The sequence below is a fragment of the Dryobates pubescens genome, chromosome Z (genome assembly GCF_014839835.1).
Source record: "Dryobates pubescens isolate bDryPub1 chromosome Z, bDryPub1.pri, whole genome shotgun sequence".
NCBI classification, from domain to species: domain Eukaryota; kingdom Metazoa; phylum Chordata; class Aves; order Piciformes; family Picidae; genus Dryobates; species Dryobates pubescens.
This window is the reverse complement of record NC_071657.1, coordinates 2,708,534-2,835,311: the sequence shown is the minus strand read 5'-3', so window position 1 is coordinate 2,835,311 and position 126,778 is coordinate 2,708,534. Positions and strand designations below refer to the sequence as shown.

At 47.3% G+C, this 126,778-nt stretch overlaps 2 protein-coding genes across 3 annotated transcripts; one reads left to right on the top strand and one right to left on the bottom strand.

Moving 5' to 3' along the window:
• Positions 1-34,750: 34,750 nt before the first annotated feature.
• On the top strand, positions 34,751-80,633 carry ACO1 (aconitase 1). Of its 2 annotated transcripts, none has more exons than XM_054177908.1 (21): positions 34,751-34,767; positions 49,481-49,601; positions 51,268-51,436; positions 54,672-54,809; positions 57,773-57,842; positions 57,963-58,146; positions 60,171-60,310; positions 61,228-61,399; positions 61,829-61,929; positions 62,951-63,067; positions 64,236-64,395; positions 68,641-68,776; positions 69,232-69,316; positions 69,542-69,698; positions 70,196-70,320; positions 72,135-72,239; positions 73,722-73,864; positions 75,271-75,418; positions 75,800-75,922; positions 77,782-77,967; positions 80,509-80,633. In XM_054177908.1, exons 2-21 carry the CDS (start codon positions 49,505-49,507, stop codon positions 80,620-80,622), a joined length of 2,670 nt encoding a protein of 889 aa, XP_054033883.1. In that variant the 5' UTR covers positions 34,751-34,767; positions 49,481-49,504; the 3' UTR covers positions 80,623-80,633. The 2 variants fall into 2 exon arrangements, with proteins under 2 accessions (XP_054033883.1, XP_054033882.1); XM_054177907.1 differs by lacking the exon at positions 34,751-34,767 and adding an exon at positions 48,674-48,707.
• A 6,429-nt stretch (positions 80,634-87,062) lies between these two features.
• On the bottom strand, positions 87,063-125,224 carry RIGI (RNA sensor RIG-I). Its single transcript, XM_009900321.2, has 18 exons — positions 125,102-125,224; positions 124,835-124,966; positions 120,961-121,139; positions 116,386-116,536; positions 115,411-115,533; positions 113,754-113,867; positions 112,392-112,545; positions 110,476-110,734; positions 108,357-108,519; positions 106,960-107,061; positions 103,853-104,010; positions 102,781-102,916; positions 100,931-101,079; positions 96,671-96,761; positions 95,827-95,997; positions 92,970-93,121; positions 90,560-90,706; positions 87,063-87,377 (listed from the first exon to the last, which is right to left on the bottom strand). The coding sequence occupies exons 1-18, from the start codon at positions 125,205-125,207 to the stop codon at positions 87,078-87,080; spliced, it is 2,787 nt and encodes a 928-aa protein (XP_009898623.1). The 5' UTR covers positions 125,208-125,224; the 3' UTR covers positions 87,063-87,077.
• Positions 125,225-126,778: the final 1,554 nt, after the last annotated feature.

The window sequence follows — 126,778 nt, the reverse complement described above, 5'->3', positions numbered from 1 at the left end:
CTGGATGTGGCACCATTCACCACCACTCTGGGCACCGCCCTCCAGCCAGTTCCTAACCCAGCGCAGAGTGCTGCTGTCCAAGCCAAGGATAGGGCCCCAGCTACCTCCCTGGGCAACCTGTTCAGTGTTCCACTACCCATGTGGTAAAGAACTTGTTCCTGACATACAACCTGAATCTCCTGTTCTCATTTTCAAATCCTTGCCCTTCATCCTATCCCTACAAGCCTTTGTAAACAGTCTCTCTGCAGCCCTCTTGTCACCCCTTTCAGGTACTATAAGGTCACCATCAGGTCTCCCCAGAGTCTTTCCTTCAGGCTTAATGGCCCCACCTCCCTCAGCCTCTACTTGAAGCAGAGGTGTTCCAGCCCCCTGATTATGGCCCTCCTCAGCACCCACTCCATCATGTCCATGTCGTTCTCATGTTGAGGGCACCAGATCTGGACACTACTCCAGGTGAGGTCTTACCAGAGCAAAGTAGCAGAAATAGAAATAGAATCCCCTCTCTCCATCTCTGGCCACGCAGCTTTTGGTACAGCCTGGGATGCCATTGGCATTCTGTGCTGCAAGCTCACACTGTCTGCTCATGTCCAGCTTCTCATCCACCAGCAGCCCCTAGTCCTTTTCCAAAGGGCTACTTTCTCTCACCTCATCCCCAGCCTGTACTGATAGTGAGGATTGTTCCAACCCAGGTGCAGGACCCAGCACTTGGTCTTATTGAACCTCATGAGGTTCACCTGGACCACCTCTTCACCTTGTGCAGGTCCTTCTGGATGACATCCCACCCTTCTAGCATATTGACAGCACCACTCAGCTGTCATCTGAAAATTTGCTGGTGGTGCACTAGGGACAAGGATGCCCAGGGAAGAGCTGGAATCACTGTCCCTGGAAGTCTTCAAAATACATGTGAGGCCTGACAAGGTCCTAGCCAACCTGATCTAGTCAAGGACTGCAGGGAGGTCAGACTGGATGACCTTTGGAGGTCCCTTCCAGCCTGGACTCTTCTATGCTTCTATGTAGATGTGAGATGTGGTACTGAGAGATATGGTTTGGTGGTGACTTTGCAGTGTGAGGTTAACTGCTGAACTCTGTTTCCTTGAAGGTCTTTGACAACCTTTATGATTCTATGAAAAATGAGCTCCTCTGTAGCACTGTGGGTGGCAAATACACCTCAGAGGGATGGGCTTAGTTCAGTACCCCTGCACCACTGCCCATGCACCACAATGGGTGACAAAACCACAGGAAGAAATGTTGGGGTGTGAAACAAAGATCTGCTCATGAGAAAGTCTCATCACAAACAGACATCAGGTTCAGTTTGCAAATTAAAACTCTGAAGCCTCAGAAGACCTCCACTATCTTACCATGACATTAAACTGGAAATCAAGTTTTGTTTCCCCAGCCTTGTACAGTTCCTGAGGGTGCAAAGTTCCATCTCAGAAAGTTTTAGGATGATGCAGTGGGAGAAAAAAGTGCTTTGCTGCAGATTTTCCTTTCCATTCGCAACTTCTCTGCTTTTATGCAATAAGATAAAGGCTCCTGCCTAGCAAGCTCTCTCCTGCATAACACAGTTTTGTTGTCCCTTTTTTTGGTCACCTTTGTGCAGCTGGTTTTAAAAGCATCTACACACCAGGATGATTCTGAGTTGCTAGTCTCCTCCTCTGCCTCCAAAATGTCTCTGTCTCTCTGTCTGTTACTACACCAGGCAAATTATCATGGCTGCAGTAGGTTGGGATGAAAAGGGAGGTTATGCCTCTGTTTTTTCTGTAGATAGATGTACACTGTCCACATCTCCACTTGCCTGATTGGTTCCCAGATCTTCAGCTTTGTATTAAATGAGAATCTCCCCTGAGCTATCAGAAACAATGTCCTTTACAAAGCCAATAGTTTAGAATTTCACCCTAGACTGTTTCATGTGTGTTTTGGTGAAAGGTTTAATAAAACTATCCTGTGGTCCTGTGGACCAACACTGAAGTCCTTCCCAAATTGCTTAGGTTCCTCCAGTTTCAGCTAATCTTACTCTGCTTCTCCTTTCCATAGTGCTAATACGAATGCTTTCATGATCAGGAGCAAGAAAGTGTTGACCAGTTCAAAGAGAAACAGTCAAAAACCTGAGACTAAAGAAACTGTGAGACAAAACAGTAATAATAATAACAAAGAAAGCATGGTGTGCCTTTTTATGGTTGGAGGAAGTGAACAGGTAGATATAAAAGCTCTGAAATATTTCTAAGTGCTCCTACAAACATGATTAAGAAAAGATATCTAAGACAGGATAGACCTTTGTGGAGTCCCAAATATACAAGAGGATGGGTAACAGAGAGGCTGCATGAAACCTCTTCCCTTGTAGATATGTGCCTGCTGAATCCCATAAGGACAGGTCCCATCTGCCACAAATCAACCTCTCATTGGGCTTGTCAAGATCATAGAGGAAGGACTCTTTGGAACATGTCTGGGCACATGGAGAAGGCAATGATTAGGAACAGACAGTATGGATTTGCCAAGGATCAGGGCTGCCTGACCAACCTGATCGCCATCTATGACAAAACAGGTAGCTCTGTGTTGGGGAGAAGACCTTGCCCTTAGAAAGGTTTATGACATGGTCTCCCGTGATATTCTTGTGTCCATGCTGGAGTATTATGGCACAGTATGGGTGGACAACTATCTGGGTTAAAAACTGATTGGATAGTTGGGCTCAGCAGGTGGGGGTTGATGGGTCATACTCGATGGGTCATACTTGAACTCTGCCTTGTAGGACAGTAACAGAAGGAGTATTGCAGGGGTCTCTTCTGGCATGTGTTGTGTTTAGCATCGCTGTCAACAGCATGGAGAAGGTGACAATGAGTTGATATAAGCCAGCTGTGCACCCTGGTGAGAGCCAGGGTCAAAAGCATCCTGGGATGTTCAGGAACATAGTCAGCAGGCTGAGAGAAGAGATTATCCCTATCTCCTCAGCACTCATCAGAGTAGTCCACGCATTTTTAGCCCCCAGGAAGTTCATTGACAAGCTGTAGCAAGTTCAGTGGAGGGCCATCAGGGTGGTTAGAGGCTGGAGCATTTATCCTAGGATGAAAGGTTGAGGCAGCAAGACTTACTCAGTCTGGGGAAGATAGCAGCTTTAGGGGGACTTCATAGCAGCCTAGTACCAACACAGAGGTTTTCTATAAGGTGGAGCAAGGTTATTTACAATGGTACATGCTGGGAGGACAAGAGACAAAGAGTAGAACTTCAAACAGGTTGGATGTAAGGAGAAAGCTTATCACTCTAAAGCCATCCAAGCAGGGAAGTGGGTTACCTGGAGAGCTTATGCCATCTCCATCCCTGGAAATTTTCAAGACATGCCTGGATAGGCCATGACCAACCTTGTCTGACCTCATGGAAGACCTGGCTTTGATTGGAAAAATTAGACTAGGTGACCTCCTAGGAGGTCCCTTCCAACCTCAATTAGCCCATAATCCTATGATTCAAAGTGTTACCCTTAACCATATCAAATGTGCCTGAACACACATATCTCCTTGGGAGGTCTGGCTGTGTATTCTGTTGTTGTGAGATGACATGGTTCCTTCAGTTTTACCTCAGAGTGCACCTCCTGAGGGTGCAGATGTTGACAGAGGACACCTGAGTCAAGAGAGGCTACAGGCACACATTTGAATTCCTGCTGAACCTGCAGAAAAGGAAATTGAGACTAACAAAAGCAGTCTGATTGCCATGCTGTCTGCTCACCTCAACTCTCACCTGGTCTGCTTCAGTGCTTTCAGACAAGCAGTTTGTCTGCACATTGACAAAAGCTGACATTAGGTGAGAAGTGCCAGTGGTACTTAGAGTTCAATGCTATTGGCCAGATGTGTTCTTCAGGACCTTCACACAGAATGGTGGGGAATGAAATGGACCTCTGAAGATCATCTAGTCCAACCCTCCCCAGCTAGAGCAGGATCATCTAGAGTCAGTCACCAGGAACACATCCAGGTGGGTTTTGAATGCTTCCAGAGATGGAGGCCCCACAGTCTCAGTGGGCAGCTTGTGCCAGTGCTCTGTCACCCTCAAAATGAAGAATATTTTTTTCCCTTCATGGTTACATAGAAGCTCCTGGACTCCTTATTCAGTAGAAGAAGCCCCTTCCTTATGTACAAGGGGTAATGGATATAAACTACAACACAGGAGGCTCTGCCTCAACATGAGGAGGAACTTCCTCACTGTGAGGGTCACAGAGCACTGGAACAGGCTGCCCAGAGGGGTTGTGGAGTCTCCTTCTCTGGAGCCTTTCCAGCCCCATCTGGATGTGTTCCTGTGTGACCTGTGCTGGATTCTATGGTCCTGCTCTGCTAGGGGGTTTGGACTCGATGATCTCCAGAGGTCCCTTCCAACCCCTGACATCCTGTGAGCCTGTGATGGCTTAGCCCATGTTGTTGTACTCTCACCTAGCTATAGAGACTTCTTTTCTTGCTTTTCTTCAAGAAATGGTCTACAAACCATCTTGCCTCACCTGTTCCATTGGCCTGTCCTCCTCTTCTTTTCAACTGATACTGTCCTCTGAACTGTCCTTCTCTGGTATGGATCTAGTAATCCTTCCCCTCTGAAGAGATAGGAACCTGAAAGTTGGACAGCTGAAGCTCTTGTGAACCAATATTTCTTGTGACGGGGGAGACAGCCTGGACTGCCTCAAAGGGCATGAGAATTTGGCCCTGTTTCAGAAGTCTGGGGAAGTAATCAATACATCCCTTTACAGAAATGTGAAAATGCATTCAATTAACAAGCAGTTATGACTTATTACTGCATCATCTGCCAGACCATGGTAGTCACAGGGTTTCCTTGCTGGAAGTTAACTGGAATGGTAGTTCTTAATGTTCAAGTGTAAAGGAAACATGAGATTTTGGGTGTTTTAAAATACCTGACTCCACAGATACGTGTGTGACCTATACTTGTGCTTTACCTTCCCTTCTTGCCTCTGGGCAACCAGCCTAACCAGCCAAAATAACCAAAACCAAGCAGATCCAGAGAGGTGATTCTGCCACTCTGCTCTGGTGAGACCTCACCTGCAGTACTGCATCCAGCTCTGGAGACCTCAGTATAGGAAGAACATGGAGGCTGATGGAGTAGGTCCAGAGGAGGGCCACGAAAATGATCAGGGGGTTGGAGTACCTCTGCTGTGAGGAGAGGCTGAGGGAGCTGGGGGTGTTTAGCCTTGAAGGCTCCAGGCAGACCTAATAGCAGCCTTCCAGTACCTGGAGGAGGCTACAAGAAGGCTGCAGAGGGAAAGTTTACAAAGGCCTGCAGTGATAGGATGATGGCTTGAAAATAGAGAAGAGCAGATTTAGATTGGATGTTAGGAACAAGTTATTTACTGTGAGGGTGGTGGAACACTGCAACAGGTCGTCCCAGGAGGTGGTTGAGGCCCCATCCCTGGAGATATTCAAGGAGAGGCTCAGCTAAGCTCTGGGCAACCTGATCTAGTTGAGGGTGTCCCTGCTGACTACAGAAGCAGTTGGATGACCACCTTTGGAGGCTTCTTCCAACCCAGACCATTCTAGGATTCTATGAAATACCATCTGATGGTTGACTTCAGCTGACTCTACCACCACCTCTACTGCCAGCAGCCATGGAATATGGCAGCAGTTGAAGACTTGCCATGCTTTCCATTGCACTTTCATGGCAGGAATCCTATTCTAGTCAGTGGGAAAGAGAGAGGTAAAGAATCATCACCAGAACTGTCATGTTCATAAGTGTGGTAACCCACTAGAGGGACTTCATATTAGTATCCAACTCAGTTTGTCACCTTCATAGAGTCATGGAATGCTTTAGGTTGGAAGCAGACCTTTAAAGCTTGTCCAGTCCACAATGTGTGGGGACATCTTCAACAAGAGCCCTGTGCAACCTGACCTGGAATGTTGCCAGGGATCAGGTGGGGGGCTGGCCTCTTCTCCCAGGCAACCACCAGCAGAACAAGAGGACACAGTCTTAAGCTGTGCCAGGGGAGGTTTAGACTGGATATTAGGAAGAAATTCTTCTCAGAAAGAGAGATTGCCCATTGGAATGTGCTGCCCAGGGAGGTGGTGGAGTCACCATCCCTGGAGGTGTTTAGGAGGAGACTGGATGGGGTGCTTGGTGCCATGGTTTAGTTGGTTAGATGGTGTTGGGTGATAGGTTGGACTCGATGATCTTGAAGGTCTCTTCCAACCTGGTTTATTCTATTCTATTCTATTCTATTCTATTCTATTCTATTCTATTCTATTCTATTCTATTCTATTCTATTCTATTCTATTCTACCACCTCTCTGGACAACCTGGACCAGGGTGTCACCACCCTTGGTGTAAACATTTCTTCCTTCTCTCCAGTCTCAATCTCCCTCTTTGAGTTTCAAACCATCAACCTGTCACAACAGGCCCTGAGAAAAAGATTGTTCCCATCTTTCTCATAAGCACCTTTAAGTACTGAAAGGCCACCAGAAGGTCTCCCTGGAGCCCTCTCTTCTCCAGGCTGAACAGCCCCAACTCTCTCAGCCTGCGCTCACAGCAGAGCCCTTCCAGCCCTTGCATCATTTTTCTTGGCCTTCTCTGGCCATGCCTCAACAGGTCCGTGTCTGTGCTGTGCTGAGGGTTTCAGCACTGCAGGTGGGGTCTCATCAGAGCAAAGCCAAGGAGGAGAATCTTAACTAACAGGTTTTTCTACTGCCTTGGTGTCTGAGATCAGGATACTCATTCAAAACCAGAAGGGAAAAATCATCTCAGTTAATGCTGAAAGAACCCTATACTCATATAGCCTTTCCAGTTTAGAAAATGCTGTCTAATTCCAGCAAGCCTTTGATTTGGAAACAACTCTAGCACAGACCACAGCTACCCATGAAAAGATGAAGAAGCAGTTTTTGTCTTTATGCTTTAATTGTAAAATCTAGAGCTGACAGATGAAAGGATTGCTTTGCTTAAATATTGATGGGTGGCTCTTCCAGTCTTAACACACACACATATATACACACACACATATATAAATATACATAAAATTATGAGATATCCATCATGTCTCATGGCTTGTTTCCAGAGATCTGCACAAATCTCCAAGCTGCAGTAAATACAGGAGGAGGGTTTTTTTTGTGTCCATGTAGGAATTGTTGCTCTACAGGCTGAAAACTGAAAGATGGAACAAACAGGAACAGACTGTCTCTTCTTAGACATACTCCTTTCTAGACAATCATAGAACCATAGAATCAGTCAGGGTTGGAAGGGACCACAAGGATCATACAGTTCCAACCCCCCTGCCATGGGCAGGGACACCCCACACTAGATCAGGCTGGCCAGAGCCTCATCCAGCCTGGGCTTAAACACCTCCATGTATAGAGTCTCAATCACCTCCCTGGACAACCCATTCCAGGGCTTCACCACTCTCATGGGGAAGAACTCCTCCTCACATCCAGCCTGAATCTCCCCACCTCCAGCTTCATTCCATTCCCCCTAGTCCTATCACTACCTAATATCCTAAGAAGTCCCTCCCCAGCCTTCTTGTAGCCCCCTTCAGATACTGGAAGGCCACAATTAGGGTCACCTCAGAGCTTCTCTTCTCCAGACTGAACAGCCCCAACTCCTTCAGTCTGTCCTCACAGGAGAGGTGCTCCAGCCCCCTGCTCATCCTCATGGCCCTTCTCTGGACACCTTCCAGCACCTCCAGATCCCTCTTGTAATAGGGGCTCCAGAACTGGAGGCAGTACTCCAGGTGGGGTCTCCCCAGAGAATCACCTCCCTTGCCCTGCTGGCCACACTTCTCTTGCTGCAGCCCAGGATCTGGTTGGCTTTCCGGGCTGCAAGTGCACCCTGAGAGCTCCTGTTGAGCTTCTCCTCCACCAGCACCCCCAAGTCTCTCTCCTCAGGGCTGCTTTCCAGCCAGGCACTGCCCAGCCTGGATTTGTGCCTGGGATTGCCTCGATGCAGATGCAGGACCCTGCCCTTGGTCTTGAAACGCTACACTGATGAAAACAGGCAGGAATCTAAAAGCATTCATTTTCCTGTATTTTGGTGACACTGGAGGAAAGGGTAAAAATGTAACACCTCTGAAAAGATCATTTACTTGTTTTTATAAGCAGATAAACAATTTCTAAACTCTAGGGCAGGCAATACATAAAAATATTCATCTTTACAAGCTTCCTGGCTTGGCAGAGGTGTTTTCTATAACACAGCTTGTTGCAGAAGCTTTATACCCTGGATCTTCTGAACCTTTAGTAAACTCTTTATGTCTAGGGAGGGAACATGCTGTGACAGTTAGAAGAGCCTTTGACACAACTCAGAATTGCAGGTTCTGGTACATTACCCTCAGCTGATGTACAGCAGGAAATGAGTTTTATGTGCTGTCAATATCACATCATACTTCTTATCCTTGAATACAGTAAATCATATCAGTGCTTTCTTGATGCTCAGTACAGTGAAATCCAGTCACTCAGCTATTCCATGAGGCAATTTATTTGTAAGCAAGCTGAAGAAAAACCCCACTTGGCAATTAAATAATCAGGTCAGATCCAGGCACAGGGAGGATTTTATCAGGATGTGTAAATAGGGGAGTAGATGGAGCCGTGTTGTTCCCAGTGGTGTCCCATGAAAAGATGAGAAGCAATGGGCACAAAGTGAAATGCCACTTGCAACTTAGAAAAAGCCATGATTTAGTTGATTAGGTAGTGTTGGATGATAGGTTGATCTCAAAGGTCTTTTCCAACCTGGTTAATTCTATTGTATTCTATTCTAAATGCTGGAACAGGCTATCCAGAAAGGTTGTGGTGACCCTGCTTTGAGCAGTGGGTGGAATAAATGAAGCTCAGAGAGGCCTGCCAGCCTCCATGGCTCTGTGGTTCTGTGAGGCAGGTTTGACAGTGAAGAGAGTCAAGGCTGGCAGCCCTTATTCTGCCTGAGGCTGTTACTGAAGCAGTTGGACCAAATGTAGCAACAGCCTAATACAGGTAGGAAGAGCTTCTTGGAAAAAAATCAACCAGATTGGAAAAGACCTCAGAAATCATCAAGTCCAACCTGTTACCTAATATCTAACACCTCATGACAGCTAAACCATGGCTGCAAGTACCACATCCAATCCTTTTTTGAACATGTCTGGGGATGCCACATTCCCTGGGCAGCACATTCCAATGGCCAATTACTCTTTCTGGGAAGAACTGTCTCCTCACCTCCAGCCTAAACTTCCTCTGGCACAGCTTGAGACTGTGTCCTCTTGTTCTGGTGCCTGGGAGAAAAGACCAACCCCCTCCTGGCTACAACCTCCCTTCAGGTAGTTGTAGATAGCAATAAGGTCTCCCCTGAGCCTCCTCTTCTCCAGGCTAAGCAACCCCAGCTCCCTCAGCCTCTCCTCACAGGGTTGTGCTCCAGACCTCTCACCAGTCTCATTGCCCTTCTCTGAACATGTTCCAATCATCCCATGCCTTCCAATTCCCTGGTTCCTTGGAGAGCTCCAACCATCTTCCTCCAGTCACACAGCAGGGGTGGGAGCTATTACCTTCTGAAATGGCAGAGCAGCTTGCTAAATGCCTAGTTCTATATAAAGTTGTCTTTGCTTTCTTTACATGGTGAGGTGTGAAAGCCAATGTTCTGCCACCTCACACTTGAGTTGTGAGCAAAAGCCTTTCTGGGCTTAGCTGAATCTTCTGTTTTCTGAATTTGTCTCTTTACCACTGGGCACTGAGGGAGAGGTGTGATACTGAGTACATGTGGAGTTAGAAAATGAAGATTTCAAATAAAATGTAGCTTCTAAGAAATGAAAATAATTAAAGCACAGGCAGGGCTTTGAATCACAGAATCACCAAAGTTGGAAGAGACCTCAAAGATCATCAAGTCCAACCTGTCACCCAACACCTCATGATTAAACCATGGCACCAAGTGCCACATCCAATCCCCTCTTGAACACCTCCAGGGATGGTGAGTCCACCACCTCCCTGGGCAGCACATTCCAATGGCTAACAACTCTCTCTGGGAAGAACTTTCTCCTCACCTCAAGCCTAAACTTCCCCTGGCACAGCTTGAGCCTGTGTCCTCTTGTTCTGGTGCTGGTTGCCTGGGAGAAGAGACCAATCCCCACCTGGCTACAGTCTCCCTTCAGGTAGTTGTAGACAGCAATAAGGTCTCCCCTCATCCTCCTCTTCTCCAGGCTAAGCAATCCCAGCTCCCTCAGCCTCTCCTCGTAGGGCTTGTGCTCAAGGCCTCTCACCAGCCTTGTTGCACTTAAATGTGTCCTAGTGTTGGCAGCCAGTAGGAAGGGAGGGCTGTGGGAGGATGGGTTTGGTTTGAACAAGCACATCAGTTATTTGGAAACTGAGGGATAATCTGGTATAAAGAGCTCATCAAGGATCAGCTTCCTAGGCAAGAGAATGTTCCATTTTGTAGCTTTTTCACCTCTCCATAATTTAAGATGGTGATATTTGGGAAAAAAAGAAAATCCTGATGTTCATTTGAAGGGGATTTCTTCCTGTCTGCCTGTCTGCCTGCCTTCCTGCCTGCCCGCCTTCCTTTGTTCCTTCTTTCCTTCTTTCTTCCCTTCTTCCCTTCTTTCCTTCTTTCTTCCTTTCTTCCTCTTTCTTGCTTTCTGTCTCTTTCTTTCTCTTTTTCTTTTTCTTTCTTTCTTTCTTTCTTTCTTTCTTTCTTTCTTTCTTTCTTTCTTTCTTTCTTTCTTTCTTTCTTTTCTTTTCTTTCTTTCTTTCTTTCTTTCTTTCTTTCTTTCTTTCTTTCTTTCTTTCTTCTTTCTTCCTTTTTCTTTCTTTCTCCCTCCCTCCCTCCCTCCCTTCCTTCCTTCCTTTCTTCCTTCTTTAGTTCCTTCTTTCTTTCCTTCTTTCTTCCTTTCTTTCCTTTCTTTTTCTTGCTTTCTTTCTCTTTCTTTCTTCCTTCCTTTCTTTCTCTTTCTTGCTTTCTTTCTCTCTCTTTCCCTCCCTCCCTCCCTTCCTTCCTTCCTTCCTCCTTTATTTCCTCCTTTCTTTCCTTCTTTCCATCCTTCTTTCCTTATTTCTTTCCTTCTTTCTTCCTTTCTTTCCTTTCTTTTTCTTGCTTTCTTTCTCTTGCTTTCTTTCTTCCTTCCTTTCTTTCTCTTTTTTGCTATCTTTCTCTCTCTTTTCCTTCCTTCCTTCCTTCCTTCCTTCCTTCCTTCCTTCCTTCCTTCCTTCCTTCCTTCCTTCCTTCCTTCCTTCCTTCCTTCCTTCCTTCCTTCCTTCCTTCCTTCCTTCCTTTCCTCCTTCCCTCCTTCCTCCCTTCCTCTCTTCTCTTTCTTCTATTTAATTTTTGTTTTCAAGATCTTGCAGCTGAACTGAACTTTACCTGGGCTTTAGACTTTGACTGTGTCCCACAGCATCCTCTGGGAGGAGGGGGAGACACTTTGCTAGGTTAAAAACTGGCTGGATAGCTGGGCCCAAAGTGTGGTGGTGGTGAATGAAGTTAAACCCAGTTGATGGCTATTCACAAGTGGTGTCCCCCAGGGCTCAGTACTGGGGACTTTAATATCCTTGTCAATGATCAGGATGAGGGGGTGAAGAGCACCCCTAGTAAGTTTGCAGGCAGCACCAAGCTGGGATGGAGTGTTGATCTGCTTGAGGGTAGGGAGGCCCTGAGCTGGCTGGATTGATTGGCTGAGTCAGTTGTATGATATTCAACAATGCCAAGTGCCAGGTCCTGCACCTGGGTCACAACAACCCCATGCAACACTCCAGGCTTGGGGCAGAGTGGCTGGAAAGCTGCCTGGTGGAAAACGACCTGTGAGTGTTGGTCAACAGCTGTCTGAACATGAGCCAGCAGTGTGCCCAGCTGCCCAACAGCATTCTGGCTTGGACCAGGAACAGTGTGATCAACAGGACCAGGGAAACTGCTGTCCCCCAGCACTGGTGAGGCCATGCCTGGAGTGTATGAGATATGGAAAGCAAACACAAAGTTCTGGCGTGGTTTCAAGTTACTCAGTAAGATAGCTGGTGTGTCTTTCTGTGTTTGATTGATTCTTTGGATAGTCAGATAAAGCCTCCAATAAAGAACACACTGGACTACACAAGCTTTCTTTAAAAAAAAAATGGAAGGAGGAAAAAAAAAGAGGGAAATAAATTATGTATTAATATTTATATGTCAAATATACCACTCCGCCCATAGGCACAGATAATTAGCTCATTAAAAAAAGAGTGCTTCTGCTCAAATACACCCATCTCCTGTGGGGAACAAACCCTACAGAGATAACATCAATTAATACAGCTTTATTTTTCACAAAATCATTCTAGGCAGCACCAGTTAAGTGCTTAACAAAAGGGCAGAGGCACTTACCACAGGCTGCCACAACTGCAGAACTAAACCCTACTTCAGCATTTACACATCCTGCTGTCTTGGGAGCTTCTCTGGTTCTAGTAACAAAACTGACACTGGTAAATAATAAGCCATAGCTGAGCTGAAGGGGTCAAAAGCCTGTGGTGACAACACAGAAAGGTCAAGATGCTGAAGCTTTGTGTCCAGTCAGCTAGCAAAGGTGGTGATAATGACAGGCAAGCCATTTGTTCTCCAAATACACTGGTTTTAAACATTCAGTAGCTGATTTCCAGCTCTTAACATCTTAAGCACAGACAATTTCCTGACAGAGAATAGCAGGGATTTGCTCTGAGTTAAGGAATCACTTCTCAGGGATGAAAACAAACAAGCAAAGCAAAGCAAAGCAAAGCAAAGCAAACCAAACCAAACCAAACCAAACCAAACCAAACCAAACCAAACCAAACCAAACCAAATCCACCAAAATAGAAGCAAGCAAGCAAACAAACAGCAATTAAAACCCAACAAGGGTTTAATTTATTTATTGCAAAGGATTGCTAATTTAATTTATTTAATCATGGTTTGTCTCTAGGCCTAAGGAACAGGGAAGTGATTCTTAGGAATGGAGCAGCTGACAGTGCATTCTGAACTGGCAAATGTGCAGAAACACCCAGGTGCAGAATAACAGGTTGGTTACAGCTTAGTTTTTGGTTACTGTTCAGTTTTAAAAGCTGTGCAACTTGGAAGAAAATTTTTTCACATCCCACAGGTCTGAAGTTGCTACAACCACACTCCAGCTTCTGTTTCATGTATTTCATGTGCTGGGCCCCATGTTCTTTAACATCTTCACTGATGATCTGGATGAGGGGATTGAGTCAGTCATCAGCAAGTTTGCAGATGACAGCAAGCTGGGAGCAGATGTTGGTCAGTCAGAGGGTAGAAAGGCTCTGCAGAGGGACCTCGACCAACTGGACAGATGGGCAGAGTCCAACAGGATGACATTCAACAAGTCCAAGTGCCAGGTGCTGCACTTTGGCCACAACAACCCCATGCAGAGCTACAGGCTGGGGTCAGAGTGGCTGGAGAGCTGCCAGAGAGGGACCTGGGGATGCTGATCGACAGCTGCCTAAACATGAGCCAGCAATGTGCCCAGATGGCCAAGAGGGCCCAGTGGCATCCTGGCCTGCATTAGGAATAGTGTGGCCAGCAGGAGCAGGGAGGTCATTGTGCCCTGTACTCAGCACTGGTTAGACCACACCTTGAGTCCTGTGTCCAGTTCTGGGCCCCTCAGTTTAGGAAGGACATCGAGACACTTGAACGTGTCCAGAGAAGGGCAACAAGGCTGGGGAGAGGCCTTGAGCACAGCCCTATGAGGAGAGGCTGAGGGAGCTGGGGTTGTTTAGCCTGGAGAAGAGGAGGCTCAGGGGTGACCTAATTGCTCTCTACAACTCCCTGAAAGGTGGTTGTAGCCAGGAAGGGGTTGGTCTCTTCTCCCACGCAACCAGCACCAGAACAAGGGGACACAGTCTCAAGCTGCATCAGGGGAGGTTAGGCTCAAGGTGAAGAGTAAGTTCTTTCCAGAAAGAGAGATTGGCCATTGGAATGTGCTGCCCAGGGAGGTGGTGGAGCCACCATCACTGGAGGTGTTCAAGAGGGGATTGGATGTAGCACTTCGTGCCATGGTTTAGTCACAAGTTCTGTGGTGAAAGGTTGGACTTGATGATCTTTGAGGTCTCTTCCAACCTTGGTGATACTGTGATATTGGAAACCCAGTATCTAAGCCACCATTTGATAAAGCCTTATTTCTTTTCATGTCTGATTGAACTTCTGTGAAGTCATGACCAAACAGACAGATGAAGGGAGATTAGTGGATATAATCTTATGTTGACTTTAGGAAGGATTTTGATACCATGTCCCATAGCATCCTTGGAGGTATACTCAAGGACAGTGGGTCAGATGATTGGACCATGAGGTGGGTTGGTAACTGACTCAACAACAGAGTCCAGAGAGTTGTGGTCAGCAGCAGAGTCCAGTTGGATGCTTGTGGCCAGTGGTGTTCCCCAGGGATCAGTTCCAGGTCCAGTTTTGTTCAATATCTTCATCAAAGAGCTGGATGAGGGCACTGAGTGAACTCTCAGCAAGTTCATGATGATACAGTGGCTGACACCTGTCAAGCTGTGCTGCCATGCAACGAGATCTGGACAGGCCAAGAGCTGGGTGAATGTGAACCTCATGAAGTTCAGTAAGGACAAGTGCTGGGTCCTGCATCTGGGGAGGAATAACAGCAGACACCAGTACAGGTTAGGGGCTGCCCTGCTGGAAAGCAGCTCCAGGGAGAAAGACCTTGCTGGTGAACAGCAAGTTCTCCACGGGACAACAATGTGCCCTTGTGGCCAAGAGAGCAAACAGCTTTCTGGGGTGCGTTAAGAAAAGTGTGTCCAGCAGTTCTAGAAAGGTTCTCCTCCCCTTCTACTCTCTCCTGGTGAGACCCCACCTGAAACACTGTGTCCAGTTTGGGCTTCCCAAATCAAGAGAGGCAGGGATCTGCTGGAGAGACACCAAGTGAGAGCCACAAAGATGATTGGGAGACTGGAACATCTCTGCTATGAAAAAAGACTGAGACACCTGGAGCTGTTTACTCTTGAGAAAAGAGGGCTGAGAGGGGATCTGGGCATGTGGAGTGGGTGTCAAGAGGAAGGTGCCAGGGCCTTCAGTGGTGCCCAGTCACAGGACAAGCAACAATGGGTACAAGCTGGAACACAGGAGGTTCCACCTAACCACATTCTTTATGGTGAAGGTGCTGGAGTACTGGAGCAGGCTGCCCAGGGAGGTTGTGGAGTCTCCTTCTCTGGAGACATTCAAAACCCACCTGGCTGTCTTCCTGTGTGACCTGCCCTGGGTGATCCTGCTCTGGCACAGGGGAGGGACTCTATGATCTCTGGAGGTCCTTTTCAACCCCTAGCATTCTGTGATTCTCTGAACCTGTTGGCCTGAACCTGTTGCATCCACTCCACCAGCTAGAACATAAAAGAAACAGCACCTGCACTCCCATGCCCTTCATCCTAGACTTATGTGGTCACACATGAGACACTCCTCTGGCAGTGGTGCCCACGTGGGTGACAGGATGGCTGAAGGACTAGACAAAAGCATCCCAGATCTAAGGCTCTGGCAAGCAGCAAATATACCATGATGGTTGAGTCTGGTCAGCAGAAGTAGAGTCTCCAGCCACTATCACTTACTTTGCCCTCATGAAGGGACATGTTTCAGATTTACATGTCTTTCTTGACTGAGCTTGTTCCTGCTTACCTGTTTTCAGAGTGTTGCACCTGAGAACACATCTACTTGCACAGAAGGAGCCACTCTCCTGCTGCCAAGAGTCACAGCCTCCCAACCTTCCCATTTGAGAGTCCCAGCCTACTACAAAGTCAAGCATAGCCTTTAGCTATCCCACCTCTTACACAGCTGTCACAAATGAATTATCAAGGCATTGTTGTGGGGTTAGCTAAAAGGGTTTTGGTGGGGGTTGAATGATGACCAAATTACAACTAACTGATGATCATTGATTTGTGATCAAATAGTGATTAAACAGCAACTGAATGCCAACTGAACAATGAGTTCAGCCAACAATGGTCACCTGCAGCCCAGAAAGCAAATCACATCCTAGGCTTTGTCAAAAGAAGCATGGCCAGTGGATCAAGAGAGGTGATTCTGCCACTTTACTCTGGTCTGGTGAGACTTCACCTGAAGGGCTGTGTCCAGTTCTGGAGTCCTCAAGACAGGAAGGACATGGACCTGCTGGATTGGGTCCAGAGGAGGGCCATGGAAATGAACAGGGGGCTGGAGCACCTCTCATGAAGGCAGGCTGAGAGAGTTGGGGCTGTTCAGCCTGAAGAGAAGAAGAGCAGGCTCTAGGGAGACTTATGGCTTCATTTCAATGTCTGAGGGGGACCTACAGGAAGGATGGGGAAGGGCTGTTTAGAAGGGCCTGTGGTGATAGGATGAGGAGCAATGTTTTGAAACTAGAGCAGGGTAGACTTACATTGAATATAAGGAGGAAGTCCTTCATGGTGAAGGTGCTGAAATACTGGAAGAGGTTGCCCAGAGATGTGGTTGAAGCCAAATCCCTGGAGACATTCAAAGTCAAATCTGATGGGGCCCTGAGCAACCTGATCAAGTTGGAGGTGACCCTGCTCACTGCAGGGACGTTGGACAAGATGACCTTTGAGGGTTTATTCCAACCTGATGCATTCTGTGATTTGACAGTTGTTTCAGTGATGATTAAAACAGTGATTTCAGTGGTGATTAGAGAGTGACCAAACACAACTGCTTACTATATTTCTCATTCTTAAGCCATAGCTGGATAAATAAGTGTCACTAGCATGCAATACACTGTCAGGTCTAACACCTCATTATACCATAAGCCTGGTAAGGTCTCTCAGCTTTGAGGAGAGGCTGTGAGAGGGGCCCCTGCTCAAGGGGAGATCACTACCATGCAGCCCACAGCCATACAGATTAGTGGGCTCAGGAGGGCTTCTGATATCTGTAAAGTGGTTGACTTGTAGTCAGTCCTTCCTTACTGTACATGCAGGAGTGCAGCCACAGCAGTTTTGGTTTTATCTAGTCCCAGCTTAGGCTGGCATCATTAGCCCCTGGTAAGAGACTGCCTAGACCCCTTGGTTCCTGAGAAGGTAATGGCCTAGCACTCAGTTCTCATGGTCTGCACAGCAGGTCTGATTTGTTGGTGATGCTTGAACTGAAGTGCTGCTCATTCAGAGTGGCTGCACCCATCACAGCAGCACAGGGCTCCAGCTCCTACCTCTGCACAAGCATCTCCTTGGAAGGATCCTGTTGCACTCCTGCTCATCCTGATCAACACTTCCAGGGAGGGGGCATCCACAGCTTCCCTGGGCAACCTGTTCCATCCAGTGTCTCAACACTGGAACAAGTTGCCCAGGGAAACTGTAGATGCCCCCTCCCTGGAAGTATTCTAGGCCAGGCTGGATGATGCCTTGAGCAACCTGGGCTAGTGGAAAGTGTCCCTCTGCCCATGGTGGAGGGATTGGACCTAGGTGATCTTTAAGGTCCCTTCCAACCAAGCCACTCTAAGATCCTCCCTGATGCTACACGGTGTGCTGGCCTTCACCCATAGCTTCTGCACCAGGTAGCTGGACACCTCAGCCAGACTTCAGTCTTCTATGGGTAAGGTTGCAGTCACCCCAGCCCTAGGTAGAGGCACCAGGCACACCCAGAGGACCCCCACCTCTTCCTTCTGGAGTAGTGTCGGTATGTGCTATGCTGCTGGCTTCAGCTATCCCACACAGTCTCCAGCATCATTTCTGTGCCCCCTTGGTGTCCTCTGTTATGCTACTACTGTGCTAAAGCCTGGGTCCCCCTCACCAGCCTGATCACTGCTCCTCTGGTCCAGCTGGACAAAAGCAAACACCCTCTGACCAGGAAACCACTGACTCAGAGCTGCTGTGCTCCACAGTGAGGAAAACACAAGCAGGAGCAGAAACCTATCTCTACCTGTGAACAACAGAAAATGGGTCTGTTAAGTGCAAAGTCCCTGTTTGCTCCTCCTGGTGACCATTATATTTCCACCTTCTACTCATTATAAGGTAAGTCTGTAACTAAAATGGACTCTGCTCAGTGCAGTCCAGGGTTGATTTGTGGAAAGATACACACCATGAATGCTGCAGGAACTGGTTTTAGAAGTGTTTGCTTCATTGAATGGTGCAGGACAGGAGGGGCCTCTGGAGCTCAGAGCAGGGGCAACCTCAAAGCTAGATCCAGTTTTGTTGTTAAAGCAGTTCCCTGCTTTCTCCCAGCAGGGCTGCTGGATTGCTCCACCACCTTGCCATGCAGACAAAACTTTACAGTGTGCAGCTCAGTGCAAGATTTGGGGAAGAGTGTGAGTTTTCCAATCCATGCTGCAAGGAAAACAGTTGAATTCCTGCTTGTGTGCCTTGTGATATAACCAGTCATAGAGGTAAAATAGACATTTCCAAGGCATGCAGGGCAGCTGGTGGCTCAGGCAGCAGTAGGACATCCTGGAAGGTCAGGCCAGGGAGGCAACGTGGCAGAGGCGATCACAGAATCACCAAATGTCAGGGGCTGGAAGGCACCTTGAAAGCTCATCCAATCCAACTCCCCTGCCAGAGCAGGATCACCCAGAGCAGATCACACAGGAACACATCCAGGCAGATCTTGAATATCCCCAGAGAGGGGGACTCCACAACCCACCCTGGCAGCCTGCTCCAATGTTCTGTCACCCTCACAGAGAAATAATTCTTCCTCCTGTTTCCATGGAACTTCCTATGCCTCAACTTCCACCCAGTGCCCCTTGTGCTGGTACTGGGCATCACTGAGCAGAACCTGGCTCCATCCTCTGGGCACTCACCCTGCACATCTTTATAAACATGAATGAGGTCACCTCTCAGGTTCCTCCTCTCCAAGCTACAGAGCCCTCAGCTCCCTAAGGCTGTCCTCATAAGGATGATGTTCCACTCCCTTTGTCATCTTTGTGGCTCTATGCAGGACTCTTTCAAGCAGTTCTCTGAGGTTCTTCTTAAACTGAGGGGCCCAGAACTGGACACAGTATTCCAGATGTGGCCTCGCCAGGGCAGAGTAGAGGATGAGGGGAACCTCTCTTGACCTACTGACCACAGCCCTTCTAATCTACCCCAGACTGGCACTGGCCTTCTTGGCCACAAGAGCACATTGCTCAAAGGGCTCCTCTATTCTCAGGTGCTCACTCAAGAACACTGAAATGTGCTTACTTCTGAAAGCTTAAGAGGTTCACTTTACCAACAAATAATTGAACACTTCATCACAGTCATTCACAGTATCACAGTATCACAGTATCACCAAGGCTGGAAGAGACCTCAATGATCATCAAGACCTCATGACTAGACCATGGCACCAAGTGCCACATCCAATCCCCTCTTGAACACCTCCAGGGATGGTGACTCCACCATTCCAATGACGAATGACTCTCTCAGTGGAGAACTTTCTCCTCACCTCAAGCCTAAACCTCCCCTGGTACAGCTTGAGACTGTGTCCCCTTGTTCTGGTGCTGGTTGTTAGAGAGAAGAGACCAACCCCCTCCTGGCTACAACCACCTTTCAGGTAGCTGTAGAGGGCAATGAGGTCTCCCCTGAGCCTCCTCTTCTCCAGGCTAAGCAACCCCAGCTCCCTCAGCCTCTCCTCATAGGGCTGTGCTCAAGGCCTCTCCCCAGCCTCACTGCCCTTCTCTGGACACGTTCAAGTGTCTCGATGTCCTTCCTAAACTGAGGGGCCCAGAACTGGACACAGGACTCAAGGTGTGGCCTAACTGGTGCAGAGTACAGGGACACAATGACCTCCCTGCTCCTGCTGGCCACACTATTCCTAATGCAGGCCAGGATGCCATTTGCCCTCTTGGCCACCTGGGCACACTGCTGGCTCATGCTTAGGTGGCTGTCAATCAGCACCCCCAGGTCCCTCTCTGTTTGGCAGCTCTCAGCCACTCTGACCCCAGCCCGTAGCTCTGCATGGGGTTGTTTTGGCCAAAGTGCAGCACCTGGCACTTGGACTTGTTGAATGCCATCCTGTTGGACTCTGCCCATCTGTCCAGCCTGGCAAGGTCCCTCTGCAGAGCCTTTCCACCCTCTAACTGCTCCTAACTTGGTGTCATCTGCAAATTTGCTGCTGACTGACTCAACCCCCTCATCCAGATCATCAATGAAGATGTTAAAGAGGATGGAGCCTGGTACTGATCCCTGGGGGACGCCACTGGTGCCTGGACTCCAGCTGGCTGTGGCACCATTCACCACCACTCTCTGGGCTCAGCCTCCAGCCAGTTCCTAACCCAGCACAGAGTGTTGCTGTCCAAGCCACGAGCTGACAGCTTAGCCAGCAGTTTACTGTGGGGGACGGTGTCAAAGGCCTTGCTGCAGTCCAGGTAGACCACATCCACAGCCTCCCCACATCCACCAGGCAGTCACCTGATCATAGAAGGAGATCAGGTTGGAGAGGCAGGACCTGCCCTTCCTACATCCATGCTGGCTGGACCTGAGCCCTTGGCCATCCTTCAGGTGCGCAGTTATTGCCGCCAGGATAATCTGCTCCATCACTTTCCCTGGCACTGAGGTCAGGCTGACTGGCCTGGAGTTTCCAGGTTCCTCCATCTGACCCTGCTTGTGGATGGGGACCACACTGGCCAGTTTCCAATCATCTGGGACCTCACCGGTGAGCCAGGACTGGAGGAAAATGATGGAGAGCAGCTTGGCCAGCTCATCTGCCACATTCATTGCCACATCTGCCACATTCATTGACTATAGTTTCAAAGATACACCAAGCAGTTGCTGAGGTTTGCCAATTTAATCCTGAATTAGTTTCATATGCAGCAAACCAGCCTTCAACACTTCCTTCCAGTGTGTTGGCATTGTGTTCAGGTGGACAAGGCAGGGTTCAGAGGGATATTTTAGTACACCTTCCCATCTGCCTGGGGGTGTAGTCAGAGGAAAGAGAACATGAAGTAGCAGGGTGTAACACTGGAGCACAGCAGGTACTCCTCTGCTAGCTTTCATGTAAATGCTTACTCCAGAACTAGGGCTCTGCAGGCTGGGTGAGTTTTGTTGGAAAATGGACTAATCCAAGTGCTGCTGGTGCAATTTTTAGTGTGGAACAAGATCACCCGGATGATACTCTGGTGTGGAATAGCTCTTTTTGAGTCATCACTCCCCAAACAACACATAATCTCCTGAAAGGCATCAACACAACCAAAGCTGCCCCAGGCCAATACTGAAGGCTTTTAGGAGATGAACGTTTTAAAAGAGGCTTAGCTTTGGGTATACATTGAAAGCACCACAGAATTAAATCTGCCTCTACAGGAGCTGCTTGCATAGAGAACACGACTAAAATATCTCATCAGTGCTTAGTAAATAGATTTTCAGTGGTTGTGGTCAGTTAAGATACTGCATTAAAGCCCCCCGAAAAAGGAATGGTGTTTCACTGATAAAAGTGAAGCACTGAGAGCCTGGTAGCATTCAAATTAACATTTCACAGTAGGGTAGATTGCTCTTGGCACAGCCACAGCCTTTGATTAAGGGCTGTAGTGAATGAGGGGGTTTGTTCACTGAAAGAGGGATCAACAATGGAGGTACTATTTGCACACAGAGCAGTAGTGGAGGATTACCTAATCTCGTGGCATCTAAATGTTGTGCTAAGAAACACGATGAAAAGAAACACCAGCTGCTGTCTTCTTCACTGTGTTATCCTCAGCTGCTCTGCTCAGTGGGTGTCAAGTTGGTTAGTGCAGCCGCTGAAGTAGATCTTAATGAAGGCTTAGTTCATAGAATCATAGAATCATTTCAGCTGGAAGAGAGACCTCTAAGATCACCCAGTCCAACCGTTATCTGACCAAGTCTGGTGCTAAACCATGTCACTCAGCACCACATCAACACATCTTTTAAACACCTCCACGGACTGGTATTCAGCCACCTCCATGGGGAGCCTGTTACAGTGTTTGAGAATCCTTTCAGTAAAGACATTTCATCTAATGTCTGACCTAAACCTCCACTGGTGCAACTTGAGGCCATTTCCTCTTGTCCTATCAGCAGTTAGCTGGGAACAGAGACCAACCCCTACCTGGCTCCAACTTCCTTTCAGGGAGTTGCAAAGAGCAGTAAGGTCTCCCCTCAGTCTCCTTTACTCCAGACTAAACAAGCCCAATTCCCTTAACAGCTCCTCAGAAGACTTGTAGTTTAGACCCTTCACCAGCTTCGTTGCCCTTTTCTGGACCCACTCCAGGACCTCTTTTGTATGGAAATTTTGTCATTCGTCATTGGAATGTGCTGCCCAGGGAGGTGGTGGAGTCACCGTCCCTGGAGGTGTTCAAGGGGAGATTGGACGTGGCACTTGGTGCCATGGTCTAGTCGTGAGGTCTGTTGGGACAGGTTGGACTTGATGATCCTTGGGGTCTCTTCCAACCTTAGTTATACTGTGATACTGTGATACTGTGAAAGAATTGGACTGATTGCAAAGGGTCTAAAAAGGCATCTTGTAAAACAGGAGTTGAAGTGCAGTGCCTGCTCTGAGAGGTAATTTAGCTCTGTGCTCTCACTTTTACTAGGGGTCAGGGTATTGAATTGTGGTTGTTGTTTTTATTCACAGTGCTAGTTTTCTGCAGGAAATTTGAGGACTCAAAAAAACATAGTTCTAGTACACACACTTTTGGGGAAACCAGGGAATATCCAACTTTTCATTTAAAGGTATTCAGGAGTACTTAAGCTGTCATGTTAAGTCATAAAGGTAGGTTAAATGCAATGGATACACACAGCCTACCGTTAGGGTGCAGCAGAGGAATTTCTACTGCTTTTCTTGGCACCTTTAATGCTCTGAGCAAAACAACCACGCATGGGCACTATAAAATACAGACTTCCTTTCACAGAATCCCAGCATGGTGGGTGCTGGAAGGAACCTCTGGAGATCATCTAGTCCAATCCACCTGCTAAGCCAGGCTCACCCACAGCAGCTTGCCCAGGATCACCAATGTCCAGGTGGAGTCTTTCCAGAGAAAGAGACACCACAACTTCTCTGGGCAGCCTGCTCCATGCCTCCAGCACCCTAACAGCAAAGAGGTTTTTTCTTCTGTTCAGATGAAACCTCCTGGCTTCCAGTTTGTGCCTGTTGCCCCTTGACCTCTCACTGGGCACCACTAAAAAGAGTCTGGCCCCATCCTCTTGCCCCTCACCCTTTAGATATTGATCAGCATTGAGAAGATAACTTCTCAGGCTGCTCTTCTCCAGGCTTAATAGCCCCAGGTTTCTCAACCTTTCCTTGGCAGAGAGATAGATGCCCTGGTCCCCCCATCTCTCAAGAAGCACACTTTCTCTGTTGCCCTCTATAATGTGCCAGCTGTTCTTTGGTACAGGTGTCAAACAGTTAACTTCCAAGTGGCAGAAGAATATGCCTATGTTCACACTTTGGAGGAACTACAACTTTAATCAGAAGTTCGACTGACATGAGTATGGAAATGGATAATAACAACAGAGGAAGACAGACAGCTGGAAAATGAAGATTTTTCTATCCCCTCCCCCCCCAGTACTGCAGACAGATTAGTGAGTTTTATTTCCAGATGCTTCTTTGTTCTCCTCCTCCTCCTCCATATGAATAGGAAGCAGAAAAGAATGGTGAGCCTCAGCTTTTAGCTTTTGCTGAACCTGGCACTGCTTTCCTCTCAGTTCTGGAAAAAAACCTAAAGGTTTGACAGAACTTTCTACCACAGCTGAATGAGTTACCCAAGGGTAAAAATGCTATTTGGCAAAGAAGGCCTAAATAACCATGAAATTAATGTCATCAGGTGGATTAAATGTGCACAGAGATGAATGACACTGAGGCTACTGAAATACTCCCTGCTGCTGAAAGGAGGTTATAGTGAGGAGGGCATTGGTTTCATGTCCCTAGGATCAAGTGACAGAACGAGAGGAAATGTTCATGAATTGTGCCAGGGGAGGTTCAGGTTGGACATTAGGAAGAATTTCTTCCCTGCAAGAGTGGTCAGGCATAGGAACAGGCTGCCCAAGGAGGTGGTGGAGTCACCATCCACGGAGGTGTTAAAAAATGGTGTAGATATGGCACTCCAGGACTTGGTGATGTTAGGTTGATGGTTGGACTTGATGATCTTAGAGATATTTTCCAACCAAAACAATTCTATGCTCAGTAATGTAGTAGCTTTTATATGTTATTATGGCTCTAACTGCTCTAGTTAAGTACAAAGTATTGTCCACAGGGACTCCAGGGGACATGTGTTAATGCAGAGCCTTGGCTAAGGAAGTAGGAATTGTCCAGATGTTTTTTCCTCTCACAAGTTAGCAACGAGGAACACAGGAAGAAGAACACTGTCCTATCTTCTTAGCCAAGTCTGGTGCTGTTTCTCCACTGCTGGTGTGCAAAGGCAGTGGGAAAGACTGCTTTGCCTCCTGATTTAAAGCCCAGGTGCTCTATCCTCCCTCCCAGAGACTTACAGTAGTTTTGGACACACATTATTTTGGACACTAAGTGCAGGGTTAAGTTGCTTGTTGAGCAGCCTGTAAAAGAGAAAAGTGACAGTGTGCCTCAGCTGGTGGTCAGAACAGCCCCACTAAAGGCTACAGCAGCACAGATCTGATCAAGCTGAACTCCAGACTTGCTGGTTTAATTATTTTGAGCATTTCCCCATCATCTATGGCTAGTATTTTGATCCTTGCAGAATACACCCAGAAGTTACCCCCTGTTTTTATGGTAGTAGTATTATATCTTTATGAATGGTTTCCTACTCATTAACAGTGCCTGGCTTAGATTTCAGCACATTTTCCTTCTGGCCCAGTTTCCTCTTTTTCTAACCTGCTTTTGTTCTGCTGAGACTTGCTCTCACACTGTTCATCTGGAGGATCCCTACGTGATGTCATGGTTGGACTCAATGATCTTAGAGGTCTTTTCCAACCAAAATGATTCTATAATTCTGTATTTATTTATCTAAATTATCTTAGAATCGCAGAATCAGCCAGGTTGGAAAAGGCCTCAAAGATCATCAAGTCCAAACTATTACCTAATACTAACAAACACCTCATGACAACTAAACCATGGCTCCAAGTGCCACATCCAATCCTTTTTTGAACACCTCCAGGGATGGTGACTCCACCACCTCCCTGGGCAGCACATTCCAATGGGCAATCTCTCTTTCTGGGAAGAACTTTCTCCTCACCTCCAGCCTAAACCTCCCCTGGTGCAGCTTGAGACTGTGTCCTCTTGTTCTGCCACTGGTTGCCTGGGAGAAGAGACCAGCCCCCTCCTGGCTACAACCTCCCTTCAGGTAGTTGTAGACAGCAAGAAGGTCTCCCCTGAGCCTCCTCTTCTCCAGGCTAAACAATCACAGCTCTCCCCACAGGGCTGTGCTCCAGACCTCTCACCACCCTCGTTGCTCTTCTCTGGACACGTTCAGGGTCTCAATGTCCTTCTTAAATGGAGGGAACTGGACACAGTGTGGCCTAACCAGTGCTGAGTACAGGGCACAATGACTTCCCTGCTCCTGCTGGCCACACTCTTCCTGATGCAGGCCAGGATGCCATTGGCCTTCTTGCCACCTGGGCACACTTCTGGCTCATGTTCAGCCTACTATCAACCAGTACCCCCAGGTCCCTTTCTGCCTGGCAGCTCTCCAGCCACTCTGACCCCAGCCTGTAGCACTGCATGGGGTTGTTGTGGCCAAAGTGCAGAACCCAGCGCTTGGATGTGTTAAATGACAACTCAAAAAGTATTTTAACTTCACTGCAAATGGCCAGACTGTTCTGAAGTCACTTTTGTGTTCTGCACAGTACCTTCACACTTCAGGGCAAACTGCTTTTATGTACTTTCTGTCTCATGGGAGGTGGATCAACAAGTTCTGGATGTCAGGGCAGCCACAAATCATTTAGTCAATAGAAGAAATGGAAGGGTATTGATGCAGTGACTGCTCAAGGCTGTACCTTTAGTAGTCACCAAATGTATGACATCATACAGTAGGAAATGGATGACTCTCAGGTAGAGGTTAGTGTCTGTGTGCAAATTCTTCAGTCTGCTACAGCTACAAAGGGAAAACAGGTAGCTTAGAGTGGCCACATGGTGTATAGTACAGCAGCCTGGACTCCAGAGTTTCTTTCATCAGTTCTCTGCATTAGTTTACTCCCCCTTTCATCTGTATCAGATGAACAGCATTTTCTGTCTGAGTCCTGAGCTCAGTGGGAAGTGTTAGTGCAACTGTGATACAAGAGCAGCAGTAAGAGCAGCAGAGACCCATGCTAACTGGCAGCCCTGACATGTGAGGAAAAGCTGAGAGAACTCTGAGTTTGTTCAGCCTTGAGAAGAGAAGGCTTAGGGGAGACCTTATTACCATGAACCAGTACATAAGGGGTGGCTACCAGGAGGATGGAGGCTCCCTTTTTACAAGGTGTCCCACGGAAAAGACAAGGGGCAATGGGTACAAGTTACTGCTGGCTGGATTCCAGCTGGACTCCAGAAGAAAATGTTTCATCATGAGAACAGTTGGACCTTGGAATCACCTCCTAGCGGTGTTTTCCCCTACATTGTCCAGTTTAAAGGCTCAGCTTGACAGGGTGCTGGGCCACCTCATTTAACTTTACTATTACCTACAAAGGTTGGACCAGATGATTCTTGGGGTCCCTTTTGACCTGGCACTCTGTGATTCTGTGATCCTAACTGTGTGCAAGGGCATTATGTGCCATGTATGTGCCAACAGTTTAACATATAATTGGAATACAGGTTGGTTTGTGGTGAGCATGCCCAAGGTTAAAGTCCTCTGCACTATTGCACCTATGCAGGGAAATACACTGGTGGCCAGCAAAGACTTCTGTGTTTACAGCAAGTTGTATCATTACTCTTATCAGGGACAGGAACTGCTCTCCCCCTTCTAGGTGCACACAGTATGACGTCTGTCAGCTGATCGGGGATTATCTGAAGAAATGTTAGTGGTTGGAAGGGAACTCTAGAGATCATTTAGTCCAATCCCCCTGCCAAAGCAGGATCACCTAGGACAGACCACACAGGAACACAGCCAGGTTAACTTCAAAAGTCTCCAGAGAAGGAGACTCCACAAGTTCTCTGGCCAGCCCGTTCCAGTGCTCCAGCACTCTCACAGTAAAGAAGTGTCTCCTCATGTTGAGGTGGAACCTCCTGTGTTCCAGCTTGCACCTATTGTTGCTTGTCCTATCACCGGGCACCACTGAAGGGCCTGGCACCTTCACCTTGACACCCACCCCTCAGATATTTATAGGCATTTTTAAGATACTCTCTCAGTCTTCTCCTCTCCAGATTAAACAGCTCCAGGGCTCTCACTCTGTCTTCATAGCAGAGGTGCCCAAGTCCCTTAATCATTCTTGCAGCTCTTCACTGGACTCTCTGCAGTAGCTCTCTGTCTTTCTTGGATTGGGGAGCCCAAAACTGGACACAGTATTCCAGGTGTGATCTCAGCACAGCAGGGTAGAGGGAGAGGAGAACCTCTCTAGACTTGCTGGACACACTTTTACTGATGCACCCCAGGATACCATTTGCCTTCTTGGCCACTAGGGCATATTGCTGTCCCATGGATAACTGATTGTCCACTAGGACAAATGGTGTCCCTCAGGGGTCAGTACTGGGACCAGTGCTGTTTAATATATTTGTCAGTGACATGGATGGTGGGACTGAGGCACCCTCAGCAAGTCTGCAGATGACACCTAACTGTGTGGTGTGGTGTTGTTGACACGCTGGAGGGAAGGGATCTATTCAGAGGGATCTGGACAAACTGGAGAGGTGGGACCCATCCCACCTCATTAAGTTCAACAAGGCCAAGTGCAAGGTCCTGCACCTGGATTGATGCAGTCTCAAGCACAAATACAGTATGGGTTACAAGTGGATTGAGAGCAGCTCTGCAGAGAAGGACTTGGGGGTGCTGGTTGAGGAGGTGTTTGACATGAGCTGGTAACATGTGCTGGCAGTGCAAAAATCCAGCTGTGTCCTGGACTGCATCAAGAGATGTGTGGCCAGCAGATCAAGAGAGATGATTCTGCCACTCTGCAATAAGGGTGTGTCCAGCTCTGGGGCCCCCAACACAAGAAGCATATCAAACTGTTGGAACAGGTCCAGAAGAGGGCCACAAAAATAATCAGAGGGCTGCAGTACCTCTCCTATCGAAGACAGGCTGAGGGAATTGAATTGGTTCAGCCTGGAGAAGAGAAGGCTCCAGGGAGAACTTACAATGGCCTTCCAGTACCTGAAGGGGCCTAGATCAAAGCTGGGGAGGGACTTTTATAAAGGCGTGTCGTGATGGGACAAGGGGCAGGTTTAGGTTGGACATTAAGAAGAAATTCTTTACTGTGAGGGTTGTAGAACACTGGAATGGGTTGCCCAGACACCTTATCCCTGGAAGTGTTTAAGAGCAGGCTGGATGAGGCTTTGAGCAACCTTGTCTAGGGGAAAGTGTCCCTGTCCGTGGCAGAGGGCTTGGAACTGGATGGTCTTTAAGGTCCATGATCTGGATGAAGAGATTGAGTCCACCATTAGTAAGTTTGCAGATGACACCAAGCGGGGAGCAGGAGCTGATCTGTAACAGGGTAGAAAGGCTCTGCAGAGAGACCTTGACAGGCTGGACAGATGGGCAGAGTCCAACAGGATGGCATTTAACAAGTCCAAGTGCCGGGTGCTGCACTTTGGCCACAACAACCCCATGCAGTGCTACAGGCTGGGGTCAGAGTGGCTGGAGAGGAGCCAGGCAGAAAGGGACCTGGGGGTACTGGTTGATAGTAGGCAGAACATGAGCCAGCAGTGTGCCCAGGTGGCAAGAAGGCCAATGGCATCCTGGCCTGCATCAGGAAGAGTGTGGCCAGCAGGAGCAGGGAAGTCATTGTGCCCTGTACTCAACACTGGTTAGGCCACACCATGAGTCCTGGGTCCAGTTCTGGGCCCCTCAATTTAAGAAGGACATTGAGACTCTTAAATGTGGGCTGGGGAGAGGACTCAAGCACAAGCCCTGTGAGAAGAGGCTGAGGGAGCTGGGATTGTTTAGCCTGGAGAAGAGGAGGCTCAGGGAAGACCTTCTTGCTCTCTCCAACTCCCTGAAGGGAGGTTGTAGCCAGGAGGGGGTTGGTCTCTTCTCCCAGGCAACCAGCACCAGAACAAGAGGACACAGTCTCAAGCTGCACCAAGGGAAGTTTAGGCTCAAGGTGAAGAGAAAGTTCTTCTCAGAAAGAGAGATTGGCCATTGGAATGTGCTGCCCAGGGAGGTGGTGGAGTCACCATCCCTGGAGGTGTTCAAGCAGGGATTGGACATGGCACTTGAAGCCATGGTTTAGTTAGTCATGAGGTGTTGGGTGACAGGTTGGACTTGATAGTCTCTGAGGTCTTTTCCAACCTTATTGATTCTATGATTCTATCCCTCCCACCTCAAGCCATTCTATGATACACCCTTAGGCGCTGCTTGTGAGGACAGAGCACCCCAGAGCAAACCTCACCAGGTAGTTTCATTATACTTTGAGAGCCAGGAGACGCAGGAGGAGACAGAGTGTTTGTGCTGCTGAGGGCTGGCTCTTTGGGATGGCTTCTCCAAATGGCAAACAGCTCTGTGTACTTTAGGTTGACAGCTCTAGTTTATTGCTGCCCCTTCATCCCACTTCTAGCCCAGTCTGAGACCATTTGCAGCAATCCAGTGATCAGCTGAGATTTGATGGAGGATTACCACAACACTTAAGACTACTGTTTGTATGTTAAGGCTTTATTGACTGCAATGAATTGAAAACTGCCCCTGGGCAATTTGTAACTTCAGGGTAGGATTAGACTGAGTGAAATATATTTAGAGGCACAACAGTGAAGTCAGCTAGGGATTACACAGACATGATACACTCCCTGGACTTCTAGGACACTGCTTGGTGAATAACCTCAAAGAATACTCTAGAAGGGTTCTGGGGTTAGGCCAAGCCTCTTGTAAATTGATTTCCCTAGTAAGACAGAAAGGACAAAGGACTGACACAGAGTTCCTCATCTGCTTGAAGCAATTTAATGAAAAAACCCTAAAAAACAGGAAGTCACAAGCACTGGGACTCTCATGACTGCCACATGAAAGGCATTGTTACTCTTGTTTGCGTCCATCTTTAGTGCAAGGACTGAAAGTCATTTCCTTTAGCAAGGAAATTCAGCAAAAGGCATGACTGCCCAAGCAAATGATTGCATGTCCTTGCAATCTGATCTTACAGCCCAGAACCCATTTCACAAATAAATTAGTAGTACTCTCCTCCTAGCAGTATTGGGAGAGGGACAAACCCACAACCTTCTAATCATCTGTTAAGAAAGCCACGTTTATTGTGAGCTCCAGCCCTGCTGAGAAGAATGACAGCCTCAAATACCTGTGCTGCAAGCACCAGCCTGCAATAACCTTCAGACAGCATTACCATAAACCCTGGAATGAAAAGCCTGTCTTCCAATCCCATTGTGTCCTCTGTGTCCTTACGCAGAACCAGCAGATGCTGCAGCAACTGCTGCCTCTTTTTGTGTGGCAAGAAATCTTCCCTCCCACCCTTCAGCCTCAGGGGCCTCGCTTCCACACAGAACAGAAAATACAAACCTTGCAGATACTTGATGGCACAAGTCAGAGCTGCCAAATGGATTTCCCACTTCTGTTGCTGACCTGCTGCTCCATCAGTCTTTGCTCTTTGCCCCAGAGATTTTAGGTCCATCAGATTTTGCAGCAGTTGCTTTGGTGTCTAGGTATGAAGGGCTTCATTCGTGCTTCAGAACCCTGTAATGCACGTGGGACTTGGAATTATGTTCTGTTAGAAGCAAAAATAACAAAAATGAAAGAATCACAATCCTCTTTTTAGAAAAAAAAAACCAAAAAAACTTTCTCTCTTTCTTTCTTTCTTATTTATTTATTTTTAAATGTTTTTTTTTTTTTGAAGGAAGTGACCCAAAGAATTATTGCAGGACTGTATCTCACCAGGAGGAAGACACTGAAATCCTTTTATTACCATTAACTAAACACAAACAATAATAACATTAATGACAACAAAAATTTCCAACAATTAATTAAACATCCAAAGCTCTGAGGAAAGCACTAAGAGGTTTTAGAAGTCCTCTGGCTTCTCACACCACCAGAGTCACCTGCTGTTTTGTGGTATCATGAAGAAAAAGTGGGACTTCTCCTCCCACTGCCAAACCACAAACATGAATTTCTGACAAAACCTGAGTTTCTGAGTTCTGACAATCTCAGTCTCATGTCTCTTGCCAAAGGCTTGAGATCATTCTGAATGACTGCCCAGTTACAGTACAAGTCAACCATTTGTTAAAGCAAATCCTGTGCTCTGAAGGAGGCTCAGGGGAGACCTTATTGATGTCTACAACTACCTGAAGGGAGGTTGTAGCCAGGTGGGAGTTAGTCTCTTCTCACAGGCAACCAGCACCAGAACAAGAGGACACAGTCTCAATCTGTGCCGGGGAGGTTTAGGCTGGGTGTTAGGAAGAAGTTCTTCCCAGAAAGAGAGATTGGCCATTGGAATGTGCTGCCCAGGGAGGTGGTGGAGTCATCATCACTGGAGGTGTTTAGGAAGAGACTGGATGGGGTGCTTGGTGCCATGGTTTAGTTGATTAGATGGTGTTGGGTGATGGGTTGGGCTTGATGATCTCGAAGGTATTTTCCAATCTGGTTAATTCAACTCAACTCAATTCAATGCAATGCAATTCAATTCTATTCTATTTCTATTTCTATTCTATTCTATTCTATTCTATTCTATTCTATGCTATGCTATGCTATGCTATGCTATGCTATGCTATGCTATGCTATGCTATGCTATGCTATGCTATGCTATTTCTATTCTATTCTAAAAACTCATTCAGTTCTGACAAGATAACTTAGTACACGTGAATAATTCTGTGAGATACTTAAGATGAACAGAAAACAGGCCGAGCAAGATGTTGCACCATAAAAGTGCTGCATTTTGGAGGTGGCAGGACATTTAGATGTATGGAGTCAGAGAACAGTAAGTTTAACTACAGAGGGGCCCTAGGAAGTCTTGGCTGTACTAGCAGAAACAGTAGCAGATGTGCCCAAGCCAGGATGTCAGTATTGAGTTTACAAAAAAACTCTACACAATGTATCTTGTTTGCTGGATTCTGAGATCCTGTGACTGATTTTCCCTGGTTTGCAAGTTCCAGCTGGACAGCATGTGGGCAGGAGGATGTGCCAGCACAGGCTGATGTGCAGGAATCCAACCTGTAAACAACCAGGAGAGCCATTCTGGGCATTTTCTCTGTTTCATCCTTCTTCCTGAGCAGAGCAATGTGTTTCCATTTCACTCTTTGCATCAGCTTGCTCACCTGAGACCTCCTCCTTTGCAGGAAACCCAATGAGTAGCTCTCTTTGCTCTTAGCCTTTCTTTGGGGGTGGTGGGGGTGGTGGAGCAAAACATGACTGCTCTTCTTTTCCTCCAGCTCTGACTCAGTGGTTAGCAAGTCTCCTAACCACAGCTCTCCAAAACTTTCTCCAGTCTTGCAGGGCACACGTACACTGTCTCCATGAAACTCCTCTCTCCTATTATTTAACTGCTGATGGATACTTAGATAATTAGATGCTTTCAAATCTACTTAATTCAGGCCCAAACTGCACCCTGGAAAACACCCCATTGCACTCAGGTGTGGGGGCTGATGTTAATCAGGTCCTCTAGGACACCCTGTACTCTGACATTGATCTTCATTATTGGCGTCATGATATTGATCTTGGACAGTTTATAAGTAACAGGCTGGTTTTCCCCACAGCCTGGCCAACAAGCTCTCCCCCAGGCTCTGAGAAGCAACTTGAGGTCCCTCTCCTACAGCACTGCCACGAGGAAGCAGTGCTGTGAGTCAGGCGCTGTCCCCAGCAAGACCACCTAATTTACAGGTTAGTTTTCAGTTTATTTTCTGGTCTGCTTCCAGGTCCTGACCTCAGCGACAGATCTTTTGGACCCCCTCCAAATCCTGAGCAAGCATGTGGGCAGGTAGCAGTGATAGCACATGCACTGGCATCAGGAATAGTGTAACCAGAAGGTCTAGGGATGCAAGCGTCCCTCTCTTCTTGGCCACACCATGAATACTGAGCTACATTTGAGAAGTTCTCAATTGAGAAAGCTCTGAGGAGACCTAATAGTGGCCTTCCAGTATCTTAAGGGTGCCTACAAGAAAGCTGGGGAGGGAATTTTTAGGGTGTCAGGACTAGGGGAAATGGGAAAAAAAAAAAACCCACCAAAGAAAAGAAAAGAAAAGAAATGGGGAGATTCAGATTGGATGTTAGGAAGAAGTTGCTCCCCATGAAGGTGGTGAGAGACTGGCACAGGTTGCCCAGGGAAGTGGTGGAAGCCTCATCCCTGGAGGTTTTTAAGGCCAGGCTGGATGTGGCTGTGAGCAACCTGATGTAGTGTGAGGTGTCCCTGCCCATGGCAGGGGGTTGGAACTAGATCCTTGAGGTCCCTTCCAACCCTAACAATTCTATGATTCTATGAATTTTGGGTACCTCAATACATGAAAGACATTGAGGTACTGGAGCAGATCCAGAGGAAAGCAACTAACTGTGTGCATTTCTGGGTCCCTCAATTTAAGAAGGACATGGAGACACTTGAACATGTCCAGAGAAGGGCAAAGAAGCTAGTGAGAGGTCTGAAGCACAGCCCTGTGAGGAGAGGCTGAGGGAGCTGGGGGTGTTTAGCCTGGAGATGAGAAGGCTCAGGGGAGACCTTCTTGCCACCTACAGCTACCTGAAGGGAGGTTGCAGCCAGGAGGGGGTTGGTCTCTTCTCCCAGGCAACCAGCACCAGAACAAGAGCACACAGTCTCAAGCTGTGCCAAGGGAAGCTTAGGCTGGAGGTGAGGAGAAAGTTCTTCCCAGAGAGAGTTGTTAGCCATTGGGATGTGCTGCCCAGGGAGGTGGTGGAGTCATCATCCCTGGAGGTGTTCAAGAGGGGATTGGATATGGCACTTGAAGCCATGGTTTAGTAGTCAGGAGGTGTTGGGTGACAGGTTGGGCTTGATAATCTCTGAGGTCTTTTCCAACCTTATTGATTCTGTGATTCTCAGCTGGTGAATGGCCTTGAATACAACTGTTATGAGCCACTAAGGGAACTGGGGCTGTTTAAGCCTTCGGAAGAGGAGGCTGAGGGGGGACCTCATTGCCGTCTACACCTCCTCGAGAGCAGATCAGAGCGAGGTGGGAGTTGGTCTCTTCCCACATGCAGCAAGTGACAGGACAAGAGGAACAGGGCTTGTGTCGTGCCAGGGAAGGTTCAGGTTGGGTATTGGGAAAGATCTCTTCACAGAAAGGGTTCTCAGGCACTGGAACAGGCTGCCCACAGAGGCGGTGGAGTCACCATCCCTGGAGGCGTTGTGCTGAGGGATGTGGTTTAGCGGCAGCAGCTCAGCAGCAGAGGTGGGATTGCGAGCTCTGGCCAAGCGGTTGGACTTGATCATCTCTAAGGTCTCTTCCAACCTCAACAGTTCTTTGAGTCTGTGAAAACTCAAAGCACGCCGCACAGCGCTGCCCGTTTTACAGGCCCAGGCAAAACGCCTGGCTCGATCCAGCCCCAGGCCCTGACCACCCTTGCGAGCTCGGGAGTCACGGCGCAGAGCTCCGCCGCCTCGCCCCTTTCCACGGGGCAGAGGCACCACCCCGCCGAGCGGCGGCGGCTCCGTGAGCGGCCAGCCTGGCAAGGGGGCTGCGGGGCAGCAGGGGAAGGTCTGCGCGCCCCGCGCCTCGCTTCCCGCCTCCCGCTTCCCGCCTCCCGGCTCGGGCAGCCCCACGCGCCGCCATGCCGCCACCGGCCGTGACGGGGGGCGGGGGGGTGGGGAGGGAGGGGGCGGGGGGCGGAGCCATCCCGCCCCTGCGCTCCCTTAGCCCTGCGGTCCCTGACGGCTAGCGGCGGCGGGCTGGTGTTCCTCGCTCCCCGGTGAGTACGGGCCCTGCGCGTCCCTGCTTCCCGCTCCGCGGCTGGCGGCTCGGGCTCCTTGAGGCTGCTTCTCCGGCGGTGCGTGGAGGAAAGTGAAGGGTGGGGGCTGAGGGTAGCTCCGCGGGTGAGAGCTGAGACCCGCGGGTGCGGGCCCGGGCGGAGGGCGGAGATCGGCGGTCAGGCAGGCCAGGCCGGGCAGGGCAGGCGGCGGGCCGGAGGGATCCGGCTGGCCCCGTTCCCTGGGTATGGGCTGGCAGGGGGAGTCAAGAGCGGCTGGGTGCTGTGAGAAATAGTGTTTAATATTTGGCTTTGGCCAGGGGAATTACTGGGGAGCCTGGGGTTCCATCGTTGGGCTGATCGGTTGGTGGTGGTCTGTATTGTATGGGGTGTTGGGAGAGAAAGGTGAGGCGCCAACAGGTCTAAAGACTGGCCAGGTCAAAAGTGCAGGTTTTGCCTCAGTCCTGATGGAGAGGGGTGGGAGCGTGCTGGGGAATAGATGAATATGTACGTTTTAAGATATTAATATGTCTGTTTGCCGTCTATGCAAGTTCAACTCGTGTTGTTAGGGTGCGCCTCTAGCAAACTCGCTCTGCGCCCAGCGCTGTGTTGCCTTTATTTTATAATAAACTGGTTATAAATTTCAGCGGTGAGTTCGTTTCTCACAATGCTGAGGTGGGGGATAGGCGGCTCTCGGGAGGCGACTCCGCGGGCGGCTTCGTGGCACCCTCGCTGAGCGGCGGAGGGCTGTGCGGCCACCCCGCCGCGCTGCGAGGGGACAGGGAAGCCGAGCGGCTGGCCAGGCCCTGGGGAGCTGAAACTTGGTCTGTCCGGGACCCGGCTTTGAGCCTGCCCCTACCAGCTACAGGGGCCAGCTTCTGGAGAGCTGAGGGAGAAGAATAGAGGCAGCTGAAGAAGGAGATCCGCACAAGATGGGAAGTTGTGCTGCTCCATCCCCACCTAGGCAAAGCTTTTTCGGTGTTTAGTTTTTTTTTTTTTTGCTACAGGAACAATTCTAGTCTTGTATACTGGTACATAAGTTGTAAGTAGAGATTAATGTATAGCATACACATGAAGCACACAGCAACCCTGCTCTGGTGCACAAAGCCCAATAAAACTTCCAGCATAAGTAGGGAAGAGAGAGTAGGGATAGAGGAAAAGCATTAGAAGGTGAAGCCAATGTTAAGGTCCATTTTAAGACAAGAGGAAATGGCCTCAAGTTGCACCAGGTGGGGTTTAGGTTGGACTCCTCTGGAAGGGCTCTCAAACACTGTGACAGGCTCCCCCGAGAGGTAGTTGAATCCCCTTACCTGGAGGTGTTTAAAGAGGCAGAGATGTGGTGCTGAGGGACATGGTTTAGCAGCAGACTTAGAATCATAGAATTGTTAGGGTTGGAAGGGACCTTAAGGATCATCTACTTCCAACCCCCCTGCCACGGGCAACACTAGATCAGGTTGCTCAGAGCCACATCCAGTCTAGCCTTAAAAACCACCAGGGATGGGGCTTCTACCCTTGTTGGAGGCTAGACTTGGTAGATTTAGATAGTTAGGTAGACTTGGTAGAATTAGATAATGTTTGGACTTCAAGGTCTTTTCCAGCTGAAACAATTCTATGATTCTATAAGGTAAAGTGAGAGGTTTTAATAGCTTGGGGGGTTTGGGTGGAGGTTTTTTGCTTGTTTGGTGACAGAATCATCAGTTTTGCATTCATGGTGCAGTTAACAGGTGCAGTCATGGAGGCTGTAGCACAGATACAGGTATTTGCCTTGTGTTCTAACCTGGCTGAGGATTGTGGGCTGTGGAGGTGCCCAGTGTCAGAGTCTGGATTAGGTATATGTTTGGATTAGTCCTTCTCTATCTGTTCAGCATATTGCCATGTTTCATAACACCACTACAGTTTCCTCATATTTTTTAACTAGAGTTTGTACTTTGGTACTTGGTTTCCACCTCTAAAGCTAGCATAAAGGTGAGGGGGTGGGGGAAGACCGAGAGGTCTGGACTTCAGTATTTGTTGGTATCAGCAGGAAACTCGGCCTAAAACAGAGGATTCTCTCTCCAAACAAGTGGAATTGAATTAATATCTCTGAGCACTCAGCACCGTTGCTATTGTTCAGACTGGCTCATTATCAATCCACAATACCTAAGTAAAGGAAGACCACCCTAGAGAAATATTAACATTGGAGTGTTTATTTAGTATTGCTTTGGTTAAAAGCAATTGTGCTCCATCAGAATGTCCTAATAAACTTCTGGGGATTGTTACTTCTTCAAAGAAAGTAAAAGGAATTTAATGTGCAGAGGGTAGGAAGTGCAGCTGACTCTTGTGCCCTCCAAGATCTGCTGTGTGTCTGAGGAGCAGTTACACAGAAAATTGTCAGTGTTTTACTCATCCTGGGCTTTGTCAGATAGAGGAAGTTCTTGGAGAGGCTTTCAGTGTATGATGGGTTCTGATCACCTAGTGGTGCTTTGCAGAGTGTGTCGTACAGACTGCTGCTGAACTGAAGACCACAGGGCTTTCACAATGCTTTTATTTTATTGTTTCATATTGTCTTTTGGGGTGGATTTCTTTCTTTCTGGTTCCCTTTAGCCAGAGAATACTACACTCCCACTTTGATATTATTCAAAAAAGTTTTTGTAGTAGTGGTGGAAGAACTGAAATACTATTTGCAGGCAGTGGAAATAATATTACTAACATTTAAGCAGCAAATCTCTTTTGCAAGTGTTTTGCAAAACAGACTCTGGCTGTAGGATCTCGCTACATAATAGCTGGACATTTTCCCCCTTCCTGAAGTAGTGATTCACTTAAGATCGCTGGAAGGTTGTGAAGTGAAGAGTGGTTTTGAAGCAGAGGGAGGATTCTCTGATTCTAAAGAGGAGTCTGAATTTCCAATCTCCTCTGTTTCTGTGAACAGGAAGAATTTTTCAAGCTTCTTACCTTGAGTGCTGCTTCGGGGAGTGGTTAGTTCAGAAGATTTCCTTTAGGTATTTGGCACTTTCAGGAATTGTGACATCCCATAATTCTAGGGTCAGGAATCCAGAAGCTTGTGAAAGAGGGTATTTAGTTTTTTTTGGGGGGGGCGGGGGGGGCTTTTGTTGTTTAGCTTGCTGGTTTGTTTTCCCTAGCCTGTGTGGGGAAGGCTGTCCCAAAAGAATTGAATTAAAAGTGTTGAATCAAAATGGTTTGTTGGAGCTTTGCCTCCCCAGGGAGCTTGACCAGTAAACTCTGATAGCAGCTAGTTGGGGTTGGTGAAATCTTGTCAAGACACTTTCTTGTTCTGCTTGCAGACTAAAGCCATGGGTGTTTGAAGGCTGGATGCATTTGCATGAGCAGCTGAGTAGCTGCTGGGATTTGCAGGCAGCAGTCTTTGTTGTGAGAAAATGATTTTTCTTCACTTCCAGAGCACAAATTCAGGGTTTTCCTGAAATGACACGAGGAGTTAGGATTTTTTTTTTTTTTCTCCTTCATGATGCCAGATTTATTTCTCAAGAGTAGTGATCCTGTCATCAGTTCTTCATCCTGAAGGAGTCCTTACACCCACGTATCTTCGATAGCCCTGGAACAGTTCAGGTGGCAAGTTGCGCAAAAGGAGTTTTATAGGGGTGCAGAGAGAGCAGTTTGCAGACCTCATACAGTGGCAGTGGTGTGAGTAGAGAGGTGATTCACTGTGCTCCCCTTTTATTTTCCCTTCCCAGGCGCCTCTGCAGTGTTCCTTACCCCCTTCACGTGAGCCTTTTGAAACAAACAGACCAAGTCCTGCCTGCTGAAATCGAGACCAAATTTCACACCAAACCTTTGTACACAGTTACAGCACGCTGCATATTCCAGACTTCTTCCAGCACTTCCTTGTTAAATTAGCAGTGGGATTTCTGTGTGGTACACTGGGTTTTATATTTATTTGTTTTTACTAACATGGAAAGCTAGTTCTTTGTTAAGACTAGTCCATGTTGCATATTTGTTAATGTGCAGTCTAGGACTGCTAACATAGGGGAAATGAGCAGCAGGTTTGTACAGATGTAGGAAGTAGGTTAAAGTTCAGAGTTGCTCTTTCAGGGGAAAAAGAAATAAATCAGGGATTCATTTTTTAGTGATCTGTAGCCTCCAAATAAGCTTCCCTCTATTCTCAGGCATAATACTGCTCATTTTCCTGCAGCAAAAAAGAAAATTAGTCTCTGCTTTTTAACTGGGACACTCGTGGTGAGTCTGCTGACACAGCATTCCCTTAACACTTCTGCCTGCTTAATTAGGATCTGGATTTTGTTAACTGTAAGGCTAGATTGCATTCCAGAGGCTGTCTGAGGTTACTAGATAAGTGTCCTTGCCTGGTTCACCAAAAATGGGTGAGACCTATACCAGAGAAGTGCTTTGGCTGCCCCTGAAGAAGTAGGTGAACTATAAGTGTTGGAAGTATCAGAGCATATTAGAGGTTGGAAGGGACCTCAAGAGATTGAGTCCAACCCCCCTGCCATAGCAGGATCACTTAGAGTAACCTGCACAGGAATGCATCCAGGTAGGTTTTGAAAGTCTCCAGAGGAGACTCCACAACCTCCCTGGGCAGCCTGTTCTAAGGCTCTGTTGCCCTCACTATAAAGAAGTTTCTCCTCATGTTGAGGTGAAACCTATGATTGTTTGAACTTCTTCCTTGTCTTATTACTGTGCACCACCAAAAAGAGCTTGGCCCCCTCCACTTGACACCCATCCCTCAGATGTTTGATCAGATTGACCAGATCCCCTCTCAGTTGTCTCTTCTCCAGACTAAACAGCCCCATGACTCTCAGTCTTTCTTCACAGGGGAGATGCTCAAGTCCCCTAATCATCCTCGTGGCTCTGTGTCTCATTCTCTCCAGCAGGTCTCTGCCTCTCTTGAACTGGGGAGCCCAAAACTGGACCCAGTATTGCAGGTGTGGTCTCACCAGGGCAGAGCAGAGAGGTAGAAGAACCTCCCTAGCCCTGCTTGCCACTTTTTTCTTGCTGCACCCCAGGATCCCATTGGCTCTCTTGGCCACAAGGGCACATTGTTCCATGGAGAGCTTAACTGCCCACCAGCACTCCCAAGGTCTTTCTCCGTGGAGCTGCTTTCCAGGAGGGCAGCCCCTAACCTGTACTGGTGCCTGCTGTTATTCCTCCCAGATGCAGGACCTTGCACTTGTCCTTACTGAACTTGAGGGATGACTTGGAGCTTAGTATCCATATCTTGGAAGAGGCCATGCATCTCATCTTCTAACTCACTTGAAGTTGGAGTTACTTTAACAACCTAAAGGTTTAATTTCACAAGCTTCATCTCTGAACTAAATCTTCAAATCCTGTGTGGGCAGGGCAGTGCTGCCAACAAAGTGAAATGGTCAGAATGCTTGTGACAGCCTGTAAAATGCACAGATGACAGGAGTGTGAACTTAGTAACCCCCTCGGTGCATTGGAAGTTTAATACATGATGGTTCTGGATAAATGAGTATTTTGGCTTTCCACTCAAACTTTTAGACACCAGGAGAAAACAGAACAGTCTGCAGTTCAGAGTCCTGTTTGTGTTCCAGTACAGAGTTCCTCTTGAGTTGAAATGGGCTCCTTGAAACTTTGCTTGGAGAGTGTTTAAAAAAACCCCAAACAGTATTGCTACATTTTCTTTCAGTGTGCAATAATAGTGCAATTTGTACTAGCCAAATAGTTGCTTAGTCAACAAATTTTTAGTGGAGATCTCCTGAAGGGTTACAACGATGGACTTCTCTCTGTAGCAGAGAAATACAAAGTCTCTTCTCAAATCTCTGCTTGAGTGAGAAGCTGGACTTGATGATCCTTGAGATCTCTTCCAACCTTATCGAGTCTATGATTCCATGCCTGAAATCCTGTCTTTTGCTGCTGACAGCAGTGCACCACTGTGTATTTCTTACTCAGGGGCCTTAATCTGTCACAGGTAGACTAAGTGTTAAATTCTAAGTGCTTCCCTTAATCACATAAGAAACCTGTATTTATTGCAACAGTACTTGTACTCATCTGTTCTGTGCACATCTAAAAGTAATTATAGCTAGATACATGATAAAACAGGACTCTGCTTGTTCTAGTAGCGCTGTTGAACTCTGTCCAAATGCTTGGGGCATTTGTGGTTGTTTTGGTTGTTTTTTTTTTACTTTGGGCTTTTGCTAGAGTGTGCATGGGTTTTTTTTTCCTCTGTTGCTGGTGATTTTTGTTTTGTTTGTTTTGGCTTTGTTTCCAAATACTTTTTTGTTTGTTATTGTGTTGTTTTTTTTTCTAGAAGTAACAGAACCATTTTTCTTAGGCAGCTTAGGTATTTAAACTAACTTTTCTTTCAACCACACAAATACCTATATTAGTTGTTTGAAACTGAACTGACTTCTAGATGGATTTACTCACCAAAGTTCTACTACTGGTTGCATTTTCATGTCATAAATGGTGACTTCTGGCAGCTTTCTTAACATGGATTTTTTTCCTTCCTTGCTTTGCAAGCAAGGTAGACTTACAGGCAGCATGCTCAACATGAATTGGCACTGTGTACTCCCAGCCCAGGCCCCCAGCAGCATGGGCAGCTGGTGGAGGGAGGGGATTCTGCCCCTCTGCTCCCCTCTGCTGAGACCCCTCCCTGCAGTGCTGGGAAAGCTCTGGAGTCCACAGCACAGACAAGGGCTGGTTGGAGTGGGGCCAGAGGAGGCCACAGCAATGCTGAGAGGGCTGGAAGCCTTCTACTGTGAAGCCAGGCTGAGAGAATTGGGGCTCTTCAGCCTGGCAGAAGAGGAGTCTCTGGGGAGACCCTTACAGCAGCCTTGCAGTATTTGAAGGGGACTACAAAAGAGCTGGAGAGGGACTTTGTAGAAAGGCATGTAGTGACATTAGGATAGGCCATAATGGCTTCAAATTGGTAGCAGCTGCATTTAGATTAGACAATAGGAAGGAATTCTTCCCCATGAAGGTGGTGTGGCACTGGAGCAGGTTGTCCAGAGAAGCTGAGGAGGCTCCAACCCTGGAAGGGTTCCTTGAGCAACCTGGTTCAGTTGGAGGTGTTCCTGCCCATGGCAGGGTTTTGGAACTAGTTTGTCTTTAAGTTCTCTTCCAATCCAAACCACTCTGTGATTCTGTGCTGCAATTCCAGTAGGACAAAAGTTCCTACATGCTGGACTTGCTGAGAGATCTTTGTTCATGGCTAAGTGAGCCATAGCTTAGGTAACTGAACAGTAGCCTTCAGTTAAAGATGTGCTCTTCAACTGTGTACAATTCTTAGTAAGGACTGACAATGCATGCTCAGTGTTGTCTTGATGGAGTTACAGCTCAGTGGCCTGTTGCTGTGCTGCAGCTCCCCTTTGATGTTTTGTAGTTACTTGCTTTTACTGTATAGAGGTGCTGGTCATGTACTTAGCAGCTGGGTACAGATACACACATGTACCTACACACATCAGTTCAGAGGACAAACCTCAGAGAAATAACTTGGGGGAGGGGAGTAGGAAGAGGAATAATTGCAGTGGAAGGTGGTAAGATCAGATTGACTGCTGAAGGAAAATACTGTGTTTCCCAAGCAAGACCATGAGTGTTCTCTGTGTCCTCTACCTTATGACTTTCATCATAGCAGTCCTGCCAGGTCTCCTCTCCCTTTTCCCAGTTTTCAGCTTCATGGATTTCCTGCAAGTACAGACAAGCCTGAACCTTCCCTCTTTTATTGGTGGCTGATAAAATGCTGCCTTTATTTTGGCTGCATATAACCATTTCTAGCATCTGGTAGATGCTAGACTAAGTTCCTCCTTTGCTAAGTGTGTGCTTCCCAGTGATGGCTGAGAATTTACCCAGTCTCCAGGGAAAGAAGCTTTTACCACTTGAAATCTGTTTTAGTCAAGCTATTGGTGTTTAGTTTTATGAACAGATGAGTGGAATGGACTTTTCTGTTAATAATAACAGAATATTTCTGGTTGGAAGAGACTTTGAAGATCATCCAGTCCAGCCTTTGACCCAGTACTGAAGGGTCAACAGTAAACCATGTACCTAAGTGCCAGGACCACAGGCTGCTTGAACATCACCAGGGATGGTGACTCCAGCACTGCCCTGGGCAGGCCATTCCAATATTTAAGAACCCTTTCAGTGAAGAAGTATTTCATAACATCAAGCCTGAACCTCCCCTAGCACAGCTCAGGGGTTAGCACCCTCACATAATTTGAAAGATAACAACTGAGTAACCAGAGATGGAAAAGGCAGTGGTGGAGGCACACTTTTCCTTGAGTAAGATTAATACGCTTATGCTAAAACGCTGAGTGACTGTGCCTGTTCTATTACTATTTTATGGCCTGAAGCTTAGACAGAAGTTGTCCTATCCAGAGGCTTTTTTTTTTCCCTTCTTTTTTTCCATTTCTGTAGGTCAAACACAATAAATCTGTGTCCTTGGGTTGTCCTTAAGCACTCATGTAGTGGATGTGATTATTACTAATCAGGACTCTTGGCAGCACTCACATCATACACTACAGCAAGACCATGATTTACTATCAGCATGTATGTTAGCAGAAAAGTATTCCTTACTAAATCTTTGGTTTATTCTGCATAGTGAGAGATGTGTGCTCCCTTGAGATCCCCGAAAGAACCCCAAAAGAATGTTGTTGCTGCTATTGATCTGGTATAACAAACAGAGATGATAGCACTTAGGCTTTAAAGAGTGATTCCTTTCTAGTAGTGTGAAGGAGATTGCTGGGTTTAGTCTGATTAGCTGTATTCATATTCATCTTCAGGCTCTCCTGCAGCTTTAAAGTGGGTAGAATGGTGTGTCCAGAGAAAGGCAAAAGGCTGGGGAGGGGTCTGGAGCACAGCCCTGTGAGGAGAGGCTGAGGGAGCTGGGGTTGCTTAGCCTGGAGAAGAGGAGGCTCAGGGGAGACCTTCTTGCTGTCTACAACTACCTGAAGGGAGGTTGTAGCCAGGTGGGGATTGGTCTCTTCTCCCAGGCAACCAGTGGCAGAACAAGAGGATACAGTCTCAAGCTGTGCCTGGGGAGGTTTAGGCTTGAGGTGAGGAGGAAGTTCTTCACAGAAAGAGTAATTTGCCATTATAATGTGCTGCCCAGGGAGGTGGTGGGATCACTGTCCCTGGAGGTGTTTATAAAAGGATTGAATGTGGCACTTGGAGCCATGGTTTAGTTGTCATGAGGTGTTGGATGATAGGACTTGATGATCTCTGAGGACTTTCCCAACCTGTTTGATTCTGTGATTGCCTCTTAGGTATGATGGGAGGTTAAACAGCGCACTTTTCCTTCTCTAGGATCTGCAACAAATAAGTTCTGCAAGTGTAACACAGCTTGTATCACAATGCTTCCTAATGCCATTAAATTGCAACTTCTTGAAATTGTTCCCAGTCACACTGCTGCATTTAAGGGGCTCTGAAGTAGAGTTCAGGACCCACAGTCAGTCAAGAAAATACTTTAAATAATCCCTCAATTACTGGACTGAGTCCTTTTCCAATAGAAGGTGTTGTGATGTGACTAGTACTGTTTGTTGTACATTCTGAGAAGCTACATCAGCTGAAGATCTCAAACCATCACATGCAAGATGTTTAAATCTCCTGTGAATGTCCTTTTTCTTTAAAAAAAAAAGTCATTAAGTTACATTAACTCTTTTTGTGGAGACTTAAATAAAATGCACTTAAAGCAAATTAAGGTGCTTAAGATAAGACAAAGGAAAGGCAGGGTACAGACACCATTTTCCTTCTGTCCTCTGGAGCTGGTGCATGTTTCCTATGCAGTGCTTATCAGATGATGTATAGATGCAGGCACACAGTAAAGGCAGTAGGCATTTTTGGAGTCCTTCTGCACTTTTGCTTCTCTGGGTGAGACAGAAGTGTTGCTGGGAGAGAGGAGAAACAGAAGTCAGACTTCCTGTGATGTCTCGATGTGCAGTCTGTGGGTGGATTCAGGGCATACTCTGATGAGATGGAGCTAGGTGACACAGGGCTAAGCAGCTGCACTGATGTTACAGGGTGAGTGGAAAGCAATGTTGATAGGGAGCATGGATTTAAAGATGATCAGCATTAGCATGAGCCAAATTGTCAGCGTTCACAGAATTACTAGGTGCAGGAAAGGCTAGAATAAACCTATTGTTTGTCTGACACACTTTACACAAGCCATGCAACTCTTTGGAAAGGTTCTAGTAATGACATTCTGCTCCTTGTGTTTATTTGCTGTTTAGCTCCCCAGTTAAACCATTTTCATTGGTGTCAGTCAGCTGAAACCCCTGGAGTCCTAGGGCTGTGCCCAGAGTTACACAAACACTAAAGAACCTGTGTCTGGATAACTGGAGGGGAGGAATAGCTTGGGTCAGAGCTGTTGCTGTTTTCCAAGGCCAGGATGAGCATTATTTGTGCAGGAAGCTGATGGCTGTTACCACTTGAAACCTCTTAGTCTGTACTTCTGCCTTCCTGAGGGAGGCTGCGTTGAATCCCATTTCAGACATGACCTCCACGCACGCAGCTCTGAGGTGGTCAGGCAGGAGATCAAGTGCTCTCCTCGGTACGTGTGACCAGCTCTTGCTGTGATCATGTGGCTCTGGCCATGGCCACTGCATGTGACCCTGCACACTGCGTCAGTCCCAGGCAGGCAGATGTCCCCTCCCCTGCCTGCTGGCCTGTTTGCATATTTACATTGCAGTGCCTGTGAAATGTGAATAAATATTCCCTGCTGCAATCATGAGTTAATCTGTACCTATCACACTGATTACTTAAATTCTGCTGTACAATGTCTGCAGAGTGTTGCTCTCTCAGGTCCTTTTTTGGTGGATCATTAGCTGGAGTCCCCTGCTTTGGCCACTTGGTTTGTAATTTACTGTCTGCAAATAGTAGGTGGTATGGCTGAGGCTTCTCCAGCTCTGTGAAATTTGCCTTAGCAGCGCTGCAAGTTGTGCTGTGTTTTGTTTTTCCTTTTTTTTAAACAGATGCTTTACTTCTTTGCAGATACTTCTAAATGGCTTACAAGGTTCTAACAGAGTTGTTGGTCTCAGTGTGATTAGGCAGGTGAAAAGAAGGTATGTTCCTGGTGAGACCTCACCTGGAGTACTGTGTTCAGCTCTGGGGTCCTCAGCACAGCAGACACATGGGCCTGTTGGAGTAGGGCCAGTGGAAGCCACAGCAGTGATGGGAGGGCTGGAAGTCCTCTGCTGTGAGGCCAGGCTGAGAGAGTTGGGGTTGTTCATCCTGGAAAAGAGAAGGCTCCAGGGAGACCTGGTGGCCTCTCAGTATTTAAACGGGTCCTCTAAGAAATCTGGCAGCAGACTTTTGATCAGGGCCTGTTGTGACCAGATGAGGGGTGATGGTTTGAAACTAAAAGAGGAAGATTCAGACTGGAGAGAAGAAAACATTTTTCCAAAGAGGGTGGTAGATGCCCCCTCCCTGGCAACATTCCAGGTCAGGTTGAATGGAGCCCAGAGCAATCTGTCCTAGTTGAAGATGTCCCTCATCATTGCAGTACACTTGGACCTTCAAAGGTCCCTTCTAACCTGCAACACTGTTTGATTCCATATTTAGGCCTCGGTCACCCTGCAGTTTGGCACATTTGTGTAGCTCACTGATGAAAGCAGGTTTGTGTTGAAGTATCTCATATTGTAAATCAAAAAAAGCTGTGTTCAGGGTGATACCAGGCAAAGAAATATTAACAAGCAGATAACATGTCATAGCATCTTGAATTGCTGGTGGGCCTTGCCAAGGCACTGGCTTGGATGGGAAATGTTACAACTGTGGTTTATACTTAGATGGAAGTATGTGAACTGAGAACAGTGGACTTGTTATGGTCATATGAAAATAAGAATCTCTTGCTTTATCTGTCAGGGGATATCTCAGAGTTTTCTATCTTCAGCCACCCTTAGACTTTCCCATGAGAAGCAGATATGCACACAAAAGTTCTGTGCATGGAAGGCAGAAAATAAAGCTCATCAGGAGCATAGCTGGCAAGCAGAGGAAGGAAGCAGTTTATTTTGATTATGCTTAATTGTAGAAGCACAGAGATATCTTAGAAGAGGAATAGCTGAGTAATTCATGCTATTTAAAGCAGGTGACACCTAAAACCTGATGAGTTTGTGTGTGGGATGGGTATTGGCAAAGCTGGAAATAGGAATCTCACAAAGTTGGACCAGATGATCCTTAGGGTCTCTTCCAACCTGTGATTCTGTGAAGGAGGCCTATCAATGGGATTGTGAAAGGTTACATATAGAAGGGTGGTGTTTGCAGTCTGTTCATCTTTCTGCCTGTCCTGTGTGTTCAGCTTTTTTATCTAGAAACTTCCACTTTTTGTTTGATAGAGTTCTAGAATTCTTTCCTTTGTTATATGGTATATTGCTGCTTAACACCCTGGACCTTCTTTTGTTACTGTTTCTGCTACTTCTCTGTTTCAGCCTAACCTCTAATGTGGTAGTTATCTTCAAATTACGGGAAATGTGTTTTGTGTTGGAATACTTTAAAAATCCTCCTTAAATGTGTTGCACATAATAGTGTTCCCTGAGCAGCCAATGAGCTGGACAGATTAAGTTCTTTGGCCTTGCATTAACTGTTCCTAACAAATACTGACTTGGCCCATACCTTTGCACCAAACATTCTCCAAGGCCTGTCAAAGGATGTGGATCTCATACCTTGTTGATTGAAAACAAGGGAAGATTATGTTACTTGAATGAAGACAGGAACAGTGCTGTGAGAAAACAACAATAGATCTGAAAATCAGGCCTGTGATTATTTCCCTCCTAAAAAAAAAATAAATAAATTTAATCACGACTGGGAGAGTTGCCAGGCACTGGAAGGGAATTGTCCTTGCTGTTAAATTGTTAGCTTGCTCTTTGGCATGTGTTAGCCTGGGCAGAATGCACATCTTAGAGTGTCATAGGAACTGTTCTATTAGGCAGTTTGAGTGCAGTTAATCTTCTTTGGAGATTGAGAGATGTCTCTAGAATGAACTTTATGCTAATTGGCCTTGATATTTGAAATATAAAAAGGACATTGAGACCCTTGAACGTGTCCAGAGAAGGGCAACAAGCTGGGGAGAGGCCTTGAACACAGCCCTGTGAGGAGAGGCTGGGGGAGCTGGGATTGTTTAGCCTGGAGAAGAGGAGGCTCAGGCGTGACCTCATTGCCCTCTCCAACTACCTGAAAGGTGGTTGTCACTAGCAAGGGGTTGGTCTCTTCTCCCAGGCAACCAGCACCAGAACAAGGGGACACAGTCTCAAGCTGCACCAGGGGAGGTTTAGACTCGAGGTGAGGAGAAAGTTCTTCACCAAGCGAGTTTTTTGTCATTGAATGTGCTGCCCAGGGAGGTGGTGGAGTCACCATCCCTGGAGGTGTTCAAGAGGGGATTGAACGTGGTACTTGGTGCCGTAGTCTAGTCATGAGGTCTGTGGTGACAGGTTGGACTCGATGATCCTTGAGGTCTCTTCCAACCTTAGTTATACTGTGATACTGTAATATGTCTGGGTACTTGTATGAGTAAACCCTATAAAGTCCTAGGCCTGAGTGGAGTGCTTTACCCAGTAAACCATTATTGTAGGCACACAAAAAGAAAAGGTCTGTGTACTGGTTTGAGCTGGAACCAGTGCTCTCTTTAGGGATTTCACTTTTCAGCTCAGTCTCTCCTAAGTAAGTGGCGGCACTTTCTGAAGTCAATGGCAGTAATAATTGCAGTAGCTGTTTCTAGCAGTGCTAGTACTTGATGCTTAGAGTTACTACCAAGGAGTGTGCTGCAGAAAGGCTCTTGCTTGTGCTTATATTTGCTCCTGTGGAGATCAAGGTCACTGCTAAACCTTGTGCACTATGTTGGGGATACACAAAGTGACAGGGTTGTGAATAAAAAGATTGCGTTTGCAGGTAGGAGTGGACAGGACAGGTGACCCAAGGCTGACCAACAAACTATTTAATTCCATGTATGTCTTATTCAGTGTAAAGCTGAGGGATCACAGAAGTCAAGGCTCTTCTGTGGCTGCTGTCCGACCATTCTTCTGCCAGAGATCACAATCTGTGACTTCCTGAATCCTGTTCCCATTGGCTGCCAAGTCCTGACTCTGGGGGAGTTCAATACTGGTATTGTATGTATTTCACTATTTTCTTAATATTATTATCTTTTTATTATTAATGTTTCCAACCCACAACTCTACCTTATTAATTTCCTCTTCTAGAACAGGAGAAGAGTTAGTAGAGAGAATTCCTCATTCATTTGGTGGGCAGACCAGCCTCAACCTGTGACAATCTTAAATGATATTTACAACAGAATCAACTGTAATTTTGGGGGATGCGTGGGGGGATTTTTTGGGGTTTTGTTTTTTTTTTTCTCTTGGTGGTGATATAAACAAAACTCTTCTGAAATCAGGAAGGTCTATGATAGGGTTTGAAATCTTAGTTTGTAGGACTAAAGTAAAGCTATTGTGTTCTCTGGTTTAGTTCAGTTATTTTTTGGGTTTGAATGCAAGTGCCTGTCTGTTTAGTTTTAGACCAATGCCCTTTAAGAGATGGGGAGCACATTGTGGTTGTGCTTTCTGGATTACAGAAGCACAAATTAAGCAATATAGAGAAGAGAACAGTGCAGTCATTGAAATTCCTCTGTAGTACATGTGGTGTTATCCATATTTTTCACAATGCTCTTATCTTCCTGCAGGCCTTTTATCTCTGAGGACCTGTTGCAAGTAGGACTGTAGGGGAAAGGGCATGACTGACATAGACTGTGTGGTACCTTTTTGTCTGGTACAGGTCTTGTATATGGGACAGCTGCGTTGTGGGTCTGTGGAACATGAGCTTTGTGTGGGGGACAGATGTGGTGGAAACAGCTTTGATTTTGATTTTTTTTTTTTCTTCTGTATTTTAGGGACACTAAGTGTCTGGAGTAACCATGAGCAACCCTTTTGCACGGCTTGTGGAGCCACTGGACCCTAAACAGCCTCAAAAGAAGTTCTTCAATCTGAGCAAACTGGAAGATGCAAGATATGGTAAGCTGACGACACAAGGAGAACATTTCATTAACGATGATGAACGTTACCTGAAGAGACATTTCAGCATGGATGATGCTTGGTCTCTGGAGAGAACTGTGAATTCAAAAGATGGTTCTTGGAAACAAATTTTTAGCAAAATCTTAATTCTGAAAATTTAGAGTTACAGAAATACTGGCAAGGTCAGAGTACGACTTTCTCAGCATGCTGTACACACACAGTCTTATTTCTTGAGTCTAGAGTGGACTAGGTTGAAACTAAGAGCACAAGTTTTCTTACATACCGTTGTGCTACTGTTTAAGGGCCAATACTGATATGAATAAATCATCCAAATAGATTGTTCAGCTCTAAAGACTCCTGAGGAGGCTTTTTCTTCAGCTCTTCTGAAGACTGTACACTTAGTCACCTTCCATGTCTTACAAACTATGCCACTGACTGTATTTATAGCTTGGAGCTATGTTGGGTTTCTTTCCTTCTTCAAAAAGAAAACAGGTGACTGAGGAGAATTCAGGAATCAAGAGGAGGAATATTTTCTGTGAATGCCAGCAATGCATGTCCATTGCAGGCTCAGATAGTGTGTACACAAGAAACAAATGAATGTTGGACTTGGTGTGTGAAAAGCATAGCTGACTCCTAAGAAGTAGGCAAATTCATGTATGGTATTACCAGCTGATCTGTTCCAGGGTTCTGAGAGTGATAAACTCCAGGTTCTTCAAGGGAAAATTTCTCACTAGCCAGCAGAAAAATGTAATTATTTGGCAGTGGCAGAATGAGATGGGGAAAGGAGAATAAGATTAAAAAGAAAAACCCAAACAAGAAAACCAACCAGAGAAACCCCAAATTATTATGAATGGCTGTGTCATGAATCATGGTTGTGGTTTGTTCTTTTTTCTTAATGCTAGCAGTAATGAGATCTCGCTGTGATTAAGTGACTTTGCTGTCATGGTGGCCCTGTGAAAGCTGAAACAGACTTCTCAAGAGGTGTTTGAATGTAAATGTTTCAAGAGGAAATCAAGGAGCTATTACGACAGTGGACCAGGGGAGAAAGAACAGAGAAACCTACATTAATGTGTTCTTCACACCTATTGCTTGTAGCAAGTCCTCATCAGGACTGCTGTAATAATACTTTGTGTCATCTTTCGTAAGTGTTCCCATATTGAAGTAAAACAAGGTCAGCAGATACAGAGTCTTTATTGCTGTTTTAGCTTCATTCTCCATCTCTGGAGAAGAGCCTGCCCAGACCACTAAAGCTACGCTTTCCAACACAACAGGTAGAAAATCACTCTTTTATTTTCTAGTATATTTATATGACTGTGTTCAGTGACAAGAAGGAAACTGCAGAAGGAAGCTGAGCGCAGCATGTTTTAGAGTAGCATTGCCACAGAGGATGGAACAGCTGTGGAAACAGTTCTTTCAGCAAGGATGTCCACTGTCTCACGGGGGCCAAGGTAATCAATCTGCTGAAAGAGCTGCGTGGAACACACCAGTTTGCACTGACAAAGCTGGAGGCTAGGAGAGGGTGTTTGATAATCTGCAATCAAGCTTTGTGACAATACAGGGGCAGCACTGAAGGAGCTGTCTGCCCCAGGTGTGGTGCTCTGCACGTTCTGACACGTGTCCTCAGGTCCTCAGAACTGACTTTGTGTCTTGCCTCTTGCCCATGCAGCACGCCTGCCGTTTTCTATTCGAGTCCTCCTGGAAGCAGCAGTCCGTAACTGTGATGAGTTCCTGGTGAAGAAGGCAGATGTGGAGAATATTCTCAACTGGAAAGTGATGCAGCACAAGAATGTTGAAGTGCCATTTAAGCCTGCCAGAGTTATTCTGCAAGACTTCACGTGAGTCTGATGCTCTCAGATGCTAGGAAGAGGAGCTCTTGAAAGTGCAGCAATGCTCAGGCCTGGGGTGGAAGAGTGATCTAAGGGTGGGAAAAATAGCAGTGAAAGGTTTGGGAATTACAGAATGAGGCTGGAAAAGACCTCTGAGATCATCAAGTCCAGCCTATGACCTAACACCACCACATCACCTAAACCATGCCACCAAGTGCCACATCCAAGCATTTCTTAAAGCCCTCCCATGATGGCAGCTCCACCATCTCCCTGGGCTGTCCATCCCAGTGCCTAATCAACCTTTTTGTGAGGAAGTGCTTCCTAATACCCAGGCTAAACCTCCCCTGGTGCAGCTTCAGGCTATGCCATCTTGTCCTGTCACAAGTTGCCTGTGAGAAGAACCCACCCCCCACCCAGCTGCAACTTCTTTTTAGGTAGTTATAGAGAGTGATAAGGTCCCCTCTAAGTCTTTTCTTCCCCAGGCTGAACACTTCCAGCTCCCTCAGCCCCTCTTCATCAGACTTTCCCTCTAGCCCCCTCACCAGTCTCATTGCTCTCCTCTGGTCCTGCTCCAGCACCTTAATATCCTTCCTGAAGTGAGTGGCCCAGAAGACCTGAGTGCCTTTGTAAGAGTTTTTCCTTCATGATAAGCTGACGTTACTGCTCAGAACAGTAACCTGTCTTATGTGGGTTACCTTCTGTTTTCCTTGTTCCCAAGGGTTGGCCAAGTGCTAGAGACCTAGTACAGCTCAACTCCTAAAGACATGAAGAACAACTGGAAAACCCTGGACTGAAGAAAGTGCTGATTTCCCTAGATATTTTTACCTGCTGGCAGATGTTAACATTTTAAAAAGCTAGGGCACAGAAAAAGCTAAAATTCCAAGTGAACATTGTTCTCTTTGCTGCTGCACTTCCTTCTTGCCCTCTACTCTCCTGCTGAGTTTTGAAATATTACCTATAGATCTGCAGGACAGCTGCAGTCATGATCAATGAGCTCCTGGACAGACTTCTGAGTGAGAGCTTTTGGAAGAGGCAGTATTTGTAAGCTGGCAAAACAACTCCTCCAACCCCTTCCACCCCTTGCCCTCCCCCCAAATCCACCTAGGTAGCATAACATAACATTTACTGTTTTTTTTTTTTTTGTTGGAATGTATTATCTCCTGGGATAACAAACTGCTTCAGAACACTGAATGTTAGTTAGTTGAAGTTCAGATAATGTGGACACCTTTTTCTTTTTGTAATCACTCAGGATTCTTACACTGAAATCATGCAGGAACTGCAAAGCCCATTTTCCTCCTGGTGGCAGGTGGCTTGATGGGCACTTCTGCCAGCTCCCTCAGTACCCTTGGGTGTATGCCCATCTGGCCCCACAGACATGACAGTTCTTAAATTATTTCTGATGCATTTTAAAATAGATTAAAAAATTAAATCCTAACAGCTTTCTTAAAATCAGTTGAAAACAAATTCTCACTGCTTTGGGCTGTCCTTGCAGAAATGTAGTGATTTCAGTGGGTTACTGAGTCATAGAATTGTTATGGTTGGAGGAAAAAAACCTCCAAAATCATTGAGTCCAGCCATCAAACTTAACACCTCCATGGCCATTAAACCACATCCTGAAGTGCCATGTCCACGCATTTCTTGAACACCTTCAGGGATGGTGAATCCACCACCTCCCTGGGCAGCCGGGGCCAATGCCTGACCGTTATTCTGTGAAGAAATTTTTCCTAGTATCCAACCTAAAGCTCACCTGGCACAGTTTCAGGCCACTTCCTGATCCAGGCCAGGATGCCAAATCCTTATGAATGCTTCAGACAGCTCTTTTTTTTGTCTCAGCAGCCAGGAAAAAAACAGATAGGCTGGTATGACAGGCTGGCCTCCCAAACTGGTTGAAAAATGTCCTGGTAGTATGTGCCTCTGTGGATGCTGAGCATGCATCTGCTGAGAAGCAGCAGGAGCTTTGTTAAAGTAACTGTGGAAGTGTGTGTGGTTTGTTAGGTGAGAGGGGTGTTGAAGTGCCAGAGCTTCTGCTTGCTGCTCTGTTTACTTGTGGCTAAACTTGGGTTGGAAGTGGAGGATGGTTGAAAGACTCTTGTGTGCATTACTGTGACCCTCTTGTAGCTGCCTGATTTAGGAAGGAAGACTTAAATTAAGGATTTGAAAGTAATTTTGGATGAGTGAGACATACAAGCATAGAGGAAAAGCCTTTTTTTTCCTGAGCTGGAGTTCAGGGGCTTACCTTGTGACAATACTGCAAGTGTAAAGTCAGAAATGCTTGAAATGGAGTTATTTGAGTGACATTTGTGATGTAAGGTCTTCAGTCACAAGAATTTGTTAGAAAAGATGTGCCTTATTTCTGCCTGTCATGTTTGTCCAGTGATCTGCCAGGGTTATTAAATCCTCTTCTGAAAATAGTTATTCTGCACTGGTGTTTTGCAGTTACATACTTTGTAGTTTAAGAAATCTGATTCCCTCCTCTCTCCCAGTTTCACTTGGAAGTGCAGAAGGTACCAAACAACCCTAGTTAGGGAGAAGATTCTCCTATGCTTTGCAAAACTTGTTAAGAGATAACTTTTGCCCTAAAATAAGCTGTATAAATGTAGCAAAGAGTGAAAGAAAGGGCATTGTTGTTTGGCACCCCCCTGGCATCTGCCTTCTTTTTTTAAATCAGCCTGGCAAGGAGAGGGAGGAGCAGAGCAAGAGAAGAGAAAACAGTTGAAGGTCCCACATAAATGCTGGCTGGGACTTAAGTTTCCAGATTCCCAGCCAAGCATGTTAGACCACTTCTGTTCCATGATGAATTTGATTTTAGATTCTCATTCTTGCAGTGCTCAGGATATAGAACTGAGAGTGGTGAAGCCCTGGCATGGTTTGTCCAGGGAGGTGGTTGAGGCCCCATCCCTGGAGGTGTTTAAGCCCAGGCTGGGTGAGGCTCTGGCCAGCCTGATCTAGTGTGGGGTGTCCCTGCCCATGGCAGGGGGTTGGAACTGGATGATACTTGTGGTCCCTTCCAACCCTGACCGATACTATACTATGATATGGGTACTTTTTTCCCCTTCTGACTTTGTTTTACTCAAGGGCATATCTCTGGTGTAGATTTAGTGATCCCAAGACTCAGGGTAAGGCTGCAGTTTGCTTTGTATGGGACAAGAGTTGTCTGTTCTGCATCTAAGGATCATGGTTGTCTTTGTTTTGTCATTTGTCTTTTCTTCTCCAAACTGCTTCACACAATTCTCTTCTGTTTTAGTGGGGTGCCTGCAGTGGTTGACTTTGCTGCCATGCGTGATGCTGTGAAGAAACTTGGTGGAGACCCTGAAAAAATCAATCCTATCTGTCCTGCTGACCTAGTGATAGATCACTCCATCCAGGTGGATTTTAACAGAAGGTAAGGGTACAAAATAACTCCTACTACTTAATGGTAGTAAGTGAGATGGATCCAGTTACTGATAATAAAGATAGCTCCATTGGTGATATTCTTAGAATGGGAAACATAACATCCTAGACTCTAAGAAGTGTTTGACTGTTGTATCAGTTGCTGTGAATTAGAAGGAGGAACTTTGCTTTTTCATTTCTCAGCAGCACAAGCCTGGGCTAAATGTTGATAGAAATAGGCTCAGTCCAGTCTGTGGTGATTGTATTTTTCCATCATAATAATGCATTATTATTAGTTCTGCAGAAATAGCTTTCTCTCTCCTTTTTTTTTTTTTTCCACATGCACTTTTTTTGACCCTCTTGGGCTTTTAGGAAAGGGCAAGTGAGAATGTCTTCTTTCTTCCTTATTTATAGAATAGACCCAAGCTGCCCTAGCCCAGCTCTGAGAATCTGTTTGCTAGTTCAGTGCCTCCAAACAGAGCTCAAGTCCATTAGTGCGTGTCTCTCTAAGTTCAGGAAAGAAACATCATGTTCTATCCTCAGCTTGCTACAAAGAGACAAGAACTCCCTAAGCCCACAGTGAAACACGAAACCTTTGCAGTGGTTACTTTGGTCCTTCGTGATATCTAGATATGGGCATACTGAATGACTCCTCCAAACAGATCCTGCCACTACATTTCTCTGATTGCTCTCCACTTTCCCAACTCCTGAAGTTTTGGGGTTGTTTTTGCCTGCAGTTACCTCATCTGCTAAAATACTCTGTGTATTTATTGTCCTCTCTAGGAGATAGTTTTGGAGCAGGCCACTGAAGTTACAGCATTGCAAAGAAGAAAGTTCCTAGAAGGTGGAAACCAAAGCACATAAAGATAGCTTCTATAGAGTGAAAATACTGAACTTCAGAGCAGAAGTGTGTTGTGAAGCCCTGCTTCATAGAACCATGTTGCCAGACTCTTTTCCCCTACAACTATTTAACTGTAGACTATTAAGGTTATGCAGATTGTCACTGATGCTGTCATGCATGGCAGGTGAGGAAAGGGGCCCCCAAAATACTGACTTGCCTAACTGCTGAACATCAACTACCTTTAACTTTTTATTTGCTAGAGGAGTTTAGCAAGAGATGCAGAGTTAGGAATAGTCATGTAAAGATTGGTCCCTGAGTCAATGGATGTTCTAGGGCTAACCTATTAAACTAGAAACCTGAGCTTTTTGCTTTTTGGTTTGTATCACCATAATTTTTAACAGTCTTTGTGAACCAGATCTGATTTAATCTCTACTCTAGGACAAAATCAACTGGTATGATTCTTTTCCTGTAGTGTTTGAATATTCATTTGGTGTTTCTCAGTAGTATCCAGCACTTCACTGGCCGCACCCAAAGAGTGGCTGTCCCTGGGTCCATGTCCCGGTGGAGGCCAGGGACAAGCAGAGTCCCTCAGGGATCAGTCCTGGGACCAGGCTTGTTCAACATCTTTGTGGGTGCCATGGACAGTGGCATTGAGTGCACCCTCAGCAGGTTTGCTGATGACACCAAGCTGTGTGGTGCAGCAGACATGCTGGAGGGAAGGGAGGCCATCCAGAGGGACCTTGACAGGCTGGAGAGGTGGGCACAAGCCAACCTCAGGAGGTTCAACAAGACCAAGTGCTGGGTCCTGCATCTGGGTGGAGGCAATCCCAGGCACAAATCCAGGCTGGGCAGTGCCTGGCTGGAAAGCAGCCCTGAGGAGAGAGACTTGGGGGTGCTGGTGGAGGAGAAGCTCAACAGGAGCTCTCAGTGTGCACTTGCAGCCCGAAAAACCAATCATATCCTGGGCTGCATCAAGAGAAGTGTGGCCAGCAGGGCAAGGGAGGTGATTCTCCCCCTCTGCACAGCTCTGGGGAGACCCCACCTGGAGTACTGCCTCCAGTTCTGGAGCCCCTATTACAAGAGGGATCTGGAGGTGCTGGAAGGTGTCCAGAGAAGGGCCACGAGGATGAGCAGAGGGCTGGAGCACCTCTCCTGTGAGGACAGACTGAAGGAGTTGGGGCTGTTCAGTCTGGAGAAGAGAAGGCTCTGAGGTGACCTCATTGTGGCCTTCCAGTACCTGAAGGGGGCCTACAAGAAGGCTGGGGAGGGCCTCCTCAGGATCTCAGGTAGTGATAGGACTAGGGGCAATGGAAAGAAACTGGGGGTGGGGAGATTGGGGCTGGATGTGAGGAGGAAGTTCTTCCCCATGAGAGTCGTGAAGCCCTGGAATGGGTTGTCCAAGGAGGTGGTTGGGGTGCTGTCCCTGGAGGTGTTTAAGCCCAGGCTGGATGAGGCTCTGGCCAGCCTGATCTAGTGTGGGGTGTCCCTGTCCATGGCAGGGGGTTGGAACTGGATGATCCTTGTGGTCCCTTCCAACCCTGACTGATACTATGATAATTTGTTGCCGATAACTACATTGTCACAGATTTATTTCTATTAGGCTCATGTAGGTATGGAGAGAATCTTGCCAGGCTCCACACTTCAGTTCCTTCAAACTTTTCAGGCCTTAAGTTAGGCAGCTGGTTCAGCTGAAAAGTTTGTTAGCCCTGTCTGCTTTCAAAGAGAAAAGCAGCACTTTATCATCAATAATGACCTTTTCCAACTAGTTATGTTCTAGTTCCCATTCCTGTTCTGCTGATTGCTGTTAGTTTAGCTATTGGAAGCTAAATGTGTACAAGAGCATTGCTCTTGTACATATTGTGGCTTTTCCAAAGCTGCAAATGCTAGGCCTGCTATATGTATGATATGCAGGTTAGCATTTCCATTTGAACCAGAATTCACATAATAACCTCTTTAAGATTTCTTAAATTCTTGCCTGTGGTTCACAGATGCAGTGAAATTAAAAAGATGGAATCGATCATCATTAACATCAGCTAATAAATCTTCTTTTCTTTCAACCTGTGATCTATATTTGAGCAGACATAAATTTCAGGTGGCTACTTTTGGTTCTGACTGCTGGCTATTTTCACTTGCAGATCAGACAGCTTGCAAAAAAATCAGGACCTGGAATTTGAAAGGAACAAAGAAAGGTTTGAATTCTTGAAGGTACTGAAAAACTTCATCCTATTTGCATGGAGAAAAGTGCAGTGAACCTGAAGCGAAGTGTTCTTGAAGTGCTTGTGTGCACTGAATATCTTTTTTTCCCTCCAATTCATTCTGTTTCAGTGGGGCTCTCAGGCTTTTAAAAACATGAGGATTATTCCACCAGGCTCTGGGATCATCCACCAAGTGAACTTGGAGTACTTGGCAAGAGTGGTGATGGATCAGGACGGCTACTATTATCCAGACAGTGTGGTGGGCACTGACTCGCACACCACCATGATCGATGGACTGGGAGTGCTTGGCTGGGGTATGTCCAGTAGCATCTTGTGAACAGTGTGTTGGATGACTGATGAGTTGACCCTGGCTGGCAGGGTCAAAGCACACTCCCTTGGATCCAGCATCTCTTGCTGTGGCTGGTAGTGCTCAACTTGTTACATCCCTATCGGTGGTCAGCCCTCAGTCTATCAACTAACATGTTTTAAGGTGATTCAGCACCTAGTGACTGGAGTCACATGATTGGATCTGACACAGAATTATCTTTTTGACTAACCTAGGTATCTCATCTTGCATCAAATAAATAGGAAATTAGTTTTCAGGACAATTTCAGAACCAGAAGGGGGAATAAGGATAGGAGTGGCTGACACCCTGCTAGGCTGTGTGGCCATTCAGCCACACCTGGACAGGCTGGACAGTTGGGTGGAGAGGAACCTCATGAAGTTCAACAAGGGCAAATGTAGAGTCCTGCACCTGGGGAAGAACAATTCTGTGCACTAGTACAGGTGATGGGTGGAGCTGCTTTCCAGCAGGTCAGCCCTAGAGAAAGACCTGGGAGTGCTGGTGGACAATGAACTCACCAGAAGCCAGCAATGTGCTCTTGTGGCCAAGAAGGCAAATGGTCTCCTGTGGTGCATTAAGACCCTTAAGGAAGGGTCAAGGGAGAGTCTTCTCCCTGTCTGCTCTGCCCTAGTGAGATCACATCTAGAGTGTTGCCTGGATATTATGTTCCTGGGCAACCTTAGGTAGGTGACCCTGGCTTTAGCAGAGGGGTTGAACCACAGAAGTCCAGAGGTCCCTTCCAGTCTCCACCATTCTGTGATTCTGTGAGTAGTATTTTGTTATTCATAAGCAATTGTTTTAGGCAGTTTGTTCCAGCTAAACAAAAAGTAGAAGACTTTAAAGTGGCAGGTAAACACAAGAGAGACTTTCAACAGGCAAAAGGCTATAAAACTGCTGCCTTATGCCAGCGTGACTATGATACCTTGATAATTTACCATGTTAAATTAACTAAATGAAGTAGTCACTTGAACTGGATTCCTCTAACACTGAAGGTGTGCTTCCATAAAGATTCCCACTTGCACATGCCCAAGCCCTGTTGGAAGTTAATAGGTATAAGGAAGGTACTTCTGCCTTAAGTAGCTGTTCTGTTAGTATTCTTCAGAGCAGTCTGTACTCTTGACTTCAGTAACCTTTCCTTCCCTCAAAACTTAACTTAGGAGTTTTTTGTTTGGTGACCAGCAGTCATGGTCTGACTACATTTCACTCAACAGCACACCACACTCTTACTGAAAGAGTTGTTAAGCATTGGAACAGGTTGCCCAGGGAAGTGGTGGAGTCACCATCCCCAGAGTAACTCAAAACATGAGTAGATGTGGCACTTTGGGACATGTCATGGAGGTGTTGGGTGGAAGGTTGGACTTGATGATCTTAGAAGTATTTTACAGCCTTAATGGTTCTGATTCAATGCCGTATCAGTCACTCAAGCAGTGCCAGGGGACGTTTAGGCTCAAGGTGAGGAGAAAGTTCTTCCCAGAGAGAGTTGTTAGCCATTGGAATGTACTGCCCAGGGAGGTGGTGGAGTCCCCATCCCTGGAGTTGTTCAAGAGGGGATTGGATGTGGCACTTGATGCCATGGTTTAGTCATGAGGTCTGTAGTGACAGGTTGGACTTGATGATCTTTGAGGTGTCTTCCAGCCTTGGTCATTCTGTGATTCTTCCTTTACACATTGAATGTTTAAGTCATTAAATAAATAATACTTTTGTATCTGTTTATTGTAAAAAGCCAAGCATCCTCAGAGTAAGTCATTTAGCTTTACCAAATATCCTTTTTAACAAGGATGAAAGTATGAAATGGAGAGAAATTTAAAAGCCTGGCCTTGCATAAACTGAAAATGAGGAATGCCTCTTAGCAGAAAGCGAAGCCCTCTGGCTGTCTGCATTCTCTCTCCTTTCATACCTTTAATAGAATGATCAGTCAGTTGTAGCCCATGGCTTTCTCTCTGACACTCTGCTGTCTCTCTCAAGAGCTGGGTTATATACTCCTGTTGCTTGCAGGTGTTGGTGGCATTGAAGCAGAAGCAGTCATGTTGGGCCAGCCAATCAGCATGGTGCTTCCTGAGGTGGTTGGCTATAAGCTGCTGGGAGACCCACAGCAGCTGGTGACATCCACTGACATCGTGCTCACCATTACCAAGGTAACATCTCTGCTGTTTTGCCATTACTGCTGGAAGCCATGCCTGTTCTGTAGAACAGAGCCCCTGTTCTGCATGCTTAGGAGCCCTGTCTGTGCTTCCATGTAGTTTTATTGCTCTGTTGGAATAATCTGCCCAAGGACAGCTGCAGATTTCACAGGAAAATCTGTTTCCCAGAAGCCAGGGAAAATAACACAGCTGATATGTCATGGCCTGTTCAAATCCTCATGTGGATCAACAGGCCTTGTGAAGGGATCTTGATTCTCTACTGCCTCCAAAGAACCACAATGGTTAAAATGTGGCACCGTGGAAATGGACAGCAAGTGCTGCAGTCTGATTTCTTTGACTTCAGGAATTTGGCTCTGTGTCGTGTGTTCTTCGTATGTTTATTCACTCTGGAGATTGTATCTGGACTAAGAGAATTACTGGGTCAGCATTAATGTTGTTGGAGGTCGTCAGAAAACTGGTACACATGGAATGCTGTCTCTATAGAGAACTTCCAGATGGGGAAAGCCAACAGTTTTCTATGAGTTTATGCGGATGGCATCCAGTCATTTGCAGTTTGAATCATGTTCTTGTGCAGTTGGTTCATCCCATTTCCCTATCTTCCTGGGTTTGCTGGTAGTAGAACCCACACTGTCCTCTCCTAGAACATCATGCTGAGAAGAGCACAGTTATTCTAAGATGGACTTCAGCTCACACGAGAAGAGGAGAAGGTTTAGAAGGAATACATCCCTGTGCTGTACCTTACTATTGAAAGCTAAGATCTCTGTATCCTCCTCTTCACAATTTAGTTAACTTTTGAAACCGGGAGGCTTTGTTAAGAGGAGTCAACTGAAGTCAAAAGCTGGATTTCATAGCAGACATGCTCAGGCTGTTTGACACTTAGCAGTGACACAGACCCTGTGCTTTTATAACAGCACCTTCGCCAAGTTGGAGTCGTGGGTAAATTCGTGGAGTTTTTTGGTCCTGGTGTAGCCCAGCTGTCCATTGCTGACCGAGCCACCATTGCCAACATGTGTCCAGAGTATGGAGCCACAGCTGCCTTCTTCCCAGTGGATGACATTAGCATTGGCTACCTGATGCAAACTGGTGAGTGTAAGATGAGACTGTGAGTTGAAGGTGTAGCTGAAAGCAAGGGCTCTGGGTTTATAATAATGTGCTGCCAGTAGTGGGGTTCAACCAGGTGGAACCTGCTCTAAGCTTATTCAGAGTCTTTCTTGTTCTTAGGCTCCATGTTTAGGAAGAGCTGAGTTTTAAAGTGTTTCACAGCTGTCGGTGTAGCCCTGCCTGAGCCTAGCCTGACCAGATGACAGAAGCTGCAACCTGCAGTTTTTGTTCTGTAAAAGCCACTAAGCCTGCTCAGTCTCTGTTTGTAGTGAGTCTCTGATATTTGTGCTGAAAGGGTCAGTGCAGTGTGAACTGTGAAATAGCCTGTTACACATTCTCTTTTCTTTTTCTGGCATATAGGAGGTCTTCTGTTCCATTCACATTTTCTTTTTGCTCTGTCTCTTGCCTTAGGCCGTGACAATGAGAAAGTTGCATGCACAAAAAAGTACCTTGAGGCTGTGGGAATGCTAAGAGATTTCAAGAACTCCTCTCAGGATCCAGACTTCACACAGGTTAGAAACTCCTTCTGGCTCCTTGCTTTACACCCTGTTCTAATTTAATGTGACAATTGCTTGGCTCTTCACAGAATTGAAGATATGGTCAAGGCATTCCTTATCTTTATCTTGGTCCACACAGCTAAACTTTAACTTAGGGCCCCATGGAGTAAGTCACTTGGCTTTCCAAGTGTGAAATCTTGGACACAGGTATAGATTGACTCTCAGCTGAGCTCTAGCTGCTGCAGATTCTGCAGTTTGATAAATGTAGTTTTGAGAAGCCCAGGTTCAAGCACAGCTATGAAGAGAGTGTAGATGTTGCCTCTGTAATCCTTGTCCCAGTTTGACCCTTCTTGTTGAGCAACTTATTTTACTGTGTGAATCAGGACACTTAGAAGCTCTGTGTGGCAACCACAGACCATGCAAGCCATTTTCTATGCAAGAAAACAAGATTTTACTCTGTGTCCTGGAAACTTAAGAATAGAGCTTGTTTTCTCTACAGTAAGAATTTACCTTTTAACTTATGCTCAGTTTGCATGACTATTCAAAAACCTTAGTAAACATGGAAAGATGCAGCACTCTATTAAAACAAAGATGAACCATGGGCAAAGACTGGGAAAAGACAATGTCTCTGTTTCATAACAGACTGAATGTTTTCCCCCAAGGCTGAGCTGAGTTTGTGCCAGTACCAGGATTTCTTCATATCATTGTTTGCTGAAGAGGACCCTGCTGCTAGCATGTGAAAGGGATGTAATTCTCAAAAACATCTACATTGTTTAGATTCTGTAGTCACACACTGGGTTTTCAGTAAATGAGGTACTTCTGAGAGCCATACCTTGGAGCTGGCAGGGTCTAAAAATAGAGCTGTTTCTTGTCTTCTGATCCTTTCCTTCTCATATGTCTGATCATTTCTGTAAACAAACACTGAAGTATGCAGATTTAGCCTTGGTTCAACAGCAGAGGTAAGCATGTATGTGGCTTAACTGGCTTCAACCTGTCATGCAGTGCTGAACCACTCTCTGTTCCTCTTACTGAATAGGTTGTGGAGTTGGATCTCCGTAGTGTTGTGCCTTGCTGTAGTGGACCAAAAAGACCTCAGGACAAAGTTGCTGTGTCAGAGATGAAGACAGACTTTGAGACCTGTCTGGGAGCCAAGGTAAGGGCTTGGAACATTTAGGCATACAAACTAATGCTTGACTCTAAAAGTTGCCTAGCCTTCAGGAGCTACATTCTGGGGGTGAACTTTATTTACTTACTGAAAATTAAATGAGGACATTTGACTGCAGTTTAGAAGACCACATCAATAATGTTTAGTTTAAAATAGGGGCGATGCTTCTCTCACATGAAGGTGTTCATGCCCTATTGAAGGAGCAATCATTTCTGATTTTACTTGGTGTTGACAGGATTTCTGAAAGGGCCATGATCAGTACAGTTAGTAGAGTGGACTAAGTAGCTGCAACCTGGCTCTTGAGCCTTCCAAGCAGGTTATTCCCTGAGCTCCAGGAGATAGTTCTGTACTCAGTATTGAATCTGTTCAGCAGATCAGACTTTGCTGTGTCGCAGTGATCTTTGATGCTGGTGATAAGGACAGAGGTAAAAACCAAACAACATTTCTCTACACCATGCAGTTAAAAATGGCCACTGAAAGAAGAGCAGGATTTTAATTTGAATTAACATGCTCTAACCCTGAAGTTTTCAAAATCAGTCTGAATCCTTACCTGATAGGCTAACAGCCTTTGCTAAGGGCAGAGCAGAGCTCTAATGATGTAAATCAAGAAACTTAACTACAGCAACTCCAAGGTCCATTAAATGACCTTGTGCTTTCAGATTTCTAAGCATAATTTTCATGGTGTGAATGGTGCCTTCATGCTCTTCAGTCGTCTTCAGCTGTCAGGCTTTTGCCTCTCACTTCAGCTCTGAGTGTAAGTTGGAGCTGTTTGATACTCATGGCTTGAAAATCTTAGGTGTTACACAACCTAGCCCTGAAATCTTAACTGTAACAACACTGTATGTGGTCAGGAAGCTGGAGCATATGGGAGGAAGAAGTGTCTGAGCAATGTGAAGAAGGATATATTAATACAGGAAGAAAACACAAATGTTTTGCTACTAGTGAATAGAGACCAGAACAGACCCCAGGAAAACAACTTTTTGTCTGCTACTTTGGCTGACCACAGATTCAAGCCTTCACCACTAGACCCAACACTACAAGGATGGATGTGCCTGACAGATGCTTCTCATTTGTGAAATTCCCAGCCCATACTAATTTCCAGTCAAAATACTTACATTAACCACATCCTTTTGATTCTTACTCTCTCCTCTTGCAGCAAGGATTCAAGGGATTCCAAATTGCCCCAGGCCATCACAACAGCAGAGTTAAGTTTAATTTTGAGGGACGTGACTTTGAGCTTGCTCACGGGTCAGTAGTGATTGCTGCCATTACAAGCTGCACAAACACCAGTAACCCCTCAGTTATGTTGGGAGCAGGTAAGTTTATTTTGCTTGCTGTACAGTAATTTCTCTGTGACTCTGGCTGTGTGTCCTAAAGAATTACACTAATGAAATTCTACATGCACAAGGCTGGTTTTGTCATCTGCAGTGCTGAAACTGGGCTTAGACCTTAAGGGGTAGCAGATGGAATTCTAGAAACATGGGTTGAAGAAAATGTATTTTCCCTGCATTGTCTTCTCTAGGGAGCAGCATGCTGGAACTGAATTAACCAGCAGCTCTGACACTTGTTCAACATAGAAGCTCTTATATAATGCTGAGAAGAGGCTACCAATAGGCAGAGCCACAAGAAAAGGGGCAGTGAAGAATGTTCTATGGGTTCAAGTCTGAAGCTGCTGTGATCTGGTAGAGGGTACAAAACACATAGGTAGAGGTGTATCAAGTTGTTAAAGCAAGAGTCTGAAGGCATGTGGGGGGTGAGTAGAGGAGGAAAATTATGTTCTCAAGGCTTACCATCCTTGAGAGCATTGCCATTTACATCTTAACTGCATCCAAGAAATGGTTGGAAGAGGGCTTATCACCATCCAAATACTACACAAAACAGTCTGAGTTGGTGGTCTTGAATTGCAGGTCAGGAGGCTGTTAACTTTTAACCTGGCTGATCTGGCCAGGAAATTTCTCACTCCAAGTGTGTGCTTCTAGGAACGTATTTTGTGTTTACTTTTCATGTGCACAAAGAGTCAGCTCAGAGCTGAGTCTGTACTAGCCTAGTTCAGCCTTCTTTGCCAGGTGCTTAGCTACATGCTCAGATCTATCTTTCTCTTTGCAAATAGACACAGCTGTTGCCACAGAGTTCATCACTGCATTAGGGCTTCCTGGCCTGTCATACTCTTTGTGGGCTGCAGGCTTATTTTCTACAGAGGCTAGAAGGGATGTGCAGTGGGCAGTGCAAAAGCCCTTGACCAGAGGGGATTACTTACTGTTTGATGTCACTTAATTTGTTTCCTTTGTTCCTGCATGCTGCTGGGAAGGTCTTGGCCTTTGGGCAGCTTCTGACAGCAATCACTTTGTGTTTAGTTTGTTGATCTGATACTTGTCACCTGTTGCTGGACTGACAGGTCACCCCCTTCCCAGCCACAAAGGGTCTTTAATTCCTAGCAACAAATGGAGGAGAGACCTGCTAATTTCTTACCCCTTTGAGAGGACCTTAATTGAACAGTCTCCCTATTTCTCTTGCTCTTGACAGGACAGCCAAATCAACATATTTCTTTCCTCAGGTCCAACTTGATTGTAATCACAGAAACAGGGGAGTATTTATTTCTTCCCAGGATCAAGAAGTAGGTTTCCTCCAGACAGACTATCTTTGTTCTGTCCTATTCCCTTTGTTCTAGGTGGGTGTTTCCCTCAGTTGTGCCACCTGCTTAGGATATAATTTCCTCAAGTGTTTGTCTCCCAAGCTGAAGCCAGTCTTAATCCTCTCTGTGGCAGCAGGGATCATAGAATGCTGGGGGGGTTGGAAAGGATCTCCAGAGATCATCAAGTCTAAGCTTCCTGCAAAGCAGGACCACCTAGGGTTGGTCACACAGGAATGTGGTCAGGCAGGTTTTGAAGATCTTCAGAGAAGAGACCCCATAACCTTTCTGGACAGCCTGTTCCATTCCTCCATCACTCCCACAGTAAAAAAAGCCTTTTCTCATGTAGAGATGAAATTTCCTGTGATTGACTTTGCATCCACTGCCTCTCATCCTATCCCTGGGTATCACTGGAAAGAGACTGGCTCTATCCTCCCGATAGCCACCCTTCAGATATTTGTAGACATTGATCAGATCCCCACTCAGCCTTCTCTTCTGCAGACTTAACAGCCCCAGGTCTCTTAGTCTTTTCCTCTAAGAGAGATACTCCAGTCCCTTAATCCTCTTTGTAGCTCTCCATTGAACTGTCTCTAGTAGTTCCCTGTCCCTCTTGAGCTTAGAAGTCCAGAACTGTACACAGTATTCCACATATGATCTAACTAGGGCTGAGTAAAGGGAGGAGAACCTCCCTTTGACCTGCTAGACACACCTGCTTGGCTTAACAGCTTTTTCAGTTGGAAGTGTAGAATGCTCTGCAGGTCAAGTTGGTACTTTGAGTATGTACACTATTCCTTAATACACAGCAGCCTGAAGAACATAGTCCTGAGCACCTCAAGCACATGCACTTAGATTTAATGGGTATTCTTACCTTTGCTGCCTTTCCATACAGTGATGCTTGTGCTTTGGTCTCAACAAAGAAGGAAAAGGTCATTCTGTCAGTCTCCAATTGTACAACTATAGTGTTGAGAACCTCTGAGACACCCACCAGAATCAAAGAGGAAAATTTGGCTTTCAGGGTAATGTTTGAAATTAAAGCAACTAAACCATTGCCTGTCCTGTGCATTAAATGGTGTGCAGGGGGCTGTGTGTGGGGATGGTGGCTGCATGCAATAGTATCCTTGACAGCCTAACCTTACTTTACAAAGATGTTGGATTAAGGTTTTTCAAAGCAGCTTAGGTTCTGGCATTTTCTTGCCAGTTTTCAGAGTTGTACTTTGCATTCTTTTTAGACCTGGTTTTGGCAGGAGAAGAAAAAAACCAAAGCAGCCCAGTGCTTTCAAACAGGCTATCAGGCACTTAAGATTCTACAATGATCATTAGTTTGTGTTCACAGAATTATCCAAGAGGTCAAATTTCTACAGCTTCCTCTGGCAGCTAGGGAGCCTCAGCAATCTCAGGAGTTGGACTGTTGTTTTTTTAACTCACAAATCTACCTTTTGGCCTCCAAATCTATCAGTGTAGGCCTTTTCACACCACATTTAAAAGTGGAGGTCTCCAGGTCAGTCTTAACAGAGCTGCCAAACAGCTGTCAAAGGGGAAAAAAAGATATATGGCATCTTCCTGTTGGAGGTCATGTTTGATCAGAACAGGACTGATGTATATTTTCTTGTCTGAGTGGATGTATGAGGGCAAGAATGAGACAGGGGAATGTGGAGCTCTGCAGATTTGGCATATCTGCTGCTGCTTTTATGTCCATCCTTGGAAAGGGCTGGAGTAGGATGGTTTTCTGAACATCCATCTGTGCTGGACAAGTCATTCAAAGGGAAGAAATTTAATGATAAGTATGTTTCTGTTTCACTGAAGTATCTCTCTGCACGTTACAAGTCCAGTCGTCCCCAGGGAGGTGGTGGAGGCCCCATTCCTGGAGACATTCAAGGTGAAGCTTGACGAGGCTCTGAGCAACATGATCTAGTTGGGAATCTCCCTGCGCAGTGCAGGGGTGGGATGGAGTTAGATGACCTTTAAAGGTTCCTTCCAACCCAGTGCATTCTATGAAAACAGCACCTGCAACTAGATGTAGATTGTGAAACAGCTTGTTTGTGAAACGGGTCAGAGCTGGTGCTCTCATAGGCATCCTCTGAGGGCAGCAAGTCACATGTCGGTAGTTATTTCAGCAGTGTGCCACTAGACCACCATAAGTGAGAAGCTAACAATTCTTCCTTGCATTTCTTCTGAGACAATAATGTTTTGAGTGTCTGTGGTGCCCCATTGTGAGTACCTCTTGCTGAGTGCAACTTCCAGCAGCTTTCCAGTGGAGCAGGAATTACAGACTGGACCTTCAGCACAACAGACCACTCAAGCTCTAGCTGGTGATTGTGGCATTGGTGCTTGTTGGCTCACTGCATTGCATTGAAAGGAGGACAGGGAACTGCTTGAAGGAGTCCAGGGCAGAGCCACAAAAATGACAAAGGGAGTGGAACATCTTCCTTGTGAGGGGAGACTGAGGGAGCTGAGGGCTCTTTAGCTTGGAGGAGCCTGAGGGGTGACCTCATTAATGTTTATAAAGATGTACAGGGTGAGTGCCCAGACAATGGAGCCAGGCTCTTCTTGGTGATGCCTAATGGCAGCACAAGGGACAAAGGGTGGAAGTTGAGGCATAGGAAGTTCCATGGAAACAGAAGGGAAAATGTTGTCCCTGTGAGGCTGACAAAGCACTGAATGGGCTGCCATGGGGGGCTCTCTAGAGATACTCAAGACCTGCCTGGATGTGTTCCTCTCTGACCTGGTGTAGGTGATCCTGCTCTGGCAGGGGGTGGTTGGAATGGTGATCTTTCAAGGTCCCTTCCAGCCCCTAACATTCTCTGGTTCTGTCATTGCTGGAAATGGAGCCTTGTCTGCTTTCCACTTTTTTAATGGTACTTCTGTCGTCTTGTTGACCCACCAAACTGCCCCACTTCCAGGAAAAACTGCAACTATCCTTTGCATTTTTCAGGACTGCTTGCTAAGAAAGCTGTGGAAGCTGGTTTGACAGTGAAGCCATACATTAAAACTAGCCTGTCCCCAGGAAGCGGGGTTGTCACTTACTATCTGAGGGAGAGTGGAGTTATGACTTACCTTTCCCAACTGGGGTAAGAGTGCTTTCCTTGCTCTTGTCCTCTGGCTGCTGCACTAAAAGCATTGACAACAAGCCATGCAAGAAAATAACTCTTTCTTTCTACAGCTTAAAAGATGTGGCAGTGAGGGAGAGAGCCTGCTGCCTGGTATAGCTTCTTGCAGACTCCTGTTCCCAAGCAGAGAAATGGATTCTTTTTCAAGAATAATGATTTTAAAGCAGCACAAACAACACTGTGTTGTTGTTCATCTTGCTAGGTGACACACTCCCCAGATGTTTGTTCTCCTCTGACTCTGGAGAGCCTCTGCAAGGATAAAAATGGAGCATTCTCCAAACCATTGACTTTTATCAGCAATTCTTTACTTAAAACAGTACCTTTTCTGAGAGTAACCCTAGCCACCTGCTAGGGAGTTGAAGCCTCTTATTCCAGACCAGCCTTTTGCTCAGTGTTGATTTCTGTGCCCTGTCTAGGTTTGATGTGGTGGGTTATGGCTGTATGACCTGTATTGGCAACAGTGGACCCCTGCCAGAGCCTGTGGTTGAGGCCATTACACAGGTATTTAGCTTTTCCTCTTTACAAAAGCTTATTTAGGTAAGCTCTTCTCCATTGTGTGCTGTACTCAGCTGGCTTACACTGTGCACTAATCCTTTTCAGCTGTGTCCAAAGTATGTTCAGTCTAAACTGGCTCTTTGGGCATCATCCAGAAGGTGGCAGTTCTGTGACTGGGTGTGCGGAGCCTGGAAACACCTTGTAACGTTGTCTCAAACGTCTGTCTTACAGGGAGACCTTGTAGCAGTGGGTGTGTTGTCTGGCAACAGGAACTTTGAAGGACGTGTCCATCCCAACACCCGTGCCAACTACCTTGCCTCCCCACCACTGGTCATAGCCTATGCAATTGCAGGGACCGTCCGGATCGACTTTGAGAAAGAGCCTTTGGGTAAGGCAGCCCTCAGGGTGCTGCTTTTCACACCTTATAAACTAAACTGGTTGGAATGAAGCTCTTCAGAAGCGTTCATCCAAGGAGCTGCTTCAGAAGACTGAGTGGCTGTGGGGATACAGAGCAACAAGGAGTCTGATGGAGAAAGGAGGAAGCCAAGGCTGACTAGTATTGTAATTCCACTGGGGCATCTGTTTGGTTATATCTAGGAGAGAGACTATCATGAGCAGCCTCACCTAGCAGACTTTCTTTGAGCAGGTAGTTCAGCTAGACAACCTTCAAAGATCCTTTCCAACCTAAATTAGTACATAAATTATTGTGGGAGGCCATTGGAAATCACAAAAGAAGGCTTATGTACAGACACCCTTGCAGGTGAAATAAAATGCCTCATGAGTGTTGGCAAGGTCACAAAGGACACAAAACCAAGGGCACCATGGTAACCTTTGTTTCTTAATGGAAGTTTTATGCAATAAATACAACCATACCATTTTCTGCAGGAGTAAATGCTTCAGGGAAAAAGATTTTCCTGAAAGATATCTGGCCCACCAGAAATGAGATTCAAGCTGTTGAGCGTCAGTTTGTTATTCCTGGGATGTTCAAGGAGGTCTACCAAAAAATAGAGGTGAGTTAATCCCCTGGGCAGCAGTTTGATTGATGTCCTGTGCTATTCTGAGGTGCTAAATAAGCTGCTTTGGACTTTACCTCCTATTGCTGCTGTTCCAGTTCTGGTTAGTATTCAAATGAGCTGTTTGGGTTTATTTAAATGGCTTCTGGCTAGTTAATTGGTTCTTACAGACAGTCATGTCCTGAAAACTGCACTTAGGTGATGATTTTAAAATGTAACATACAGGTGATGTTTTAAACAGTCATCCCAGGAGGCTATTAGAAAGTGAGAGATATGCAGCTTCCCAGATGTTTTGTTAGCTGACATGAAAGCCATTTGCATTACTCAATAGCATTTACAACAAGAAAAAGCTTGTCCTTGGTAATGTCTTCCTGCAAGCCTTTCTTAAGTGTTGAAATAAAATAATCTTCAGGTTGGCATGCTAGGAAAGCTGCTTAAAATTACTTGAGAATGGGTCCATGTCCCAGTGGAGGCCAGTGACAAGCAGAGTCCCTCAGGGATCAGTCCTTGGACCAGGCTTGTTCAACATCTTTGTGGGTGCCATGGACAGTGGCATTGAGTGCACCCTCAGCAGGTTTGCTGATGACACCAAGCTGTGTGGTGCAGCAGACAGGCTGGAGGGAAGGGAGGCCATCCAGAGGGACCTGGACAGGCTGGAGAGGTGGGCACAAGCCAACCTCATGAGGTTCAACAAGACCAAGGGCAGGGTCCTGCGTCTGGGTGGAGGCAATCCCAGGCACAAATCCAGGCTGGGCACTGGCTGGCTGGAAAGCAGCCCTGAGGAGAGAGACTTGGGGGTGCTGGTGGAGGAGAAGCTCACCAGGAGCTCTCAGTGTGCACTTGCAGCCTGGAAAACCAATCATATCCTGGGCTGCATCAAGAGAAGTGTGGCCAGCAGGTCAAGGGAGGTGATTCTCCCCCTCCACTCAGCTCTGGGGAGACCCCACCTGGAGTACTGCCTCCAGTTGTGGAGCCCCTATTCCAAGAGGGATCTGAAGGTGCTGGAAGGTGTCCAGAGAAGGGCCACGAGGATGAGCAGAGGGCTGGAGCACCTCTCCTATGAGGACAGACTGAAGGAGCTGGGGCTGTTCAGTCTGGAGAAGAGAAGGCTCTGAGGTGACCTAATTGTGGCCTTCCAGTATCTGAAGGGAGCTACAAGAAGGCTGGGGAGGGCCTTCTCAGGATCTCAGGTAGTGATAGGACTAGGGGGAATGGAATGAAGCTGGTGGTGAGGAGATTGAGGCTGGATGTGAGGAGGAAGTTCTTCCCCATGAGAGTGGTGAAGCCCTGGAATGGGTTGTCCAAGGAGGTGGTTGGGGTGCTGTCCCTGGAGGTGTTTAAGCCCAGGCTGGATGAGGCTCTGGCCAGCCTGATCTAGTGTGGGGTGTCCCTGCCCATGGCAGGGGGTTGGAACTAGATGATCCTTGTGGTCCCTTCCAACCCTGACTGATTCTATGATAATACTGCGATACTATGAAGTGTTATCTGTGGCCATGGTGCTGTTGGGGCATTGATTGAACTTGATGAGGCCTTTTCCAACCAAAGGAATTCTGTGAGTCGGTGGTGCAGGCTTTTGCCAGAAAACTGGATGAGCAGCTCTTTTGTAATGAAGTGAAGGGTTTCCTAACTCTCTTAATAGAATCCTTAAAAAACCCAACCTAAAGTTAATGTGTATTGCCACAAGATTTTCCCAAAGTGCTGCAAGAAATGCACAAAGCTTTTGCTGAAGTCAAGCTTGTCGTTTTACTTGGAACCTTAAAGTCATTCAGTTGCATCTGAAAGGAGTGGGATGTTTTTGTATTGTTTTTCAGACAGTAAACAAAGCCTGGAATGCCTTAGATGCTCCTTCAGATAAACTCTACACTTGGAATCCCAAGTCAACCTACATCAAGTCACCACCGTTCTTTGATGGTCTGGTATGTGCACACTTCCCCTCTGAATCCAGCCAAAGAGTGTTGAGACCCTGACTAATGTTGAAGGTGAAGGGAAGCCACTCCAAGTGTTGTGGGAGCACCTTTCATAGCCTACTGAGGCCCCGGTTCTGAAGTGTTGGGGTTACAGTGTTGTGTTTATTTCAGATGAATGAGTGCATCTGAAAATCAGGTGGGTTCCCTGCCACTTCAGGGCTGTTGCAAAGTCTCATTTTTCTTTTAAGCTGAAACACTTTTAAGCAGTCACGAAGAAAGGCAAGGAAAATGACAGGAAACAAAACCCCCAGTTCTGCCTGCCAGCATTTTGCATCAAATGTTTCACTTTTCAGTGCTGTTCCAGTAACATTTAAAAGAAAATGCAGATTTCAAGGCATGTAGATGCCTGTGAACCTTGGATTTTTATCTGTGTTCATGCATGCACCACAGGGGAGGTTTAGGCTGGAGGTTAGGAGGAAGTTTTACACAGTGATTGCCCATTGGAATGTGCTGCCTGAGGAGGTGGTGGGGTCACCATCACTGGAGGTGTTCAGGAGGAGACTTGATAGGGTGCTTGGTGCCATGGTTTAGTTGATTAGGTGGTGTTGGATGATAGGTTGGACACGATGATCTTGAAGGTCTGGTCTATTCTATTCTCTTCTATTCTATTCGCCTCATTATATTTTCTTCTTGCATGAACTTGCTGACAGCCAGCCAGGACATCTTGTTTTGTTCAAGAACATAAGCATTTTTAATAGATTTGGGTGTTTTTCCTTCTTCTAACACTCAAGAAAAGGGAGACTTTATTTTGCAGCTGGCACTTTTGAGGTAGGCAAGAGAAGTGTGCCCAGTGGCATCCTGGCCTGCATCAGGAATAGTGTGGCCAGCAGGGGCAGGGAAGGCATTGTGCCCTGTACTCAGCACTGGTTAGGCCACACCTTGAGTCCTGTGTCCAGTTCTGGGCCCCTCAGTTTAAGAAGGACATTGAGACACTTGAATGTGTCCAGAGAAGGCAACAAGGCTGGGGAGAGGCCTTGAGCACAGCCCTGTGAGGAGAGGCTGAGGGAGCTGGGGTTGCTTAGCCTGGAGATGAGGAGGCTCAGGGGAGACCTCATTGCTCTCTGCAAGTACCTGAAAGGAAGTTGTAGCCAGGAAGGGGTTGGTCTCTTCTCCCAGACAACCAGCACCAGAACAAGAGGACACAGTCTCAAGCTGCACCAGGGGAGGTTTAGACTGGAGGTGAGGAGAAAGTTCTTCCCAGAAAGAGTAATTTACCATTGGAATGTGCTGCCCAGGGAGGTGGTGGAGTCACCGTCCCTGGAGGTGTTCAAGAGGGGATGGGAGATGGCACTTGAAGCCTTGGTTTAGTTAGTCATGATGTGTTGGGTGACAGGTTGGACTTGATGATCTCTCAGGTCATTTCCAACCGCATTGATTGCATGAATTCTGTGCCATATTTTAATGTGTTTTTCTCTCTTTCTGTTGGTTTAGACTTTGGCTCTTCAGACCCCCAAAACAATAGAAGGTGCTTATGTCTTGTTGAATTTTGGGGATTCTGTGACAACTGACCACATATCTCCAGCTGGGAATATAGCAAGAAATAGCCCTGCAGCCCGTTATTTGACCAGCAGAGGGTAAGTCCTACTTCTTGTTCTCATTGTAGTTTGGGAAGAGGAAGGAGCCACGGCTACTACACCATGTTGCAGGCACATGTATCCACTGTTTGTACACTGTGATGGATGCCTGGAGAATATACAAATAGGAGAAAGAAAGAAAAAGCATTTCTTTCTCTGCTGTTTCAGCAGCTCTAAGCAAGTGTAAGAGCTTGCATAGAGTGTATGCATCTATTACACTGGAGAGCTGGAGACCTTTGTATGGTGAGAGGGGAAGAAGGTAGCACTGAGGCTAGTTTTTGCACTAAGACCATCCATAAATAGGGGAGTTGGGATTTGTCTTAATATCAAAGCAAAATGGTCATGGTTCTTAATGCCAGTTGTGTTCATGCATACTACTTCTAGCTTGTGCAACTGTTTCACAGACCTAGGCTATCAGGAGCTGCAGAACATCCAGAAGTTTAGGTTTCAATGCAGCTGGAAGTAGCTGGCAAAAGCTGTTGTGCTTGGAGTCCAAAGCACTGTAAAATGTTGGTCTTTTTCTACAGCCAGCCTGTCAGTTTGGCACTCTGTATCCATCTTAGGACCTGCTGGGTTGCTCTGTTCAGTCTTCACACATCATGTAATACTTCTGTCCTCTACTTTACCACTTCCTACAACTGCAGTGGTGTTTTGAGGAGCAGCACTGACCTTTAAAGAAACTACATTAAAAACACTCACTAGACCTAATAATTCTGGAGAGGGAATTGATTAAAACAGTATAATCTACTGAAAGCTTAACTGCTCTGAACAGCTTTCTCCCTCTGATATTCAGACACTTTAAATAGTCCTACACACATAACAAAACAGATGTTGTATGTCAGAGCCCCTGTTTGGATGTAGCCCAACACAAGCAGTCCACTTTTCTGTCACATTCCAGCTATTTTTGTTTGCTGGTTAGGCTGGAGTGTTCCCCTCATTCCCATATCTCTGTTGGCAAATGAACTATGCCTGCTACAGTTCTAACTTGCAGCAGGGGCTCTACCTCTGCCTTCTAGATGTTCAGCACAGTGCTGTGATGTTCCAGATGCAGGGGTAAAATAAATGAGGAGGATTTTTAGTAGCTGTTGAGAATTGTATTGTGTCTTCTGACCCAAGATGAGCTGTGTCCATGCATCACTATCAGATACTGTTTTCTGGGGCAAGGAAGAAGAATATTATATGGAGGCTGCTTTCTGGGACCAATCTGTAGACTTTTGATTCTCTTTCACCTTCAAAACATCTTAAAAGTGGAAGTATCAGCGAACTGGCTGCTACTGCTGTGATGGAAACTATGTACACAGCTGCCTCAGAAACATCAGTTCATTGCTTTCTGTTTTTAAAGCAGACTCCTCCGGGTCTAAAAACATTTTCCCTTTTTTCTTCTTTGTTTTCTTTTCCATTGACAGCTTGACTCCCCGGGAGTTCAACTCCTATGGCTCCCGCAGGGGGAACGATGCCGTCATGGCCAGGGGAACGTTTGCAAACATTCGCTTGGTGAACAAATTCATTGACAAACAAGGGCCTCAGACGATCCATTTCCCTTCTGGGGAAACTGTAAGTACACATGCTGCTCTAACTGAAAGTGGATTAGTAGTGGCTTTCCTTTTCACAGCTTAGGTCATTAACTTAAGTGCCTTCTAAGTAAAGCTAATGAGGTGACAGGAGCTGTATTGACCCTAGGGGAGCGGGTGACACATACCTACATAATGTGGTACTATCAGGCAGATAAGTGGAGAGTAAAAGTACTGTAGAAGCAGTACTGGAAGTGCAGGTTTGTTTGGGGAGTGAGATCAGGCTAGAAGCCACAAAGCACTTTGTGGTCATATCCTTAAAGTGCTGCTGGACAGAAAGTGTTGGGATACTTTTTCCTTGTTTCCTTGGAACTGTGCTTCCACTCCCGAAAAGAGGATAAAGTGTTTGGCATTTTCATTGCAGCTGGATGTGTTTGATGCTGCAGAAAGATACAAGCAGGCTGGACATCCTCTGATTGTGCTGGCTGGGAAAGAATATGGTGCAGGAAGTTCCAGAGACTGGGCTGCTAAAGGACCATTCCTCTTGGTGAGTGACCACAGTAAATAAGGAGTACAGCTCTTGGAAGTGCATTGCTTTGTCAGGATGCTTGCAGATGACCAAGTATCCTGGCTAGCTCATTCTCCCTTTCAGTAGCAGGAGCTGTTTTGAAATCACATCTGCCTCCCAGCAGCCACAGTAGAGTTGCAAAAGCTATTTAAATATTAATAAATCTTGCTCAAACTGGAAATCTTGACTGATCTTCAGCTAGAAATCCTCAAGACTACTCCAGGAGTGCCACTTTCTTTACTTCTCTTTCCCATAATCCAGTAAACCTTGGGTCTGTTTCCAGGTGCCTCCTTCAGCTTACTTAGCAGGGAAGATGGAAAGTACAAGATGAGTAATATCAGTGACAATAAAATCCAGCAGGGAGATTGCAGGGGTGCTTAGCATTGTCTGTCTTGTCCTACACTATTTACCAACCTGAACTCTGATTCAAGCCTTCTTGGTGTTCCATCTGGGGAGGCAATAGTGTCTTTGTTATTAAACAAAGTTCCGGGAGAGTTGGTGTTTAAGCTTGCACTCATTTGAGTTTTGGTTGGTTTTTTTACCTCCCAGTCATGGTCAATTTTTGTCTTGGCAGTATTAACAAGTAAATATTTAGAAATAAATTAAACTGCCTCTTGGAGATTGTAGTATAGAGGGCAACACTGAACTAGACATATGGAAATGACTAGTGGTGCTCTGCATACGTCACCTTAAAGAAGTATGCTCTCCTCCACCTGGGGAGACCTCACCTGGAGTGCTATATCCAGTTCTGGAGTCTTCAGCACAGCACAGACATGGGAGGCCACAGCAATGCTGGGAAGGCTGAAAGGCCTTTGCTGTGAGGCCAGGCTGAGAGAGTTGTGATTGTTCAGCCTGGCGAAGAGGAGGCTCTGGAAAGACTTCTTTGTGGCCTTTCAGTGCTTAAAGGGCCTATAGGAAAGATGGGGACAGACTTTTTCAGTGGAGCCTGTTGTGACAGGACCAGGGTTGATGGTTTTAAGCTAAAAGAGGCAGATACACACAGGAAATACTTCGTGGTGAGACACTGGCACAGGTTGCCCAGAGAGGTGGTAGATGCCTCATCCCTGGCAACGTTCCAGGTGAGGTGGACAGCGCTCTGAGCAATCTGCTCTAATTGCAGGTGGGTTGAACTAGATGTCCTTTAAAGGTTCTTTCCTACTTGAACCATTTGATGATTCCTGATTTAAAAAAGGGCATGCATTTTTTTGAACAATCAGACTTATTTTAAAGATGTTTGACATGTAACAAGCAATGAGGTGAGAGGCTGAGGGAAGTGGGATTGTTCAGCCTAGAGAAGAAGAGGCTCAGGAGAGACCTCATTGCCCTCTACAACTACCTGAAAGGTGGTTGTAGCCAGGAAGGGGTTGGTCTCTTCTCCCAGGCAACCAGCACCAGAACAAGAGGACACAGTCTCAAGCTGTGCCAGGGGAAGTTTAGGCCAAAGGTGAGGAGAAAGTTCTTCCCAGAGAGATTTGTTAGCCATTGGAATGTGCTGCCCAGGGAGGTGGTGGAGTCACCATCCCTGGAGGTGTTCAAGAGGGGATTGGATGTGTCACTTGGTGCCATGGTTTAGTCATGAGGTCTGTGGTGACAGGTTGGACTTGGTGACCTTTGAGGTCTCTTCCAGCCTTGGTGATTCTGTGATTCTGAGGTCATCCTGAAGAGTCTGCTCTCAGACAGACTGGGTGACTCCACCAGTAGCTGGTAAATTAAATGGCGGGGGGGGGGGGGGGGGGGGGGGCGCAGAGAGCACCAGCATAACTGGTTTCCATCCTGTGAACACAGAAAGCCTGTCCTGAGCCATGAAGACTAACTTGTACCTGTTGTGTGTTTCCCAGGGTGTCAAGGCTGTGCTTGCTGAAAGCTATGAAAGAATTCACCGAAGCAACCTGGTAGGGATGGGAGTGATTCCTCTGCAGTACCTACCCGGAGAGGATGCAGGGACTTTAGGCCTGACTGGACGGGAGCGTTACACTATTATCATTCCTGAGAATCTGAGGCCACAGATGAGCATCCAGATCAAGGTACTGGGAGCCCTGAGAGCTGAATTTCCTGAATCTCTGTCATTTTCACTCAAAATTAACTGTCTCCTCAAACAATGTGTAGAAAGCTTCTCTCCCTTGAGGAAGGGAGGAGAGCTGAGATGGTGAAAGGGGATGGAAACATCACTCTGGTAGGAATTTGCTGTGATGGGATCCATAAGCAGCATGCTCAAACTGTTTCATGTAACACAGAGCAGTCCTGTATTTTAGACCAATCTTTCAGAGTCCAACACGATTTTAGGTGGGTTTTTTGGGGGGCTTTCAGTTAGATACTTAAATCACAAGAGAAAGGAAACTGTAAATATGAAACAAAATGATTTAATTTCAAATTGACAACTGAACTGACAGAAGGTTGCACACTGCAGCATTCAAAGTGAAAGCTGAGCATCCCCAGCATTAAAATCTCATTACCATTCAGGCCCTGCTTTTTGTCTAGCTTTGCCTGTACCCTTGTTTGAAAAATACTAGCACTTATGATAAAAATTTGGTTAGTTCTTGATGGGAACATCTGTGTAAACCAGACTTACTTAACCTAATAGCTTCAAAAACCTGCTTTTTTTTTTTTTGTTTTTGCTTTTTAATTGGAGATAGCAAGCAATGTACTTGCTGCATGTTCTCTGAACACAGGTGGTCTGCTTGCATTAGTTTCTAACAATACTTGTTTACATGTGCCTCATTAACTGAAAAGTGTGGCTCTCAACGGCCTCAGGTCAGCTCCTCAGTCACAGATAAACATTGTGTATGCACCTGGAATATTGTGTCCAGCTCTGGGCCCCTCAGTTCAAGAGGGACAGGGAGATGCTTGAAAGAGTCTGGTGCAGAGCCATGAAAATGAGGGAGGGAGTGGAACATCATCTTTATGAGAAGAGCCTGAGGGAGCTGGAGCTCTTTAGCTTGGAGAGGAGGACCCTGAGGTGTGACCTCATTTATGCTTATAAAGATGTGTAAAGGGTGAGTGCCCAGAGGATGGAGCCTGGCTCTGCTGGGTGATGCCCAATGACAGGACAAAGGGCACTGGGTGGAAGTTGAGGCATAGGAAGTTCCATGGAAGCAGGAGGAAGAATTATGTCCCTGTGAGATTGACAACACTGGAAACAGGCTGCCCAGGGGAGTTGTGGAGTCTCCCTCTCTGAAGATACTGAAGACCTGCCTGGATGTGTTCCCCCTCTGACCACTGCCATAGGTGACCCTGCTCTGGCAGAGGGGTTGGACTGGATGAGCTTTCAAGGTCCCTTCTGGCCTCTAACATTCTGTGATCTGGAAGTACCTGATTAGGGTCCTCTTCAGTAAAACAATGGTTTTATTCACTTCCTGCCCTGTCCTTGTCCTTTCCTGGCTTCCAAGGACTAAGCTTCAGAGAAAGTTAATGAAATTAGCATTCCTGTTGTACCCAAGCCAGAAGAACAGGAACACAGGATGTCAGGGGAAGGGTTGGAAGTTACCTCTGGAGGTCTTCGACTCCAATGCCACTCCCAGGGCAGGGCCCTGTAATCTAGCATCCAGGCAGGTGGTGAAAGTGTCCAGAGAAGGAGACTCCACAACTTTTCAGGGGAGGCTGTTCCAGTGCTCTGTGACCCTTACAGTGAAGAAGTTCTTCCTCATGTTGAGGTGGAACCTCCTGTGCTGGAGTACACTGCACTGGTTAGGCCGCACCTTGAGTACTGTGTCCAGTTCTGGGCCCCTCAGTTTAGGAAGGATGTTGACTTGCTGGAGCGTGTCCAGAAAAGGGCAACAAGGTTGGTGAGGGGCTTGGAGCACAAGCCCTATGAGGAGAGATTGAGGGAGCTGGGGTTGCTTAGTCTGGAGAAGAGGAGACTCAGGGGTGACCTTATTGCTCTCTACAACTACCTGAAGGGGGCTTGTAGACAGGCAGAGGTTGGTCTCTTCTCCCAGGCAACCAGTACCAGAACAAGAGGACACAGTCTCAGGCTGCGTCAGGGGAGGTTTAGGCTGGAGGTTAGGAGGAGGTTTTACACAGAGAGAGTGATTGCCCATTGGAATGGGCTGCCTGAGGAGGTGGTGGGGTCGCCGACGCTGGGGGTGTTCAGGGTGAGGCTTGACAGGATGCTTGGTTGTATGGTTTAGTTGATTGGGTGGTGTCAGATGATAGGTTGGACACGATGATCTCGAAGGTCTCTTCCAACCTGGTTTATTCTATTCTATTCTATTTTTTATATCCATTTCCCCGCATCCTATTGCAAGGGCACAAGTGAGATCAGTATTTAGTATAACTGCTTGAAAAGATGGCCACCCCTGGGCTGACAGCAGCCATAAATCTAGATGAGACAGCAAATGCAATATCTGGAGACTCCATGCTGTGGTTATTGTGGTTTGTCCTAAACCACTTTTCTCTTCAGCAGCTGGCTGTTGCCTAGGGTGGGGAGAATACTGGTGTGCAGTGTCTGCTCACATCAGCTTTCTGTCACAGTTTAAGATGGCAAAACTGTCACCATTACTATGTTGCCACAATAACACGTGGAAGGTTCTGCTACTTCAAAAACTTCTCTCTTTGACCCCCAACAGCTGGACACTGGGAAGAGCTTTGAGGCCATCATGAGGTTTGACACCGACGTGGAGCTCACTTACTTCCACAACGGCGGCATCCTGAACTACATGATCCGTAAAATGGCCTCCTAATCCAAAACACAAAAGCACCCCCATCCAGGTGCAAGCCTGCTTCTGGTGAGCAGAGTGAAATCATCAGTTTGAAAGCATGAGCCATGAAGTGAACACCCTTTTCTTTCTTTTTCCCCTTGGATTGTATTAGAAGGCTTGTTTACAGTGCTGAGTTACTCTGTGTGCCGGGAAATCCAGGCACGCTCTGCCCAATTAAAAGTGAACAGCATTTATTATTTGGGGTATTACTATTATTGTTATTTTTTTTGTTATATTGGTTGGCTTGACTTAGAATACAGTGCAAAAGTCATTAAAATAACTGCTGGGAATCTGTGGAGCTGGTGGAAGATCACCCTGCTGATCTTGGTCTCTTTAGCTTAACTCTGTGGTCCAAAAATTAACTTGGCAGGATAAAACAGAAACAATCCAAAAAAAACAACCACCCAACCCCAATCACTGTGGGTTTTGTTTTGTTCTTTGCCTTCTTGATTACCTAATATTGACTTGCTTTTATTTTTTATTTTTTTTTTCAATCCAGTTGACCAGAATCTGAATCTTAATACTGAAATTAATTATTTAGCTGTTTATTAACTTCTTCTTGTTACTTTTTTGTTTTGTTTTGTTTTTTCTCCAGAATGTGAACTTTTGTTGTTTCAGATCTACACCTTTGTGAAAAGGTGGACTTATTGGGGATAATATTTCTAATGCATAAAATTAAATTTTATTTTCAAGAAGCTTGGTGGGGGTTGGTTCTGTTTGTTTGTTTGTTTTTTTGTCATGCTACCCCTCAGTGCTCTGCATCTGGTTTTGACTTTTAAACTCTCTTATCCTTGGGGGAGCAGAGTCTGCTTGGGTCTTGACTTCTCATATTTTAATTCTTGTTTCCTTTGAGTAATCTGCATGAGGCAGGATGAACACAAACACCATCAGATGCTGTCTGTCTGGTATCTATCTGACAGGAGGCTCAGGGGAGACCTTGCTGCTCTCCACAGCTACCTGAAAGGAGGTTGTAGCCAGGTGGGGGTTGGTCTCTTCTCCCAGGCAACCAGCACCAGTTCTGGGCCCCTCAGTTTAGGAAGGAGGTTGACTTGCTGGAACGAGACCAGAGAAGAGCAACGAAGTTGGTGAGGGCTTTGGAACACAGCCCTGTGAGGAGAGGCTGAGGGAGCTGGGGTTGCTTAGCCTGGAGAAGAGGAGACTCAGGGGTGACCTTATCACTCTCTACAACTACCTGAAGGGAGGTTGTAGACAGACGGATGTTGGTCTCTTCTCCCAGGCAGCCAGCACCAGAACAAGAGGACACAGTCTCAGGATGTGCCAGGGAAGGTTTAGGTTGGATGTTAGGAAGAAGCTCTATACAGAGAGAGAGATTGCCCATTGGAATGGGTTGCCTGGGGAGGTGGTGGAGTCGCCATCATTGGAGGTGTTCAGGAGGAGACTTGATGGGGTGCTTGGTGCCGTGGGTTAGTTGTTTGGGTGGTGTTGGATTGGTTGATGGGTTGGACGCGGTGATCTTGAAGGTCTCTTCCAACCTTGTTTATTCTATGTATTCTAAGAGGACACAGTCTCAAGCTGCACCAGGGGAGGTTTAGGCTGGATACCAGGAAGAAATTCTTCACAGAAAGAGAGACTGGCCATTGGAATGTGCTGCCCAGGGAGGTGGTGGAGTCACCATCCCTGGAGGTGTTTAAAATAAGACTGGAAGAGTCACTTAGTGCCATCAACTCAGTTGATTAGATGGTGTTGGGTGATGGGTTGGACTTGGTGATCTCGAAGGTTTTTTCCAACCTGGTTAATTCTGTATTTAGTCTTCTGTAACCCAACAGAATACTGCTCTGGTGGCCTTCCCTCTGTTTTTCTGCCCTCAGTCTACCACAACTGGAAGATGTTTGTCAGCAGTCTGCATGGTCATTAGCCACCAGTGATTACACTTAAAGCTTTCATTGAAGTTGGTGTCTGCCCAACCCACAACACCACAGGAATGTGTTTACAGTGATAAATACCCTCTTCCAACAGGGTTGTAAGTTGTAGGGCTAATTCTTACTCTTAGCTGTATTAAAAGCATTTGACACAACAATTAACATAGTGGAGAACTTCTTCCAAATTAGTCTAGTGTATTTTTAGTCAGTTGGCTCCAACTGTATCTGGTAACCAAGGGAAAGAAAATGGTTCTGAGAGAGAAGTCAAGAGGCTTAAAGAGAGGACAGAGATTGCACTGTACCTGCAACAGGATGATTACAGCATACAGAACTCCTCTAGCAAAGGCCCTCTAAGATGTTGCAGGGTTTGGAGTATCTCTTATATAAGGACAAGCTGAGAGAACGGACTACATAGAATACATAGAATAAACCAGGTTGGAAGAGACCTTCAAGATCACCGCGTCCAACCCATCAACCAATCCAACACCGCCCAAGCAACTAACCCACGGCACCAAGCACCCCATCAAGTCTTCTCCTGAAAACCTCCAGTGATGGCGACTCCACCACCTCCCCAGGCAGCCCATTCCAATGGGCAATCACTCTTTCTGTATAGAACTTTTTTCTAACATCTAGCCTGAACCTCCCCTGGCGCAGCCTGAGACTGTGTCCTCTTGTTCTGGTACTGCTTGCCTGGGAGAAGAGACCAACATCCGTCTGTCTACAACCTCCCTTCAGATAGTTGTAGAGAGTAATAAGGTCACCCCTGAGTCTCCTCTTCTCCAGGCTAAGCAACCCCAGCTCCCTCAGCCTCTCCTCGTAGGGCTTATGTTCCAAACCCCTCACCAACTTTGTTGCTCTTCTCTGGACTCGTTCCAGCAAGTCAACCTCCTTCCTAAACTGAGGGGCCCAGAACTGGACACAGTACTCCAGGTGCGGCCTAACCAGTGCAGTGTACAGGGGCAGAATGACCTCCCTGCTCCTGCTGGCCACACTGTTCCTGATGCAGGCCAGGATGCCATTGGCCCTCTTAGCTGCCTGGGCACACTGCAGGCTCATGTTCAGTCTACCATCAACCAGCACCCCCAGGTCCCTCTCAGCCTGACTGCTCTCCAGCCACTCTGACCCCAGCCTGTAGCTCTGCATGGGGTTGCTGTGGCCAATGTGCAGAACCCGGCACTTGGATGTGTTCAATCTCATGCCCTTGGCCTCTGCCCATCTGCCCAGCCTGTCCAGGTCCCTCTGCAGAGCCTCTCTACCCTCCAGCAGATCAACTCCTGCCCCCAGCTTGGTGTCGTCAGCAAATTTACTGATGATGGACTCAATGTCCTCGTCCAGATCATCAATAAAGATGTTAAAGAGCATGGGGCCCAGCACTGATCCCTGGGGCACACCACTGGTGCCTGGCTGCCAGCTGGATGTGGCACCATTCACTACCACTCTCTGGGCTCAGCCTCCAGCCAGTTCCTAACCCATCGCAGTGTGCTCCCATCCAAGCCATGGGCTGACAGCTTGGCCAGGAGTTTGCTGTGGGGGACGGTGTCAAAGGCCTTGCTGAGGTCCAGGTAGACTACATCCACAGCCTGCCCCACATCCACCAGGCTGTCACCTGATCATAGAAGGAGATCAGGTTGGTCAGGCAGGACCTGCCCTTCCTAAACCCATGCTGGCTGGGCCTGATCCCTTGGCCATCCTCTAAGTGTTGTGTGATTGCACTTAGCCCCCCAGTAAAGAAAAGGCTCAGGGACATCTCTGCTGTTTGTGTACGCCTATCTGCCACAAAGAAGGTGCAGTCAGGCTCTTTTCAGTGGTGCCCAGTGACAGAAGCACAACCTGAAACAGAGGAGGGTACCTCTGAACATCAGGAATCACTTTTTCACAGTGAGATTGCCTGGAGAGGTGGCAGTGTGTTATGCTTGGAGATCACAGAATCACAGCAAGGTAGGGGTTGGGAGGGACCTCTGGAGATCGAGTCCAACCACCTGCTAAAGCAGGGTCACCCACAGCAGGCTGCACAGCAGAGTGTCCAGGGAACATTTAGAATCTCCAGAGAAGGAGACACCACAGCCTCTCCGGGTAGCATGCTCCAGGGCTCCAGCATCCTTAAAGTGACATTTTTGCCTTATGCTTAGGTGTTGAAATGCTGTCTGGACACATTCCTGCACCAACTGCTGCAGATGACCTCTAGAGGTCCCTCCCTCCCAACCAGTTCTGTGAAACCTCTTAACAGAGAGCTTACTGGGCATGATCTAGGTAATAATTACTCAGCTTTGGGTTCAATTGGGGAAAAAAAGTTGTAGATTCTCAAAGGTCAAGTGGAATGCTGGTGTTTTTCCCCTGCCCTCCCCACCTCCACTGAAGTTGTACTGAAGGTAGGCTTGTTGAATTCTTAATCATGTGTCACCTCAACAACCTTTTGTTAAGGCTGAACTGCAGAGTTGTTTTTGCCTGCAGCCATGCCTTCAAACAATGGGAAAAGACTACAAGTCCTCAGATCCCTTAACTTCCCAGTAGTCAGTGCTAGAGAAGGGTAAATTTAGACTGGACATTAGGAAGAAGTTCTTTGCTATGGAGGTGGTGAAACACTGGAACAGGTTGCCCAGGGAGGTGGTGAAGGCATGGGTTGGACTTGATGACCTCAAAGGTCTTTTCCAACCTGGTTTATGCTACAGTCTTATGCTAAAGTCTATTCACATCACCCTGTAAAGATTCAAGGTTAGGCTTGATGGGGCTCTGAGCAACCTGATCTAGTTGAGGATGTCCCTGCTTCCTGCAGGGGTGTTGGGCTAGATGAGCTTTGAAGGTCCCTTCCAACCCAAATCATTCCATGCTTCAATTAAGTGGAAAAGACTAACACTCCTCAAATCCCTTAACTTCCCAGTAGTTACTACTATGAGTTGTGAAACTTCAGACTGATTATTTTTATGCCAAGAGGCCTGAAGTAAATGACCCTTTCACACAGCAAACTGATACTCAAGAATGTGATGATTTTTTTTTCCCCCATATACTTTTAATAGGAAAGTGCTAAATCAGCCTTTTAAAAATGTTTGCTTCCAGTATAGCTGCAGGGGAGGCATTACCCAGCCATAAACCATCTTTATCCATTGTTCTGTGTTTCCTTGTGGAAAGCAGCTATTAAGAACAGTGAATTTACTAGGTGAAAACTAAGCACAGAGTAGGTCACTGTAGGACTGGGATTCAAGCTTCCTGCACAAGCTTTCACAGTAAAAGGCAAGGACAAGAGGTAGAACATGAAGCAATGCTCAAAAAAACCCCCCCACAAACCAGAAGCTGTTTTTGCTTTAACATAACTGTTTAAAACAATATCCCCAAGTCTCACAGGTGAAGGTTTGGGTAGGTTAAATGACCCTCAGTTAGGTTCCTGTCCAAGGTGTTTTGTTTCATTCAGAGCTGAGGTGTTTCAGACACACAATTCTCCTACCCTCTATCAAATGCATAACGTGAGCTGATCATCTACTTGATCTCAGTCACAGAAATATGGAAGGTTTGTCTGGTGGAAGATGATGAGAAGTCAGCAGGTGTTTTGGAATGTACAAATTATCAATGCTTTTCATAACTGTGAAAGTTTCTGTTCTTCTGAAAGCAGTCTGGGATCTGGGGGTGGAGGAGGCATTTAAAAGACACTAACACCTGGACCGTTCCAGTTCTAGTTCACCTCTGACAAGAAGTCTGCAGAGCTACTGTTCTTGAGAGATTTCAGATGCCATTTCATGAGACAGGACATCAGGGTAGATGCTCATCACCATCTAAATTAAGCTTCTCCACCCATCTTCACATCTCTACTCATCTGCTTTGTCCTCTTTGAGCCTTCTTCAGTTAGGCATCACACAGAGAGGTATCCATTCCTCACCTTCAGCAGCAGAAAACAGTGCTGCCATTTTAATCCAGAAGATGCCTCCTCCAGTAGGGCTCTCAAGTCCTGTTGCTCTTCTCAGACTGTCACAGAAGCATTCTCTATTACAAAGATGCATTTAAAAGATGCAGTATCCCCTTACAGAACAGTTACTGGACATTTTATTGTCTATATAGCAAAATGCACAGAGCATTAAAAGCTTTTTTGTGTGTGTGTCAGGCTTTAAAAGTATCTCAAGTAGTACTGAAGGTCTCAGTATGCAGAAGCCACGTTGTTTGCTTGGAGGTACACCCTCCATGGTAAAACAGAGGAGATTCTGACTCACACAGACATGTTGAAGTTGTGGCCTTTCAGCTAAAGTGAGATCAGCACTTGGCCACTCAGCTTAATTTTGGGGCTGTTTTTCAGGCCAACTTTTGGGTTTTTTCAGTAGCAAGGATTAGGATCTAGATGCTTAGTTGCATGTTTGTCCAGGACATTAACACATCTAGTGAAATACCTCATGAGAAAACACAATTGTTTGGTCTTTATAGTGGCCATACCAGCCTTTTCTCCTCATGGCAGATGCTGATGCCTACCCTATCAGACAGCATAAAGAACCAAGAACACTTTCCACGTGGAAACAGCCCATCCGCTCTTTCCTCTCTGTGCAGGAGGGTGATGATGTGTGCTTCACAGTGCTGAGCTCAGATGGACATTTCTTCATCATCAAAGTTCTTCAGAGAAAAATTGATGTTCTTCCACTTCTGGAAGTCCATTTGTCTCCCAGTCTCAACGTTCTCCACGACAAAGCTCTTGATTTTGATCACAGGCAGGTTGTCATACATCTTGTACTTCACTGTGATGCCCCAGTCGTGGTGGCAGTTGCTGTTTTTGCAGTGCATCTTGCTTTTCTTCTCAAAACAGTCAAACTTCATTGGTTTGTGGTGGGGCTTTGTTACATAACGCTCCCTGAATGCATCTCCCAGGACAGTGTGATGAGATACCTGAAACAACAGGTGACAGAAATGCTCAGTAGTAGAAACACCATTCCTCTTTTCTGTTTGGACTTTTTTTTAGCTGACATTGCCCTTTCCTCTCACAAAAAAACCCCACACTCTTCTGTTGAGGTGCATCCTCTCATAGAAGGTGTCAACCTTCCACCCTCCTCACCTCTTCACTCTTTTTTTACCTCACTTATTAAATGTTAGGTACTGTAAAGGCCCAGGCCCGGGCTTACCAAACTAAAATGACTACATCTCACTCAGTCATCAGCTTACACATACTTGAACTTGCTTAGTTTCTCTCAAAAACTTGCTTTTGAGCCTTGTGCATGAAAATAGGAGTCACCTGGACAAGGTAAAAAGAGCCAGGCAACCAGCACCAGAACAAGAGGACACAGTCTCAAGCTGTGCCAGGGGAGGTTTAGACTTGAGGTGAGGATAAAGTTCTTCCCTGAGAGAGTCATTTGTCATTGGAATGTGCTGCCCAGGGAGGTGATAGAGTCACCATCCCTGGAGGTGTTCAAGAGGGGATTGGATGTGGCACTTGGTGCCATGGTCCAGTCATGAGGTCTGTGGTGACAGGTTGGACTTGATGATCCTCAAGGTCTCTTCCAACCTTAGTGATACTGTGAGTCACCTGGGTCAAGGTAACGGGTTGAAGCAATGGATGTAAGCTGCAGCACAGGAGGTTCCACCTCAACATGAGGAGGAACTTCTTTGCTGTAAGGGTCACAGAGCACTGGAACAGGCTGCCCAAAGAGGTTGTGGAGTCTCCTTCTCTGGAGACTTTCAAGGCCTGTCTGGATGTGTTCCTCTGTGACCTGAGCTAGATTGTATGGTCCTGCTCTGGCAGGGGGGTTGGACTTGATGATCTCTTTGGGTCCCTTCCAACCCCTGACATCCTGTGATCCAGTGACAATGAAGCACCTCAATAGACTCCTGCTTCCTATTCTTTTTTTAATCTATATAACACCCAGCTTTCCACCAGGGGTGATGCAATTACTTTGGAGTGGTAGAAAAAGTAACCCTGACAAGGTAAAGGAGTTACAGGTGGTGTTTGTAAGAGGCATAACCAAAGATTTAAAAAGAACCCAAGAAGCAAACAAACTTAATCTGAAAGTGTATCTACAAATTGAGCAAGAGTCTGAGAACACTTAGCTCCTCCTGGAACTGCAACTCCCATTACATGAGTAGGCTGAGCTGTGACAGAACTTGGGATGATTTAAAGTACTGTGAGGGCTTACTTGCAGGGAACTTAGCAAACAAAGCCTTCCTGAAAAGTTTTCTGAACTCTTTGGATCTATTTGCACAGCTGTAAGTGATAAGAACAGAATGGAGGAACAGTCAGAGGGGTGCCTGTGAGGTGTTCCTTGTTATTTGTCCAAGAAATGTAACTTGGTTTTCAGAAGGCTGAGCTATTCCCAGCTCTCCCCACCTGTGCACCTACCCTGTGCAGAACACTACATAACTCTATCTGTCAGGTTGGATGAGGTCTAGTGGAGGGTGTCCCTGGCCAATGCCAGGGGGGTTGGAACTAGATGGTCCTCAAGATCCCTTTCACCCAAATCCTTCTGTGAATCTATGGAGTGGGTAAAAACCAGCTGATAAAAACAGCAACTCCAAAAACATTTTCCTGATTACAGGGGGAAGTGCCTGAAGGCAGGCTCAGCTGTGACCTCAAGTGCCCTGCAGTGCTCAGCTGTGACCCCAAGCCCTTTATCACAACTGCACTTTCCAGTGCAGCACAAATAGCAGAAGCTTTGAAAGGACAAACTTCTGAATTGGAAAGACTGAAAGTGCCAAGAAAAGGCTCTGTTTCATGATCACCACTTTCCATGTTCAGAGCAGTGGCTTCTTGGGCCTACACAGAAATTATTTTCAGTTCAGAAACACAATAAAAATGTCTCCCATGAGATCCTTAGAAGCAAGGTGAACTACCTCATGAATGGAAAACAAAGTCAATAGTGAGGAATGGAAGGGGTCCTCTTGTAAAAACCATGGTTTGGCTTGCCTTTCATAACTGAAAGCTGACCTGTAAGCCAAGAAGCTAAAGAGTCAGCTGATCTCAGTGCTTGGGTAATTTTCAGTCAGCAGAAATGGTGGGAGAGATCTCTTCAGCTGTAGGGAGACTTCCACTCTTATGCTGATCAGGAAAGTCAATACCCAGCAGCTGCATTGGGAGGTTATGTCATTGAAGTTCACATAATTTTCACAGAATCACCAAGGTTGGAAGAGACCTCGAGGATCATCGAGTCCAACCTGTCACCACAGACCTCATGACTAGACCATGCCACCAAGTGCCACATCCAATCCCCTCTTGAACACCTCCAGGGATGGTGATTCCACCACCTCCCTGGGCAGCACATTCCAATGGCTAACAAATCTCTCGGTGAAGAACTTTCTCCTCACCTCCAGCCTAAACTTCCCCTGGCACAGCTTGAGACTGTGTCCTCTTGTTCTGGTGCTGGTTGCCTGGGAGAAGAGACCAAGCCCCTCCTGGCTACAACCACCTTTCAGGTAGTTGTAGAGGGCAATGAGGTCACCCCTGATCCTTCTCTTCTCCAGGCTAAACAACCCCAGCTCCCTCAGCCTCTCCTCACAGGGCTGTGCTCAAGGCCTCTCCCCAGCCTTTTTGCCCTTCTCTGGACACCTTCAAGTGTCTCGATGTCCTTCTTAAACTGAGGGGCCCAGAACTGGACACAGGACTCAAGGTGTGGCCTAACCAATGCAGAGTACAGGGGCACAATGACTTCCCTGTTCCTGCTGGCCACACTTCTTGATGCAGGCCAGGATGCCATTGGCCTTCTTGGCCACCTGGGCACACTGCTGGCTCACGTTCAGCCAGCTGTCAATCAGCACCCCTAGGTCTCTTTCTGTTTGGCAGCTCTCCAGCCACTCTGACCCCAGCCTGTAGCTCTGCCTGGGGTTAAAAAAGGTCATCACTTTTAAGAGAAGAGAGAGTTCAGGAGAACTGAAGCATCTTGAATCATCATCCCCAGCTACAGAAACAGTCATGACTGGTGCTGAGGTTTACTGGCTTACTCAGGATTTCTTTCTCCCTCCCCAGTTTCCACAAGGTAACCTATTTTCCATGCTGACAAACAGTGCTGTTCACTGCTCAGTTCAATGATGCTGACTTCCATGATGTTTTCCTGGGTGTGGGAGGTCTCCATACAGAGGCATACCTTTATAACTCTGATATCATCTGTACTGCAGGCATAAGCTTTGCACTTTCCACACAGGAGATTTTTTTTCCCTTCCACTAGCTGAGGTCTTGTTTCTTTCTTCTTGAAGTCTCGTAACACCTTCTCCTTCATTTGCAGGACATGTATCTTTAAGAGAGAAAGAGGAATAAAGATCATTATGCAATTGAGAGAAGCCCCAAATTCTCTCTAAACATCACTCAGGATAAGCAGCACCTAGAAGCCTGTGACTTAAAAGCAAACCAACAAAACATGCCTTTTTTCTAGCAACTCATACCAAAGGAAGGACTTCTGTCAGGTTGGGAATGTAAGGCTCAGATCAGGGTCCCTGGTGGTGAGCATTTATGCCATCTGTTCCTTCCTCCTTTCTACCCCTCTGTGGCCCCTTTGGTCCTAGTGCTATTATGTTCTTCTGAAGGCCTCAGTCATGTGAGACTCTCTGCAGCAGAAGTAGCACTGCTGCTTTGGGAAGGTCACAGTGTGGAAAGAGAGCTCCAGAGACCACAGAAACTGCAGGAAGAGAGAGAGGCAATAGCCAGAGCCTGGAGCTGGGAACCTGTAGCTCACAGAATCCTAGAGTGGCTCAGCTTGGAAGGGACCTCAGAGATCATCTACTCCAACCTCCTGCCATGGGCAGGGACACCTCGCAACTAGACTCAGCTGCTCAAGGCCTCATCCAACCTGGCCTTCAGCACCCCCAGGGAGGAGTATTCCACAACCTCCCTGGGCAGCCTGTTGCAGAGCCTCACCACCCTCTGGCTGAAGGACTTCTTCCTAAGATCCAGTCTAAACACTGGTTTATGAATCCTTTTATTATGTGAAGATCTTCATACCTGAACCAGAAGGCTTTTAAATATCTATGGAGTGTGAAGCTGGCATGCAATATTCTGATGCCTCACAATCCTTATATCTTACTCATGCAGAATCAGAGCCCTTTAAGAAGAGCAGCCAAGCCTTAAGCAGCTGAGTCTAGGTGAGAGGCATCCCTGCCCATGGTGGAGAGGTTGGAGTAGAAGATCACTAAAGTCCCTTCCAACCTGAGGCATTCTATGATTCTCTGATCCTCTGCTGATCTAGCCCTGGCCTGAAACCAAATATAGTCAACACTTTCCTCAGGTTACTCCTTGGTCCTGTGTAGAGGCCAAGCAGATGAAGGCTGATACAGCAGACTGAGGGAGGTTCTCCTCCCCCTCTACTCTACCTTAGTAAGACCTCACCTGGAATATTGCATTCAGTTCTGAGCTTCCCAGTTTAAGTGGGACAGGGATCTGTTGGAAAGAGTCCAAGGGAGGGCTATGAGGATGATGAAGGGACTGCAGCACTGCCCTGTGAGGAGAGGCTGAGAGCCCTGGGGCTGTTTAGTCTGGAGAAGAGAAGACTGAGAGGGGATTTAAGAAATGGTTATAAATATCTGAGGGCTGGGGGTCAAGAGGGGGGGCACAGGGACAGGATCTGCTCACTTGCACCCTGTGACAGGACAAGAGGCAATGGATATAAACTCCAGCACAGGAGGTTCCACCTCCACATGAGGAGGAACTTCTGCACTGTGAGGGTCACAGAGCACTGGAACAGGCTCCCCAGAGAGGTTGTGGAGTCTCCTTCTCTGGAACCTTTCAAGGCCTGTCTGGATGTGTTCCTGTGTGACCTGTGCTGGCTGCTATGGTCCTGCTCTGGCAGGGGGGTTGACTCCATGATCTTTGGAGGTCCCTTCCAACCCCTAACATCCTGTGATCCTGGTATACAGAATAGAAATGGAATAGAATAGAATAAACCAGGTTGGAAGAGACCTTCAAGATCATGGTGTCCAACCCATCAACCAATCCAACCTACCTAAACAACTAACCCATGGCACCAAGCACCCCATCAAGTCTCCTGCTGAACACCTCCAATGATGGTGACTCCACCACCTCCCCAGGCAGCCCATTCCAATGGGCAATCACTCTCTCTGTATAGAACTTCTTCCTAACCTCCAGCCTAAACCTCCCCTGGCGCAGCCTGAGACTGTGTCCTCTTGTTCTGGTGCTGGCTGCCTGGGAGAAGAGACCAACATCCGTCTGTCTACAACCTCCCTTCTGGTAGTTGTAGACAGCAATAAGGTCACCCCTGAGTCTCCTTTCCTCCAGGCTAAGCAACCCCAGCTCCCTCAGCCTCTCCTCACAGGGCTGTGTTCCAAACCCCTCACCAACTTCATTGCCCTTCTCTGGACTCATTCCAGCAAGTCAACCTCCTTCCTAAACTGAGGGGCCCAGAACTGGACACAGTACTCAAGGTGTGGCCTAACCAGTGCAGTGTACAGGGGCACAATGACCTCCCTGCTCCTGCTGGCCACACTGTTCTTGATACAGATTGTGCCTGCAGATTTTGAGTACAAAAGCCCCCCAGGGGTACAAACCTTCCTTGCAAATGCTGCTTCATCCCAGTTCTGCAGCTGCTCAACAGCTTCATTCATCATTTCTTCCTTGTAATGGTTGTGTTTCTCATTCTCAACCACTTCTGTTTTGCTTGTCACAAGGATGCATTTGCTGTTCCTTGCCCTTCCACGACCTGCACAGCAACACATTCATCCTCTTAGTTACTCTTACCCAGCTGTGCCAAAGCAGGAGGCATGAAGGCCCTTCTGGGTGGCTGCCTTTTGTTTCCCATGTTCAGATTCAGGTAGTGCTGCTTCTAAAGAGCATTCTCAGCAATTTTTTCTTCAATCACAAACCAGAAGAAGATGCTCCCCCTTCCAGGTATTCTCATGGACATCCCCCAGCCAGTAACTGCCTGCTTCTGTGGCTGCCTCAGTTAAGTTCAGGCAACAAAGCTGGTGAAGGGTTTAGAGACTAAGTCTTGTGAGGAGCAGCTGAGGGAACTGGGACTGTTTATGGAGAAGGGGAGGCTGAGGGAAGACCTCATTGCTCTCTACAACTGCCTGAAAGGAGGGTGGAGTGAGGTGGGGGCTGGTCTCCCCTAACAAGTTACAGCTGATAGCACAAGAGGAAATGGCATCAAGTTATGGCAGGGGAGGTTTAGGTTGGATATCAGGAGAAATTTTTTTCCTGCAAGAGTGGTCAGGGATTGGAACAGACTGCCCAGGGAGGTGGTGGAATCCCCATCCCTGGAGGTGTTCAAGGAATGTGTGGTCAATGGCACTTTGGGATGTGATTTACTGGCTGTGGTGGTGTTAGTTTGGTGGCTGGACTGGATGATCTCAGAGGTCTTTTCCCACCAGAACAATTCTATGATCTTCTAATCCTATGCTTGACATTTCAGTCATTGTACAGCATCATTCTGTCTTCTTGAAGGAAAGTTCATTTCAGTCTATTTTTCTGTCCTGCTAATTGATGTCCATGAAAACCAAAGAAGTATTCTACCACAAGAAACCTGAGGAACTGCTGGCATGGGAAGAAACAAGAGCAAGTGCCACCTCTTCTCTGTGGTTCCTGCTCCCTGCCTGCTTCTTGCTGCTGTAACACAGGCCAGCTTCAGAAACTGCAGGGAGCTCTTACCACTTTAGAAGTATTTTAGCTAGAAAAAGTGCTCAAATCTGCTTCTGAGCTCACATTCCCCCAAATCATGATTTTATGTGGTTTAAAAACTGATGCAACCTGTTTTCTCTGTTCTTTACTCTTGAGGGTGGTGAAACACCACAACAGGTTGCCCAGGGAGGTGGTGGAGGGCTCATCCCTGGAGACATTCAAGGTCAGGCTTGATGGGGCTCTGAGCAACATGGTCTAGTTAGTTTCTGGAGGTAGGGGCCATCGGACTCGGTGTGCTCCAGAGGTCCCTTCCAACCCAGTGATTGTTTGTATCTTCATGGCTTGTTAAGAGTGAACAGTATCCTGTTGCCCATAAACTGGAATTCTGGGCCCATTATTTCATCATAAGGCAAGCCCAAGAAAAATCACAGGACACAAACCCTGAAAGCAGAGGACTGAGTACAGTGCAGATCACTTCCCAATAAATTTTGAAGGTGACTACCTGGGTTACAGGATAAATGATTGTAGGGGCACCCCTGAAAGACATTGGCAGTCTCATAACATGTAGGAATACCAAGCAAAAGCCAGTACTGAGGGTGGCTCTGCATTCCCCTCTGCTGGCTGTGTTGTAAAGCCACCAAGATTCATACCCAGACTACTGAATCATAATATTGTTTCATCTGGAAAAGACCTCTAGGATCATCAAGTGCAGTCATCAACCCACCACCAAAGACATTGCTGCTAATATCCAATCTAAACCTGCCCTCATGCAACTTGAGGCCATTTCCTCTTGTCCTATTGCATATTACTTGGGACAAGGACCAACCCCCACCTCACTACAGCCTCCCTTCAGGGTATTGTAGAGAGCAATGAGGTTTCCCCTCAGCCTCCTTTTCTCCAGACTAAATCCCAGTTCCCTCAGCTGCTCCTCACAGGAGTTGCTCTCCAGAGCATTCACCACCTTTGCTGATAGACTGCTTTAGACAAGGCAAGGCAGAAACAAAGTTCCTGCTTGTTTGGGGTTTTTTGGGGTATTTTTGGTCTTGAATGTTACAGGTTTGCAGATGCAAGGACCTTCAGTTCCCCACGAACAGCTGAGTTTATAACAAGCCACTGGGCAAGGGAAGTTCTTCAGAAACCAAGGCAATTCCTGGAACTCCCTTGCAGCAGCCCCCTGTAAATTGTCACAGTCAGAACAGTTTGCTCTGACCACACCTTTTCTTGGCACTCCTCTGCTGATGTGCATGATTATCACAGAATCATACACCCACAGAATTGTGTTGCTTGGGAAAAGATCATCCAGTCCAACCATCAACCTGACACCATTAAACCATGTCCCAGAGTTTTCCACTGGAAGGATCAGCCCTCAAGAGTTCAAAAGCTTTGTGCAGCATGGCTGCCTTGCACAGCAAAGAAAAAGTCAGGCAGTGCCAAGGAGTCAGTTCTGGGAACAGAATTTTTCACATCATCTCCCATCAGCTGAGGTCCCCTCAGTTGAGGCCCCATCAGTTAAGGCCCCATCCCTAGAGATACTCAAGGTCAGGCTCAACAAAGCTCTGAGCCTGTACCTAGTGGAGGATGTCCTTGCTGATTGCAGGGTGGTTGAACTAGATGATCTTTGGAGGTCCAGCCCAAACCATTCTGTGATTGATTCACTTGTCTTCACTCAAAGGCACAGAGGAACAACAGCAAGTCACACACACATTAGTACAGCATCCACAGAGGACACTTTTATGTCCATCTACAGCCCCAAACAGGCTTCAAAGTAACAGCTGTGAAATTGCATACCTCTGACTTGGATCATTTTGGTGACATTGCCAAAGTACTCATAGAGCACAACGAGGTTGCACTCAGAAATGTCAATGCCTTCATCAGCAACAGATGTAGCAATCAGCAGTCTGCAGTCCTTGTTGGTTCTGAATGCATCCAGTATCACCTTCTGCATTGGGAGGGTCATACCTGCAGTAGGAAGAAGCTGGGTCAGGAAAAAAGGACTGAAGAGTTCCTGGAGCAAGACATCTGTGTTTGTTCTTGGGTGAAGTGATTAGAAATGAGCATCTGCTCTTGATCTGGGAAAAGTACTTGAAGCCTGCACATCAGGCTGGTTGCATACTGCACCCACTGCTGGTCAGGCAGTCCTGCTGATGTGCCACAAGAACTGTCCCCCCAGGAAACTCCAATTCAGACACAACACCTAGCTGAAATTTCTTTGAGCCACCTGGTGCAGCTTTAGTTAGTTTAAGCCCAAATTCACTCTCAGCTTTTAAGCCATGCAGAATTCTTTTCAGCTCTATCCTCTCTTCTACCTTAAAGCATCTCTGTGCCACCAAACACAAAATAAGAGAGGTCTGCAAGGGGAACAGGGAAAATACCACTGGAAACAACCACAGGAAGCCACAATAGTGAACAGCTGCTGAACTTCAACTATTAAAAGATCTCTGAAGCAAAAGCTACTGACAGTATTACTGCTGCTCTAACCAAAGACTGTACAGAGAAAGCAAGCATCTCCCTGGGGTTGGTTAAAGGTCCTGTAGATAGGGTAGAAAGCATGGTGCAAACTTGCATGACTTTCTTCTGTTCCAGAGCACAGAAGATGAACACAGGAAGAAGTCCTCAGTGAAAACTTCCATACCTGTTTTTTGGTCTCTTCTTCCATGACCCATCAACACACCTGGCTTTACATGGCTCAGCAGAGGGTTTGCCTCTATCCACTTCTTCAAAGCCTGTAAAGCAAATCAGGGAGTTAGATCCCTGCCCAGATGAAGTGCTGGTATGGGATAGAGACGTGGATCCCTGTGCTTGCCTAGATCCCTGCCCAGATGAAGTGCTGGTATGGGATAGAGAGGTGAATCAATGCTTGCCTAGATCCCTGCCCAGATGAAGTGCTGGTATGGGATAGAGAGGTGAATCAATGCTTGCCTAGATCCCTGCCCAGATGAAGTGCTGGTATGGGATAGAGAGGTGGATCCTTGCCTAGACAATCAATACTTCACAGAACCAAAAGAGAAAAGAGGGTGGAACTTGTGTGTCAGGAAGACACATCTATCAACAGGTGAGAAAGCAAGGGCCACAGTTATGATGCCAGCTCAAACCATGACACAGGGATGTGGGGCTGAGGGACATGGTTTAGCATCAGACTTGCCAGAGTCAGATAACAATTGGCCTTGATCTTATAGGTCCTTTTGCAACTGAGATGATTCTGTGATTCCATGATTTCTCCTTTCCACACCCCTGCAACTTCACAGGATCACAGGTTCAGAGGATGCTAGGGGTTGGGAGGGGCCTCTGGGGATCTCCAAGTCCAACCCCATGGCAGGCTAGGGAGGCAGCAGCGTTTCACTGCTATGAAGTGTGCCTTTTTCCCTCATAACCCAACAGATCACTGGATACTGCATCTCTGGGGCCCAAAGGAAAAGAGCTGCTGTTTACAAACTGCACTTCCTCGCTGCACAGTGAAAGCAGCACCTTCAAACTGCCCTTACCCAGTTCAGCCAAGCCACATCCATCATGCAGAGCTGCCAGCAGATGCTTGGTGTTGTTACCTTGGACTTTAGTCTGCCCTGTCTGGAAATTCATCCAGCATGTCTGTACCCAAGGATGAAATGGGGGGTGGGACTCTCAGCTGATAAATGTGTTTGCAGTAGCCAGAGACTATGATATCCAGCAGTAAATGTTTAAGTAAATGTTTACTGAAGCTAATGATTAGCAGCAGCACACTTACTTCAAGCATGAAGATTTTTGGGGAACAAGGTATTGGAAGCAAGTTAAAGAAGATCAACCAGCCTAGATTCTTGGTCCTAGGCAACTAGGAAATGGCCCAAGCATGAACATGTTTGGGGAACAAGGCACTGGAAGCAAGCAACAAAGATCACCCAGCCTAGATTCATGATCTTAGGCAACTAATCAATAGACCAATACATCAGAAGGATCCAGAGAACATCTGCTCCACAAAGTCTTTCCTTTCCCTTGCTCAAGAGCACATGCTAGGGCACATCCTCTGGGAAACCCATAAATACCTCCTGATGTAATAGAGTTGCTGGTTTGTAACATTGACATCTCAGAGCCAAAACACTTGGTGGCACACCTTGTTAAAACTGACTTCAGACACGGACATCTGACACTTAATGATCAACTATGAGAGGCAGCAAGAAGAAATGTCTTTTTTAGGACATAAAAAACCCCAAACGCACCCAACCCTCATCCTGTCTCACAGCATCAGTGCTTAGGAAGATAGAGAAAGATAAGGATTTTCTTAAGAAGGTCAAATCACAGAATCACAGAAAGCATCCAGTTGGAAGAGACCTCCAAGGTCATCCAGTCCAACCCTTTCACCCAGCACTGAAGGGTCAACACTAAACCATGTCCCTAAGCGCCAGGTCCACACACTGCTTGAACTCCCCCAGGGATGGTGACCCCAGCACTGCCCTGGGCAGACCATTCCAGTGTTTGAGAAACCTTTCAGTGAACAACTATTTCCTAACATCCAGCCTGCACCTCCCCTGGTGCAGCTTGAAACCATTTCCTCTGGTCCTGGTGCTTGACACCCAGGAGAAGAGGCTGCCCCCTCCTCACTGCAACCTCCCTTCAGGGAGCTGTAGAGAGCAATGAGGTCTCCTCTCAGCCTCCTCTTCTTCAGACTGCACACCCCCAGCTCCCTCAGCTGCTCCTCACAGCCCAGGTGCTCCAGGCCCTTCTCCAGCCTTGCTGCCCTTCCCTGGACATGCTCCAGCCCCTCAGTGTCCTTCCTGTAGTGAGGGGCCCAGAACTGAGCACAACCCTCGAGGTGTGGCCTCACCAGTGCTGAGCACAGGGGGATGATCACCTCCTGTCCCTGCTGGCCACAGTGCTTCTAACCCAAGCCAGGATGCCACTGGCTTTCTTGGCCACCTGGGCACTGCTGACTCAGGGTCAGTTGACTATTAACCAACAGCCCCAGGTCTGTCTCCAAGCTGCAGCTTTCCAACCACACCTCCCCACGTTTGTAGCTCACTATGGGGTGGTTGTTATCCAGATGCAGGACCTGGCCCTTGCCCTTGCTGAACTGCATACAATTAGTCTTGGCCCATGGGTCTAACCAGTCCAGGTCCTGCTGTAAACCTTCCCTACCCTCTAGCAGACACAGCTTGCTGTCATCTTCGTAGAAAGAGAGATTGCCCATTGGAATGTGCTGCCCAGGGAGGTGGTGGAGTCACCATCACTGGAGGTGTTTTCTAGGAAGAGACTGGATGGGGTGCTTGGTGCCATGGTTTAGTTGATTAGATGGTGTTGGGTGATGGGTTGGACTCGATGATCTCAAAGGTCTTTTCCAACCTGGTTAATTCTAGTCTAGTCTAGTTCTATTCTATGCTATTCTATGCTATGCTATTCTATGCTATGCTATTCTATGCTATTCTATTCTATTCTATTCTATTCTATTCTATTCTATTCTATTCTATTCTATGCTATTCTATTCTATGCTATTCTATTCTATGCTATGCTATTCTATTCTATTCCTATTCCTATTCGTATTCCTATTCCTATTCCTATTCCTATTCTATTCTAAACTTACTGAAGGTGCCCTCAATGCCCTCATCCAGATAAAGATATGGAAGACGACAGGCCCCAGTACTGAACCCTGAAGGACACCACTAGGGATTGACCACCACTCTCTGGTCCTGGCCATTCAGCCAGTGCTTTATCCAGTCCACAGTGCAATGAGCCAAGCCTTGTGCCCTGAGTTTCTGAAGGACAATGCTGTGGGAGAGAGTGTCAAAGGCTTTACTAAAGCCCAGGTAGACAATGTCCACAGCCCTTCCCTCACCCACTTGGCAATCCATGCTTAGTTTTCTATTAGTAGACAAAAAAGAGAAAGGCAGTCAGGCATATGAAACAGATGAGGCATTCTTGGCCACAACAACCCCATGCAGTGCTACAGGCTGGGGTCAGAGTGGCTGGAGAGCTCCCAAACAGAGAGGGACCTGGGGGTAGTGGTTGACAGTAGGCTGAATATGCACCAGCAGTGTGCCCAGGTGGCCAAAAAGGCCAATAGCATCCTAGCCTGTACCAGGAATAGTGTGGCCAGCAGGAGCAGGGAAGTCATTGTGCCCCTGTACTCAGCACTGGTTAGGCCACACCTGGAGTCCTGTGTCCAGTTCTGGGCTCCTCAGTTTAGGAAGGATGTTGAGTTGCTGGAAGGTGTCCAGAGAAGGGCAACAAAGCTGGGGAGGGGTCTGGAGCACAGCCCTGTGAGGAGAGGCTGAGGGAGCTGGGGTTGCTTAGCCTGGAGAAGAGGAGGCTCAGGGGAGACCTTATTGCCATCTACACCTACCTGAAGGGAGGTTGTAGCCAGGAGGGGGTTGGTCTCTTCTCCCAAGCAACCAGGAGGACACAGTCTCAAGCTGTGCCTGGGGAGGTTTAGGCTGGGTGCTAGGAAGAAATTCTTCATAGAAAGAGAGATTGGCCATTGGAATGTGCTGCCCCAGGAGGTGGTGGAGTCACCATCACTGGAGGTGTTTAGAAAGAGACTTAATGGGGTGGTTGGTGCCATGGTTTAGTTGATTAGATGGTGTTGGGTGATAGGTTGGACTTGATGATCTCAGAGGTCTTTTCCAACCTGGTTAATTCTATTCTATTCTATTCTATTCTATTCTATTCTATTCTATTCTATTCTATTCTATTCTATTCTATTCTATTCTATTCTATCCTATCCTATCCTATCCTATCCTATCCTATCCTATCCTATCCTATCCTACCCTACCCTACCCTACCCTACCCTACCCTACTCACTTCAGGAGAGAGGTGCCACTTCAGAGTGTGAGGTGTCCCTGCCCATGGCAGGGGGGTTGGAACTAGATGATCCTTGGGGTCTCTTCCAACCTTAACAATCCTATGATTCTAGGAAGAAAAGTCTTACAGCTACTAAGGCTCTTGTCTTGGCAAAGATTAGAGTGCGAGTGTCTGAGTTGTAGCGGTATGCTTCATCCAGGATGCAAGCAAGCTCTTCCAGCTTGGGGTTCTCACTGGTTTCATCTTTTGAAAGGGCAGTCAGTTCTGCCTCTTTCTCTGGAAAAACAAAACAGAACAAATCAAAACAGCTGTGTCCTGAATAATTTGCTTTCCTTAGTGCAGGAAGCAGAATTGCCACCCAAACCTGCTGTCAAACACCACCCTTCAGCTCCTGTTTTCGTTCTCTGCCCCATTCTTTCATGGGAGCAGGCTAAACTCAACAAAATTCCCATAAAGAAATCCTCAATCTCTCACATTTTTTGTGCCAAACCCACAGGAGACCTTCTGTGATGTGGTGTGCAGCAAAAGAAGACAGCCACAAAGCACACTCGGCTCTTGCCAAACCAGTGCCATTTCCTCCTGGGAAGCGACTGGCACGAGAGGGCAGGCAGCCCAGGGGTTTCAAATTGCAGCACACCAGATCACAGCCTGGTTTACAGCACACTGCTGCTACATTAGAAGTCAGAGAACAGTGCAGCCTCTCACTTCTCATCAGAAGTGCTTCTTCCCAGAAGTCTGGGATTTGTCCAGGAGCATTGGGCAGGAGGAGGATGAGCAGCAAAGGCTGCCTTATCTAACACTGCCAGCATCTGTGGCTGTAGACCACCCCCTTCTTGTGGGATGCAGCTTTAAGGAGGCCTCTGCCTTGTCTCCAGGTCACATTTCCAAGAACCTACTATAGCTCTTAGCTCCTGCACTAGAAACTTGCAGTCCCAGAAAGGAGGTTCCCCCCCTGCCTCTTCTACCATCCATGGACTCTACCCACATGGACTCTAGATCATCCAATGCACTCTGCCCTGGTGAGGCTCCACCTGGAATATTGCATCCAGTTTTGAACTCTCCACTTCAAGAAGGACAGGGATGTGCTGGAGAGAGTCCAATGGAGAGCTACCAGGATGACTGAGGGACTGGAGCACTGCCTGCTGAGAGCCCTGGGGCTGTTTAGTCTGGAGAAGACTGAGAGGGGATCTGATCAATTTCACTCAATACCTGAGGGCTGGGGGTCAGGAAGGAGGGGGCAGGGACAGCCTCTGCTCACTTATGCCCTGTGATAGGACAAGGGGCAATGGATGGCAACTCCAGCCCAGGAGGTTCCACCTCACTGCTATTGGCCAGATGTGTTCCTCAGGACCTTCACACAGAATGGTGGGGAATGAAATGGACCTCTGAAGATCATCTAGTCCAACCCTCCCCAGCTAGAGCAGGATCATCTAGAGTCAGTCACCAGGAACACATCCAGGTGGGTTTTGAATGCTTCCAGAGATGGAGGCCCCACAGTCTCAGTGGGCAGCTTGTGCCAGTGCTCTGTCACCCTCAAAATGAAGAATTTGTTTCCCTCATGGATACATAGAAGCTCCTGGACTCCTTATTCAGTAGAAGAAGCCCCTTCCTTATGTACAAGGGGTAATGGATATAAACTACAACACAGGAGGCTCTGCCTCAACATGAGGAGGAACTTCCTCACTGTGAGGGTCACAGAGCACTGGAACAGGCTGCCCAGAGGGGTTGCGGAGTCTCCTTCTCTGGAGCCTTTCCAGCCCCATCTGGATGTGTTCCTGTGTGACCTGTGCTGGATTCTATGGTCCTGCTCTGCCAGGGGGGGTTGGACTTGAAGATCTCCAGAGCTCCCTTCCAACCCCTGACATCCTGTGATCTGTTTCTGGACATACACAAACACCCTTTCTCTGAAGAAAACACTTGCATCACCCTACCATAACTCTTTTTCTCCTGCCCTGCTGCCCCCGCTGTGTGAAATACCTTGAAACCTGGCTGTGAGTCTCTTCTCCAGCTGTGTGTAGGGTCCATTCCTGACATTTGTGAAAAACTCAGTCAGGTAGGCCAGAGCGTCCTCAATGCGAGCGTCTTCACCGATCATGAGGGCGTCGTTGAACTTCTGCTCAGGAGGAGAAGCAAACACACCCATCCAGGCCTCCTCTCTCAGTTTAGTTAGCTAAACCAACCCCATCTCTGCTTGCAGCTAAACTAACTAATCTCTCCAGCAGATCCCTCTCCCCCCTGAACTGGGGAGCTCAGAACCGGGCACTGCATTCCAGGTGAGGTCTCACCAAGGGAGAGCAGAGGGGGAGGAGAACCTCCCTCCATCTGCTGGATGCACTCCTCCTTAGTTTAGTTAGCTAAGCTAAGTGATGCTAACTCGTGGTGTTGTCCCATGGCATGGCAACAGGAGCATTACACAGTCTCCTCTGTGTCCAGAGAAGGGCAACAAAGCTGGTGAAGGGTCTAGAGCACCAGACTTGTGAGGAGCAGCTGAGGGAACTGAGGTTGTGCAGGCTGGAGAAAAGGAGGCTGAGGGGAGACCTCATTGCGCTCTACAGCTCCCTGAGAGGAGGTTGGAGGGAGGTGGGGATTGGTCTCTTCTCTCCAGCATCAGGTGACAGAATGAGAGGAAATGGCCTGAAATTGTGCCAGGGGGGCTTTAGGTGGGAGATTAGGAACAATTTCTTTGCTGCAAGAGTGGTCAGGGACTGGAACAGGCAGCCCAGGGAGGTGGTGGAGTCACCGTCGCTGGAGGTGCTCAGGACAAGTGTGGACATGGCACTTGGGGACACAGTTTAATGGCCATGGTGGTGTGAGGTTGGTGGTTGGACTGAGTGACCCTAGATGGCTTTTCCAACCACAACAGTTCTATGCTTCTAGGATTAGACTACTGTCAGCAAGACACAACACTTGCATGCCGTGCTTTAGCCTCCCTGCTGCAGTGTCAGATCAAATGATTCAGGTTCAAAACCTGCTGCTTGTAAGGCCTGCCTGCACCAGAAGGCTCAGGATGGCTCCCCTCTCTATGGAAGGAAGGAGGACACACACTTACACGCAGGTGTTCAGTGCAGATGAAGAGGTCTCTGCAGACACTGCTCTCCTTCTCCTTATCTGGCAGCTGCAGCAGCCTGCATTTCTTCTGCGTGGTGACTATCCACTGCTCATAACTCTGTGTTCCAAAATCATTCTTGTTGATTTGGGAGATAGTATCTGGTAAAGAAGAAAGGAACAAATATTTCTTCATCTTCACAGGATCATCACAGGATGTCAGGGGTTGGAAGGGAGCTCTGGAGATCATCGAGTCCAACCCCCCTGGCAGAGCAGGACCATGGAATCCAGCACAGGTCACACAGGAACACATCCAGATGGGGCTGGAAAGGCTCCAGAGAAGGAGACTCCACAACCCCTCTGGGGAGCCTGCTCCAGGGCTCTGTGGACCTCACAGTGAAGAAATTCCTCCTCATGTTGAGATGGAACCTCCTGTGCTGGAGTTTATATCCACTGCCCCTTGTCCTATCACAGGGCACAACTGAGCAGAGCCTGTCCCTTCCCTCCTGACCCCCAGCTCTCAGGTATTTATAAATATTTATTAAATCTCCTCTCAGTCTTTTCTTCTCCAGAAATGAACAGCCCCAGGGCTCTCAGCCTCTCCTCATAGGGCAGTGCTCCAATCCCCTCACTATCCTTGCAGCCCTCTGTTGGACTCTCTCCAGCAGATCCCTGTCCCTCCTGAACTGGGGAGCTCAGAACTGGGCACTACATTCCAGGTGAGATCTCACTAGGGCAGAGTAGAGGGGGAGGAGCACCTCCCTCAATCTGCTGGATGCACTCCTCCCAGTGCACCCCAAGATACCATTGGCCTTCTGGGCCACAAGGGCACATCTTGACTAACAAATAGCCAGAACAGTTAGCTAGAAGATAACACACCTCCCATGAGATGAGTCCCAAAAGCATAAGAACACTCTGTGTAACCATCTCAGAATCACTGAGGCTGAAAGGCACCAGTGGGGCTCTCTAGTCTAGCCCTCTGCTCAAAGAAAGGTCACCTAGAGCAAATCACTCAGCATCGTGCCCACATGGAACCTGAGCACTCCCAAGGATGGAGGCTCCACATCTTCTCTGGGCAACCTGTTCCAGTGTTCAAACACCCTTCACAGAATCATAGAATGGTAGGGGTTGGAAGGGACCTCTGGAGATGATCGAGTCCAACCCCCCTGCCAAGGCAGTTTCACCTAAAGAAGGCCACACAGGAACATGTCCAGGAGGGTTTTGAATGTCTCCAGAGATGAACACTCCATCACCTCTCTGGGCAGCCAGTTCCAGTGCTCCATGGCCCTTAAAGAAGTTCCTCACATTCAGATGGAACTTCTTATGTTCTAGTTTGTGGCCATTACCCATGGTCCTTTCACTGGGCACCACTGAAAGACTGGTCCCATCCTCCTGACACCCACCCTGGAGGTATTGATCAGTACAGATGAGATGCCCCCACAGTCTTCTATTCCCCAGCCTAAAAAGACACAATTCTCCCAGTCACAGGAGAGATGCTCTAGTCCCCCAATCTCCTTTGTATCCCTTCCCTTTATCCTCCTCAGCAAATCCCTGTCCTTCCTGAAGGACAGTGAGAAGTTACTGCAAGGAAGCTCTTCCTGTTCAGAAGTGTTTGCTTAGTTTAGCAGATTAAGGTCTTAAATTCATCAAATTAAGCAGAGTGGCCATTAGCTTGAAAAATCCCACTGGATGTGTTCTTTGTTGGGGTTTGGGTTGTTTTGGTTGGGTGCAGGTTGGTTGTTTTTTCAGTGGGGGTGGGTTATTTTAATTCTCCCTTCCTGCTGCAGAATGCAGCTCACTCTCCAGAATCTGGCAAGTGTGTTTGCCATGAAGACAGACACAGAATGACATCAAGGACTGAAGTTGACAGGCACCCTAAGCGGTCTGCAAAAAGCCAGGCTAAGCAGCAGCAAAATCCTCTAGTTCAGAGCTGGCTAGACCAAGGCTGATCCTGAGCATGGCCATTCATGGGGCTCTGCCTTGGAGCCCCTGGAGCTCTCAACTTTGCTGACAACAGCCAGTTCCTGGGGCACCCCTTAGGACCTCTGCAAAAGCAGAAGAAGAGCACTTGATTTCTGAAGGGATGCAGAGTTAGGGTCTCATCACCATCAGACCTCCCAGCCAAGCATCTCCCTCTTTGCAAACCTTCACATCACTGCAGCTCCCAGGACAAGTAATTTCTGTTATGTCCTAGGTGATTTCTATTATGTCCATCTCTAATGATACCAAATTGTTGCTTCAAGACTAGGGTTTAATTTTTCCAAGGCTTCAGACCTGCCACAGCTCTGAAAATTCTTTCTGCAGTAGCAGTGAGTTCCTTTTGAAGTTCTTTGTATTTTGGTATATCCAGTAACACATTACAATCTATAACTAAGCCAGCTGGAACCCTACAGGGAAGTGTTTCCTCCCTTAAGCAGCAATGTCCTCTCTCTGGTGGTGGTCCTGTGCCACTGATCCTCCTCTGCAAAATGCTTTTCAATAGGAAATAGTGGAGACCTGGTAAACAGTGGGAATAGGAGCACCCAGAGGTGTGGAACAGGACAGAATGCTGACCAGAAAAGGTGGCCAGGAGTACCTCTAGAAATTAGTCTGAGCACAACTGAGAAAGTATGAGGAACTGCACAGCAGCAAGACTTAAGCTGCTGCTGGAAGGCAGAAACTACAACATTCAGAGTAACACCACAGCTGAGACCCTTCTGGTTTCCCTTAACAGAGGCAGCTTCAGGCATGGAGCATTTGGAGGGATGCTTAAACAAGAACACAGAGGTCTCTCTCCTCAGTGACACAGAGCTCCTTGCACTTTGAAAGGAAGCCCTTTGGCAGCTTTGTTTCAGGTGATTTAAAGGCTCAGGATGACTTGACAGTGTCAACAGCACACCATCCTTGGCTGAAATCCAAGCAAATTCTTCATCTATGACTATCACACTAACAGTAACTGACTAAACTAAGATGTAATGTCATACCCAGGAAACACTGGTTAAAGGCAAGTGAAAAGGAAAGGGGAGAAGGGAAGTGGACAGAGGGTGAGTGTTCTGGCAGCCAGGAGGACTGCCAGATCACTGGTGTGATCAGAGAATGAATGCCAGTTAGAGGCATGTTACAGTGTCTTACCCACTGAGTAAATCCTCCTCATCAGCGCCTCTGTCTCAGACATCAGACCTGAGACGATGTCTGCAAAGCGATTCTGAGCTCGCTTTTTAACCCACCTGACATCTGGAGACAAGAAATGGAAGTCAGCAGCCTGAGTCAGTAAAACAGTAAGTAAAACCACAACAAATCCTTGTCTAGAGGAATGCTACACCTCACAGGATCACCATGGTTGGAAAACACCTTCAGAATCATAGAATTGTCAGGGTTGGAAGGGACCTCAAGGATCAGCCAGTTCCAACCCCCCTGCCATAGGCAGGGACACCTCACACTACAGCAGGTTGCTCAGAGCCACATCCAGCCTGGCCTTCAAAACTTCCAGGGCTGGGGCTTCCATTACCTCCCTTGGCAACCTGTGCCAGTGCCTTACCACCCCCATGGGGAAGAACTTCTTCCTAATATCCAATCTGAACCTACCCACTTCTAGCTTTGCCCCCCAGTCCTGATACCCTAAAAAGTCCCTCCCCAGTTTTCTTGTAGCCCCCTTCAGATACTGGAAGGCTACAATAAGGTCTCCTCAGAGCCTTCTCTTCCCCAGACTGAACAGCCCCAACTCTCTCAGTCTGTCTCCACAGCAGAGCAGTTCCAGGCCCCTGATCATCCTCATGGCCCTTCTCAGGACACCTTCCAGCACCTCCAGATCCTTCCTGTAACAGGGGCTTCAGAACTGGACACAGTACTCCTGGTAGGCTCTCAGCAGAGCAGAGTGGAGGGGGAGAATCATCAAGTTCAGCCATTAACTCTACCAGGGCCAATGGTACACCATATCCTCGAACACTACATCTGGATATGTAACAAATAACCTCCAGGGATGGCAATTCAACCACTTCCCTGGGCAGCCTGTTCCAACACAGTGCTCTGTACCACCATAATGATGTTTATTGTTAATGGGCACTGGAGTTGCACTTAAAGAAATAGCCCCCACTCTTGGCTGGCAGAACTAAATAAAAACCAGAGACTGCAAATCTCAGCACAGGGAAAATTTGCCCAAGTGGGCACTGCCTTACTGTGGAGCAACAATGAAGTGTATGCCTCAGCTCCTCTTCAAGCTGGCAGGCAGCAAGGATCCAGCTCAGTTTCAAGCTTTTAACTTAGAATCATAGAATCATGAAGGTTGGAAAAGCCCTCTGAGGTTATTGAGTCCAACCATCAACCCAACACTGCCATGCCCACTGAACCATGTCCCCAGGTGCCATGTCTACACAACCTCTGAACACCTCCAGGGATGGTGGCTCCACCACTTCCCCTGGGCAGCCTGTTGCAACCTTGGTCAAATTCACTTGACCAAAGGGGGACTGGATAGCTGCCTTCATTATGGTGCTTTGAATCTCCTGGGAAAAATAGAACAGAAGCCTGCTCACGTGTTTCTGGCATGGTTCCAAACCTCTGCAGATCCTCTTTGTTCTCTCTGACAGTGGATATGGTCTGTATGTCAAGGTAGCAGCAGAGGGTACAGATGTGCTCTATTGCTTCCTTGATGCTCTTGGCATTACCAACTCCAACAGAAGCAGTTAAACCTACAATCTGAGCACACAGAAAGAGCAGTGGTTGCTCCTTGGTCACAAATGGAACACAAAACAAAACAAAACACAACCACACCACAGGAGACCCCCCCTGGATGCATTCCTGTGTGATCTGCTCTAGCTGATCCTGCTCTGCAGGGGGGTTGGACTGGATTTTAAGGCCAGGCTGGAGGTGGCTGTGAGCAACCTGCTGTAGAGTGAGGTGTCCCTGCCCATGGCAGGGGGGTTGGAACTGGCTGAGCCTTGGAGGTCCCTTCCAGCCCCTAACATTCTGTAATTCTGTGACACTATAGGCAATTGCCAAGTTGTCACTACAGAATCACAGACTGGTTTGGGCTGGAAGGGACCTCCAAGATCATCTAGTTTCAACCCCTGGCATAGGTAGGGACACCTCCTACTAAAGCAGGTTGCTCAAGGTCCCTGACCTCAAGGTCCAACCTGATTTTGAACACTTCCAGGGTTGCAGCTTCCACAGCTTCTCTGGGCAACCTGTTCCAGTGTCTCACCACCACCCTCATGAGAAGAAGTTCTTCCTAATGTCTAATCTAAATCCATCTTCTTCCAGTTTGAAGTCATTAATCCTTGTTCTGTTCCTACCTGCCTTTGTAAAAAGTCCCTCTCCAGCTGTCCTATAGGCCCCTTTAAGGACAGCTGGAACATGACCAGAGAAGGGCCACGAGGATGAGCAGAGGGCTGGAGCTCCTCTGCTATGGAGACAGACTGAGGGAGCTGGGGCTGTTCAGTCTGGAGAAGAGAAGGCTCCAAAGAGACCTTATTGTGGCCTTCCAGTGAAGGGGGCTACAAGAAAGCTGGGGAGGGACATTTTAGGATGTCAGGGAGTGATAGGACTGGGGGGAATGGAACCAAGCTAGAGGAGGGAAGATTTAGATTAAATGTTAGGAAGAAGTTCTTCCCCATGAGGGTGGTGACACCCTGGCATAGGTTGCCCAGGGAGGTGGTGGAAGCCTCATCCCTGGAGGTTTTTAAGGCCAGGCTGGATGTGACTCTGAGCAACCTGATCTAGAGTGAGGTCTTCCTGCCCACGGCAGGGAGGTTGGAACTGGCTGATGCTTGATGTTCCTTCCAACCCTGACAATTCTGTGATTCTATGACTGGATGACTGAAAATCCACCAGAAGGTTTCCTCAGAGCTTTCTCTTCTCTAGGCTGAACAACCTCAACTTCCTCAGCCTGTTTTCATAGGATTGGTACTCCAGGCCTCTGATTCTCTCCTCTGGACCCACACTAACAGTTCCATGTCCACCTTCAAAAGAACCCATCTAAACAAAACAGGCAGCTGAAATAAACATGTGTGCAAGGACCACATCTTGAGAGGCAAACTTTGTCCCTGCCTGTGCCCTCTCCAAGGCATTCCACCTTAAGAGTGTTGACAACTGAAATGAAACTATCCACACTCTAAAATCCATAGCCACCTGTATTTGTCAGTGCTCACCATACACAAAAATCCCAAATCCATCCTCAGAACTGCCCTCTGCACTCATTCAGAGAAGACCTCTTCCCAGTGGGACCAAAACCTCCTGCCAGGGGAGGCAGTGGCACCATGTGTTGCAGTGCTGCAGAAAGGGACAGAGAGGTGATAAGGAAGTTTTTGAGGCACATACTTTCTTTTCAGCCCAGCCATCCTGTTTGGTCCTAAGCATTCTGGTCCTGTCTCATGCTTGACCAGTCTTTCTTGGCAGCTGCAAGGAAGATGTAGCAACAGGGAAAAAAAACCAACCTGGAGGTGTTCAGGAAGAGGGGGGAAAAGAAGTGTTCCAGGTGCTACTCTTTCAACTTGCAGCCATTGTTAAATCACAGGGTTGGAAGGGTACCTCTGGAGATCTTTGGGTCCAGTTTGAAATGGATTAATCCAAGAGGCAAGATTTCAGGCTTTCCTGACTGCACTGCAAGCTACATTTTCCCTTTAAAGCTTCCAGCACTGACAGGCTGGTCCTTACCTGGGGCAGCTGGCTTGCAGAGGAGGCAAATTTTTGCTCCAGGTATCTGGTCATTAACACATTGTAAGGGTGGTTGCCCGTGGTGTTGTGGCACTCATCAAATATCATCAGGGTGAAGACAGAGAGGGAGGTGAGGATGCCTTGCTTGAAGCAGTTGACCAGAATCTGGGGCGTCAGCACGATGACGTCGCTGTCCTCGATCACGTTTTCTACAGGGATGTTGGCAACTGTCTCACCGCAGATCCCTCGAACAGAGTACCTAGGGTGAAGAGGCAAAAGGCAGGGCATGAAAACAGATGCCTCCAGGGCCAAAAAAGAATAAATCAATCCAGAACAAAGGACTTCTCAGCAGGCCTGAAGAAAGACTGAATTCAGAAGGTCCAATTGTTGGTGCAGCTATTTCATAGAACCACAGAACAGTCAGGGTTGGAAGGGACCTCAAGGCTCAGCCAGTTCCAACCCCCCTGCCATGGGCAGGGACACCTCACTCTACAGCAGGTTGCTCACAGCCACCTCCAGCCTGGCCTTAAAAGCTTCCAGGGATGAGGCTTCCACCACTTCCCTGGGCAACCTGTGCCAGTCTCTCACCACCCTCATGGGGAACAACTTCTTCCTCACAGCCAATCTGAATCTCCCCACTTCTAGTTTTGCTCCATTCCCCCCCAGTCCTATCACTCCCTGACACCTTCAAAAGTCTCTCCCCACCTTTGGCCCACAGAAGCTGAGATAAAGAAATGCTGAGGGTAAACAACTGCATTTTCAATTCCCATGAAATAAAATACTTCAGGTCTGAAGGGGTGATGGATTTATACACTTACCTGTCAGTTCACATGCCAGCTGTATTTGGAGATCCTGCTCTTTATCCTTTCCTGTATACACCTGGCAGCACAGGGCTGTTTGCTGTCCAGCAGCCTCACTTTCCCCATTATAGCTGTAAGGATTGTAGCTACCAGGATTGCTAAGTAGATGTCCAGTAATCATTTCATAGAATCACAGAATTGTCAGGGTTGGAAGGGACCTCGAGGATCATGCAGTTCCAACCCCCCTGCCATGGGCAGGGACACCTCACACTACAGCAGGTTGCTCACAGCCACCTCCAGCCTGGCCTTCAAAACCACCAGGGATGAGGCTTCTACCACCTCCCTTCAAAGTCAGAAGCTGTAGCTTGTCAATACTCCCCTAAACAACTTTCAGTCCCATTTGAGGGGTGCATCATCATTTTCTGACTAGAGGTTTCAAGAAAAACCAAGGAATTATAGAATTACAGAATGATAGAATAAACCAGGTTGGAAGAGACCTTTGAGATCATAGAGTCCAACCTATCATCCAACGCTATCTAATCAACTAAACCATGGCACCAAGCAACCCACAGAGTTAGAAGGAAATTTGGGTCATACCATTTGGTCATACCAGTGACAGAAGGAGAGGACAGTCTCAAGCTGTGCCAGGGGAGGTTTAGGCTGGATGTTAGGAAGAAATTCTTCCCAGAAAGAAGGAGGTGACTCCACCACCTCCCCAGGCAGCACATTCCAATGGCCAATCTCTCTCTCTATGAAGAATTTCTTCCTAACATCCAGCCTAAACCTTCCCTGGTGCAGCTTGAGACTATGTCCTCTTGTTCTGGTGCTGGCTGCCTGGGAGAAGAGACCAACCCCCACCTGGCTACAACCTCCCTTCAGGTAGCTGTAGAGAGCAAGAAGGTCTCCCCTGAGCCTCCTCTTCTCCAGGCTAAGCAACCCCAGCTCCCTCAGCCTCTCCTCACAGGGCTGTGCTCCAGACCCCTCCCCAGCCTCGTTGCCCTTCTCCAGACTCGTTCAAGCACCTCAACAGCTTTCCTAAACTGAGAAGCCCAGAGCTGGACACACTTATTATTTATCTCTGTGGAGGAATCCAGCAGGTATAATTATCACACTCACCCCTGCCTTTCAAAATGCTGCCTGAACACATTTTGCTGCTGCTCATACACTGGCACTTTGGTTGCCAGGAAGACGATTTTCGCCTTCCGTCCCGGGGGCACGTTTTGCAGGTGGTGTTCACAGATCAGAAGGGCCACAAAGGTTTTTCCAGATCCTTTAAAACAAAAAAAAACAAAACCAAGAAGAACACAAAAGGTAAAGCACTGGTATGAATGGAGCCCATCTTATCTGGATGCCCAGTAACCAGAGGGAGGTGACGAGGGGGCTGTTACTCTTCCAGACTCCTTGGGGCCAGCTTGTTGCCTATCCAAGGTGGGTCATGGTCACTATCTACCTCAGCCTCAGCCTGTAAAGCCTGTGCAGCAGTCACTGGGAAGGAAAAGCCTTTTGCAGCTTGGAGTTCTTTGAAATCACTGTTTCTGCTCTCAGTGTGAGCTCCTACATCCAGTCAGAACATGGCACAAGCACCACAGAATCACAGAAGGGTTTGGGTTGGAAGGGACCTTAAAGATCATCTAGTTCCAGTCCCCTTCCAACACAGACCACTAGACCAGGTTCCTCAAGGCCCTGTCCAGCCTGGCCTAGAACACATCCAGGGAGAGGCAACCTGTTCAAGTGTCATTGCTCTCTACAAAAGGAGGCTGAGGGGAGACCTCATTGCCTCTACAAAAGGAGGCTGAGGGGAGACCTCATTGCCTCTACAAAAGGAGGCTGAGGGGAGACCTCACTGCTCTCTACAAAGAGAGGCTGAGGGGAGACCTCATTGCCTCTACAAAAGGAGGCTGAGGGGAGACCTCATTGCCTCTACAAAAGGAGGCTGAGGGGAGACCTCATTGCCTCTACAAAAGGAGGCTGAGGGGAGACCTCATTGCCTCTACAAAAGGAGGCTGAGGGGAGACCTCATTGCTCTCTACAAAAGGAGGCTGAGGGGAGACCTCATTGCTCTCTACCACTCCCTGAAAGGAGTTTGGAGTGAGGTGGGTGTTGGGTCTCCCCCCACAAGTCACAACTGATAGCAGAAGAGGAAATGGCATCAAGTTATGGCAGGGGAGGTTTAGGTTGGACATTAGGAAAAACTTCTACCCTGACAGGGTTCTGAAAAACTGGAGCAGTGGTTGAATCCTCATCCCTGGATGTATCTAAAAGCCATCTAGACATGGTGCTCTAGGGTATGGTGTAGTGATGGCCTTGGTAGCGTTAGATAATGGTTGGACTTGATGATCTCGAAGGTCTTTTCCAAGCCCAGTGATTCTGTGACTGCTTTTAAACAAACAGCTGGAAAAGTTCATCTCAGCCTTCACCCTTCTCTCCTCTTCATAGCCCTTTCTACCAAGAGATTCTTCTTCTCCCCTGTTTTCTTACCTGTGGGAGCACATATCAGGGTATTTTTCCCGTTGATTGCAGGCTGTGCAAGTTCAATCTGGTAGCTCCGAGCTTCCTTTGCCTCATACACAGCTGGAGGCTCATTAGTCCCTCCTAGGAGAGAACCACAGCTTTGTGAAGAGTGTGGCAACCAAAATGCATGGGAGGTGTTGTGCCCCAATGCTGTAGCTGTGTTAAATGGCTGAGGCAGAGTCTCTGCAGCCTACACAGAACTTTCTGTGACAGACAACCCTTCTGGCAGGACACACACACTCCCCTCCCCCACAGAAGGGCTTTGACAGCATGCTTTTGTTAGTACTCAGCTGTGCTTCCTAAAGTGAATTCATTTCAAGGTCTTGGCTGACAGATCTCACCTCAACTGACCTTTCTTTTGCTTTCAACTCCTGAAAACACCAGAGCTCATTTCCCCCTGAATATATGTACAGTATTCCTTCCTCTACAGACTTAGAAAGCTAATGCCTTTCAGATTGTGGTCTGGTCAGAGGGTTTGCACTTAAGGAACAGGAACTAGAAACTGCTGCTGGAGCAAAGTTTGCCACAGAAGATGTGGCAGCCACTGCACAGACCCTTTGCAGCCCCATTCAGCTCTCTAGGATGGCTAAGATCAGGCCATGTATGAACAAGCTACATCAGAGGAGAGATGAATCAACAGCCTGGGGTCTGGAGGTCTTTTTTGATAACATGCTGGAAGAAGAACATCTTGAAGGTCTCTTCCAACCTGGTCTGGTCTATTCTATTCTATTCTAGTCCATTCTATTCCATTCTATTCTAATCTATTCAAGTGTGGTAAATGAAGGGGAACACCTAACATGTGCAATGCCCAGCATGAGAGCCCTGGTGGATAACAAGTTGTCCATGGGACAGCAATGTGCCCTGGTGTCCAAGAAGGCCAATGGGATCCTGGGGTGAATTAAGAAGAGTGTGTCCAGCAGATCCAGGGGGGTTCTCCTCCCCCTCTACTCTGCCCTGGTGAGACCTCATCTTGAGTCCTGTGTTCAGTTTTGGGCTCCCCAGTTTAAGAGGGGCAGGGATCTGCTGGAGAGGGTCGAGGGGAGGGCTGCCAGGGTGATTAGGAGGCTGGAGCACTGCCTGGGGAGGAGAGGGTGAGGGACCTGGGGCTGTTTAGTCTGGAGAAGAGAAGGCTGAGAGGGGATTTAATAAATGTTTATAAATAACTGAGGGCTGGGGGTCAGGAAGGAGGGGACAGGCTCTGCTCACTTGCTCCCTGTGATAGCACAAGGGGCAATGGAGGCAAGCTGCAGCACAGGAGGTTCCACCTCAACATGAGGAGGAGCTTCTTCACTGTGAGGGTCACAGAGCACTGGAACAGGCTGCCCAGAGAGGTTGTGGAGTCTCCTTCTCTGGAGACTTTCAAGGCCTGTCTGGATGTGTTCCTGCATGACCTGAGCTGGATTGTATGGTCCTGCTCTGGCAGAGGGGTTGGAATGGGAGATCTCCAGAGGTCCCTTCCGACCTCTAACATACTCTGATCCTGTGATCCTTCAAACATCAGAACAAGAAGGGAACTAAATCAGGGCAGAAATCCACACTAGCTCCTCAGTACCTCCCTCTGTGGAACACCACATCTGCATGCTTCAGGAGTATCAGGAAATGGGTAAGATCCTTCCAGTCTTACCTGAAGCTGAAGAGAGATTTTCACTGAAATTATCACATTCCACTTCTTCAGAAAACGTCACCATGGCTTCAAAGCTGTTCTCAGAGGCATCCCCCACTTCACCATCAAAATCCTTGAAATTCTCTGCACAGCCACAAAAAGACCAGGCAGGTTATTGACTCTCTTGACGTTCAAGTGTTGTGCTTGTGGGGATGACAAGGTGAAGGAGTGGGTTGCTGGAATGGAAAGACTACATGAAACGATGCTGCCTCTAGGCTCCCTTTCAATTCAAGCTGGATAGCACTGAGAGTCTTGGGTGTAGAGGACCAACACTCTCAGTGTGCATTTATTAATCTTTAAAACAAATCAAGGGAGGTGATAAATTGGGAGGCAAGTTATATCCCCTGTGTTTAGTGACAAGATCACAGGTTTAAACAGGGGTAAAGAAGGCCTACAAGAAAGGTGGGGAGAGGCTTTTGACAAGGGCTTGCAGCCACAGGATGAGAGCCACAGTTTAGTTAGTCATGAGGTGTTGGGTGACAGGTTGGACTTGATGACCTTTTGAGGTCTTCTCCAACCTTATTGATTCTATGATGGAAACTGGAAGAAGGGTGATGTAGGCTGTAAATTAGGAAGACATTCTCTACAGGGAAGGGGGTGAGACCCTGGAACAGGTTGCCCAGGGAGGCTGTGGATGGGAGAGGGGAAAAAAAAATACTAAGAAAAGTAATGTGTGATGATTGGTACTTCAGTACCTGCATTTCATTTTATAAAAGACATTTTTTATTTAAAAAAAATCAGAAAATAGAAGTAAAGAGGGGGAGTTTTATTGGTTTACTCCTAAGCAGCCATGTTTCAAGGCAGCCTGATGGTATCCTTTCAAATCAGTCTTATTCTCCTGATAAAAAAACCCGCAATGTTTTGGGTCAGAAGAACAGGAAAAGACCATTTTAAATGAATATAAATAAAATAAATAAATAAAAATCCACATTTTACCTTCTCTCATATCCCACAGCTCACTTGCATTGTAATAGCCTGCATTGTCCAGTGCCAGCTGGAGGCTCTTGGGCCAGTTTTCTTTGTCCGAGCGGCAGAGACACTCAATGAGCTTCGTTATCCCGGCTGCTTTGCTCCTGTACTCACTGATCTGCACACACCACAAGAGAAGATGCTGTAGCTTCTGAGGGGCTGACCAAAGACACTCTGCTTTGATTCTTTGCCTCAGGCCAGGTCCTGCACTTGGGTCACAACAACCCCGTGAATGGCTACTCTGCCTGGGGCAGAGTGGCTGGAAACGGAAGCTCTGGGAGTGCTGGTTGACAGCCAGCTGAAGACGAGCCAGCAGTGTGCCCAGGGGGCCAAGAAGGCCAATGGCATCCTGGCCTGCATCAGGAACAGTGTGGCCAGCAGGAGCAGGGAAGTCATTCTGCCCTGTGCTCAGCACTGGTTAGGCCACACCTTGAGTCCTGTGTCCAGTTCTGGGCCTCTCAGTTTAAGAAGGACATCGAGAGACTTGAACGTGTCCAGAGAAGGGCAACAAGGCTGGGGAGGGGTCTGGAGCACTGCCCTGTGAGGAGAGGCTGAGGGAGCTGGGGTTGCTTAGCCTGGAGAAGAGGAGGCTCAGGGGAGACCTTCTTGCTCTCTACAACTCCCTGAAGGGAGGTTGTAGCCAGGAGGGGCTTGGTCTCTTCTCCCAGACAACCAGCACCAGGTCAAGAGGACACAGTCTCAAGCTGTGCCAGGGGAAGTTTAGGCTGGAGGCAAGGAGAAAGTTCTTCCCAGAGAGAGTTTTTAGCCATTGGAATGTGCTGCCCAGGGAGGTGGTGGAGTCACCATCCCTGGAGGTGTTCAAGAGGGGATTGGATGTGGCACTTGGTGCCATGGTCTAGTCATGAGGTCTGTGGTGACAGGTTGGACTCTATGATCTTTGAGTTCTCTTCCAACCTTGGTGATTCTGTGATCCTGTGATCTTGAGTCATTTAGCTGGAGAAAAGGAGGCTGAGGAGAGAACTTCCCACTCTCTACAACTCCCTGAAAGGAGGTTGGAGCCAAGTGGGAGTTGGTCTCTTCTCCCAGGTAACAAGTAACAGGATGAAAGGAAATGGCCTCAGGTAGTAAAGGGAAGGTTTAGATGGCACACAGGAAAAATTCCTTCAGCAAAAGGGTTGTCAAGCCCAGGGCCAGGCTGCCCAGGGCAGTGGTGGAGTCACTGTCCCTGGAAGTGTTCAAAAAACGTGTGGATGTGGTGTTTTGGGGCATGGTTTTAGTGGTGGACTTGCAAGTGCTAGCTTACTGTTTGGACTCGATGATCTTGGGCCTCTTTTCCAACCTTAAATGCTTCTATGATTCTATGGCTTTGTAATTCTGTGATGCTATGCCTCTATGTTCAGTGGAAAGTTGCACTTCCTGCTCACAGAACAAGTGGTTTCCAGTAAAATCCAGCCATTTACCTACTGCTGCTGCACTTCTGCCTGCCTAAGCACACACTGGACTTAGCTGGACTGCAGGAGGTAAGCTATTTGCTGCAACATCCACAAGGTTTGAGACATCACAGAGCTACTCTGCCAGTTTGCATCTGGCAAGAGTCTTGTAATAAGCCACATCTGTTATAAACCTCTGAGACTGAACTGGTTGAAAATAAATAAATAAATAAATAAAAGTCATTCCAGAACAGGCAAAGACAAAGTGCAAAATCTGGTGGTGGCAAACCTGATGTTTGGTCAGAGGCAATTTCTCACTGAATTTGATGTACCTCCATAAAGAAACAGCACTTGAAAAACAGAGCAGGTGGGGAGAATCCTTCTCAGGAGGCATAAGGAGCAAGGACACCCACCAGACTCCTTCAGAGAGCATCAGTAGAATCATAGAATCAGTCAGGGTTGGAAGGGACCACAAGGATCATCCAGTTCCAACCCCCCTGCCATGGGCAGGGACACCCCACACTAGATCAGGCTGGCCAGAGCCTCATCCAGCCTGGGCTTAAACACCTCCAGGGACGGTGCCTCAACCACCTCCCTGGACAACCCATTCCAGGGCTTCACCACTCTCATGGGGAAGAACTTCCTCCTCACTTCCAGCCTCAATCTCCCCACCTCCAGCTTCATTCCATTGCCTCTAGTCCTATCACTACCTGAGATCCTGAGCAGTCCCTCCCCAGCCTTCTTGTAGCCCCCTTCAGATACTGGAAGGCCACAATGAGGTCACCTCAGAGCCTTCTCTTCTCCAGACTGAACAGCCCCAACTCCTTCAGTCTGTCCTCATAGGAGAGGTGCTCCAGCCCTCTGCTCATCCTCATGGCCCTTCTCTGGACACCTTCCAGCACCTCCAGATCCCTCTTGGAATAGGGGCTCCACAACTGGAGGCAGTACTCCAGGTGGGGTCTCCCCAGAGCTGTGCAGAGGGGGAGAATCACCTCCCTTGCCCTGCTGGCCACACTTCTCTTGATGCAGCCCAGGATCTGGTTGGCTTTCCAGGCTGCAAGTGCACACTGAGAGCTCCTGGTGAGCTTCTCCTCCACCAGCACCCCCAAGGCTCTCTCCTCAGGGCTGCTTTCCAGCCAGTCCCTGCCCAGCCTGGATTTGTGCCTGGGATTGCCTCCACCCAGATGCAGGACCCTGCCCTTGATCTTGTTGAACCTCATGAGGTTGGCTTGTGCCCACCTCTCCAGCCTGTCAAGGTCCCTCTGGATGGCCTCCCTTCCCTCCAGCTGTCTGCTGCACCACACAGCTTGGTGTCATCAGCAACCCTGCTGAGGGTGCACTCAATGCCACTGTCCACGGCACCCACAAAGATGTTGAACAAGCCTGCTCCCAGGACTGATCCCTGAGGGACTCCGCTTGTCCCTGGCCTCCACTGGGACATGGACCCATGGACAGCCACTTTATGGGTGCAGCCATCAAGCCAGTAACTTAATATTAACCATCTGTAAATGATGAGTGATTGGTAGCATCACCTAAGTCACTGGTAACAACACTGAGCCAGAACTGGGTAATAATTCAGCAGTTTCACATCCAGAGGCAATGAAGATGTTGTTGATCTCTGTGACCCTGCATTTAGCTAACGACTTCAGAAGCTTCATTTCACCCTATGGCCACCCCTTTGGGTGCTGATGGAACTCAAAGACCCACTCAGAGCTTTAAATGGTGGCCACAGCTAAAATAGAAAGAACAATCTCAAATCTCATAACAAGCAGGAATCAGCTTAGGTAACATCTAAGTGCCCCTTCTTCTGCCCCACCTCTGTACTTTTAGGACCAGTAATGCAGTGTGAATGCTCCAGAGAGAGGTCTATTTGAAAGGCATAGCAAGACACCCATAGCATCTTCCCAGAGCCCCTAAGGTTGCTTCATGGGAGCCTGGACACATAGCTGAGCACTGTCAACACCAAAGCCATCCCATCCTGCTTCCCTGCCTGCATCCCTTTTGCAAGCCACCTTATCCATCAAGCCAGAGTGGTGAAGAATGAGCTGATAGAATCATAGAACTATACAACCACTCTTAGAATCATAGAAGTATAGAAATGTTGTGGTTGGAAAAGACCTCTAACATCACTGAGTCCAACTGTTGACCCAATACCACCATGGCCATTAAACCATATCCCAAAGTGCCACGGCCACAGGCTCTTGAGCACCTCCAGGGATGGGGACTCCACCACCTCCCTGGGCAGCCTGTGCCAATGCCTGAACACTCTTTCTGTGAAAAAACTTTGCTTAATATCCAACCTGAGCCTCCCTTGGTTCCATTTCAGGCCATTTACTCTTGTGCTATCACCTGATAACAAGGGAGAAGAGACTGATCCCCACCTCACTCCAAGCTCCCTTCAGTTAGGTGTAGGGAGCAATGAGATGCACAGGTGTTACAGATGGTGCTGCTGTGAGAAGCTCTTCTAAAAAGAAGAGAGTCAAGTCCCTTGCCAGAGGACTATGGTTGGCCACCCTCCTCCCTCAGCAGCCTGATGGATAGGCCTCAATTCATAGCATCATAGAATTGTCAGGGTGGGAAGGGACCTCAAGGCTCAGCCAGTTCCAACCCCCTGCCATGGGCAGGGACACCTCACACTACAGCAGGTTGCTCACAGCCACATCCAGCCTGGCCTTCAAAACCTCCAGGGATGAGGCTTCCACCACCTCCCTGGGCATCCTGTGCCAGTCTCTCACCACCCTCATGGGGAAGAACTTCTTCCTAACATCCAATCTGAATCTACTCACTTCTAGTTTTGCTCCATTCCCCCAGTCCTATCACTCCCTGACACCCTCAAAAGTCCCTCCCCAGCTTTCTTGTAGCGCCCTTCAGTTACTGGAAGGCCACAATTAGGTCTTCTTGGAGCCTTCTCTTCTCCAGACTGAACAACCCCAACTCTCTCAGTCTGTCCTCTCAGGAGAGGAGATCCCTTCCTCTGCTCATCCTCATGGCCCTTCTCTGGACACTGTGTCCAGCACCTCCAGATCCTTCCTGTAATAGGGGCTGCAGAACTGGACACAGTACTCCAGGTGGGGTCTCACCAGAGCAGAGTAGTCCCACAAGCCAAGCAGCCAGCACTTCCACCACAGCAAAACAAGGCCATTAACCATACCTGCAGGATCTCATCACACTCCCTTTCTATCAAGCATGTGTTTATGTAAGGCATGACCATCACTGGGTCGACTTCCAGCATTGTGGCTTCTATCCTCTTCAGCAGCTCCCTGTGCAGCTCCAGTTTTTCCAGTTTGCTGAAGTCCCAGTTTTCAATGGCTTCTGCCAGCCCAGTGTAACCTTGCACAAAGAGAGACACAGCATCATGTGGTGGGTTGAAGTTTCCCCCCTGACCCCAGCATTAACTCAGCCAGACCAGCTCAGTTAGAAGCACATGAAGCTGTATTTACAAGCAAGAGCTACACTCTGCAATGAATATGCACAAAACATAGAGGATTTACAATATTACATAGGTATTAACAATTAGCAAATAAGACAGAAACCCCTCTGGTCTAAAAGACCAGGGAAGCTGCTCCACTGCCTCCCCCCAAGCCTCCCCCTCCCACCTTGTATCAGAGGAAAAGAGGAGTTGAGAGAAAGCCGTGTTAGCTCTTACCTGAAGGTCAGCCAGAAGCATTGTTATCTCCTGGGCAAAGGAGAAGGAGAAGAGAACAGAAGGAGAAGAGAAGAGAAAGGGAGACTGATGGAGACTCGACTCAACTCGAGGAGACTCGAGGAGAGGAGAGGAGACTCGAGGAGACTGGAGAGGTTTGGAGAGGTTTGGTTCGGAGAGGTTTGGAGAGGAGAGGTTCGGTTCGGAGAGGAAAAGAGCAGAGGAGAGGAGAGCAGAGGAGAGGAGAGAAGAGGGGAGGGGAGGGGAGGGGAAAGGTTTGGAGAGGTTCGGAGAGGAGAGGTTCGGTTCGGAGAGGAGAGGTTCGGTTCGGTTCGGAAAGGAGAGGAGAGGAGAGGAGAGGAGAGGAGAGGAGAGGAGAGGAGAGGAGAGGAGAGGAGAGGAGAGGAGAGGAGAGGAGAGGAATGGGAATGGGAATGGAAGTGAAATGTGAAGAGTTGTTAGGATAGAATAGAATAGAATAGAATAGAATAGAATAGAATAGAATAGAATAGAATAGAATAGACCAGGTTGGAAGAGACCTTCAAGATCATCACATCCAACCTATCATCCAGCACCATCTAATCAACTAAACCATGCAACCAAGCACCCCATCAAGTCTCCTCCTAAACACCTCCAGTGATGGTGACTCCACCACCTCCCTGGGCAGCACATTCCAATGGGCAATCACTCTCTGTGGAGAAATTCTTCCTAACATCCAGCCTAAACCTCCCCTGGCACAGCTTGAGACTGTGTCCTCTTGTTCTGGTGCTGGTTGCCTGGGAGAAGAGACCAACCCCCACCTGGCTACAACCTCCCTTCAGGTAGTTGTAGAGAGCAAGGTCTCCCCTGAGCCTCCTCTTCTCCAGGCTAAGCAACCCCAGCTCCCTGCTCTTATCCCAGGAATTTTGCCCAATGAATTTCATCAGAACAATCCTTTGTTTTCCTTTTTACACCCAGTAGTGATTTACTGATATTTTTCTACCTTTCTGCTCTAAACCTGCAGCTAAGTTTTAAAGGCATAGCCTAAACCTGCCACACATTACTACAGGATCCACCAGGGGCAAGCTGAAGAAACCTCTCTCTCAGCCACAGTAGAGAAATTAACTTTCTTTTTGGCCTGTAACAGACAAAATCCTGGGTGAACCACAAACAGGTTTTTTTTGGGGGGGGGGGTTGTGTGTGTGTGTGTTTTTTGTTGGGGTTTTGGTGGTAGTGTGTTTTTTTTGGTAGATCTGGAGTGCTTTCCTTTAAAGCTTCTTTATGTGTGACATGAAAAACACCATGCTAAAAGAGCAGCAGCAGCACCTGCCAAGCAGAGTAAGAGCTTTGTAATGCCACAGCTCACATCACCCAACCAAACACAACCACCTCCTTCCTTTCATTCACACAATCCTTGGGTCCTTGAAGCCCATGACACCCTTCCACAGGATTTCCCAGAGCACAGGACACTGAATCACAAACTTCTTTGGTCTCATTTGCTTTTATTTGCCATCCAATTACCTTTTTGTCTTGTCCTTAGCTCCCCCCCACACCTAAAAAAACCCCATCCTTATCATGTTGGGTTCAGGTCAGTCCCTGACTGAAAGCAACACAGACATCTGCAGCCTAGACTGCTGAAAATACTGTCCTGGAACAGGCAGTGGCAGGGGATTGTTTTTAGAGGACTTTAAAGGAAAGAAGCAGGTCAGGGTCTCACAGGGACTGTGGGAAAACAGAGGATTTTGACTAACTTCCTCTTTTCTTTTGGAGGAGCAGGAAAGTGATGTGGATATCTACCCCCACAATGCCTTTAATCTAGTCATCACCTCTCCCTGAATGTGTGCCAAGTGCAGTGGTATTGCCAAATTCCAGTCTCTGGCTCAGGGATAGCACTAGCAGAAGCCCAGGGATGGGAGAGCAACCCCCCATGCTGGTCTGGAAAGCTGAACACAGGCAGTGGCTGCGGCTCTGGCAGGGAAAAGGAATCCTAGAGTAGTTTGAGCTGGAAGGGACCTTTAGAGGTGAACCTGCCCAGTCTCCTGCTGAAGACACAGCAAACTGAATGCCATCAACCTGCTCAAAGAAGATATTCCTGCAGTTCAGAAATGATGCCTGTCACAGGCTGATAAGAAGTTGCTCTGGACTTAGCATCTGCTTCAAGGGCAGTGTGGGTTGTAGTAGCTGCTCACTGACACACACTGTAGCTGTCCATAGTTAACAGTAAGTAAATGAAAACTAAAGCAGCTGATGGCATGAGATTTTAGGGGCTGAGATACCTCATAAACCTCCAACAAGAACCTGTGATGGAGCCTACAGGTGTAGATGAAATCCTGCTGGTGTTACACCTCCACAACCTCTTCTGCCAGCCACATTTTGCAAAGGGAATTGCATTAGGACCTCACACACTAAGCAGTCATAGCTACTGAGGAACAATTACCTCACTGGTTGCTTACTTCTTGAAAACCTCTATTATTATCTTTTAAAACTGACTTTTAAGACCTCTGAATAACTTTGAAAAGCCCAGTTTGTAATTTAAGACCCTGTCTTTGAATGAACCTAACCCGTGCTAACAGTTAACCCCCCTCCCTCACCCCTTGACATCCTGAAACTCACTTAGCTTTCTCTTTCAGAGAATTTAACTTCCTTAAACTACGTTTGGCGAGAACAATAGCTCCTATGTTTCTTCTTTAAATGCTCCCGGAGAGACCAAGCCTCCCCTCAGGGAAGCTTTACTCTGCAACCCTTCCTCTTCTGTTGGATTTCTCCATGATCAAGTGTGTCCTTGCTGCTTCTCAGGTGGGGGTTTCCTCGCACCTCCAAAGAGTTTCATTTCCCACCCCTGTCAACCTGCTTTTCCCTGCTCATCTGGTGTAACCAGATTCAACAGCAGAAGCCCAGGGATGACAGAGCAACACTCCTTGCTGGTCTGGAAAGCTGAACACAAGGCAGTGGCTGTGGCAGGAAAAAGGAATCCTAGAATGACTTGAACTGAAAAGGAGCTTTAAAGACGCCCAGTTCAAGCCCCCTGCAGTGAGCTGGGACTTCTTTAACTACAGCAGGTCGCTCAGAGCCTCACCCAACCTGACCTGGAATACTGCCAGGGATGGGGCATCCACCACCTCTCCGGGCTACCTGAGCCAGTGTCTGACCATTCTCACTGTAAAAAAAATGTCCTCCTGATCACTAGGCTAAATCTCTCCTCTTTCAGTTTAAACCATCACCCCTCGTCCTGTCACAACAGACCCTGCCCGGAAGTCTGTCCCCAGCTTTCTCATCAGCCCCTTTAAGCACTGAAAGGGCACGAAAAGGCCTCCCTTTCTCCAGGCTGAACAACCCCAGCTCTCTCTGCCTGTCCCCACAGGAGAAGCAGAGGAAATCGCACTTGCAAGGAGCGGGAACCGACCTGCTGCGACCAGGGCGTCTATGAAGCCCCGGAGCCATCGCTCCTCCTCCAGCTCCAAGATGACATCCAGGAACATCGCAGCAGCAGCTGTCACTCCCTTCTCCTCCTCCTTCCGGACTCTCTCCTTCACCTCTAGCAACACACCCGAAAAAAAGAGTGAGAGAACGGTCCAGATGTGCCTTCCCCATCCACCCGTCCCCGCAGGGCAGCGGGGGGGAAGCCCGGGGCTGGGGTGGGGGCGATGGGGAGGTGCCACCTTCCCCTCACCATCCGACAGCCAGTCCGTCATGTTGCTCAGGATGTAGACGGGATTCAGGCTCTTCTCGATGTACCGCCTGTAGCACTGCAGGCTCCTCTTCTCCTCCGCGGTCATGGCGAGCCCCGCTTCGCACCGGTTCCCCGGTTCCCGGCGCCGGTTTGCCTGCCAGGCAGCGAGAACTCCAAGCCCACCCCCTGCCTTAGCACCCGGAGGCCGGGCAAAGGGAAGCCGTCGCAGGCAGGAAAGTGAAACTTGAAGCCGTCGGGAGAAAGGAAACCGAAAGTGGAGTCAACATTCGTCTGCCCTTAGCTGGAAAAAAAACCCAACACACCAAAAAACGACATAAACCAAACCAATCAAACAAAACCAACCTCCCCAAAAAAGGCGAAAAGGCACCAAACCACCTCACGTTTGCGCATGCACAGGGTCGGGAAGCCTGCGACCAGCTCTTTGCGTCTCCCAGGGTGAGGGAGGAGCAAAGGCATTGTTCTGACCGCTCCTCCCTTTTGCCCTCGCAAAACCCTGTGTCGTCCTTTCTTCTGTGGGTGACGTCTTGGGTTTTTAAAAGCCTGAAAGGTGGTGTGTTTTGTTGTGTTTTGTTTTGTTGTGTTTTGTTTCGTTGTGTTTTGTTTTGTTGTGTTTTTCAAGGCAAAGCAGGACGCACGCATGCTGTCAGCTAAGCTTGATGGTGTTCGTGTGGCTTGGGAGGGTTCGGATGAGCAGGTCTCTGCCTCCCCCCCGCCCCCAAAAGAGGACTACATTACTGAGCATGCAAAAGTTAAATCAATCAAACAGTCGAGATATTTATTTGCTTCCAGTTCTGGTTAGATAAAGGCTGCTGGGTGGTAGCTGCACAAGGCTGGCACACCCTTAGCTCAAGCAGCCACGGGTCAGGTACAGTGCAAGTAACAACGAATTGGTGCATGATTGTGTGGCCTTACATTACAGAAGTCTTTCTGCACATGCTCTATCATCAACCACAGAATCACAGAGTGGTGGGGGCTTGGAAGGGACCTCTGAAGATTACCTGGTCCAACCCCTCTGCTACAGCAGGGTCACTGGGAATAAATCACACCGCAACACATCCAGGTGGGTTCTGAATGCCTACAGAGATGGAGACTCCACAGCCTCTCTGGGCAGCCTGCTCCAGTGCTCTATCACCCTCAAAGGGACTAATCTTTTCCTTATGTTTCTGTGGAACCTCCTAAGTTAACTTTGTGCCTGTTGTCCCTTGTCCTGTCACTAGGCACCACTGAGAAGAGTCTGGGCCCATTCTCTTGCACTCTGCCCCTTAGGTATTGATGAACATTGAAATCTCCTCTCAGTCTGCTCCTCTCCAGGTTAAACAGCCCCAGCTCTCTCAGTGCTCCTCATGGAGGTTCCTCATCATCTTAGCTGCTCTCTGCTGCACTGTCTTCAGTAATTCCTTCTTGAACTGGGGAGCCCAGAACTGATTGCTGTGTTCCAAGTGAGGCTTCACCAGGGCACAGTAGAAGGGGAGGAGAAGCTCCCAGTTACCTCATTCATTGTTCTATTACCTAATTAATTATTCTAAGGCAGTATTTATATTTATATTTATATTTATATTTATATTTATATTTATATTTATATTTATATTTATATTTATATTTATATTTATATTTATATTTATATCTATATTTATATTTATATCTATATTTATATCT

Bases quoted from the DNA above. Each gene is read 5' to 3' on its own strand.
- RIGI (XM_009900321.2), bottom strand. From the start codon at position 125,207: ATGACCGCGGAGGAGAAGAGGAGCCTGCAGTGCTACAGGCGGTACATC. The intron at 112,546-113,753 runs GTAAGAAAACAG...TTTGTTTTAAAG, and splicing joins CCTGATATGTGCTCCCACAG to GATCTGGAAAAACCTTTGTG. The intron at 95,998-96,670 runs GTATGGAAGTTT...TTCCTACTGCAG, and splicing joins AAGAAGAGACCAAAAAACAG to GTATGACCCTCCCAATGCAG.
- ACO1 (XM_054177908.1), top strand. From the start codon at position 49,505: ATGAGCAACCCTTTTGCACGGCTTGTGGAGCCACTGGACCCTAAACAG. The intron at 72,240-73,721 runs GTATGTGCACAC...CTGTTGGTTTAG, and splicing joins CACCGTTCTTTGATGGTCTG to ACTTTGGCTCTTCAGACCCC. The intron at 73,865-75,270 runs GTAAGTCCTACT...TTCCATTGACAG, and splicing joins CGTTATTTGACCAGCAGAGG to CTTGACTCCCCGGGAGTTCA.